Below are 144,179 nucleotides of genomic sequence, written 5' to 3'. Positions count from 1 at the left end.
GATCCATACAGATGCACTGGTTCATTTTATTGTATTGTTATGCTGCCAGTTTGCAACAAAAACTCACTTGTAAGAAGTCCTGCAAAGTAAACTATCCCATACATGCTGTCATTGTTGAGAAATACATGCTCTGAGAAACTATATTTTATCCATTGTTCCTTTTTCTCTATCTTGCAGTTTTTAATCTTTTACCATATAATTGGAAAACAGACAATGTCTGTGAGGTGTTACGTTGATGTCAGCTTTTTCTCATTGTATTGTTGTTATAGGTTAATATGTGTTCTATATACTTGCTTGCTTGTTTGTGCACAGGAACCATTCACCAACCTGTTTCCCTCTGAGCTGATGTGCTTCACCTGTCCTCCCTTGATCACGCAAAGAATAATGAGACTCATTACAGAACATATGGGGAATAGCATTCAGGCACATTAAAAGCACATTTCTGTGTTACATTAAGAGACAGGGGACTTCCTCCTGCTCAGCCAAGATGCAATTGGAAGCAGGTGCTGCTTGTTTGTCTGAGGATAACGCTCCCTTTTCCTTGATGAAATGCAGCAAATATACTCGCTAAGCACAAGTTCCCCTCCTTAGAAAGTGACGAGTCGCGTCTATGGGATATTTCAGTTATTTAGCTGCATTTTCATATAGCGTGCTTATTTAGATATTTAGATGGAAAGGATTTTTTTTTGGAAGGATTTTTGTTTTGTCTAAAGAGAATGTTTTTTATGGAGATGACTTTGACTGACATAGAATTGTCTCTAGCAAGTACTTTGGACTATGATGTTTCTGTAAACCTACAACTGTCTTTAAATCAAATAGCAGAAAAACACCATTTGGTAATTGCTTTAATAATAGTTGTGCAGTTTCATCCAAACACGAAGCAACTAAGCTTTTGTTTTTAAAATTACACTAAGCAATAACACTGTCATGCAGTTTTCCTTAAAATTGTGCAAAAATAACAAAGTGAAGTTACTTTTGCATCATTAGTTTACAGATGTCACTTGGTTTGATATTTTGTTACTTAATGCAGTTCAAGTCTTACATATTTAACAGTGACTTAAGTGTCCAAAAGTGGGCATATACTTTTCTGTCCCCAACTTTATATAAATACATGCATATCTAGAATTTTGGACATTTATTAGCGGTGACATGAGACTCTCTCTCTCTCTCTCTCTCTCTCAAAAGGAAGTTAATGTGACACTATTTGCATTGTTATAGAGGTGATTTCAGTTGGGGAAGTCTGGAATTGGACGTTGTGTAGCAGTTCAATTTTGAATAGATATACAACATCTGAAGAAGAGATTGCTGACGTCTGCATAAATAAATGAAAAATGTTGTAAGAATGATCCTGTAGAATTCCGATACCTGAGTTTATATGTAATCATTCTCATTCTGCCTGGAATTATATTTTTTTCTTTTACATTGAAGAGCATTTACTTTTGTTATTCCTGGGTCTGCGGGTTATTTCACTGATGTTGGCTGGTATTCAATTCTCTGAAGGCTATTTTGAGTGTAATGGGCACCTATAAGCATCGTTAAAGTGTCCCCCTCTCAACACCCGCCGTTCCTGAGAAAACACTAAAAACACGATCCACTCTCAGTCTGACAGCTGGATAACAAGAGGAATGATTTACGTCTGATTGAAGCCGCTTTAATGATGGATCCCAGATGGTAAACGCAACTGTAAAACTCTCTCTTTCAATTTAATTCTACTCATCAAGGTAAAGTGTCCTCAAAATGCAATCAAAATGCATAATCTCTTGTGGAAGTCAAATTGATCCCTTCTGAAAAGAATAGCTTAGACTTGCTTGGTTTTTGCTGACTGTTCTAGCTGGTAGAACAGTAAAACCAAAGTTTCTTTCAAGGCAGGTCAGTCCAATCTGCTGTCATCTTGGGAACACTCTGGGCAGCTATTTTCTATGGATTCCATTACAGCTCCTATGTACTAATGGGGAGAGACCGGAATCTCCAAAAAGGTTGGTCAAGATTATGATCTAAGAATATATTCCAAATCAGCAGTAAAATCTCACAACAACAAATAGTGCTTCTTTTGCTCAGATGATGCTAAAAATGATATTTTTCAGGCTTGTCAAGCAAATGCCAATGTATTCTCTTGAGTTAACTGATAGGCTATGTCTGAATCTGAAACATTATTGGCTCTTCTACCTGTAAGGTGGGACTTCTTTTTCTACACCCGTCATATTGGTGTTCCAACCTCTCCCATTAATTTTAATACAAGTGCTCTGTCTCAGGCTTAACAGCCTCTGGTAAAACTTAACTATTGAAGGCAGTTGACCAATATTTTCTTTCTTGTGATGCTGGTTGACCAAGGAAGTCTTACTTTTTAACCTATTCATAAAGCCTGCTAGGAAAACATCCAAAAACACAACATATGCTGGTCTTTTCATCAGGGAAGTTCCACACAGATGTTCTGCAACCTCTTCAGATAAAACTTGTTTATACTGGTCCATTTGGACTGGCCAATTGTCTTCTTATTAGGAGACACAAACCATGCCAACAATTTTACATCAAAGGGTATGTTGTTTTTAAACAAGCTATTGTATTTCTACATCTCTCAAACTTCTTTTGTCTCTGTCTGCAGACCCCACGGTATCATCAAACATCTATCCAGTGAAGCTTTTTTTTTCTTGCAAGTTTGAATTTGCATTCGTTTTTCACTATTGTTAGCATGGATTCCTCGAATCCTCGAGTCTTGGATATGGTTTGATGAACAACCACTGGCAAGTGCTTTTTTATTCTCTCACCCTCCCATATTCTTTCTCTTTCTTAATTGTATTCAGAGGTGAAGTGAGGTGGGGCCATTAGTCCAGGCTGTTGGCACTGGAGATGTTTTTGAAGTAAGAGAAGGTCATGTGGTGGAATCATTGTCCAGAAATGTCCTATGCGACCCCACATACCAGGCCTTAAGGTCAGACTTCAGGGCTCATGTTTTTCTGAATGCAAGAACAGATGGTAAAGTGGTTGCTTCATTGGAAACCAACAAAGCAAGACCAACAAGAGGGAGACAAGAGGCTCACCAGGACATACCACCATAGTTCCTGTCTGGGCTTTTAAATTATGTCGGTGTAAATACTAAAGACACATTCTTGCCCTCAAGGCACACCTAAATCAAAGTCTCTTATCAGTTGTAATATATTACTATTGCTCTATTTATATGACCTATTTTGGTGGTTGTCACCAGAAATCTGATAAATGAAAGTCTTTATCTGAGATAATGCATGTGGAACATCTTTGAGAAATTGAGTCGGATGGAAGTATGATGAAATAATTTTTTCTTCAAAATCACTTAGCTACTAACATACCATTTTACGAACTTCTGGGTGGCATTTCCGGTCCCCTATAAAACTTTTTTTGCTGAAATTAGCATTATCGCTTCCCTCAAGGAGATGTAGAGGTTGCCATGTGGGAACTGTGTCTAAGATAAACGTCTCGAGTTATGACTATAACCCTTGTTCCCTGAGAAGGGAACGAGACACTGCGTCGTTGAAAATGACTCTTTGGGGAACGCTCCTTAGCGTGCGCCTCTGAATTATGAATGAAACTATTCCAATCTTGATTGGTGTTGCGTCATGACGTAACATGTGACGGCATAACCGGATGCATAAAAGTGACGCCGGCACACAAACACATTAGCCTAGCGATGAAGCAAGCCGCTCTCAGGCATTGAGGGGCGTGGCAGGACGACGCAGTGTCTCGTTCCTTCTCAGGGAACAAGGGTTATAGTCATAACCCAAGACGTTCCCTTCCGAGGGAACTCGCACTGCGTCGTTGAAAACGACTCTTTGGGGAACGAATGCCCACTAGGCCATGCGCCGAAAAAGGCCTGCCCTAGAGTGAAACTGAACTCAGGCACTCAGCTAGGATGAGAGCACACGTGCGCCAGGCGTACTAGGGAGGTGCAGAAAACCTGATGAAAGTGTGCGGGGTAGCCCAACCGGCTGCCTCACAGATCTCCTGGAGGGGCACTCCCAATAAGAGAGCCCTAGAGGACGCCATGCCTCTAGTTGAATGAGCCCTTATGGCCAAAGGTGAAGGCAAATTGCGCACCTTATAGGTCGAGATAATAGCCTGAACAATCCAATTACTAATGGTTTGTTTCGAAGCAGGGAGCCCCTTCTTAGGTTACCCAAAACACACTAACAGTTGGTCCGACCTCCTCCAAGAAGAGGACCTCTCGAGGTAAACGCTCAAAGCTCTGACAGGGCAGAGCAAATGGAGCCTCTCTTCTTCTGCCGACACATGAGGTGGAGGATGAATGCCTGCAGGACCGTAGACCGTGCCGTGTTAGAAGGCACCTTAGGCACAAAGCCAGGTCTCGGGTGCAGAATGGCTTTAACTCAGCCAGGGGCAAACTCCAAGCAAGCTGGTGTTACTGCCAGGGCTTGAAGATCTCCCATCTTCTTTAGAGAGGTAATAGCTAAGAGAAAAGCCATCTTGAACGTCAGGTCCTTGGGCGAGGCCGACTGAAGGGGTTCGAAGGGGGCCAGGGATAACCCTTCGAGAACCACCGCCAGGTCCCAGGCAGGAACCCTGGACCTGGTTGTCGGTCTCATCCTCCATGTACCACGGAGAAAACGAATGACCAGCTGGTGCCTCCCCAGAGGCCCAGCACTCAATGGTGCATGGAAAGCCGCAATGGCAGCCATGTACACCTTAAGTGTGGAAGGGAGAGACCACGAGAGAAACGATCTTGAAGAAACTCCAGAACTGAAGCCACCGGGCAGTTAACTGGATCTACTTCATGTTCTCTACACCAAGTGGAGAACACATTCCACTTGAGGCCATATAATCTCCTAGTAGACAGAGCCCTAGAGTTAAGTATGGTTTCAACCACCCCCGCTGATAGACCAGCATTTAGGTACTGAACCCCCTCAGGGGCCAGACCCACAGTTTCCACAGCTCTGGACGAGGGTGGAAAACTGTGCCCCCTGCCTGAGACAACAGATCCCTCCTCAGAGGAATCTGCCATGGCGGAGCTATCAGGAGTGAGATTATGTCTGAGAACCATACTGGGCCGGCCACATCGGGGCAACCAGAAGTAGACTGATGCCCTCTTGGCGGACCCTTTCCAGGACTCCCGGAGCAGAGCGATCGGGGAAATGCGTACAGGCGAAGCCTCGGCCAGGCCTGTACCATGGCATCCAACCCCAGTGGGGCTGGATGTGAGAGGAGAACCAAAATGGACAGTGGGACGTCTCTCAAGATGCTGAATAGATCCACTTTCGATGGTCCAAATTTGTCCCATATCAACTTCACCACCTCTGGATGAAGTCTCCATTCCCCGGGCCTCAGCCCCTGCCTCGACAGGATGTCTGCTCCCTGATTCTGAACCCCCAGAACATACATGCTCTGATAGACAGTATTTTCCCTTGGGACCAAAGAAATTATCTGATGCGCCGGTCTGCACAGAGGGCGCGATCTGAGTCCCCCTTGTCGGTTCAGATAAGCTACCACTGATGTATTGTCCGAACGTACTAGGACATGGTAACCTTAGATGTCTGGAAGGAAGCTCCTCAGAGCCCTGAACACAGCCAACATCTCTAGACAGTTTATGTGCCAAGAATGATGATGGTCCTGCCACAGACCCCTGGCAAAGCTGCCGTCCATGATCAGCGCTCCAGCCAGTGAGGGAGGCGTCTGTCTAAACGGTTTCCGGTGACATGACGCTCCCAACACTGGCCCTTGGGACAGGAACCAAGGTTTCTTCCATATTAGCAGAGAACGAAAGCATCTGCGCGTTACTCTGATTTTACGAAATGGATTCCCCTTGGGGGAAAAAACCCCTTGGCTTTCAGCCAGCACTGGAGGGGCCTCATGTGCAGAAGGCCCAAAGGTATAAAGTTGGATGCCGCTGCCATGAGGCCCAGCAGTCTTAGAAACTGCTTTACAGTGATGGCCTGGCCTAGCTTTAACCCGGACACCATCGCCAGAACGGACTCGATACGTGCAGGAGACATGCGTGCCTGCATCGTAATCGAGTTCCACACAACACCCAGAAATGTTGTGCACTGGGATGGTTGTAACACACTCTTTTTGTGTTGAGTCTCAACCCCAAACTTCGAATGTGGCCAAGGATCGACATCTCGATGCCGAACCGCCATTTCTCGAGACTGGGTCAGAATGAGCCAATCGTCGATATAATTCAGTATGAGGATGCCCTGAAGTCTCAGAGGAGCAGGAGCTGCATCCATACATTTGGTGAATGTGCGGGAGAGAGTGCTAGGCCGAACGGAAGAACCCGATATTGGTAAGCTTCACCCGAAGCGTAACCTCAGGAACCTCCTGTGACATGGAAGGATGGATACATGAAAATAGGCGTCTTTTAGATCTATCGTGACAAACCAGTCCTCGGATCTGATCTGGCTCACGATGGCAGGAATAGTAAGCATTTTGAACCTGAACCTCCTCAAAGGCCGGTTCAAAACTCTGAGATCTAAAATCGGCCTCAACCCCCATCCTTTTTGGAACTATAAAGTACCGGCTGTAAAATCCGGACTCCCTGTCTGCATGAGGAACACGTTCTATGGCCTCCTTTAGCAGCAGAGATTGCACTTCTTGTTCCATCACCTGAGTCTGCTCCGGAACCACTGTAGTCTGCACCACCCCAGAGAATTTGGGGGAGCGGTGCCCGAACTGCAGTCTGTACCCTGATTTTATTATATGCAGGACCCATGCAGATATGTTGGGAAGATGATTCCATGCCTCTACAAAATCCACTAAGGGAACCAGCCTCTCGAGGCTGGTCTCGGTGTTTTTCGAGCACCGTTCTCGACTTCCTGAAGCAAGAGACCGGCAGGATTTAGTCGATACGGTTCTTGTGACCACAATTGATGCTTGTTTTTTTTTTTTTTATTTATATTTTTTGACACGAACGGCACGGCGTGCGTCCGCTGGAAATTGATGTGGCCCGAGGCGTCAGAGACAGCGGGAACCGACACCGATTTCCTGAGGACTCCGCTGCAGAGCAACCTCGGTTGCTCTGCAGCGGGAGACAGCCCTCCGAGGTTCTACCACCTTGGTAGGACCTCCTTCCCGAAGCTTCTACTAAGGGCACCAGCCTCTCGAGGCTGGTCTCGGGTGTTTCCCGAGCACTGTTCTCGACTTCCTGAAGCGAGAGACCGGCAGGATTTAGTCGATACGGTTCTTGTGACCACAATGGATACTTTTTTTTTTTTTTTGACATGAACGGCACGGTGTGCGTTCGCTGGAAATTGATGTGGCCCGAAGCGTCATAGACGGCGGGAAACCGACACCGATTTCCTGAGGACGCCGCTGCGAGAACAACCTCGGTTGCTCTGCAGCGGGGGGGAACTCTGTGGTGCGAGGAGCTGACTGATGGCTGAGGCTGATCTGCTTGCCCTACTCGATTTAGACTTACCTTACGGGGGAAGCATCAAGCTGAAAAGATCTAACCTTTTCCTTTATCCCCGATAAATTCAGCCACAGATGCCTCTCTGTGGCCACCATAGCTGCCATAGAGCGGCCAATAGCCATTGAGTGCAGGCAAGAACCAGCCCGACCTGCCGCCACGTAAGCCCTACTTATTAAAGCAGATGTATCCCTGCAGGGCTTACTAGGCAGTGCCGGGGTTTTAGCCCATATCCCGTGCCCCCAAAACATAGTCTGTAATCACCACACTGGGGCTGGAGACACGGGACGAATGCGGTTTACCCCACGATCTCGAGATATATATTTATATATATTTTTTTTTTTGTGGAGATCGGGGAAAAACGGCAAACCCCGGCGCTGAGGTTGTGATCTGTGCCGCAGGAAACGCTCGTCTAATTTGTCTTTCAACTTGCGTTTCCTGCTCATTTTGTGGCCAGCTGATATCAAGTCTGGCCGCGGCACGCGTCACAACCTCAATCAGCTCCTCATAAGCTTGGTCGAAAACTGGCGTGCTTGACTCACGGTCGATCCGCATCAATGCTGAGCATATCCACTTCCTCGGAAGCAGAGAGCTCAAGCATTGGGACCTGATCGTGGGCAGAAGAAGCTGCGACGCGGGCTTCTGCACCACTCACAGTAGGCTCGGGATCCTCAAACGAAGAATGAGAAAGTGCCGCAGCAGTCTCATTCTCATCTGCAAGATCCGCTGCGAACCCCACGATCTCAACCGCCGCTGCCTCAACAGACGCTGGACCAGATCCGAGGGGAACGCGAGCCTGACCGTGATCATCAAAGCACGCCAACCGGAGCGCAGCACTCTCATGGGTAGTGCTTCACAACTTTCACAGGCAGATCCCTCGAGAGTTGCCTGCATGCGTGCTGCGCTCCCAAACAATTCACACATAAAGCGTGCGTGTCCCTACCCGTAATGAAACGAGGGCAGGGGTGCACGCACTTCATGAACTGTTGGGTGGCCATAATATTTTTAAATCAGACAAACAACACCAAATAAGACAAACAATACACATAGAGCGCTTGCTGAAGAGCGAAAGCTAATGTGTTTGTGTGCCGGCGTCACTTTTATGCATCCGGTTATGCCGTCACATGTTACGTCATGACGCAACACCAATCAAGATTGGAATAGTTTCATTCATAATTCAGAGGCGCACGCTAAGGAGCGTTCCCCAAAGAGTCGTTTTCAATGACGCAGTGCGAGTTCCCTCGGAAGGGAACTACCATCCATCAAGCAAAAACGATTTTCTCATTGATATTCTCTGTTATATTCAACAAGGTAAGCATGAGTAATGCATCCTTAGAGTCTTGACCGATTCTCACAAACTATTTCCACAAAAAATAGACATTCAAAAAGTCAAACATCAAGACATTTTTAGACATTTAGTCAGCTATGGCAGATCATTTTGATCTCATTCAAATAAAGGCTCATTGGTCTCGTGCATTACTAATATATGGAGCAATATTTCCCAACACTTCCGTAGCATCTATAAACAGCTTGCTATTTTTACCTTCCATCCAAGACCAGATTAATTCTCTTTAATCCCTGGAGTTTGTAGCTATGACAGTGGTTTGCCTTAAAATAGCTGCTGATGGTGACCTTGTCTTTGCCTATCAGGTTAATATTTCCATGATATGGTTTTCTGTCAATGTTTTGGTCACTAGAGAGCTGCCCAGAAATGTTTGTTCTTCTCATACTAACCACATCCTGTTTATCATGCTGAGGTTTTCAGAACCTAAAACATTGCTTTATTATTATTATTAGTGATATTGCTTCATTTGGCTAAGACAAGTGGGTGTCACCTTATGCATGCCTATGAAGTCCGCGAGTCTGTAAGGTGTCCCAATTATCATTTTATAATTCAGAAACATGCTCACTAGTGTCCCCATTGTTACTGTTATGCACTTTTGACATGCTATTTTGCAAAGCCTGTACTGTATTCTGCATTACATTACCAAAGTAAGCTGTCCGCCCGCAAGGGATGAAGGCAACATTTGGGTTAGTGCCATTGACAGATATTGAACCTATCCCAAATTATTTGGACTCGCGAATATCTGGGAAGTCCACATTTTTGGTAGAGTGTCTCATTTGTCATTTTATGGTTCAAAATCTTCCCCACAGCTGTCCCTATGGACTCTTGGTGTGCCCTTGTGCACTATTACATACTTTACAGTAGAAAGTACTGTACAGTCACAGTAGGCCCAACAGTCATTTCAACATTACATCACCAAAATGTGGACTCAGTAGGAGGACCGCCAGGGCTAAAGGCGCCATTTGTGACAGGACTATAGATGGCTAAAGGTGAAGGACACATTCAGTCTTGGATACGGGTGAGCAGGTCTAAGCCTGAGGTGAATTCTCCGTTTGTTTTGTGTCTTTGGCTGAATCAACAGTATGCGGGTGGGTTAGCCATCTGCTGACAGATAAACTCAACAGCGTGGAGAAAGGGGTGACAAAGGCCAGAGTGCAAGGGTAGATTGACCACCGACCCCATCCTCCTGTCTCTCTCAATCCTTACTTTCATCATGACACTCCCTTCCAACCTTCTCCGACCTACTGTCTCACAACAAGTGCCATTAAATCTACTGGAATGCTCCTACTGAGAGGATGACATGGAATAAAACAGAAAGAGAGAAGGGGGCTGGTAGAGAGAATATCAGCTTTATCCCTGTTGTGTAAACCATTATCTAGCTTTAGGGGGTCATGATGGTTTGTAATATGGTAGCTGGTCTGGTAGCTGTTCTGCTTCTGGTCTGTTGCTAGTGGATACTTAGATAATGGCCCAGTCCCAAAGTCCACTTTCAGCCCTTGCAGTCTTCCTCCAAGTTCATAGTTGAGTCTGTTGTGGGGTCTGCTCCACGTGCTGGTCCGATAAAAGTCTTCTGAATCTTTCAATGGCAAATGGGACATATTATGGTCTTGTAGACTTCACAGATTTATTCAAACAAAGGCCACAAGCCTGTAAATTCATATCAAGTGTGCCCTTTGGGACAGGGCAAGCTTAGCCAATGTGGTTTGCCTGCTTTAAACAGTTTCCCCACTGAAAAAGCTGGTTTGCTTGTCGTTGCTGGTTTGAGCTGGTTAAGCTTGTCTCCCAGCTTGACCAAACTGGTACTAAGCTGGAATAGCTGATCGCCAGCTGATCTTCCAATTTGACCAGCTGAGAAGTGCCCAAACCCCTTCTTAAACCAGCAAACAGACCAATATGTTTTTAGTTGGGATGACCAAAATTGACCAGCAGGTTGACTACGGTCACACCAGCTGTCATTCTAGCTGATCAACCACCTAAGTCAGCTAATAATCATATGTGACCAGTTTTGAATAACTGGAAACCATGTAAACCCATTTACAGTCAGAAGCTGGTTTTAGTTGGATTCCCCAACAGGGATGAGCAATGACCTAATGTGTGAATCACTCCCAGGATTGAAAGACAAACTGACTGGAGGCTTTCAGCAGATTAAACAACAAAGGTGATTTGGATCAATATGATAGAATCAAGAAAGAAAGAGAGAGAGAGAGAGCGAAAGATCGCTCCCAGACCACCTTGCTCTCCCAAAGCCTTTGTAAACACTTTACAGCAGCTGCATCTGAGATAAAGTGACTTTTGTCTTCAGGTAAATGTTTGCTTCTTTCACACCAACAAACGCATTTGAGGGATTGTGATTTGCCTCAACACTACCCTGACCCCTGTCAAGATGGCTTTAAGTGCCAACTCACAGGGTAAGTGGTATTGTGTTTTATTTATATATATATATAATTTCTTTATTAAATTATTTTCCTTTTTAATTTTTGCCTTTGTCTTTATGTTTTCCAGTAAATATATTTTTACCTAAATATCCTCAAAACAAGACAAATTTACCTGCTAACTGAAATGTTTTGTTTCACTTGTTTGTGCTTAAAAATCTGTCAAAATTTATACTAAATATAAATAGTCTTACTATCTTGTGCTGTCTTGCATATTGGCTGAATTTATCTTGTTTAAAGTACTTTTAGATTCTTTTACTGGAAAACAAGACAAAACTGCTTGTGTAAGAATATGATTGTTTGCCGTGTGTTCTAAGTACATTCAAGACCCACTTTTAGAGCAAACAACCTCAACAGGGGTCATAAGGTTACCTAAACGTTTGTTGTTTTTGCTGATAAATGGAACATAATTTAGAGAATATTTTTGCAGAAGATATAAAATATCTCAGTGCAACACAGACTGCATAGGTTCAGATGCAATCAGATGGTCGGTTCAACTAGCAGGGAATAAACACTTAGATCATCAGATAACACATCATCTTAATGGATTCCTCCCAGACACATTCTACTGCCCTGAACAAGAAAAATACTTTCAGGTAGTTGTGAGGGTGTGTTGGTACAGCAGCTCTGGTATGGTGACGGAAATATGGAGTCTCGTTCACGCACACACACACATTCCTCCACCTGGTCTCTCTGCTGTTTATTTACTCTTCCTCTTAACGAGTTTTTTGATTCATAACCCACCGCTAATGATCGCTTTGGGGGCAAATATTTACATACGAGACTACCGCATACCTATAACTGGTGTGTTTCTAAGAACACGAGCTTGTGTCAAAGTAGTGTTCAAGGTAAAGTGCAGGGCAAGCTTAACTACTGCGCATACTCTGTTTAGCTGTTCCTTGATGGCACACACAAGTTGCCTAGATGCCTTTTCAATGTGTACAAAATTGCTTTGGGTAGATGGAATTTTGCTAATCTTAAATATGTCACTAAAATGTTTCCTGTCAGATGATATATCAACATTAAACAGATATTTTTGCGACATTAAAGATTTGGAATTGTGAATTTGCTCTTTTTAAGATGTTTATACACAAATATGACTGTTGTTCAGTTCAGTTGGATTGGATTATGAATGGAAATGATTTGTAGAGGTCAATGGTCCTTGTGTTTACCCAGATATCATCTTTAGTTATCTTTACTACAGAAGTAATAATAAACAGTGATGTACAATAAACAGAGAGCTGCTATTGGACGGGGGTTTATCTCACATCTCTGTTTTCTATCTGGCGCCAGCAATCCATCTACACAGAATGTCAACTCTCTATTAAGGCACAAATTATTAGATTTTTCAAGCTTGTTAAATTTTCAGATAGAAACAGAGAGAGAGGAAAATAAATAATAATATACTGTATATATATATATATATATATATATATATATATATATATATATATATATATATATATATACTGGTGGCCAAAAGTTTGGAATAATGTAAAGATTTTGTTGTTTTGGAAAGACATTGGTACTTTAATTCACCAAAGTGGCATTCAACTGATCACAAAGTATAGTCAGGACATTACTGATGTAAAAAAAACAGCACCATCACTATTTGAAAAAAGTCATATTTGATCAAATCTAGACAGCAACATTACTCCAACACCTTATCATTGAGTAAACATGATAAATTGATAATTTGGTACTAGAAAATCACTTGTCATTATATCAAACACAGCTGAAAGCTATTTGGTTCATTAAAGGAAGCTTAACATTGTGTTTGTGTTTGTTTTTTATTTGCCACAGTATGTAATAGACTGGCACGTCTTAAGGACAATATTAGATAAAAAATGGCAATAAAGCAACGGCTTTCTCTAGAAACTCATTGGTCATTAATTGTTTTGAGGAATGAAGGCTATACAATGCTTGAAATTGAAGATTTCTTACAAAGGTGTACACTACAGTCTTCAAAGACAAAGGACAACTGGCTCTAACAAGGACAGAAAGAGATGTAGAAGACCAGATGTACAACTAAACAAGAGGATAAGTACATCAGAGTCTCTAGTTTGAGAAATAGATGCCTCACATGTCCTCAGCTGACAGCTTCATTGAATTCTACCCGCTCAACACCAGTTTCATGTACAACAGTAAAGAGAAGACTCAGGTCTACAGACATTATGGGAAGAATTTCGAAGAAAAAGCCACTTTTGCAACAGAAAACCCAAAAAGAAAAGGTTAGAGTGGGTAAAGAAACACAGACATTGGAAAACAGATAAACGAGTGATAAACGAGTGATAAACGAGTGTTCTGGATCTTAACCCCATTGAGATTGTGTGGGATCAGCTGGATTGTAAGGTGTGTGAGAAGTGCCCGACAAGACAGTCACATCTATGGTAAGCGCTACAGGAAGTGTGGGGTGAAATGTCACCTGAGTATCTGGACAAACTGACAGCTAGAATGTCAAGGATCTGAAAAGCGGTCATTGCTGCACTACTCTTTGTAGTTCAAGAAGTTCTGTAATAGTAATTTTTCACGTTATTAATGTCCTGACTATACATTGTGATCAGTTGAATGCCACTTTGGTGAATAAAAGCACCAATTTCTTTCCATACGAGCAAAATCTGTATATTATTCCAAACTTTTGGCCACCAGTGTGTGTGTGTATATATATATATATACTGTCTACCTATAGGTTAAAGTCATAGCTCCCTGGTTGTGAGGAAACAAATGTGTCTGTCTGTTTAAACACTTAAATTTCACTTTTGAGAAATGGTTTTCTCTAATCACTGAAACAATTAGCTGTTACAAGTTTGCAAGTGCGATTACTGTCAAGGTTGTGACATATGAGCACTGCCCAGCGCAAGCATCAAGCTCACAATTCACAGACAGAAGCCAAACGCTGAAAAAACTGGCCAGCAATCTGTATTATTTCGCTTTGATAGCTCCTCCTAAATTTCCTGCATCTGTAAACGTAGTACTTTGCCTGCAGACTAGACCCATCAAGACCCAGATCTAGAAAAAGACCCATACATTAAGTACCAAGCTGACATTTAAAAAAAAAAAAAAAATTATGTTTCTAAAACATTTTAGACAACAAACTGATCAAAACAAGCAGACATTCTGGTACTTGGTCAAACTTAGTTTAACTAGGTTTCTGCAAATTAAAAGTCACGTGTGTGTGTGTGTGTGTGTGCGTGCGTGCGTGCATGTGGTTGGATTAGAGGCCACTACTGGCACATTAGCCCCATTTCTCTGTGTTTCTAAACACAAACACTTCGCCATGCCATTTGCTCTGGACTCTTGGACTATGTTGCCATTGTATATCACTAAAGCCTGTCAGAGTTCCCGTCTGATAACACAATTTATATGAGTTATGGAGAACTTCCTTGCTGTAATCTTTCATTACTTCTTTAGAAGTAGATTGACACAAACAGACCTGTGATTTCTGAACTATGTTCAGTGCTACCTTAAACGAATATTCCAGGTTCAATGCAAGTTAAGCTAAATTGACAGCATTTGTGGCATAATATTGATTACCACAAAAGTGACCTTTGACTCATTTCTCCTTTTCTTTAAAAAAAGCAAAAATCAATTTTTGGAGGGTTGAAGGACAGAAATGTGAAGCTTATAATTCATCTGTTAAACTTTCTTTCTTCTGTTGAACACAAATGGAGATTTTTAGAAAAATATCTCAGCTGTAGGTCCTCACAATGCAAGTGAATGAAGCCAGAACTTTGAAGGTCCTAAAAGCACATAAAGACAGCATAAAAACTAATCCATACGACTTCAGTGGTTAAATACATATTTTCAGAAGCGATATGAGTGAGCAACAGACCAATATTCAAGTCCTTTTTTACCATAAATCTCCACTTTCACTTTCACTTTCACAGTTTTTTTTATTATTTTTTTGCCCATTCACATTTTTTGTGCATATCGCCACCTACTGGGCAGGGAGAAGAATTTATTGTAAAAAAAGGACTTAAATATGGATATGTTTCTCACCCTCAATTTTAATTTTTTGGTGAATTATCCCTATTAACAGCAATTGACTTGAAAGAAGAAAATGGACATTAATTAAACATCTTTTGTTTTCTGCAGAAGTAGGAAAGTCATATGTGTTTGGAATGACAGGATGGTGAGTACACTGTGACAGAAATTTCATTTTGGGTTTAGTTTTTTTTCCTTGCCACAGTCACAGTCAAAATCTACAGATTTTGTAGATATCAAAACCTTAGTTTCCGTGGTTGTGTCGCCGAACACATTTTTGACAGTAAACCCAGGTAAAATCTTAAATGCTTTAAGACACACATGTCCATTCATAAAAATAAAAATAGTATCCACTCTCATTCTCTCAGTCTTTCCCTTTCTCTCTCTTAATTTCTCTAACAAGTAGTACTTTACAGAGGCACGGTTACTCACAGATTTCCAAACAGAAGTCCCTGAACCTCTGACTTTCGAAGACAATTCCCAGATTCAGATTCTTCAGTCTGGGTATTGAGTTTGGAGTCCTCCATTCAACTTAAAGAAAGGTTTCCCTTCTCCTTTTCATTCTCTATATTTATTCCCCTACACAGTCATAAAGACAACGTTTAGGGGTCTAACCAAAGGAAAGTTCTTCTGGGGAACTTTCAGAGATCTCTCTGAGACTGGCTTTGAACTTTGAAGTGTGAAAGTGCATTCAGACGGAGTTGTTCTCCTTATTCACACATCTCCATTAACATGATTTTAAAGAGAGAAGGTCAAAGGTCATATTCAACCACCGTTCTTGGTGCCACTTTTTTTGTTTTTGAAGCTATTGTGTATAATTTGCATACTTTCGTTCATACTTTGAGACATAATTCAGATTGAAATGTCACAAACACATTTAATTTATATCAGCTAGCTACACTACATTAGAGTTACATGTTACAGATTTCCTCAAAGGCAGCTAGAAGATGGCGTCCATTAATCTCACTTGTTTCTCTTTGGCTTGCACACAAATTAAAAACTCTGCACACGTATACTGTGTAAATGATCTACAAAATGAAAATGATCTGCAGAATAAAACAACACATCTGCTGAAGAACTTTGACAAAAACAAAAGATTAGGAGTCAAATTTAAAAACCAATAAACAAACTGGGCTGGTTTGAGTATTTCTGTAACTGCTGATCTCCTGGGAGTTTCCCACACAACAGTCACTAGGATTTACTCCAAATGGATCCAAAAACAAAAAACATCCATTGAGCGGCAGTTCTGTGGATGGAAATGCCTTGTTGATGAGAGAGGTCAACAGAGAATGGCCAGACTGGTTTGAACTGACAAGGTCTACGGTAACTCAGATAACCACTCTGTACAATTGTGGTGAGAAGGATAGCAACTCACAATGCTATTCTGAGATGCGGGTCAGTGCTGTTTTTGCGGCACGAGGGGGACCTACACAATATTAGGCAGGTGGTTTTAATGTCGTTGCTGATTGGTGTATGTATCAAGCGGTCAAAGATGTCTGTCTGTGTTTGTTTATGTAGAAAAACATTTAAACGCAGACAGGCACATGAAGGTGTCCTAAGTAAGTCCACTTTGGATGAATCTCCCATGACAGGCCCATCTCTCTCCTTTTCATCCCTGTGACTGACTCTGAGCACAAGTTCCACGAATTCCAAACAAGCTTTTTTGCAACTTGGTTTAAAAGAATGCTCTTTTTGTCTTAAAAGCATAGTTCATCCAAAAATGAAAATGTACTCACCCTCAGGCCATCCAAGATGTATCGGAGTTTCTTTCTTCATCAAAACAGAATTTAAGAGTTTTAGGATTTAATTTCAGGCCTCCTCCTTCAAACAATGCTAGTGAATGTACTCCATATTTTGATGGTCCAAAATGCATATTTAGGGTGCATCAAAATAATCCACTCGACTCCAGTCGACAAATAAAGTGCTTCTGAACCCAAACAATTGATAATTTTTAGAAACAAGACAACACCATTACCTACAAATGTTCGCTTCTGTACATCTCTGTGACGTGCGCTCATGAGAGGGATGATGTAAGCTCGCTGGTGAGGTCAAGCGTCACGTGGAGGAGGAGGCAGGAAGCGTGCCATTGTTTACAAGAGGAGCGCTGTACATAAGTTTAATGGTCTTTGCTGTGGATTTGTATAAGTGTATTGTTCAAAATGGTCGTTTGGTGTGTGTATCCTGGATGCTTCAACCTTCAGAAACAAACTGTGTGACTTGAATGTATATGAAAATGAACTGTGTATGAACTGATATTCCACCATTTTACTCATGATTTCTGTGAAAGTGAATAAATGTCATTGTTGTTGCTGAGCCTCTAGTGGTTATTTTAACAGGAAACTGTCACAATGCATATAATAAGACAAAATCCTTTTGCACAAAATATAGGTAGTGTATAGTAACGTTATTCTTATATTTCAAGTTTTCTGATGCCATACAATAGCATTGTGTGTGCAACAGACCAAAATTAAACCAGGCTTAACATCAATGATGCTAAGTGCCATTGGTTCTCTTATGTGTGGTAACTGAAACCGAATCCACTGAGTTTCAAAATGCAGAAGTGTAAATTACATTTGAGAGCTACTGATGTTTGGAATGACATGAGAGTGAGCACATGATGACAGAGTTTAAATTCCCAACTTTATCTGCAGACCTATTGTTGCTCATCCTTAGATCTGCGTTTCATCGCTGACAGACTGCAAGCTATAATTAAGGAGTGCGATCAAGACATGTCACACTCTGTGTATGTGCACGTGTAGCGAAAGATTTAGGAGTTTAAATCTTACCGTCCATCCTTCCACACTACCCTCTCATTCTGAGTTACGACTGCTCTTCCAGGCCTCTTAAGGTCAGTCTATCTCAAACACACACTCACAGAGACGCGGTCTGACCCCTGGGGGCCGGGCTGCTTATCAAATGTTCAGCAGCTGAATGGGCGAATTTAGCTTTTCAACAACTCCTGTGCTTGTCTTGGATTTATCATGTGGTGGAAAGCGGCTGGTGTGAGTGCGAACTTAATGGGACTGTTTATGTGAAAATGTATGCGTAGGCATCTGAATGTATTAAATAATACTTAAATCACTCTAGTAGATAACAGGGTACCAGGCCATAAGGATTGGTGCTCTTTATTAAACATGGAAAGAAAACAAGTCATTGAGATTAAGTGACAAATAATTGGGCAAATCTTTGCACATTATGTTTGGAATGGCAGTAGAATTTATTACGTCAGTGTTAAAGCTGCAGTGTGTTATTTCTGATAATAAAATATTGACTTTCTTTCAAATATAAATCCCCAAATATTCCCTGTCTTCCATTGTTCAAAAAATGGATGGATGCAGTATTTACAATGTAAACTAGATATTGCTGGATTAGAATGTTTGGCGTTAAATGTTATAATGTCCCCAAAAATGAATTTTAATGTTGTGATTTTGTATAATCCACCCTCACATGATTCTTCTTTTTATTATAATTTAGAGGATTTGTTGAAGTTTTTAAATTGTCATAAATACTGAAACTATTTTATTTGGAGATTTTAACATAAATTGGCAGACAAATAGTTAATAAAAGGTCAAACAAGGATAACAAAAACAATTAAAACTCTTAATGATCTTGCATTTACAAATAAACCTGAAAGAGTAATAAAAATATATAATCTGCTGACAGGATTGTCCGATCATAACGTGACAAATAAACGTTTGCAGTAATTTTCGTCAAACTTTTAAACCAGGAGTAGTAGGCATCCCCAAGAGTAAAATTACAACATTTGAAAATTGTATAAAAAATATGAATTGGAATGATGCTTTACAAATTGGTGACCTGGACAAAAACTGTGAAATTGTGATGAGAACCATTGAAAAAATTATTCAACAATATACGCAACCTTTAAAATTGATCAACTAATGAAGAAGAGAGATCTTGCTTTGAAAAAGTCTTTGCTTACAAAAACACAGACAGATATTCTAAGCTTTAAATCGTTAAGAAATAAAGAAGTTAGTGAACGGAGAAAGGCGAAAACGGCATATTTTGAGCAATTGATCGGAGAATCAGGAGGAAATAGCTCATCTCTTTGGAAGTGCACTAACAAACTTTCTAAATGAGAAGGTATACAAAGAAAACCATTGTTGGAGCTGCACATAAATGGCCGACTTAGTACTGATAGCACTGAAATTGCTAATGAATTTAATAGATATTTTATCCAGTCTGTGGAAGAACTTGCTATATGTTTTGAACCTGTACAATTACCCCAATATGCAATAATAGACACACCCTCATCCTTTTATATCTCTGAGGTTGATGAATATAAGATACTCCAAATTATTAAATCAATTGTACTTAAGAAACTAAATGTCAGTTATATGCAGATGACACAGTCATTTATGTGTCAGCACAGACTCCACGCTTAGCTGCAGATATATTAACAAATGAAATGACTGGCAAAACAACTGTTTGACCTTGAATTGTTCAAAAACATCTCAATGTGTTTTTCAATTAGAAGGAAGGAAATGAATGGTTTTATAATTAAGATCAATCAAAAGGCAATAGAGACAGTTAATGATTTTATATATTTATTTGTTATTTTAGATTCTCAGTTGAAATTTGATGTGCATGTAAAGAGGCTGTGTAGAACGATCAGAACAAACCTTAACTGTTTTTATATGATTAGACCTTATTTATCCCTAAAAGCAGCTATGAAGTATATACATGCATGCAATGGTCTTCTCACGTTTATCTTATTGTGTGACTGTCTGGAGTCAGGTTTCTCAACTGACCATCAAACCTGTTAGATCTCTATATAAACAAACACTACAAATTTTGGACAGAAACCAATTAGAAACATCATAAATATAGTTTGCTTAGCTTTGAACATTTTATAAATTTGTCTCTCATTAAAGTGGTTTTTAAATGTGTAAATAATCTTGCTCCAGATATCATATGCCAATTAATATAAAAACAGAGTAGTAAGGCGATCACTACAAGAGGTACAACTTATCACAGTACCGAGGAGAAAAACTAAATTTTTCTTAGGTACACTGCTTTGGAACAGCCTACAAGCAGAACTGAAAATGCAAAAAGGACTGAACAATTTTCAAATAAATCTTAAAAGTGGTTCAAACAAAAGCAGGTTTGTGACAACTGACGGTCATGCACAGTCTCAGCTTTCTTTTATTATTGTTATATTTTTTGTGTGAACCTGTATGTGGAGCATCGGTTGCTTGAAATTGTAGCAATGTTTCTGCATTGTCCCTGTTATTAAACTAATACATAAATAAATAATCATGTTACTATGTAATTACATTGTTATGACTGACTAATAATCATGAACAACATGAAATGTATTTATTTCAATTAATTACTGTAGTTTTGCTTACACAATCTTGACTGTACCATTATAATGTACTATAATAACATGTAATATGTAACATACTCCGTGTGGGGTAAATTACTCAAAAAAAGTCAAATAAGTAATCCACTACAAATTACTAATTGCTTCTGTAAAAATGGCAATCTGATTATTTTACTGATTACTTAATAGAAAGAGTAACCACATTACTAATTACTTTCAGGTTAATTTCTAAAACACTTTTCGCAGAAAAGTTTTTTGTTTTTTTTTGCTTTAGCAATTCAAAGTACTATTTAAATTATATATTATATTTTCTCTTTGTTCATTGTCAAACATAAGTCATACACTTAGCACCACATATTTTCACCACATGTAACCACATTGGGCTAGGTGGGGTTTGATTTACCTCAAACCACTCCAAAGACCACGTTATCTGCCCCCCTGGCCGGTGACGAAACGATCAACGGTCCCCCCTAAACATACAAGTGCCCCACCAAAGATCACACCATAGTACCTACCCTGAAGACCAATATCACTCAATAAATTGAACAAATATCACTCCATAACAACTCAGTGCCTTGATAAGCTAAAGCTATTGTTATGGTTAAACATAACACTAGTGAGGTGCTGTGACTTCGACAACTGACAGACTGCTTAGTCCTCAGAGAATTAGATCTTTTTTTGGCGGAGAGAGGAATATGAAATGAACATATTTCCCCCTTACTGTGAAATTTGAGTCATATTTTCACAGCTGGTTGAATAATAACCCTGAGTGTTTTGTCAACTATACAATCATTTTTCTATTAAACCTCAATTATGCAAAAGGCCTCTGCTCTCCAATCTGCTATATGTGAAATGGAGGGTGAATTGAGTCATTACGAGTGTTTAACACAAAGAAAATAAACAAAATGGAAGACATTCTACGAACACACAGGAATCCTAATGTCTTGTCATGCATTAAAAGCACTTAGAATGTCTAAATCCCTTACAGATTTGCCCCGTTTTTTATTCTTTAATAAAAAAAGATTTCTATCATTTGAGTTTAACAAGGCATTGTGACTTTTCCTTCACTTGCCATTTGAAAATGAAAAAGAAAATCTGGACTCGATTTGATGATTCTAGGTGGTTTTATCAAACAGTACGACACTCATCCTGACCCGCCAAATGAATGGGTGAGACTAAAACACAGAGCAATTTGTTTTTTAATTTGACAAATAAAATCAGTTAACCAGTCACGTGCACAACACACACACACACAAACACACATAAATACACAGCGTTGTTTTTACTATATTGGAGAGATTATATATTTGGCCCTCCCAAGTATAGACACATCTGTACACACATACAGATCTAAGAGTCTGGTCCCAGTGTGAGAAAGTGTGTACTAGAATTGTAATGTTTGAAATAAATGATGGTTAACAAAATGCTTATTTTGTCTTTACTTTGTAACAGCATGGTCAGGTTTGACTGTAAGCAAGTGGTTTAAAAAAATGCTAGAATTCAACAACAAAAAATGTATTTTGTAATGTCTAAATATGGTATATCCAATGCATATCTTGTGATATTATTTTTAAAATAAATGTGTTAAATGAAATTGGGTTATAATGTGTGGAGCACTGAAGCCATCTACTGGTTATTATTGTCATTGCACGTACGTTTTATTTTAATTCCAGCAGACACCAGCAGATACTACCAATGCATTACATGTTTTGATATTTTGCCAATCTTTCAATTAACTGAAGTGAAGGTTTTTATTAAAGTGAAGATAACATAAAATGTGCTTATTTTATATGAAAATAAACCATACCATACAAACCCAAAAGAACTGCATAACTTTAGTGTTTTTACTTTTAGTAAAGCTAGTGTTTTTACATTCTTTGAAAAAAGGGTGATATACTTATTTGATGTTTTGGGTAAAATTTGCCCCAAACAGATAATATGTAAGTCTCTAATGAACAGTGATTAAGGGTTAAAATATACAATAAAACTGAACTCTCAACAAGTCTACTCACTTAAAGAAAGTTAAATATATACCGGTCATGTCAAATGATGTAATTTGTTTGAGCTCGGCAGGTCTTTCTAAACATGGTCAGTATGACCAACATCAACAAACAAACTAAGCATTAATATTGGCCAGAGTCTCATTCATCATGAGCGCTCATAGCAGCTCTAATGCTAATCTGCTCTAACACTTGGCTTGTCTATGCAAGCGCCCGGTCTATCCCAGCATCTGATCTACAACCATATTGTGTTGGTTTAAGCATACATCACTGCCATAGCTCTCTGAAACTGCAGCCAGTGGCCTGTTGTTCCTGACCCGTTCATTTGGTTTATAGAGCAGGGCAGGTTATGCTTGGTGATTTCAGACTGTCATCTTCTCCCCGGGTGGTACTAAATGCCCAAAAATGAGTGTGTGTTTGCTTTGAAGACTTTCGAAGGCAGAGGTCAGTGACTATAAACCTTTGACTTGTACAACAAACTTGTGCATGTTGGATACATATGTGAATTGTCAAAAAAGTTGGTGGGTTTAACAGACACAAAATAAGCACTGTTTATCATTGGTTCTGAAGATGAACTAGATTTGTACGTTTCTGAAGGAAATGTGAGTGGTGCTTGTCCATGCTAAATTAATTGCCGGAATTCTGAGGTGTCGTGGGTGGTTGCCAGGGTGTTGCTATGCAGCTGCTAAGGTGTTCTAGGAGATTTCTAAGGTATTTTGGTTGATTAATACACTGTAAAAAATGGTAGTATCATGTTCATACTGTATGCATGTGTGTTTGCATTTATAAACATTATACTATAGACATTGTTTTAAATTTGTTGAGTGGAAAAATATTTCTGTGAATTGTTTGAGAAAGTAAATTAATTAGTAATCGGATTACTTTTTTGATAAAGTAATCAGTAAAGTAATCTAATTATATTTCATAAAATAATTTGTAATCTGTAACAGATTACTTTTTGAATAATATACACAACACTGCCCCTCAACAAGTCACATGATTTCAGCTATCATTCATGTCCGTAGCAGTGCAGGACAAGTTATGTACTGAAGTTCATATTTATGGTTGGGAGTTTGTTCAAAAGTAATAGTAAAGCTTGCCAAATACCACATATGATGTAACATTAAATGATATCTTAAAATAACAATTTCTTAAGCAGCTTTCTCTGGTTGAAATTCGAGGCACTTGATTTACAGTGGTAATAGAGTGTGGAACCACCAACATCCACTCGCATCAATCTACCAGTCCAGCCCTTTGGTCATAAAAGCAACTGAGAGATGTTGAGAGGAGAAGTTTAAAAGGGCAAACGCCTAATCTTTAGAGACAGAATGTGTGTCACTGGCTTCCGTAGCTAAGACTGAGCTTTATTGTTGTTTATTGTTGGCCATAAACTCTTGATGATCTTTGGGCCTGTGAGTTCCTCATCATTTAAATACCTGAGGAATGTAAGGAGTGGGTCAGTGTGTGCTTTTCCTCCTCTCCGCTCAACCTGAAGGTAAGAAGACACCTTTCACTAAGGCAACTTTACAACCCCCTACCCTCATTCCAGAGAACGAGGCTTTAAATTGTCTCAGGGATTCCATTGCCTGTTTATCCTTGTGGTATGTCAGACTTCACTGATCCTGAACCGAGAGAATGTGAGAGAGTGTTTGTGAGTGCATGCGTGCTTGAAGAAAACAGCGAACATGGCTCAGATTGTTTACCTCCATGCATTGTTGCACTACTTTGTGTGTCCATCAGATGCCGTTTGGCTTTCCCACATGAATGTTTATTTGTGTAAACACAGTGGTGCAGGCAGGCATTAAATGCAAACCAATTAATCTCTGCATTTGACTCTAAGGATAATTCATTCGGCAACATCAAAAAGGCATGGGGCCGTGAAATGTAGGGGTCATGCAGCCTATCTGCTTTGATTTTCTTTGACTTTAGAGCGAGGTCTCTATTATATTTCTAAACAGGAACCAAGATTACTAAAATCTGTTCATAATTATTGTTCATAGTTAGTTCATGATACTTAATGCATTAACTAATGTTAAGAAATAGAACCTTATTTTAAAGCCACTTTACAATAAGTTTGTATTCATTAACATGAACTAACTCTGAACAACACTTATATGAGTTCTATGACATTCATTCAAAGAATTACAATTTTATCTCCATTTCCTATCATTTCCATTTGAATTTTGCATCCTGTTTGCTTCTTTAATTCAAATTCAGTAATTTAATTGAAAAGTAATTCTCAATTTAATACTGAATTGTTCACAGCCCTTTTTTATAGTTAGACATCCAACACTTCTCCACAATGTTCTGTTTTTCCTAGTTTGATTTTAAAAGCTTAAGTCTGTGACAGGGAATTTTCCTCGTAGCAGGAATAGAAAGGGAGTATGTCATCAGTAGGAGCTTAATGGAGATGTTATCGTGATAATTCAGCTGATATTACACAGGCAGGGAGACTGTGTGTTTTTAAGCAGGAAACATCATTCATCAATCTTTAGGGTCATATTGGAAGTGTTTGGAATGTTATGCATCTGATATGATAAAAAAGTAACAGAGAGCCACTTTCAGTTTTTGTTTGACTGTTTCAAGTGGTTGCACATAGAAAATGCACATTCTTTGGCAGAAGTAAATGAGATAGTTAAGAATTTTTTGCAAATGTTTTTTTAATCTGGTTGGTGTAATGATATGAGCTATAATATTTCTCCCATAACTGAATTATGTTTTATACATTTCTGCACCATTAGTGTCACCGAATGGAATTGCAAAAATGACTGTTTTCGAACCAATTCTAGATTATTTCCACCATCTTCCATTTGTTGTGCAATCAGATAGTTCCGTCACAAACTCACACCATTGGTTGAGCAACTGGTTGACATTTTAGATAAAATTGTGCCAATGTTCTTGAGAAACACCATGGATTGTTGTTTAACTTGCATTGATATCAAATGACCTGATCTTAGGCTATTGAACTTAGACATCAGATTGTTCATTTACTCTTTCTGAAATCATTTTTATTACAACAAAAACAAATAGTTACATTATCATATCAAGATGTGTTATTTCCTCAATAAGAAAACTTTCCAATTCAGAGCCTCATAAAAAACAACAACAACAATAAACCAGTCCATTGTTCACTCGGTGACATATCGGAAACTCTCTAATGCCAAGACATGGAATCATATATGTTGCTATTTTGCTGATTTTCAGGCTGTTAATATGCATTAACATTCAGACTAAAATGACTGTGAATTTGGCAACAGTTGGCCGAAGGTTTTGCTGCTGAAATCAGTCTGTGCTTACTGAAATTTGGTTCACTGCCCCCAGTGGCCAAAGCTGGAAGTACTGTTGAACAAATGGGCACATGTGAGTGTGGGAAGCTATTTCCAGTCATGAAATTGCAGCTCCTATCTACTTGATTGGGGAAAGACTGAAATCTCAAAAGCGGTTGATCAAGATTATGATCAAATAACATATTTCAAATCAGCAGTAAGTTCTGACAACACTATTATCATAAATTGTGCTTCTTTACCTCAGATAATGGTAAAAAAAAAATAATTTCATGGCTTGTGTTTTTAATGCACATGCAAGTTGATAAACAGGCAGTGTTTGTATCTAAAAGATGATTGACTCTTTACCTTGTAAGGCTGGACAACCAATGACCATTGGGCATTCCAGTTTCTCCCATTCATTTTAATAGAAGTTGCTTGTTTCTGCTAATTTGTCTCTGAATACAGTCAACAAGAACACATATTTTACCAACCCTACTCCCTAACCCAAAGCACAACCCTAAACCTAGCCATCAGTGGGGTAAAAATTTAATTATGTAGGGAAAATGCAACCTTTGAATCATGCTCACCATTAGTTATGTCAAGGCAAATACTAATTACTCATGTCTCTAAGGCTGCACGTGCAACTCACTATCAGTAGTGTCACAGAAAAGGTAAACACATTTGAAATTATGCAAAAGGTCAGATGGTTGATGGTGCTTGTCAGTAATTCTGCAGTATAGGGTTGATTTCAAAGTACATGAACTTACGGAAACAACCCGTCGATTTCCTGTGTGATCATGTTGGTACGTTTTTGAGACACTTCTATTACAAAGTCGAGACTTCCTTTCTTACAGCCTCCATAGTGAGCATTGCAATTTCTTGTTTATTTTTCTTACAATCGGTCTGTCTCCTTCTCATATATTGTCTCTGGATGCAACTTAGAAAACTTCTAAACCAGTAAAATTCCATATCAGTGATACAATACGTTATCACCAAATTCTTGCCATTCTGATGCCAATCTACTGTGATTTATTAGGAATGTTGCATTATGGCCAAAAGGAAAGGTTTTGGTTTGGCTACATGAGTGCTGAGACTTTTCACATAAATGTTTCCAGATCCACTTAGGGGGGCCAGTCTACTGCACACCTCGATCCCAAGGGCTGTCAGTCAAATGCAAGGGTCCTCCCATTAGAATTCATAATGAGATTTAGAATAGAGGAGTTCTTATTACAAGAGCTTTGTTCTGTTGGGATTGTGAGAGGTTTCCAATGAAACGTCATTAAGAACATGAATTAAATTAGTTAAATTGGCTCTGTTGTGGTATTAATTGTTTGTATTCTTAATTTGGTTTTATTGTTTGTAATTTTATTCTGGTTTTAGACTCACATGATGACAGCTGCAAGATTGTTCCAGAATTCTATAGATTGATTGACTGAAATCCAGTCTCAGCTTTACATTTCACAGGAAATAATAGCTAATTGAATCAAAATAAGTTTTGTCTTTGTGGAGTACCCCAGATAAATCAAAATAACCCAGATAGGTTTAGACTGAATAAATCAGAATGTTCAGAATGTAATACCATAGGGCATTCTGAATATTGTACGTATGTTGCCAAACTGTTTGTTTTTTTCTTCTTCTTTTAAATAGTATGTAAAATAATACACATTGTGCAACAATGCAGGTCTAGTGTGTATTCTATAGAAAATGTATGCGAATGATTGTGCTTCAAATGGAAAAGCCAGCCTCTCTCTCTCTCTTTCTCTCTCTCTTTCTCTCTCTCTCTCTCACATACACACACACAAATACGTTGGTGTGGTTATCCTTATAAGGACTCTCCATAGACGTAATGATTTTGTACGAACTATAGATTCTGTCCCTTAACCTTAACCCTACCCCTAAACCTAACCCTCACAAAAAAATTGTCAGCATTTTAAAATGTTCTAAACTTTGTTTAGTATGTTATTTAAGCAATTTGAATTATGGGGACACAAGAAATGTCCTCATAAACCACATTCATAGCACAATACCCTTGTAATTACCAGATTGTAACCAAACAATATGTCCTCGTAAACCACTTAAACCCACCCCGCTGATTTCTTCAGCTCACATAATAATTTATTTAAAGAGAGCTCTCACTGTCTGACATATTGGTTTTATGTGTTGTTGAGTGAGAATTTCTGTCACAAACTTTGTGATTTAGTGCTCGTGTGTGGAAAGGAAGTATTATCTTGTGGTTAAGAGGAAATAGTGATATCAGCTATTGTTTATTTTCAAGGGGAGCCCCATGCATCATAAACAAGCATTTACAACTCTGGATCAAAAGTTTCAGTTTGAATTACAGATATGAACATCAATAAATTCCTTCAAACCTGATTTGTGAAGCCGTAGAGAGAAACTGCCCTCCTTTATATTGTTACTTTTAAATTAATTAAATCTTTAAAAAAAAATGTATCCCCTTTTCTTCCAATTTGGAATGCCCACTTCCCACTTCTAGTTTGTTGTGGTGGTGCGGTTACTCACCTCAATCTGGGTGACGGAGGACAAGTCTTAGTTTCCTCCACTTCTGAGACCGTCAATCCGTACATCGTATCATGTTGTGCATGACACAGTGGAGACTCCGCATGTGGAGGCTCATGCTATTCTCCACGATCCACGCTCAACTTACACACACCCCATTGAGAGCGAGAACCATTAATCGTGACCAGGTTACCCCATGTGACTCTACATGTATTTGCGATTTCATTGGAAAAACTGCTGAAACAGGCAATCATGTCACACTCTAGATTAGATAGTTAGATTAGACTGACAGACAGACCTTCGTCAGACCTTTGTTCTCCTTCAACATTAATTGCTGTGGGCATGACTTTGTTGTGGTTTTGTGAGCTGACTGAGTGATGTATGTTTTCTCTTACTGGTGGTGAGTGGCTTTAACGGCATCTGCCTCCTCTAGATTGTTTATGGCTTTTCGTCATCGGCATACAGTTAGCAAACATGACACTGTATAGAAGACAAGACTTTGTGTGTACTCAGGTCGTACGCTGTGTAAAATTACACATTTTATCCCCTCACTCACTGTTGAGATTGTATGATAAGAGGGAAGTGTGATTTGTGTGGTTTATTTGAAAAGTCTGTCACTGAATGACCGGAGTTTCACTGCCTAGAGTAATTTCCTTCTCATTAGATGCCTCAAAGCAGCAAGAAAATGTGTTCTGTCGGGAGATCCGGTTCAAGATCCATCATTAAAGGGAAAAAATGAATTGGCTCAAAGTTTTAGTTGGCAGTTGGTTGAAAATAATGTCATCATGTCACACTGTAATAGAGCCGTGTCAACATGAATGATGTGAATAATTAGCACTAAATCTTTCAAGCAATTTAGAAATAATAAACCATGAAATTAAAGTCTCAGTCTGTGATTATGAGTTATGAAAGATGCATTGCCGAAATTCCAGACTGATCGCATTGTGAATTCAGCAAAAGTAGGTCAAAAGTTCCGCTGCTAAAATCGGTTTGTGCTTACCGAAATTCAAACACTGCCCCCCGCCCCCCAGTGGCCGAAGCTCGTAGTGTTGTTAAACATATGTGCTCATGTAATCTACAGTTTGCAGGTGAAATGTCCACAGAGTGGTGCCAAAAGCAAGTTGTATTTATTGTTATAAATTAGGCAATACAGTCAACATGAATGTATATTTTGTTACCCATATTCCAAAACCTCAAACATCATTTAATTTTAGAAGCGAAAACGAAACCTCTAAATCACGGTTACCACTGTTTATGTGGTTGCAAATACTCTCTGTTCCCAAAGGACCAGAACTCGTGTCTTGAAGGCTCCTTGTCAGTCATTTGGCAGAATTGTGTTGATTTCATGAAACGTTAATTTTCGGAAGCAAGATGTTGATTTCCCTTTGTGATAATGAAGATTCAGGAATTTCATGGACACCCAAGCAAGAGTGCTACTGGATATTAGCATGGCTGTGATTTCATGTGCCTAGCTTATATTTTAGACACAATTTATTTAGTCTACTTTTGCTCCATAAATCTGTTTAAAAAAAGGCAATGCAGGACAAACCATTGCATGTTGCTGAACAATGCAAGATCGACTGTCAATGCCTCACAAGTCTGTCTGGAACACCACAAACAAGAGCATTTAATTGCAAAACTATGACCATTTAAAAGGAATTGGCCTTCCCTAAAAGCTTCCTATATTCTGGGAAGGCTTTCCATGACATTTTACTAAGCATATACTGTATATCTCTTTAAAGACTGCCTTTTGCATTCATGCAAATGATTCTTGATTGAATTAATTGCTCAAGATAGAATTTCTAGATAGGCTGAAAGAACGAAAGTCTTGCACAGTCAATCACGTACATTTTATATTCAAGAACACATGCAAAAAAGGAAGTTTAATTTCTCGCTCCATTGTCCCGCAACTGAAACTTAATTAATGTGACTTTGTTCCAAAATGACTTTGTAACTTGGAAATGTATCAGTATTTTATAAATAATGTATATACCCCAGTTCTTTTAGAACAGGAGAAAAGACAGAGAGGAGATCTTGTGATAGCAAAAGCTTTATTGACAGCTAAAGTTTTTGTGGAGTGTCTCTGACCTCTTCTGTCCGAGCACTCGGAAGGTCACCTCAGAAGGTTTGACCTGCCAGAAAATTTGTCTGGACATAAAAATTAATGGCTACTTCTCACATTTCTGACCCTCATAATTAATGCTTTCACACAGACACACACACACCACCTTTTCATCTGCTTGCACTCTGATGTCACCTTTTTGAGTTATGAGCATGTGCAAGAAGGAAACGGATACATGTGCACATTTGGGAGAGTATTTGAGTTCTTTCTTCCAGGCTGATCACAATTCGGCAACAGGTTGAAAGTTCTTCAGCTGAAATCGGTCTGTGTTTATCGAAATTCAAATCCCTGCCCCCAGTGCCTGAAGCTGAAAATGTTGTTGAACATATGGGCACGTAGTGAGCTTCAGTTTCCAAGTGAAATGTCCACAGAGTGGCACCAAAAGTGAGTTGTAGTTTGTAAATCATTTTAGTTGTAAATGGTATAATACAGACAACAGGAATGCATATTTTATTAAATCTGCCCCCTAACACAAGCTCCAAGCCTAAACCTAACCATCAGCGGAGTAAGAATATAATTTTATAGCGCAAATACAACCTCCAAATTCACTCATCATCATTTTTATGTGAATGTGATAACTTCCTGGTTTCCATGGGACCAAAACCTGTGTTTTAGAGATTGCTCATGTAACATGCATCAGTAGCACTAGAGGAAAATATGTTCACATTGAATTGATGCAAAAATCTCTGATGGGGTATGGCGCTTGTTAGTAATTCGGCAGAATGGAGCAGATTTCAAGGAACTTTCGGAAGCAACATGTCGATTTCCTGTGTGATCATATTTCTGCTTCTTGAAAAAATGTGAATGTCACAAATGGGTGATTAATAGATAACTGATAAATAATAATATCTTAACGCTTGATTTTGTGTGTGCGTGTGTGTGTGTGTGTGGAGGGTGGTGGTTTATGAGGACATTTTTAAGGTTACAAACTGGTAATTACAAGGGTATTATACTATCAATGTGGTTTATTAGGACATTTCTAGTGTCACCATAATTCAAATCGCTTAAAAAAACATACTAAACAATGTTTTTTTTTTTAAATGTAAAACTGCAAAGTTTTTTGTGAGGGTTATGTTTAGGGTTGGGGTTAGGGTTTATAATCTATAGCTCATACAGTATAAAAATCATTATATCTATGGAGAGTCCTTATAAGGATAAACACAGGATGTGTGTTTTTTAGTTAGACAGACAGACTAATTTAAATAATTTTTCTTATTTGTGTTTTTACCCACAAATACGTTTTGACTTTTTAGTTTCTAACTTTTGTCTTAGAAAAGAAAACAGAAAAGGTTGTAATCTGTGTTACTTTAGCTTGGAGACATGTATATCATGCAATTAATCCGTGCCATTGATTCGTTATTCCGTAAGAAAGAAATCTCAACAATCTTACAAAATGGAATAAAAATAATGCTTAATTGCTCTTTTAACTTTCAGCTATTTGTCTGATTTTTTGCAAGTATGCAAAAAAAAACATTTACGCAATTATGATTGACCAGTCTCTGATGATAATAGTCTGGCCATACTTTCATGATCTACACCTGATAGTGACGTTTACCCCTTTCAGTCATGTTTCTCCTTTTCCTCTGTTTAGCTTTAAGGGTCATAAGTTCAAGTAGCCCTACTAAGTGTGAACACAGCAGAGAGTTCATTTGTTTTTTATTAGCTTGACATCATATCATTGCGTTTAAGCAGGAAAATAGCAGAACAGACGTTTAAAACTAATACTCCCAGACTGCATTAAGAGCTGCTTTACAGCCCCACTCGTTTCCTCTTCTCAACAAGGCTATATTTCTTAGTTCAATTGATGTCAATGCCACCCACCCAAGCCTTGATGATTTGGTTTATTTGGGATTTGCAAATCAACTCATGATCTGGACAAAAATGGGACAGACTGTGTTTTTTTAAACCAGTAAAGTTTTATAGAGCAGATATCTCCTAATAACTCATGGTAGTACACTAGCATGTCAACATGTTCCAGTTTCATGAGCAGTTACTGTCAAAGGCTCTAACCTTTTTTCACTGCAAGGTGGGGTGGACCCATTGGAATACCGAGTCTGGAAACGGTCGAAATAAAAGAAAAGATGTTTCCAATTTATGTTTAATTGTAGCACAAAGATTTATTGATGTTGGCCAATCTCCTCACATTGAGAAACACATGAAAACTCTGTGTGAACTCCTAGAAATCTGGAATAACTGTGGTCATCCTACAGTATTCTCACTCTAAGGTAGCTCTGGCAAACGTGCTGGAACCCTGCTGAAGAACTTTTGATGTGTGGCTGTAACCATGGTAAATTTGTGGTAATGTCACGGTAACTTTGCTGCAAAATGTGCCTGCCATTTCTCTGTTTAGTATCAAAGAACAGAGAGGATTACAGGAGTGCTGGTCACTCAGGCGTGTCTGTACGCAGTGATCTGGGTGGTATGTGATGAGGGTGAGCAGGTTACAATCTGTTTAACACTACTCCATATGAACCACACACAATACAGCTTCTGTCTGGGACATCTATACATCTGTATACATTTCCTCTGCTTACTGTTAATACTCTTTTTTTAGCATATAAACATCTCAAAATATCTTAGGTTCTTCTTAGATGTTGTGATACGAGCATTGCTAAACTAGATTTGTACATTTTCTGAAGAAAATGTGAATGGTACTTTCCTGTACAAAACTCACTGCCATGATCCTGGGGTTGAGTACTAAATGGGCAAGTTGAAGCCTGAACCTGGCCTGTACCCGACACGGTTTGCCCCAACCTGACTGGTACCATACAATTTTAACCCTGAACCCAACATCGCTCACACTCTTTATAATTTCTTCTCCAAGCAAGTAAATTTTTGCAATAGGCTATATTTTATTTAAGTATCGTAGGCAACAGTCGTAACAGTATGTTAACAATAAACATACACAGTTTTAGCAAGGCATGGTGGCTCTTTAGCAAAGCAGAGCAATTGGAAAAAACGCAGAAACTTTGCTAGGTAATGAACAATCTGGAATCATGTGAACTGAGATGTGTTTCTTCTTAAGAAGTTATTTTTAACATGACACAGTGTTTTAAAAAAAGGCAATCCTTCATGAGATGCTGAAAAAACAAGATATGGCAACTGTTAAAGAAGTCTGTCCAGCACATACTATAATAAGACAATTTAAAAACAGCTCAGATGCACAAAAAACACATTCAGTGTGAACAGTCACTAACTCATCTGTTTTCACATCTGGAAATAAGAGAGTGGTGGCCTAAATTACATTTATGGAATGGTTTGACATACAAATAAATATACTATATGGCTATTTTTGTCATTAAATATTATTGTAACCCAGCACACACATACACACACACACACACACACACACACACACACACACACACACACACACACACACACACACACACACACACACACACTCAAACTGTATATACATGCAGTTTCCTTGTTGTTCATCAGAGACAATGCATACTGACAGTATCTCATATTGTCCTCTAGTGGTTTCCTCTATATGGTCTAGAGAGTTTGTTTATGCCAAAAGATGATCTGTGTAATACAAACAGGACATGGTAAATCACCTATAGATAATTTGCAAGACTCTCAAATACAGCCTGACCAGGTGAAAGACCAGATGCCTTACTGTATTTCATTTTTCTGTCTTTTTTGTGTTTCACATCAGCGGGTTTCAATAGCTATTTTCACATTCCTGCTGTAATAAAAACAACTTAAACAGACTCAAGGTGGTTTGCTGGCCTTAGCTGGTTTAAGCATATCCCCCAGCCTGGCCAACCTATTTTTTTGTTGGTTTAACTCATCAGTCAGCTGATAAATGCATCTATCCCCTCTAAAACCATCAAACAGACTAGCCTGGGAGACCAACTAAGACCAGCAAACCAGCTTAGGCTAGTTTAAGATGTTTGTTTTTTTACAGCCGTGAAAGGTTTATGCTGCGAACAATTGATACCCATATAACATTTCACAATTTGTATTTTCAGTGGTGTGATTTCACATAAGGTCCACATATAGAGCCCACAAGTAGCTGATTTGCAAATTTACTATGGAAATAAGAATTTTCTTTGGGTCATGGTAGACATATTTGTCTGATCAGAACCTGAGCAACACTTCCTCTGTTGTGTTGCTGTCTTCTCTCAACAATACAGATTAACATTGAAAATCAAGGTATGCAATTTTACAATTTGTTCTGTTTTGTACAATTGAACACATTTTGCACAATTTGCACATTGTTTACTTTGAGCTTTACAAATCTCTGAAAATTGAACATAGGCTGGGATCTTGGGAATAACTGTCTTCTTGCAAATTACTTGGTATTGTTTTTGTCTCTCAAATCAGGAGAAAACTTTGAGAGCTGTCCAGGAGTGATCGTCAAGGGTCTGATTTATGGACTCATGACTCAGACTCAAGTTCATCATTCATTGAGCCTCATGGCTTTTATTCTCTTTGTAAGAACATTGACCATTCAGGGAGTGGCAAAGTGAAATTACTTTTGTTGACAGAAGCAGTTCATCAATAACAAAATAAAATAACAAAAGTCCTCTGTTACACAATGTTTTCCACCCATGTTTGCTCATATAACACAAAACTATTTTTTATAGCATAAAATATTACTGGTCACCAGCATATGTTGTGTTTTGAATGATAGGATGCTGGTCACTAATATGGGATGCTGGTGTGCTGGTGTCCCTAGCAGGCTGCTGAACATTTTTAACCAGCAAGAATTCTATGGTAAACCAGCTTTCACCAGAAACACAATGCTGGTTGTCTTTTTACCTGGTAAACCAGCATCATACAAGCACTAACGAGCGTAAACCAGCCTGGACTAATTTATGGACCAGTGGGGCCAGTACCCTCAGGCTACATGGCCAGGGACTTCCAAAGGAAGCTGAACATACCTCTGATGAATACAGCCTAAACTAACCACTAGGGCCTTCAGACCCCTCGGCTTATACAGCAAAAACTGACCTCTAGGGCCCCCGATCCCTTTGGGCACATAGAACGCAAGCTGACCTCTAGCACCCCTAGAACCATCAGCACATAGGGTGCAAACTGACCACTAGCACCCCTGACCCCTCAGCACATACAGTGAAAACTGACCACTAGAGCCACCAGACCATTCAGAAAAGTCTGCGCAAATGAAACACTATGGCCCCCATACCCTTCAGCACATAGAGTGCAAACTAACCACTAGGGCCCCCAGAACCTTTGGCACATTGAGTGCAAACTGACCACTGGCACCTCCAGACCCCACACCACACACAGCACAAACTGACCACTTGAGCCCACAGGCCATTTAGCACATACAGCGTAAACTGACCACAAGGGTCACTAGACCCTTCAGCACATAGAGAGCAAAATAACCACTATGGCCCCCAGACCCTTCAGCACATACTGTGCAAACTGAACTCTAGGACCCCAATTCTTCAGCACATACAGCGCAAACTAACCAATAGGGCCCCTGCACAATAGGGCCCTGTAAGTGGGTTATAGGGAAAGGAGGAGGCAAATAATATAAATAATATTTAATTAAATAAAAAACCACAAACATAGCCACATACAGGGAAGTTGCCCGTAATTCTCTCTCTCTCGAACTGTCATCACCGACCTATCTAATTCCTCATGGTTGCACAGTGACTCGCCTTGATCCGGGTGGTGGAGGATGAATCTCAGTTGCCTCCATTTCTGAGACTGTCAGCCCGTGGCTTGCTGAGCGCATTAATGTGCAGACCTAGCGTTTGTGGAGGCTCACACTAGTCACCGCGGCATCCATACACAACTTACCAAGCACCCCACTGAGATTGAGAACCACTTTATAGCTACCACAAGGAAGGTAACCCATATGACCCTACCCACCTTAGCAACCAGGCCAATTGGTTGCCTTGGAAGCCTGGCTGGAGTCATTCAGCACTCCCTGGATTCGAAATCGCGATTCCAGGGGTGGTAGTCAGCGTTTTTGCTTGCTACGTTACTCAGGCCTATATTTACATTTATTAAGCACTTTTCTAGACACTCAAAGTGCTTTATATAGTCCCCTCAACCACCTTTAATGTTCACCTGGTTGATGAGATGGCAGCCATTGTGCACCAGAACACCCACCATATACCAGCTATCATTGGAGAGGAGAGTGCAGTGATGCAGACAACACTAGGGCCCCTTAGAATATAAACCATGAATGGAGCCCCAAAGATATGTGTCCAGAGGCATTTCAGGATCCGGTCCTGACATGCATGCTAATTCAGACTGATTTTAGCTAGTCTTTGCAACTATATAGATTTTCTTCTAAACAAAGTCTGTGGGAATTTGATGAAATACTGTTCTTCAACTGGACTTCTCAAAAGGCATTGTAATTATCGCTCACAACGAACTGACCATCATCATCTGCACATTTTTTGTGTCTTTGAGCTAATGTGGTTCTTCCTTCTCTCAACACATTGGAAAAGTAAACATTTGCAAACTGACAATCAGCCTATGATTCTCCAGTTCAGCGGCTCTCGTTTACTGTAAATCACACATATGAGAGCATAATCATATTGTATTTTCAAGTCCCAGTTGACACATGTGTCCGAACAGTGTTTCTGGTCAGTCTATGAGTGATGCCAGTTAAAACAGCAGGGTTTTGAGAAACCTATATGATGTTGACATCAGGGAGCTGGGAAGTTCCCGTTCTCCAGAGGGGATAGACAGGCCTTTTCTCTGAGCTGCAGCTGGCAGCAGGGGTATCGTTGATTCGAGCTCACACCATATCCCCTCTCCTGGGACATAGTTCAGCTCTGTTCCCCTCTCGTGTCCTCCATGCTTGGATGGCTGCGTGCACTGTAGCATAAACTATACTGTATGTAGTTTCAGTGTTTTAGTTGGCAACATGGATGAGCCTGCTTCCTGACTTTGGCAGGAAAGCCCACTTAATAGTCGAGGAAATAAAAGAAAAATCAGCTCAAAACAGCAATTTGACAATTCATTGCAACATACACTCACCTAAAGGATTATTAGGAACACCATACTAATACTGTGTTTGACCCCCTTTCGCCTTCAGAACTGCCTTTATTCTACGTGGCATTGATTCAACAAGGTGCTGAAAGCATTCTTCAGAAATGTTGGCCCATATTGATAGGATAGCATCTTGCAGTTGATGGAGATTTGTGGGATGCACATCCAGGGCACGAAGCTCCCGTTCCACCACATCCCAAAGATGCTCTATTGGGTTGAGATCTGGTGACTGTGGGGGCCATTTTAGTACAGTAAACTCATTGTCATGTTCAAGAAACCAATTTGAAATGATTCGAGCATTGTGACATGGTGCATTATCCTGCTGGAAGTAGCCATCAGAGGATGGGTACATGGTGGCCATAAAGGGATGGACATGGTCAGAAACAATGCTCAGGTAGGCCGTGGCATTTAAACGATGCCCAATTGGCACTAAGGGGCCTAAAGTGTGCCAAGAAAACATCCCCCACACCATTACACCACCACCACCAGCCTGCACAGTGGTAACAAGGCATGATGGATCCATGTTCTCATTCTGTTTATGCCAAATTCTGACTCTACCATCTGAATGTCTCAACAGAAATCGAGACTCATCAGACCAGGCAACATTTTTCCAGTCTTCAACTGTCCAATTTTGGTGAGCTCTTGAAAATTGTAGTCTCTTTTTCCTATTTGTAGTGGAGATGAGTGGTACCCGGTGGGGTCTTCTGCTGTTGTAGCCCATCCGCCTCAAGGTTGTGCGTGTTGTGGCTTCACAAATGCTTTGCTGCATACCTCGGTTGTAACGAGTGGTTATTTCAGGCAAAGTTGCTCTTCTATCAGCTTGAATCAGTCGGCCCATTCTCCTCTGACCTCTAGCATCAACAAGGCATTTTCAGCCCACAGGACTTCCGCGATACTGGATGTTTTTCCCTTTTCACACCATTCTTTGTAAACCCTAGAAATGGTTGTGCGTGAAAATCCCAGTAACTGAGCAGATTGTGAAATACTCAGACCGGCCCGTCTGGCACCAACAACCATGCCACGCTCAAAATTGCTTAAATCACCTTTCTTTCCCATTCTGACATTCAGTTTGGAGTTCAGGAGATTGTCTTGACCAGGACCACACCCCTAAATGCATTGAAGCAACTGCCATGTGATTGGTTGATTAGATAATTGCATTAATGAGAAATTGAACAGGTGTTTCTAATAATCCTTTAGGTGAGTATACAAGATTCTGTCTTGACTTCTTTCACAAACCAGATTATGTTGCTAAAAAGACCAGCTTAGACCAGGATGTATATGGAAAATAATACATTTCTGTGTTACCACTTCGAGTATTTCCATGAACTATTACTAAAAAAGAATGTGGTCATTGGGAGTGGGCCACTGACAACTATTACAAAGTGCCACTCACAAACTGCATGTATAAGAAGGCGGACCACATTTACATCCAAATGGTTAAAAAAAAGTCTATATGGCAAAAGCTTGTGTTGACATACATTTTTACCATATTTTGTAATTCAGTGTGGGATATAGAGCAAAAACAAAGCACAGTGCTGAATCTCAAGTTGCAGCTTCTGCAACGTTTTTCAGACACAACTGCAAGATCACATGAGAAACTGGCATATTTCATCCAAACGTTCATGAACCCTGAAATCAATCCATTCAGCCAAATTACTGACAAACACCATTCCACATCAACATACATGTTCACAAATCCCTGAGGTCCAAGTCAAGTCTCAAGTCTTTGAGGTGGAGTTCATGTCAAGTCTCAAGTCTTTGAGGTGGAGTTCAAGTCAAGTCTCAAGTCTTTGAGGTGGGGTTCAAGTCAAGTCTCAAGTCTTTGAGATGGAGTTCATGTCAAGTCTCAAGTCTTTGAGATGGAGTTCATGTCAAGTCTCAAGTCTTTGAGGTGGGGTTCAAGTCGTCTCAAGTCTTTAAGGTGGAGTTCATGTCAAGTCTCAAGTCTTTGAGATGGAGTTCAAGTCAAATCTCAAGTCTTTGAGGTGGTGTTCAAGTCAAGTCTCAAGTCTTTGACGTGGAGTTCAAGTCAAGTCTCAAGTCTTTGAGGTGGGGTTCAAGTCGTCTCAAGTCTTTGAGGTGGAGTTCAAGTCAAGTCTCAAGTCTTTGAGGTGGTGTTCAAGTCAAGTCTCAAGTCTTTGACGTGGAGTTCAAGTCAAGTATCAAGTCTTTGAGGTGGGGTTCAAGTCGTCTCAAGTCTTTGAGATGGAGTTCAAGTCAAGTCTCAAGTCTTTGAGGTGGAGTTCAAGTCAAGTCTCAAGTCTTTGAGGTGGGTTTCAAGTCAAGTCTCAAGTCTTTGAGGTGGAGTTCAAGTCATCTCAAGCCTTTGAGGTTGAGTTCAAGTCAAGTCTCAAGTCTTTGAGGTGGAGTTCAAGTACCACTCATAGCCTACTATTTCTACCATATAAACATATGTCAGAAATAGTCAGAGTTGTATGATAGTATGTGATTTTAAACTCCGTGTGAGTCTCTTCGAATCACAGGCACCACGAGAAAGAACTGATCTGAGGGAATAAGTCAGACAGGGTCATAAAATGCTTATGGAAGTGTAAGTCATTTACAGGTCAGATGCGACTTAAGTAAACCTGGATATTAAGTAAATGGTAGCTAATACTTGAAGAAGAAACAAGAAAAGGAAACAAATGTATTTCTTGAAAATTGACAGCAAACGATCCTCTAACAACTGTGCAACACCGTAATGCAGCTAGCTTCCCTTTGGATGAATTGATTGCTTCTCGAATTAAATGACACAAAGGTCATCACAAGGTAAGGCTTGGCTATATACTTATTTTTTGTTGTTCATTTATATAACAGCACTTATCCAATGAGTGATGAATAGAGCTTTTCATCTTTAGATGCGTGCCTTCAGATACATGTCTATATGGTATATGCTGACTTGATGTTAACATGGTGTGTGTTGTTTTTCTCTTTACTATCGTTCTACCTGTGCTTGGATTATAAATTATCAGTGGCTTTAATATGTATAGAACGTATTTAAGTCAGTCGTATGAAGTATTTATAGTTTGTTTAGAGATGATTTGTTGTGATATTTGGCATGTATTGATAGGGTCAGGAATGAATGAAAAAAGATTTGGTGTTTGATTTGATTCTAGCACGTGGTGTAGAAAAGAGAACATTGTCATCGGAATTGCCATACCATAATTAATTTAAAGTCTCTGTTTTCAAGTCCAAGTCAAGTCTCATGTCAATTGTTCACAAGTCCAAGTCAAGTCGCAAGTAATATTTTTTTGCAACTTAAGTGCGACTCAAGTCCAAGTCGCAGACTTGAGTTTCCATCTCCACATATCAGACATTTTTACATCCATTAAAATATGATTACCTTTCCCTCTAGCGCTACTGATACAATGTTCTGGTCATGGAAGTAGTCACATTCATGCAAACAATGTGAAAACTCCACTGAAGGTTAGGTTTAGGGTTGGCGCCACCCTATGGACATTTCACCAGGAAACTGGAGCTCACATGTGCACATACATTCAACAACACTTCCAGCTTCAGCCACTAGGGGCAGATATTAAAATGTTGGTATGTACAGAAAAACATATGACCTCCTTTCAGCATGATATTTCTGGGGAAGCTGGTTAACGAGGGAAATTTTGCTGGTTAAGCTAATTTATAAAATGCCTGGTGGGGACAACAGCACACCAGCATCCAAAACACACACTTGTGATCAGCTCTGCTGGTATTTCCAGCAAGATACGATTTTAAATAGTTCCATTATAGCACCTTATAGCACTTTTGAATTCTGCAAAAACACTTATTTCTTTAAGGAAAGCGTGTTTGCATGGTGCTCGTGGTGTTCTGGAGATGTTCTGACAGTTTGTGGTCTCTGTCTCTTGTGAAAATGGTTCTTCAGAGGGCACATTTTTCCTATGTGCTCCATGTGAGAGATGTCAACCTATTTTTGGGGCCTTCTCCTGCCTTCCCGCATACATGTTTCCCTAGAGTGTCTTATCCTCTTTCCCAGAGAAACTATGAGTGTGAGTGTGTTTGGACGAACATCATTCTTGGTGTGTTTTTGAGTGTGTGCCCAAGGAAAAGTTGCCACACAGACATTAACACACATTCTCTTACATACACTCAACCATCATATGCATATTCCCATAAAACAACCACTTGCGAACAAGTGCATCCAGCCATTAGACTTTACAGGCTTAATTTATATCAGTGTTTGAACAGTGGGTTAATCTCAACCATTTAAGGATTTATAGACATTTACCAACCCTGTAATATCTAGTTTGCTGATAGTGCTGAAATTAAGCCTTCAGGTTAAAGATTTCTGTCAGTTTTGTTTTTTTTTTAGTTTGTAAACTGGCTTGGATCTAGCTTGAAACAGGGCTCAGATAAAAATCCTGTCATAGGAGTTGAGATATTTTATTAGATTTTAGATTTAAGAAAGGAGACTGCATCTGATTGTGTTTATAGTGCTGTCACAACTGCAACGTAAATGTCAAGTTGAATCACTCAGATTTTACCTAAAAGATTCAGCTCCGTATTTCCTAAAAGTTAAAGAAATGTGAAAAGATTACCATTCTACATGTATTGGTAGAGCATCTTGAAATGAAATCATTCATTCCGGTGTTGCCACCTGTCACCATGTTTTCCATCAAACTCATGAATACAGTAGGTCCAGCATATTACACCCCTAATTAGTGGTGTTAGCTAATCTGTTGGGTTGGGCCAATAACCAACCACTCTGAACACCTTAACAACTGCATAGCAACACTATGGCAACCACCCACAAAACTCTAGCATTGAGTTTTGAATATACTGTAAAGGCATCACTCACATTTGGTTCAGAACATATTCAAATCTTTTTATTTTTTTAATCCTTTTATTGCACAACAGTGGAAGATATCAAGAGAGATCATTTCTAACTCAAGACTGATGAGTCATTTGCTTTTGGACCTCTTTTCAGTTTTCCACAGCCCATTTGTCCACATTTTTTGTAGAACAACAACATTTATATCAACAAATGCAGGACCGCATTCTGAATGTTTTTTCACCAGTGGTATGTTCCCACTTCTGGGGAGATCTACTGATAGCATCAGATATGTAATGTAGCAAGACGGCTCCTTTGTATAAACTCTAGCGAGGATCCAGACTTCGGAATGTATTCAAAAGTGCCGAGGTCAATGATATGAGTACTAGCTCTGTTGTATCATGTACACTGCCATGGAGTTGTCTTGGTCTCTGGCTAAAGACTTACAGAAACATATCGTACGGACCAAGATCTGTGCCAGACCTACCTGATGGATCTGAGCTGGTGTTCCCCTACTGCTAAACATATTGGAGAGACCACAGAAATAAAATCCCACCGCTAAAGCTGTACCAATAAATCCTTGGAGTATGAGAGAAAATAGCTGTCAGACTCAAAGATTAATGACCTTAATGCATGGATATTACAGTGCCGGAAACAGTGTTTTAATTTCAGTCATCTTGGGTTTTACAGGGTTCGTGCACCGGGCTCTCCATTGGGTACCTTAGAAACTTTTTCAGTTGTTGCAGGTGTATTGGATGTGCCTTTAGCTTTGGACATTTATTAGTTGTGCAAACACCCAACATGAAGGCATGCACTGCCACTTTATTATGAATAGTAATGATGCCTTGAGTAGCATAGCAACAACATTCATGCTGTTAAGTTTGTTTTAACAAATAAAATGTTTGCATGAAATATGGCCTCTTTATGTCTCTTATGTTAAATAAAAAAATGTAAACTAGTTTTCTGTATTTTCATGACTAAAAAGACAACAACAAAAAACAATCCTGAAACATAAAAATATGTAAAATATGATGGATTTAATAGGGTTACAATTCCAGTTAGAGTATCAAATAAATTACCTCAGTTTTCCAGCAGAATTGCGCGAACACACTACAGGTTCCTGTGATGACAAATGTTGAAATTAAATTAAATTACATTTAACCTGTTGATGATAAAGGAGGCAGTTTAACTGCAGACCCACACTGTCAGTCAGAAGGAATATAGAATGAACAAAACATTTGATTTCCAATTCCCTCAGAGTAGTCCCAAATCATACTCCATAATTCTGACCCAGCTCATCTTATTCTCTCTCAAACACACTGATTATGATTACTGTACCACAAGGAGCAGGTTTAAAGCCAAAACCACAGATACAATTATTTCTGTACCAAAAGAGCCAGATAGTTAGTTGAGAATTAAGTAGTAACTATTGCTCTTTCATGGAGTTAAGAATTTGAACAAGTATTAAACCTCATTGCATAACTTACCTCATTGTTTAAGATACAAACACGAATGATATCTTAAATCATGTAGATTATTAAGAACAGATGGGCTGTTATTTGTCTTAAAATTCGGATTAAGATTTTCGCCTGCAGAATGAAAAAACAATAAATCCAACCTGGTCTCTTACATGACTCTAAATAATTTTGTGCAAAACTTATTATACGTGTCTCCAGGTAAAATCTCCTGTTCTTTCCAGGTGAAATGAACAACAGAGATGCTACAACAACTGTGTTTTCTCCACTTTCACTCAAACACTTAATCTATAAACACTTATTTTTCTCTCTATTACTCAGATCCTGTAATGTTATGATATCGAGACACTTTTACTCTAACGCATCTTAATCAAACGCATCAAATTTTAACACTTGTATTACAGACCCACCTACATATATACACATATTCCAATATGATTAGCTTGCATGGTAGCGCACCTCAGAGAGCACTGGACTTTGGACTCAGAGAACCACAGTTGAAAACCAGACAATAACTGAAGCTGACACATGACCCAACAGAGACATAGAAGTGACACGAATTAATGTGGTTGCTTAAAAAAAAATTGCTTTGCGTTTTGCTTCTGCATTTTAAAACACTATTTGTTAAGGTTAGGTGTTGGTTAAGGGTTAGGATGTCTGTTTTGTTTAAGTCTCATTTCTCTTTGGACACTATTGGTTAAGTTAAGGGTACATTTTTAGGTTAGGGAGGTACATTTTATTAAAACTTCCATCTTATATTCACCTTAAAAACGTCTGATTATAACTTCATTACTCTCGGTTTTGGCACCCCCTGCTGGACATTTCACTTCAAAAGTGCAGCCAAACATGTTATGAAGCACATCATTTCAGTTTTGCAAAAACTTTGCAATTCTCACATAAATTTCATTAGACCAGGCTGTTTAAATCCTATAGACTTCATTCACTGAAAAGGGACAAGGGATAAGAATATCACAGAGACTTAGGGGTTGGCTCTTCTGACTTGGGCCAGGAAGCAACCACCTAATCATCAAAGATAACTCTAGCAACTACAATCTTGTAGTAAGCGAGATGGTGTTTTTTATCAGCCAACAGACAGCGAGGAATTTGTTCTGGCATGGGTTGTGTCTATGTTCACACTCCCGTAATGCATCATCGCATCTGTCAGTCTCTCATGTTAATGGGTGAAAAAGAAGACTGAATTATTGTTTCAGGCTGGCAGCTTCTCAGAAGCTGCATTGACATATAGTCAGGTTCAAGACACTTTATCCGACAAGGATGAGTTTGATCCAATCCACACCTCCTCTAGATGGAGATGCTGGTTGAATTGGTCTTTGCGGAGATCGTCGCTGGTAGGGTTTTGGGGTATTTCATTGTTTACGGGGCTTATTCTCCACTGAAAATCCTTCAATCCAGTTTTTCTGGTTGTCCGGAAGTTGATTTGTGGTGTCTTCACAACAGATTTGCTTCAGAGGAAGTGCTGGCAAGAGAAAATATTGATGTGTGAACTTCTGATGCAACCAATGTGGTTTGATAAGGGTGTGGAACAGTGTGAAATGCATTTGATAAGGTAAATATAAAACCATTAAGATCAGGTAAATATAAAATAAAGTAAAACACGCAGTTAACCCTAAGTATAAACAATAGTAATAGTTAGGGATTCACCGATATGAAAATATTTGGCCGATACTGATATATTTCCACTTACCTTATTTTGTCATAAAACCAAAATATACAAATAGATACTTTACAGTAACAATAAATTATTTTCATTGAACATGGATTAGATCTGTTGAACACATGACAGTCCAAAATATTTAAGAGAGCCTCAATGAAAGATAAATCGAAGATAAAAAATATAAACATATTTAAATATGATAATATAATACATTTCTCCATCAACCAACATCTTATGGAGTTTTGTGTCCCTTGCCACAGTCACCTCCAGCTTGCTCACTGGGGTTATAAATACAATGATTTAATGATTTAATGATTTATTTTTATACACAATTTACAATCATATTTAATCAAACTACACAATGATCACTCTAAGACATCATAGATATTACAGTTTCATTTTCTGTTAATGCAAGATCTTCTGTAAAGCTGCTTTGAAATTATGTGTGTTGTGAAAAGCGCTATACAAATATAAAGGACTTGACTTGATCAGTTGACCGTTCAGCTCCCTCCAGTGTTAAAAACATGGAGGTTGTTATCTCTGTATAAAAGATCTCTGAACGAAGCCTTTTAAGTTTTAATAATCACTCAATCTTAACTTAATCAATCGTTCAGCATTAATGGTTACAACAACAACAACAACTTACATTTATATAGCGCTTTTCTCAAACTCAAAGCGCTTTACATAGTATAGGGGGAATCTCCTCAACCACCACCAGTGTGCAGCATCCACCTGGATGATGCGACGGCAGCCATAGTGCGCCAGAACGCCCACCACACACCAGCTATTGGTGGAGAGGAGATGGTAGAGTGATGTAGCCAATTCAGGGATGGAGATTATTAGGAAGCCATGATAGATAGGGGCCAATGGGGGAATTTGGCTAGGACACCGGGGTTAAACCCCTACTCTTTACGAGAAAGTGCCCTAGGGATTTTTAATGACCACAGAGAGTCAAGACCTCGGTTTAACGTCCCATCCGAAAGACGGTGCTTTTTTTTTTTTTTTTTTTACAGTATAGTGTCCCCGTCACTATACTGGGGCATTAGGACCCACCCAGACCATAGGGTTACCATACCAATGTCTCAGAAGTCTGCTGGTTTCAAAGCGTTTTTATGGTTTCCCTCATCATGTAGCCTATAGGTAAGTGCCATTTTCACAACTATCATGTCCGTTTATGGTGTTTTGTTTCACACTAACACAAGAAATAATAAAACATTAAATATGACATGTTCTTAGAAGTGCCAACCCTTCTACATATTGTGGCTATTATTATTTCTGGAATGTGCGTTTAAATTCACAGAGTTTTTACAAAGTGCGGTTTTTCATATCAGCGTTTTCATGCTTACATCCAATATGCCAATGGTTTTAATTTGGTCTATAATTGGCCGATTAATATTGGCTGCTGATACATCATTGCATCACTAGTAATAGTGTATCTTGTGTTAGCAAACACTGCTAATGAGGGGTGTGATATGCTGTTCCATTCATGAATTTGATACAAAACATGGTTTCCAACTAGCAATCAGGTCACAATACCTAAATAAATGAGTTGGCCTTGGAGATGCTTCAGCACAGATGTAGTCTTTGAGTCTTGCCACCATTTTCTTCTTTGAGAACATACAGATTTAAATATTTTGAGAGTTTTCTTGGCTGTACAGAACAGTCTTACATGCACTTTGAATCTCAGTCTGACTAAATCAATAATTCCTCAACACTTTAGTCTGACTGAAATCATCAAGATTTGCAAAGTTGGTTATATAATGTGATTATAACTTGGCTTCATCCAGCATGTACACACATATAGAACGTGGAATGTACATTTTTGGACAAATGAGATGGCATTCATGTTGTTGTAGCTAAAAGAGCTGAACATTGTTAAATACATGGATGGATGAAAAAGCGAAAAGAAGCAGACTTTTACAAAAAAAGGTCAGATGGAAATGTCTACGTCAGTTCCTCCTCTGAAGTCCTTCCTTCAAATATTCAATTACATGCCACGTATATTTGGACAGACAGATGAAGATGGTAGCTCGGCTACACAAAATCCCACTGTAGCTCAATTATAATTGCAGATGTAAGCATTCCATTTTGAACACATTCATGTTATCTTCTGCTAGTGTGGGTCATATTGTACTGAAATGGACACTTATAATAACGCTTTCTCTTGTCCTCCTTTTCTCTCACTCTACTCCAAACTAAAGTTCATCACATGGACATAATCTGTGTTTATATAAGTAAAAGGCTCAGACAGGACTTTCCATCACTAATGAAATGCCGGGGCATCCTGAATGTAGTGTTTGTGTGGGCTGTCAGGCTCCCCCATCCAGGTTCTGGAAAACAGGGCTGGCACGTGTATTATGTGTTAATGTCTTCAAGTCAAGTCATTTTTATTTGTATAGTGCCTTTCCCAACACACATCATTTCAAAGTAGCTTTACAGAAGATCTTGCATTAACAGAAAATGAAACTGTAATATCTATAATGTCTTACAGTCATCATTGTGTAGCTTGATAATATACAATTGTGAATTGTGTTTAAAAATAAGTAATTCAATAATAATTGTATTTATAACAGTGAGCAAGCCGAAGGCGACTGTGGCAAGGAACACAAAACTCCATAAGATGTTGATTAATGGAGAAAAATAACCTTCGGGAGAAACCATGCTCACTGTGGGGGCCAGTTCCCCTCTGGCTAACATCATGAATATAATGCCAATATTAAAAAATGTATAGTGCAAATCATGCTTTAAAATTATTAAACTAAGTAAGTGTTAAGGTTCAGTGTTTAAACAAAGATTTTGTATGAACTGTAAGATTAATGACTAATGTCTTTTGCAGAAATTCACATAGATGCAATTGTTCTTGTTAATTGGCTGATTAAGTGTTTTGTTGGCAATTAATTGATAGTCTATGTATTCCAATGCAAGAGTGTCTTCCATCATTAGACTGAGGTGATGCAGGCAAAGATCAATTCAACCTGGCTGGTAATTTCAGTGCGGTCTATCCTAAGTCCAAAGTTCAGGCAATGGCAAATGAAATATCCCATGCCTTATGGTTGGAGTTGGCATCAGTTCATCCTTTGAAGTGCATCGTAAAAGACTGTAGTAGTGTTTGGCTGGCACCGGCTGCTATTAGTCATCATCACTCAGTGACACGTAGTAGTGGAGTCCAACATGAAGCAGGAATCGAGCTGGATCCAGCCAGTTCTGGTGACCTCAGGATAGGAATCCCAAGATTGAGACAGATAAACAGATGCCATTCAATTTATTGCAGAGTTATAGATCACGATCAAAGTTTCTGGTGCCTAATTGTGAGCTGATAGATAAATTAGGTGTATGCCTGACTTAATAGATGAGTCTTTAGTCTAGATTTAAACTATGGGAGTGTGTCTGCATCTCGAACAGTGTTAGGGAGACTATTCCATAGTTTATGAGCCAAATATGAAAAGGATCTACCTCCTTCTGTGGAATTTGATATTCTAGGACCTATTAACAGGCCAGAATTTTGTGATCGTAATGAACATGATGGAATATAGCATGGTAGAAGGTCACTTAAGTACTGCGGAGCTAGACCATTCAAAGCTTTGTATGTAGTTAACAGAATTGTAATATTAATACGAAATTTAACAGGTAAAAAATGTAACGATAATAAAATGGGGCTAATATGATCATATTACTTGGTTCTCGTCAGCACTCTGGCTGCTGCATTTTGAACCAATTGAAGTTTATTTATTGAACTTGCTGATCATCCTCCCAGTAAAGCATTACAATAATATAGTCTTGAGGTCATCAATGCATGAATTCGTTTTTTGGCATCAGCAACAGAGAGCATGTGCCGTAATTTACAATGTTCTACAAACATTGGTAATTCGATTTTCAAAGGACAGGTTGGTATCAAATATAACACCTAAGTTCTTCGCTGTTGAAGATGATGTAACAGAACATCCATCTAGAGTCAAATTATATTTTAGCAGCTTGTATTTAGAGATTTTTGGTCCAAAAATTAGTACCTAAGTTTTGTTGGAATTGAGTAGAAGAAATGTCTGGCTCATTGATACACTGCTAATTTGGATAATTGTGAACTCTCATCATGTTTTGAAGTAATATATAGTTGGGTATCGTCGGCATAACAGTGGAAACTTATTCCACGATTCCTGATAATATCTCCCATGGGAAGCGTATACAAGGAGAACAGCAGAGGCCCTAAAACTGATCCCTGTGGCACTCCATACTTAACTTTTGTTTGGTTTGACAATCCCTCATTTGCTAAATAGGACCTAAACCATGCTAATGCGACTCCACAAATGCCAACATAATTCTCTATCCTATTTAAGAGAATGTTGTGATCTATCAATCTTAAAATCTGTCTATAATTAGCCAGTTCTCCAGGATCAAGTTGTGCCTTCTTAATAAGCGGTTTGATAACTGCCATTTTAAAGTTTCTTGGAACATGTTCTAAGGATAGTAAAGGATTGAAGTTGCACATGAGGAAAATTATGAGAAACTGTTTTCTGAGTGTGACCAGGCGGAGGGCGGGGCCGGGTTGTGATTCTACATTCCTGGTCCCTTATCAGGCTAATCAAGCCTCAGAGAGGGATAAAGGCAGATTGCAGAAGGTGGTGCGACAGAGAGAGAGAGCGTTTATGGGCTGACCGTCGTGTGTTTATGTTTGTGTCTTTTTGGTTCAGTTTAACATTAAACTATTATTTATATTGTCGAGCCGGTTCTCGTCTCCTCCTTTACACTGAACTGCGTTAAACTGAGGTACTGTGACAGATGATTGCATAATTAAAATTTTATTTCGGATTATTTACATTTTATCAGTAAAGAAATTAATGAATACATCACTCTTGTGCTGCGATGGAATATATGGTTCTGTTGAGGCTTTTTCCCAAACCAATTTAGCCACAATACTGAATAAACACCTAGGATTGCTGTGGATATTTTCTATGAGTTTGCTAACATATGCTGACCTGGCAGCCATCTTATTTACATATATGACTGATTTATATTTATATCTATTTATATTCAACCTATTAACATTTTTTACGCCTCTTGTTACCATTGTCTCCATGTGCGTTGGTTTGGGTGGTCTTATTTCTGTTCTATCTGTTCTGTTCTAAAGACACAGCTCAGCGAACATTATCAAATGTGACGATAGCTATCGGTCCAGTGCACTTCACACAAACAATCAAATAATCAACCCCCACAAACACAGTCCAGATATGAGGCCTATGAACAGGTTTCAAGTACTTCATGCTGCTGTTTATAGAACATGGCAAGTTTTTTCTTTTACTTTCAACATGGGTTCAGACAATAATAAATATAGATTGCTTCCATTATAACACCAACGTGTGTAACAATGCATGACAAGATTCCAGAGTCAAGTAATTTTTCCTTTCATACTGAAAGCAAAATGCTCAGAGAGACAGCCTAATCACAGACAATTTTACATATTGACAGAACATATTTTATGATTAATCTGCAGAAATATAGAGTGGGATTTTGGACCAATGAGATTTCACTGTGGGCGAGTCTAGCAAGCATTTATTTCATCACACTCAAAAAAGCTTGTAAATGTAGTTATGTAATGCAAACGTTAAATTGAATTGCCTTACAAGTTATGAAGTATAGTAAAAGTGTTTATATGTCATAAGATAGCATTGTGTGAGAAACATGACAAAAAGTGTTTATAAACTCATAATCTGCCTTTTTGCTTGCGATTGCATAATAAAAGTAATTGTTGTAGCACCTCTAGTGTTCATTTCACCAGTAAACTACTGCGATACGCATAAAGAACAACATCAAAATTGGTTTGATACTTTGAGACCAGGTTGGATTTCTTTTTTTTTTGGGACTGAAATATGTTTTTTCTCAAAGCTGAAAATTTTAATAAGGGCTGAAATTATTTAAATAATCAAATTGTGTTTAATCAGGCTTTCCACTTCACATTTGAAAACAATTCACAGAACGGCCTTCTCACACTGCACAATGTCAATTTAAGCTGCTGTTTGATGTCTCGTAAGTACCCCTTTGTTTTAATAGTGTACAGGGGCTTGGTACTGCTTCCATTCACTCATGTCTCTCTCTCTCTGTGGCTCAATTACTGAATGAACTCTACACCAGTTCCCACATTGTGTGCACGGGTCACTTGCCAAACTGTATGTAGGCCTGTGAGCAGAAATAGCCAGACCGGTTCGTTCTGGCCCAGCAGGGCTTCGAGAAGGGTCCAGCCGAGCACAGATCTCATGCTGAGAACGTGGAGAAAGGTTCGGTTCAACTCGATTTTCTATTGGTGCCATATGACAAGAGTGACATAAAGGGAGAAGGGCCCCTAGGCAGCATAGGTGATCACTTTTGTCTGTCTACTGAGTGAATGCATCAACACAGCAACCGATGTAATATAATAATCGCCAGAATCATCTAAAATTTCCCATAGAAGATAGATAAATGTGAAGTACTTCCTCAAAAGGAAAAACAGCTCATAAGGAGACTTAATAAGGTTGTTGCCTCTTCATATGCCAAAAGTTGGAAAAGGGTTTGTCTGTATTAAATATATTTAGGAAAATTAGAAGACAACCTCCCCATGAGATTCACATGTATGTGTGCCTGTCGTAATCTCTGAGGTGTGAAGTTGAGACAGCAGAAAACAAAAGCAGCGTTGTGATATGATTTACATTTCTACTGGATGATGTCAGTCTTTGTGATCTATAACTGTGTGTGTGTGTGTGTGTGTGTGTGTGTGTGTGTGTGTGTGTGTGTGTGTGTGTGTGTGTGTGTATTTCAATGCTGGTTCTGAAGCATAATTTATCGGATGAATGGCCATGTTCTGATGCTTTAAATAATACTATGGTTTCTACGGTGCATAACACTTATTAAAAGACAATATATCACAGTTATGGATTCACAGACTGCTATAAGAAACTGCGGCAACATGTACATTTAACTTAGATGTCTTTAGCTACTATGTACTTAAGCATATGGTACAATCTACATATTATGTACATACATGTTGCTGCATTTGACTTAAAATTACTTTTACCCATTTAATTACATCTGTAATCACACTGTAAGTACACTGTTAACCTTACCCTTAACGATAAACCTAACCCTAACCCCTACTGCTAAAGCAACCTGTACCTCAACCTCATTAGCAGCAGATGTGAATCTTGTGAGAATTTTGCACAACAAATGATTTGGATTTTATGTATTGTATTTTAATACAAATACATAGTAGTTAAAAATCTCTCAATATAAAGTGGGGCAAAATATAGTTTTTAATCATTCAAATTTATAATTAAAAATTATAATCTGCATTATAGGAATTATTTATTTTTCTTGCCTATAAAAAATCATTATAGTTAGTAAGTATATCTCTGAATATAAGTCTGAATGGCCAGCATATTCAACAGAATCTATATTACTTGTCTTAACTTCTCTGTCACCTATATATATATATATATATATATATATATATATATATATATATATATATTTATGTGTGTGTGTGTGCGCGTGCATGCGTGTGTGTGTGTGTGTGTGATTTTGTGTTTATCTATTTATAAATACCCAATGTTTATTCTCTGTATGTATGGGGTTGTCGCAGTCTATACATTTGTCTGTTTAATGGGTCATGCTCTATGTAAAACTTTGGACTGATGTATTACACGCTACTTTTACAGAGCATGAGTGCTCACAGAGCTGCAGCTAGAATTAAATGAAAGTGCTGAAAGAAGAGATCCATAAATCGTGTACATAGACAGTGTCTGTTTTAGATGCAATTTGTGGTCTATAGCAATATTTTAGAGATGTATTTACCAGCTGTGGATCCAAAGAATAGATATTTTTTGGTTTATTTATTTGTGTTTTGCTGCTCATGCATCAGCCATGGAAAATATCAGAGATATAATGGGATAAAACATTTTAAAGGTGCACATTCTCAATTCTGCTCAGTTCGTGATAAAATTATAATTTTTAGTTTCTCTTCTCTTTCATTATGTTTACACTTTTATTGGCCATGCCAAGCTCAGTATTTTAATTCTGCTATGGGGAAAAATGTAGTTGGGAAAAATATGATTTCATGAAAGTTTAGCTGGAAACGTTTCAAAATATAGGAGATACAAAAAAAGTTCCTAAAATGTTCCATTTTCAAATGACAGTTTACTGAGAATGTCCCAAATAAGAATTACCCACCAGGCTGTCCAGCAAATACTCTCAGGGAGGGCAGAGAGGTATCAGTGATCCCATGAATTCTTGTGCTGGGTACACTGTTATGCATCAGATGTCCTGAATCTGGCACGACTTGAAGAAGAACACATTTATACAAATAATTAAACCCAGCACCCCTTTTACAACCCATGTTCAGGCAGTAGAACAAACAAGATGGTAATTTATTCCACATGTTCATATTAGTGAGTGCCTAAAGTGAGGTGGATGGGTGGAGATACGATTACACCCTTCATCATATTTTCCTTAAAACAGATCGAAGATATGATCAAATATTTTCAATAATAATATATGTATAGAAGCACAATGGCCAAAAATCCAATTAGCACATTTAAACAAACTGCTAAATGTATTTACAGAAAGAAATATTATTAAATAATAAGCTTATCACCCCATGATTCATTAAAAAGTACAAATTGGATCCTATTTGATTCAGTTTTTGAGCAATATTTGAGTAACTTTGGTCACAAATCCATGCTGAAAAAAAACAGATAAAAACAGCCTAAGCTGTTCTTTTAGAGGGATTCTAAGCACTTATTTTAGCTGGTCAGGATGGTCTCCCAGCCTGACTAGTTAAAAAGTGTTCAAGCCCCTCTAAAACCAACCAACGGATCAGCCTTACCAGGATGGGTGACCTACTAAAACCAGCCAATCAGCTTGTTTCAACATGTTGGAGTTGGTATTTCAGATATCTGAAAATGGATTTCTCATATCAATAAATATAAGATATCTTAAACTGCTTTCTTACAATATAGATATCAGAAATTGCCTTTAGCAACAATCAAATTCCAGATATAAATAAATTGGCATTTTTACTAGTTGTAATTCAGTTGCTGACATCAGAAAATATTATCTGTAGCCAACTAGTAACAATGTAATAATTATTGTTATCTTTTCAATAGCAAAAATACATTTCACATAACCATATGCACTTTGAACAGGAGTGAATGGTACATAATTAGTAAAAACAGCAATTACAGATATAAGAAAATATGGCATTTACTAGTTGACAAGAGTAATGATGTCATTTTCGATTACAAGAATGAACGTTTTTACTAGTTCTAACATAATTACTGATATCAACAATATGTATTTTATCTAGGATGGCAATGAATGAGAAAATTCACATTCTGTGGACAGTATACAGAGGCTACTATACTGTATACTACAGGAATAGCAATAGTTTGGTATTCTGCTATTGCAAAAAGCAAGTGTCTCTGCTGCACTGATTTAACCTTTTAAGTTATTTTGATATAAGTATACTTTTAATTAACATTTAACATATTTAGACAAGCCAACGTAACTGATTGCCTAAGTGAAGTATTATAAAACGTTCAGAACTTCAGCACATAACTTGCACATCAGTATACTGAATTCAGTGTCAACACTGGCATCTAATGGTTTGTATGAACACTGCGTGATCAGTAAAAATGGACATCATCACCTTGAGTCCTGCTGAGACCTCAAATTTTTTTTAATATTCTGAACTTTAATGACCATACTGTGCTTTTGTGTGCATTTCTACAGTATATGATTAAATCTGTCATAGGGTAGCTTTTATCACATGAACTGTCCTACCATAGATTAACATTACCAGTCATGTCATTTTTATTTGTATAGCACCTTTCCCAACACACATCATTAGACTGAGGTGATGCAGGCAAAGATCAGTTAGATGCATCACAGTTCAACCTGGCTGGTCATTTCAGTGAGGTCTATCCTAAGTCCAAAGTTCAGGCAATGGCAAATGAAATATCACATGTCTTATGGTTGGAGTTGGCATCAGTTCATCCTCTGAAGTCCATCATAATAGACTGAAGTAATGTTTGGCTAGCACCGGCTGCTATTAGTCATCATCACACCACGTAGCAGTGGAGTCCAACATGACTAGAAAACATTATAGATAGATTGTATATATATATTATTATTATAGATAGGGAACATCACCACAGCAGTATGCAGTATGCACCACAGCAGTATGCAGACACTGATCATGTATGATGCATTTGTGCCTGTCGGAGCCAAAAATAAGCACATAAATTAAATATGAGTTAACGGGCATCCTTAAAGGTGTACTTGTGTATTCTTGGACTTACACTGACACCTCACGGCTTGAATGCAGCAACATTTCAAATCAGTAGTTTTCAGTTTTAGATGCAATTGTAGGAATTTACTATTTACATTCAGCCATGATTCTTTTAATCAATGACTGAAAGTGTCAAATAACAGGACGGTTACTGAGATTACGCGAGTAGTATTTGGCTGGTCATGTGATTCTAAAATGGCCGCCCCCATGTGCGGACCCTCTCCATGTAGAATAAAACAGTGTTTATAAGGTTACTGATATGACTGGAGACTTCATTTTAATGTGAGTGCTCATGATTTCATACATATACTGCAAACATACAATTCATGTCTTTAGCCGTTAAACATTTTTTATAAGAAAAAAATTACTGAGTGCACCATTCATTTGTCAGAGTTTTGGCGTAACACTTGCAGGCAAATTTGCAGTGTTTTGTTTAATTGTACATGGAATGCCCTTGTGGAAAAGTGGAACTGAACTCTGTTTATCCTAAATATAGAAGGACCAATGGGGACAGTCTAATAATAGAATCCTTGAATATTCCAAAAAGAACTTTGAAGACACACAGTATCATAAAAATTGTGGGAAATGCGTTAGCATCATGGGATTATTTCCCTGCATTCTCATATTGAGAGCCAGAGTTAATTGCGTAATATTGTTTTTAAACTCCCAAATGAAATGAAGCATGAACATTTAATGAATGCACACTTTGTGTTTGTTTGTGTGGACTGCAGCAAGCCCTGCAATAAGAGACGCAGCATATGTACAGTTATAAAATGAACAATGATTTCAATCAATAATTTAATTCTGATCAAACACTTTCAGATTTTCCAGATTAATTGAGTACAAAAGCTTTCACTGTTTTGCTTTGGGTTTCTGGGACTCTGTCTGGGTCTTAATGGACCCCAAACCATCAAAGTTGAATAATGTTAAGGGGCCACTGGGGTGATGTAGGAGAGTTTCCATGGAAGCCCATGGTCCACTTTAGTCACATGGTTTTATACTAATGAATATTCTCTCACCATCTTTCTAGGCAGAAGATTTAGTTGGTCATATTTGGCACCTGCAATCAGCAACATGAGCTTAACAGGGACTGATCTGTCTTTAAACGAGACGGCCTTTCTGGACCAAGACGACAATCTCAACAGTGAGTAACTGTGTTTGAAATAAAGATCTCAGAGTGTCAAGCATACTTAAGGCTGCATTTGTTTTAACCCTAAATGTGGGCCCCGTCTTGTAATTTCAGATAATGTTTTGGGTTCAAAACAACTAAATTTCTTTAGACAGAATCTATGATATGCTGTCAGGTACCACAGAGGTAATTTCGTCTCTCAATTTGTAAAAAAAAAAAAAAAAAAAATCATGTTAAAATACCATTTCAAAGGTAAAGCCAAAACATTATACATGTTATCATGAGAGTCATGTAATAGAATCGCTTTGTCTATGCAAAATTTAGAATCGCTTTGTCTATGCAAAACTAGACAATCGTTCAACTCATGTTTTTACCATGTAAAGCTGGTAAACCCTGCTAACTTTTATATTATATGAGCACAGTGTTGGGTGTAATCCAATTACAAAGTAATATGTTTCTATATTCTAATGACGTTTTAGTAATTTTTTGTGGATTTCTTTTTGAGTAACTTGCTTTACATGAACTCCACACATGGGAATAATATCCTGTGTGTGGACTTCTAGTTAATGCATAACTAGAAGTCAATTTTTGTACTCAGAACCCTTTATTGAGTTATATTTTGTAATGTGATTTTAAGTGAAATAAAGATTCTATCCATATTGAACAGTTACATCTCTTTTTCCACACAGAATTCAAGGTGTTCAATATCACCCTTTTATCTTTGGCTCTGTGCATTCTGACAATAACGGGAATCATCACCTGTATCTTGTACCACAATCACAGGAGGTGAGAAAGCAACCATGTACCGTAATTCTCAGTACTTTTTTTAGGTTTAAAGTCATAAGAAATATACTGTATATACACAGATGTGCCAAAATATTATGACCACTCAAAGGTGAAGCTAATAATGTTGATCATCTCCTAACAAGGCCACATGTCAAGGTCTGGGTAGATTAGACGGTAAGCGATCAGTTGTTGTTGTCAACGTGTTGAATGCAGAGAAATGGGCAGGAGGAAAGACCTGAGTGACTTTGACAAGGCCAAATTGTTATGGCCAGATGAATGAGTCAGAGCATCTCTGAACGGCAAGGCTTGTAGTGTTTTCCCAGTCAGCAGTGGTGAGTACCTGCCAACGGTGTTCCGAGATGGGGCAAACCACAAGCCAGTGACATCGTGTTGGGCACACAAGTCTCATCGATGCGCAAACGCAACGAAGTCTATTCCATCTGGTCTGAACCAACAGAAGGTCTACGGTGGCACAAGTTTTAATGATCATTATTGGAGGAATTTGTTACAACACACAGTGTATCGCACCTTGCTGCGTATGGGACTGCATAGCCGCAGACTGGTTAGAGTGACCATGATGACCCCTGTCCACCGTTGGAAGGGCATGCAATCATTGGAACTGGACCTTGAAGCAGTGAAAGTAGGTTGCCTAGTCCGATGAGTTCCATTTTCTTTAACATCATGTGGATGGCCGTGTACGTATGCACCGTTTACCCGGGGAAGTGATGGCACCAGGATGCACTGTGGTAAGACGACAAGGTGGTGGAGGGAGTATGATGCTCTGGGCAATGTTCTGCAGGGATCCGGCCATTCATGTGGACGTCAATTTGCCACTTGCCACATACCTAGACATTGTTGCATACCAGGTACACCACTTCATAGCAATAGTATTCCCTGATGGCAGTGACCTCTTTAAGAAGGATAATGCACACTGCCACACTGCAAACATTGTTTGGGAATGGTTTGAGGAACATGATAAAGAGTTCAAGGCTTTGCCCTGGTATCCACATACTCAATCCGATTGAGCATGAGCCAGACCAACAAGTCTGATCCATGGCAGCTCCACCTCACAACTTACAGGACTTGAAGGATCTGCTGCTAATGTCTTGGTGCCAGATACCACAGGACACCTTCAGGGGTGTTGAAGAGTCCATGCCTTGGTGAGTTGCCACTGTTTTGGCAGTACAGAGAAGACCAACAGCATATTAGGCAGGTGGTCATAATATTTTAGCACATCAGTTCACATTTCAAAATTAACAAAAAGTATTTGGACACTTTCTAGTTTTCAAACATTAGTGGAACATGTCCATAGTTAATGTGATGGCCTACTCCTGTTGTTACTTTGCCAGGACACCTGTGTGAACTTGAGGGGGCACTGACTTCATACAATCAATAAAATTACCTTGGTTAAAAGTAATTGCAAATTGAAAGAGACCTGTGAAGTTAGTTTGGAGAAAAAGTCTAGCATCATTCGTTTGCAGATGGCACTATGTTTGATATTTTGTTCCGAAAGCAACTTGCTAACATGACTAAGTCTATGGAGTGAAGTAGCAGCTTCAGTATTACTGCCAGTGTTGTATCGATTTGTGTTTGCCATCGGAATCTGTTTCCCTCTAGGCCTGATAGGGTATGGAGTTATGGTGAGGGTAGAGTAGGTTATTGTTATGTAGGGTAGGGTTAGGCTTAGGTTTCTGCATGGGGGAATGCATTCTGACAGCGGAGAATGTTACCATCAGACACCGTTCCCTCCATACAGATATGCTGAGTTTGACACCAGAGCTTCCATCAAGCATTGTAAACTCGGCGCTCAAAGTTCAAACAATTTCAGCGTTGCCGCTGACCACTTGAAAAATCTGCCAATGATCACCAGACAATTCCGATGAGGGATCATTATATGGGCAGTGTCAGTGCTAAAATCAAAACAGCAGTGCGTTTCATCTGGGGGAGCGATGTGTTGACTATGGAAGTAATGACAATAGTGACAAGAATTTTTAATTACTTTGTGTTGTCTCTTGGCATTTCATGTCACAGAGGTATACGAGTACATCCACAGCGTATGAGGTAGGTTTTGGGAATTTTTAAATATTCCCGCACTGCTTCCAGTTGTTATGACATCCCCTGAATACTTTAAAATACTCATATTAACTTTTAGCAACTCTATAACCTGTCAATTCACTAGCTAATTACACTTTGACAACACCATAGCCTATACAGGATATCCAAATAGAAATTACTAGACCGAAAGTTCAAGTCAAAGTTTTCAAGATGGCTGCACACTGGCACATAAGGCAAATATTACTCTTTAAAATTCATCAAATAAATCTAAGTGGTTCAAATTCGGTTGGAAATTAAACCTTGCACATCCGGGAACGGCAGATAAACTACATTTCTCAGTAGCGAGGTGGTACTAGTTTTAAAAGTAGCTTTTCAGTAGTGAAGTTAGATTTTTGATTAGATAAAAGCTACAACGCTACATCATGTGTGAACCCAGTGTTTACTTTTTAATTTTTTTTTATTGTAAAAGCAAAAAAATTGACAATGAACCCGGTGTCTGTCGCCAGTTTGGAATCTGTGTTTACGTCACGAAGTTGCAAAACTCATGAATATTAATTAGGTTATCAGCAGATGTCTTTTTTAAAATTATTATTATTGTTTAAAAGATATAAATTCTTAATGACCAATTCAAACACTCCAATAACTATTTCCCATATCTCATTTGAAAACTTGACCCGTAAATTGTCATTACTGGGATTTTGTTAGTGGAGAAATAAATGGATCAATAGCTTTAGCCAGAATTACTGATAGGTCTCAAGGTTAATATTTTGCCTCTAATGCAAGGATTTCCGGGTTCTAATCTACCCTCATATAACTTTTAATTTAATAAATGAAAATTGTATCTGTACATCAGTAGATGTATATCATGAGCGGGGAAATATCTGTTTGCATTTTGCTTTGCAATATAACTGGAAAGGTGCGCGAGTTGCGGAGCGAGTGGAACACTCGTCTAGATTTGTAAAAGAACATCGCCACCCTCTGTCACTGATAACAGCTGCAACGAGCACTCATTACAACATTAAAAATAACAAACTCCACAAATGTCACTTATTATAACACACAAATGAAATTTCAAAAAGTGGTAGTGACAAAATTGACAGAAAGGTTGTTGTGATTTGTTCCACCTGTAAATTGCACCTATGGGCTTCACCATTAGGTGGTGTAATCAGGTGTTTTTTTTAATTTTTTTTATTATAATCAAAGACATGTCATTAATATACTTCCATGTATATACTTGACGCCCTGTTGACATATCGCAACACGAGTGATGTTTAAGCACTTTTAATGTACTGAAATTCATATTTTAAGTGCTGCAAGTGTCCAAATACATTTTGGGGCTAATGTGAGCAAGGCAGTTTTTCTTACAGGGTTGCAATCTTAAGTGAATCCAGACAGATATACATATTTAATCAAATTATCTGTTTTTCTTGTGTCACAGGAAGCCCAAGCGGGCATGTGTTTATGAGAGTGGCGTGGCCTATGAGATAGTCGAGGAGCCGGTGGGTGTTACTTGTGTGAGGAAACCCCGTGGCTTCCAGAACACCCTCACCCTATTCAGCAGTCAAGAGGAGCCGAAGGACAACTCACGTATCTTTTTTATCTACACCACTCCAATACCTGTGGGACATGAGGAGGACAACACCCCACCTCAAACACTGTCCACACACACTCTAATCACACTGCAGGACAATGCCAACGACCCCAAGAGTGGCATCACCCTGGACCCGTCCATTTTTTATATGCAGCTCTAGAGTTTCCTGGAAAGTTTCAATGTAAAATGAACAATTTGTGTTCCACGGAAGAAAGAAAATTATATGGCGAGTAAATGATGACAGAGTTTTCATTTTTGGGTGAACTATATTCTTTTAGGTGTGTGGATGAACGCAAAACACTTAATTAGTTTTTTACACAGTTTAATTACATCATAAAACAGCTGTTGAGAGCGTCCTTTACAAAAGAAGAAGTAAAAGATGTCCACTAGAAAAGCAGATAGAGAGCAAGATTGGAAAATCACTGGAGATCATTACGATGGTGACTGGCTGAAACAAACAGTAAACAACAGTTTCAGACAATCGGCTGAGTTTCCCGGATCAGCCAATCCAGACCGTCCTTCCTGCCCTGTCGCTCTAGCTCCGCCCCAACTGTTTCCCGGCATTTCCTGTGGTAGTCATTCACCCAATCACGCTGCAGAATGACAAATATGTATTATTATACCAATATGTTATTCTTTTGTTTAAAGGAAATATGTATATATCACAAATTGGACTGTTTGGGCATGACGTCAATTTTTAGGCCAAATCTCTGGAATTTCTAATGTACTTGGCGGTTTTTGGTTTATAAACTAAATAAGGTGTCATTAACATTATTTGAAGAGATAGCTGTTTTGTTCTACAATATAAATTACACAGTCCTACCTTATGAAATCTTTTGAAACCATGTGATACCTTTTAAAACAAGTTGCTACACAAGGACTACACCCACCATGAGAATGTGAGTTTATGTGCTTAATGTATCAGACAACTGTTGGGGTCCTGTCAATTGCTTTTTAATCGAATTATATGATATGATGATTAATTCATTGCATATAAATATTGGTTGAAAATAGCCCCCAAATTCAATAAAATAGCATTTTGTTTCAATAACAAAAAATTATTCTATAGAACTTTGGAGGCTATTTTCAAACAATATTTATAAGCAATTAATTAATAAGCATATCATATAATTCGATTACAAATTTGAAGCAATTGACACCCTTAATTCCAAAATAAGTACCCCAATGGCCTTGCTTTACCTTTACTATTTTTGCTGGTTTATGCACACATGAGTCAAACAGAATGCTTTTGGAGCATCTCACTATTGTTGCTTCACATTCTACTGTTTTTCCACTGTTTTTGGCATAAATTATGCATTTTAAGGATGCTGTGTCAAGTAATATGTAGTTTGAAACTTGTTTCAAGACCCTTGCATTCTACTGAGCTACATCCCACTGTCTATTTGAACAGCTGTTGGTTTGTTGTCTGTACAGCGGTGCATTTTCTGTAGTGCTGGAGTTGTGCTGACTGCCCCCTGTTGACTGCTCCTCGCAAGTTGGTGCTTTAAGCTTGAATTGCTCAGTTGGTAGGTACATTTCTTGTAGGGAAATTACATTCAGTCAGGGGGCATGATTAATTGTGTAATTGTACCTAAAATGAACTGCACTGAATTTACAAGTTAAATCGACAGCCATAGTAGGCATTTGTGTTTTTAAAGCCTTTTTTGAGGTGTAACTGTGTAGCTGGTGGTAAAAAAACTAAACGTGAAAGTCTCTTAAAGTAATGTTAACCAAAGACCTTATTTTACTCATAAATCAAAAACCTCTATTCAAAAAACCCACTGAAAATTCCAGAAGGAATACAAACTGAGCAGAACTATTGTCATGAGATAATTGTTCAACTTTTCTTTTTTTACATTTTTCTAATTTTTTTTTATTGTGAAATATGTTTGTACTGTAAATAAAACACTTGTAATAAACATGAACATTTTGGAGAGATTCTGTACATGGTTTAAGGGATAGTTCACCCCAAAATTAAAATTCTCTCATCATTTACTCACCCTCATGCCATCCCAGATATGTATGACTTTTTTTCTTCTGCAGAAGACAAATGGAGATTTTTAGAAGAATATTTCAGCTCTGGAGGTCCATACAATGCAAGTGAATGGTGGACAGAACTTTGAAGCTCCAAAAAGCACATAAAGGCAGCATACAAGTAATCTGTATGACTCCAGTGGTTCAATCCATGTCTTCAGAAGTGATATGATAGATATGAGTAAGCAACAGACCAATATTTAAGTCCTTTTTAACTAATCTGCACTTTGACATTTGTATTGCCTTTATATGCTTTTTGGACCTTCAAAGTTCTGGTCACCATTCACTTGTATTGTATGGACCTACAGAGCTGAAATATTCTTCTAAAAGTCTGTGTTCTGCAGAAGAAAGAAATCATACACATCTGGGATGACACAAGGGTGAGTAAATGAAGAGAGAATTTTCATTTGTGGGTGAACTATTCCTTTAAGGGATCTATCAGTGTGCACTGACCTCTTTCTGTGTAAGCAGATCTGTGATAATCATCTTCAGCTGAATGGGGATGAGGGTAAGTGGTTCAAACGTCAGACTGCCTCTGTTCCTGTAGTTATACTGAAAGAAATGAGGCAAAGAGCCAAAATTAAAAATTTTAGGCTTAAATGTCATGCAAGTAATTGTCAATGTTTCACAGGCTAATGTGGCAGTGTACATCTGGACTCTACACTGAAATCTATCATAAGGATATACTTATGGTGTAAAGCTTTAAGTGAAAAATTAACTTTTTTTTAGTAAATGTATTTTCTAAGCATAAGTACAACAGATTGTAGTGTGGTTTAATGCAGTTACTTTGGTTTTTGCGGGAACGACCAGGACAACGTTTTCTATCCGAACACCAAAGGTTCCATCCTCATAGTATCCAGGCTCTACAAAAAAAAAAACATGCACATGACTGTACAACTGTACACTAACGCAACATTTTAGGGTTGTTATACAACAACGTCACCTACTGCAGTAAGATGATAAAGCATTAAGAAAATACTTTGAATGGGAAAAAGTCGAATCAAAACACTTTCAGCTTCTTACTTTAAACTGAGATGAACAGAGTCCGATTTAAAGAGAGTGTAAATGTATTTATGCGTGTTTTCGTACCATCGCTGACAATCATTCCGGCCTCCAGCGGTTCGTCTGCGAATGTTTTGTAGCTGATGCCACACGGTCCCTCATGCACATTAAGAAAGCATCCAACACCATGACCAGTACCGTGAAGATAGTCCAATCCAGAATCCCAGAGAGCCGCACGTGCAAACGAGTCCAGCAGGTGACCTGTAAACACAACAAACATTGAGACCAAATGTTTCACATAGCCTTTCTCTACACAGCACTTCAGAGCAACAATATGCAGGTTTGGGGACAATTTGTCAAATTAAAAGAAAACAAACTCCAACTTAATGGAAAAAAGTTTTTACCTAGTTTAGAGTTACCATTAAAAGTGCACTCCCAAATAAAAAATGTGGTCTCCCTAAGAAGTACATTGCGAAATTGACATATATGTATGCAATCATGACCACTAACAAGCAGTGAAGACACAAGTCATATCAGTCACCTTTAAAAAGCTGTTTTATTCTACATGGAGAGGGTCTCCTCATGGGGGCAGCCATGTTAGAATCACATGACCAGCAGAATACTACTCACTTATTCTAAGTAACCATCCTGTTGTTGGAAACTTTCACTCATGGAATTAATTAATCCTGGCTGACAGTGAGTAGTGAATTACTACAATGGTATTGGTAAAATACTGAAATTCTGAAAACTATTGCATTTGAATGATGATACATCCACACCACTAGGTGTCAGTGCAAGTCCAAGACAACATGCATAAAAAAATGACTTGAGTACACTTTAAGATTTTGTTATGGCTGTTATTTCTTGGTATTAAGGACATACCTTTGGTTCCATTGGGAAACACTGCAGCACTGACAGCGATGTGTCCCTTAAGGACATATGTAAAGCATTCCTGTTTAGATAAAAATGAGGGAGGACAGAACCGTAAGCATAATGGTTGGGACAACACTTTTCAGACTGCAAAGTTCAATTTACAGACAGTGAAGAATAAAACTACATTTCTAGGTTTTTGAAGGGGAGAGTTTGATCCTTAATCAAAATGAAGCAAAACAGTTGTTTTAATGAAAATGATGTTCTTCATCATAGGCCAAAGTAAAGACTGTTTACCTTTTCATAGTCAGAAGGAGTCCCAAAGTGCACTGTACGGGTCACATCTGTGGTGCCATCTCTGGATACCAAAGACAAAGAACAAAACAATAATAAATTACACTTTGATTGTTAAAAGTACGTTACAAATGTTCTCTTATGTTGAATGTGATTTTTTGGGTCAGCTGATGTTTTTCAGCACTAAATGTGCTACAGTGTTTGTGTGCTTACGTGTACTGAGCCCCAGAGTCGATCAGATAAACTTCATTAAGAGTAAGAGTCCTGTTGGTTTCTGGGAGAGGCCTAACAGACAGGACAGAAAGAGATTTAGATACAAAGACAGGCAACTAACAGGACAGAACCATAATAAAATAATAAAAAGTAGTTGCCATTATGACAAGACTTATGTGAAGTCAACAGTTCAGTCAAGAATATAATTTAAAGGGGCCATGACATGAGGAATTATATTTGACTTGCTCTTTTGACATACCACAACATTAAAAGCACCTGCCTAATATTGTGTAGGTCCCCCTCATGCCACCAAAATAGCGCCAAACTGCATCTCATTATAGCAGAATGAGATTATATTCTTCGCACCACAATTGTACAGAGTGGTTATCTGAGTTACTGTAGACTTTGTGTTGACCTCGCATCATCAGCAAGGCATTTCCATCCACAGAACGAAATCTTGCACCATCTCATCTCATTCTGTCCCATCTGGCACCAACAATCATGTCACGGTCAAAATAACTGAGATCACATTTTCCCATTCTGATGGTTGATGTGAACATTAATTGAAGCTCCTGACCTGCATCTGCATGATTTTATGCACTGCACTGCCACCACATGATTGGCTGATTAAATTATCACATGGATGATTGTTGGTGACAGACGGGCTGGTTTGAGTATTTCTGTAACAGCTGATCTCCTGGGATTTTCACACAGAACAGTCTCTAGAATTTACTCAGAATGGTGCCAAAACAAAAAACATCCAGTGAGTGGCAGTTCTGCTGATGGAAACACCTTGTTGATGAGAGAGATCAACAGAGAATGGTAAGACTGGTTTGAACTGACAAAGTCAACAGTAACTCAGATAACTGCTCTGTACAATTGTGGTGAGAAGAATATATTCTCAGAATGATAGTCTGAGATGTGAGTTGGCGCTATTTTGGCAGCAAAATGGGGTCCTAAACAATATTAGTCAGGTGGTTTTAATGTTGTGGCTCATCGGTGTATAAGAGGTCACTGTACTATCAAAACAAAAGTTTTAGAACTCAAAACTTCCCCCTCACTGCCAAAAGTTGAAACCAAGCAGCAAAAGGACTCCTTCTCTGCTTCCTCCACATTGTGATGTCACACTATGGTAGACATTTGCATCTGATCGCCTTTACAACAACACATCAACACATACTTAACCTTTAATCACATCTGTATTACAAGACGAGCAGTGAGATGGCAAAGAGAGAGCATGTCAGTCATGAGCAGACAACCAATCATAACAGTGGGCGTTTACAGTCAAGTCTTAAAGGAGAAGTAGCCCCAAATGGAACGTTTCTGACAGTCAGAACGAGAGTGGAAAATGATCATGTTTTCAAATATATAACAGTTTTTTGTGCAAAAACTTTACTTATATTATAAATGAACCTTGAGGGGAAAAAAATAAACAAAGCATGTCATGACCCCATTAATATTGAACTTTACCTGTAATGTATGATGGCCCCATTTGGTCCCACACTAGAGATGGTTGGAAAACTCAGCCCAACAAAGTCTTTCTGTTGACTAGAAAGGAAAAAGGAAAGATTTTCAAAGGAAAGAAACACTGTCTATGTTTCCACATATCACCAGCAGATGATGCTACAATGTGCTGCAAGAGAATAAAAAGCAAGCATACCAAAGATGGCAAGAAATACATATAAATTACCATTTATAAATACTTTTGTAGGTCATACACAGAAGATATGACTCACCTTCTTAGTTCTTCCGCTTTATCTGCTACCGATATCTCAGTGACTGTGTCTTTGGGAATCTATAAAATGACAAATATAAGTTCTTCTATTTTGATTTCGATTGTTTCATTCAAACAAGGATTGTCCTAGCAAAGTAAACTTCCTGAATCACAGGCAACTGAATATACCTCTCAAAAATCAGAAGCAGAGGTAAAACTGCAATGATTTCTACATACCTCTTTCTCCAACCAGGCAAACAGTTCACAGAGAGCCACAGCATCTTTGATCTGTAAGACAGTATGCTGATAAATAAAGCAAAAAAGTATTTAAAGTTGTCTGCAATATCTCTGGAATCCAATGATGACTTACATGTGCCATCTTCATGCCCTGGATCTCTGTGGGGTTCTTGACGGCTTTTGCCAAACATAAGGGTGTGTATGGGATTGCAGATCTGTGGGCCTGGACAATAATAATATACATGAACGAATATGTATTCAAGTGCAGCTTTCAACATAAAAAGAGAAATCACTTTTTACATAAAAGTAAAATGTTTGAGAATTTCTAAGGTATTGAGCACAGCAGAACTATCCATAAAAGACATTAAACGGCATTTGCAACACATTTAATGTCCGTAATGCAATATATTTCTGAGTAAAACAGAATAATAAAATAAAGTAAAAAATAAAGTAGGGTGAGTCTTGTTTTTAACCATAGTGATTTGGTTGGATTGCATAAAGTAGGATATGATATTATTGGTTGATAATATTGTTCCCCGCCCAGATGATCTTAGTTACATCGTCGCCAATGAAAACTTGTTTCGGAGGAAGAGAAAGACATTGCATTTTCTGCAAGAATATACAAATATTTTTTGGTATATATAAAAACAATGAATCACATAAATAAGCATGCATTACAAAAGTCAATCGGGTTCATTTTGATTTCATGTTTCTTTGAGTGCTTTGGGTCAGTTTGAATTCAGCTTCCATCTTGACTCACCTTGGGTATGACTTGTGTAAGGGCACAGCTGGCCTTGTCACAGATCCACATCTTCTCTTTGGGTGCCAGTGCTGAACAAACCGCCTGGAGCTCCATGTGTACGGACTCATATGGAAAACACTGTATGGTCAGCTCTGGCTTCCTCAGACTGTCCAGTTCCAAATGCTCCCGAACAGCAGGGTCCAACAAACGCTTTCTGTCCACAAAAAGTCTACAAACGCAGGAACAAAAGGAAAAATATGAGCACAGCTGGACTTTTAACATCTGGCAAAATGTGCTGTAAAGATTCATGAATGCTGTTTTACTTTATGTTGCTCATGCCGATGATAGCATAGGCGAAAAACACAGGGTTGTACTCGATATCTGAACCACGCAGGTTAAAAAGCCCTAGAGAGAGAGAGATTTTATCTTTCAAATATTAACAAAAATAAAATCTTCACCTTTTCATTTAGGTTCATTATAATTACAGTTCAACCAATAGACCACTAGCATTTATTTCTGTTTAAGTGTCCGATAACCGGTAATATATCCAATTATGAATTATTGTTTTATATGTGCTTTTTGACAAATAATTCATCCAAATAATTAGAAAATTAACAACTACAAAAAAAGATAATATACACTGTCAATATTTTACTATTATAACAACTTCTATTGATATTATTCTAAGTATTATTATTTTGATTGAAGGCAAACCGATATATCGGTTTTACCGATTATTTGGTGCCGATAATTGCTTTTCAGAATTATCAGTTATCGGTAAAATCTATACTCATAGTTACTGATAGATTTTTACATTTTTTTATTTTATTCATGATTAACAATCACGTGGGGATTTGCTGTATCTAAATCTTTCACCATTGACAATATTCATATTTCTATCCTCACTTCAATGCATATTTTATTTTGATAAGATTATCAAGTATTCTTAATTGAAGTGAGGGCAAGCAAAGACAAATGTGACTATGGAAATGTGCCCCATCAGCACACGCATTGTGTTTCTAACTTCATATCTTGTGACTAATAATAAACCTTATTCCTCATTAAACCTCATCTGGTGAGATATCTGGACAAAACTCTTCATCTGGTGAATAAATTGGTGATAAAAAGCTTATTATGGTCAATATTTACTTAATGAGCATTGTAATGGAACAAAGTCTCTGTATTTTTAAAATAAGAGTCCCTTGTGTGTTTTGGGGTTGTTTATTGTTAAAAGTCCCACGTTATGCACAAAATCACATTTTCTTCTGGAAATTATTGCATTTATGTTTGAACAATAAATTGCATCTGGGATTTTATTTATTTTGGACTCTTGTAGCCTGTTATGTCTGTGCGATGTAATGGTGTTGTAAGTTGCTATTTTTTAGAGACCCACAATTTATTTTTCATTAGGCCAGATATTAAAGAGCCAATAACCGATTAAGTAGAAAAGTGAGAATATCATTAAAAAAATATCAGTCAAACCGATTAACAGTCCATCTCTATGTATAACTGTCATACGCTTACCCTAGCGAACACCTCAATGGCACATTTAGATTTAATTAAGACATTATTTGGTCCATTGATCAACTATTGGCCATTCCAAATATTGCTAAACAAGTGTTCACACCCACACAGGGTACATCCCTAAATCATTTATCAACATCAACACACAAGCTAATCTGCTCCAAGAACTGTTTAACTGGGGTTAATAAGACAGTGGAGAGGTAACAAGGGCCGGGTCGTGATCTGACCACTGTGATGTATGCCGATACGTACATGCAATCTCATCGAGCGCTGTGACCACAAACCAGGAAATCTTCCTTTCTGCCATTTTTCCTCTCAAAGACAGAATTTTATCTTGCCAAGTAAGACCTAGACAGAAAACAGTATGCTGGTTATTCGAAATATCTCTGTGAACAAATGTGTACTAGTAGACAGTCTGTTTATTTTAGCAGTAAATAATGTAAGATCCAATGTAAAACTCCCTTCTAGTGCCCTACTTCCCAGATAAACACAGTTGTTGTTGTTTTCTATTAAACTTAAATTTGGTTACTCTTTATTATTATCATAAAGACAATCTTAAAGGGTCTACTGTTTAATATCAGTTCAGATGTGCTGACCGGTGTATTTGAGTCCCAGGGTGATTAGTTTGGTACTGGGTCTGGGTGGCTGATCCTCCCAGATGGCATCAATCAGGTTGTCCTGTACCGCAACCAAAGAGTGACCCGCACTGCTCAGAGCCTTGGACATGTTCTTCCACTGATCTGAAGCACACACACTTTTCCGTCATTTATATAGTTAACAACAGACTAGTATGAATATATATATATATATACATTTTTTATATATATTATACAGGGTTTGTCAATCAATAAAAACATTTAATTGCGATTAATCGCACAATTATTAGTTGTTAAATTGTCAACAAATTCATTTAAAAGAAAATGAAGAAATCAGCTTATTTGTAATTATTAGATTCAGCCATTTGTAAGTATTTGTGTCTCTTTACTCATCTCACTCACACCAAAAAATGTATTCTATATCAAAACACACAGGAAACAAAACTGAATGAAGCTGTTTTAATAAATATATAATACATAACTGTTTTTATAGACTTCCTGTTTCAGGAAGGCTTATTAGAGACCCCGGAGGGTCAGGTGAAGTGTTGTGTCATTATAAATACAACTTTTCACACTTTTTAATGCTACAGATAATGATACATTCTGAGATTCTCAGGCTAAGCAACTGCTGAAAAAAATTACAATATTGAGCCAAAAATGTTGTAAATAAGGTGGCTCCGAAAAACTGTATGTGAACTGTATCTGAGATAAATATTGGGTTGATATGGTAAAGCAATCAAAAGATAGAGCATTACAAAAATTATTGATCATATTGTCCACAAACGTCTCCATGTGTCCACAAGCCTCTCCAAACAAATAAAACAAAAAATGATTGTACATAAGAACTTATTACACATGCAAACACAATAATGGCTAAAGGACGGCATAGCATGGAGACATGATTTTAGTAATGAGATTTCACTTAATGAGTACCTTTTGACTCAATGAGTCTGCATCGGATTAGTGTTATTTTGACTTGGCGCCATCTCCTGGTGGCCATACACCAATCAGCCGCAACATAAAACCACCTGCATAATATCGTGTAGATCCCCCTTGTGCCGCCAAAACAGCTCTGACCCATCAAGGCATGGACTCTACAAGAACACTGAAGGTGTCCTGTGGTATCTGGCACCAAGACATTAGCAGCAGATCCTTCAAGTCCTGTAAGTTGTGAGGTGGGTCCTCCATGGATCAGACTTGTTGGTCCAGCACATCCCACAGATGCACAATCTGGAGGCCAAATCAACACATTGAACTCTTTATCATGTTCCTCAAACCATTCCTGAACAATTTCTGCAGTTTGACAGGGCGCATGATCCTGCTGGAAGAGGCCACTGCCATCAGGGAATACCATGAAGTGGTGTACGTGGTCTGCAACAATCTTTAGGCAGGTGGTACGTGTCAAAGTAATTTCACATGAATGACAAGACCCAAGGTTTCCTAGCAGAACATTGCCTAGAGCATCACACTGCTGTCCTGCCATCTTTCCATGGTACATCCTGCTGCCATCTCTTCCCCAGGTAAATGATGCACATGCACCCGGCCATGCACATGATCTAAAAGAAAACATGATTCATCAGACCAGGCCACCTTCTTCCATTGCTCCATGTTCTGACACTCACATGCCCATTGTAGGCACTTTCGGTGGTGGACAGGGGTCAACATGGGCATTCTGACTGGTCTGTGGGATCTGATCAGACGGGCTAGCCTTCGCTCCCCAAAAGCATCAATCAGCCTTGGATGCCCATGAACCTGTCGCCGGTTCACCGGCTGTCCTTCCTTGAACAACCTTTGGTATTAACCACTGCATACCAGGAACACCCCACAAGATCTGCTGTTTTGGAGATGCTCTGACCAAGTCATCTTGCCATTACAATGTGGCCCTTGTCAAAGTCGCTCAGATCCTTGCGCTTGCCCATTTTTCCCGCTTCCAACACATGAAATTCAAGAACTGACTGTTCACTTGCTGCCTAATATATCCCACCTCTTGACAGGTGCCATTGTAACAAGATAATATATTTTATTCACTTCACCTGTCAGTGGTTTTAATGTTGTGACTGATCAGTGTGTGTAACATTGTGCTTTGTGTGGAATATCTAATGATCTACAGTATGAATCCGATTACCTTGTGTGTGAGCTCATTTGAAAAATAATTGCCTCCAAGTAATGGTATGTGATATTTCATGTTCTGTTTATTTTTTGCAAAGTTAAAAGCAAAAACACAGCAAATTAGCAAAACCAACATATTTGTCAATGACATACACTTAATGACATAATTATTACTCACTATATTTTTGTCTGTGAGTAAAACAAATAGGCTGGTTGAATTATACACTTTGAAAGATTTCCAACAAAATATTTGATGGCTATTTGATTGGTTTGATGTTTTTGCATATGTACAGTGCAATTTTCTTTATAAATTATCAAAACAAAACACTTTTGAATTTTCTGCTAATTTTAAAGCACTTGTTCAGCTTTGGTCATTATGCCTGCAAGCTTTGGAAAGTAGAGCTTCTACAGTAAGCTTTCAAAGGATACTTATTTTGTGTTGGTCAAGACTGTAGTTTTAATTTTTTTCTCACGGCCCATCTGAGCTTGAAGGGTTACATTATTTTACAAGATTACAATTTATAATGAACCAAATGTGTTAACGCATTGATTTTGACAGCCCTAATATTATGACATTATTATTCTGTAGCTTTATATATAAATTCCTGACCTGCGGCGATGATCCAAGGATCAACTCCCACTTTAGAGTTTTCTGGGAGAACGTTAATGAGCCAGTCTTCCTGAGATGGTGTTTCTTTAAGTCCTGAAAATGGACAATACAAGATGTCATAATTATTAAAGTCAAATACAACTAGATACACAGAGCTGCAGTTTATACTAAAGTAATGACGCATATGCAAAGTCTACATCAAGTCCAACGAGAGGATCAGGAATGAGGTTTAATGCGAAATTGAGATTCAAAAGAACATTTTGTAAAATTCTAAAAATCAGCAACTTGGCCAGATGGCCTTTGTCTTGAAGTGCTCTTACTTTTTTAAAACAGCAAATATGTTGACCTAGCAACCACATGTCATAAAATTACGTTTAAATTCACTGCACCCATTTTCATCAGAGTCCAGTTATTGTCCATTTGTTGGCTGGCCTGTAGGAAGTACCTCCCATCAGTCCATAAAGCTGCATGCTGCTCTGTGACAATAGCAGTACCTAAAACAGCAAACACGCACACACATTAATGTGGTCTGTCACTATATTCTATATCATAAAACATAAATCATTACTACACATGCAAATGGATTTTTGCCGATATTCACACTTTTCTACTTAATCAGTTATTGGTTCTTTAATATCTGGCCTAATGAAAAATAAGTTGTTGGTCTCTAAAGAATATTACGTTTTTTTAGTAGATTTTCAATCTGGGATTATATTGTATACATAGGTTGTGATCTATGCCTATTTAATATATTTAAGGGAACCATTATAAAATATCACATTTTTGTGGCTAGACGAAAATCAGCACACACCTGCAGAGCCATTGAATCCACAGATGAATTCACGGCGGCAGTCACAGGGTGCGATGTATTCACTCTGCAAGATGGACAGATGAGTAGAATATGTAAATGAGATAAAAGTGAAGAGTGAGATCAGCTCTGTTAGCAATCAGTCCTAATTACTGCTAATTTAACCACACAGTTAAGTGTAAGAGAAGTCTAACTGCAAGCTTCCCAAGAATGTTTGTTGAGCACCGGTTACACATATTTGTAAAGCACAGGCTGTGTGTATATATACAATTAGACTATATATTTTCAAAGCACAAGCCATGTGTTCATAAAGAATAGGCTGTACATATAATATAATGTACATTTATAATATAGGCTAGATGTTTTCAGAGAACAGGCTATACGTTTATAAAACACAGGCTGGGTGTTTGTAAAGCACAGGTTGTATGTTTATAAAGCATAGGCTGTATGTTTATTTGGCACAGTACGTTTATATAGCACAGGATGTATGAATATAAAGCACAGGATGCATGTTTATGCATCACAGGCTGTATGTTTATAAAGCACAGGATGCATGTTTATGCATCACAGGCTGTATGTTTATAAAGCACAGGATGTATGTTTATGCATCATAGACAGTATGTTCATAAACCACAGGATACATGTTTATACATCACTGGCTGAATGATTATAAAGCACAGGCTGTATGTTTAAAAAGCACAGGCTGTATGTTTATAAAGCACAGGATGTATGTTTATACATCACTGGCTGAATGATTATAAAGCACAGGCTGTATGTTTATAAAGCACAGGCTGTATGTTTATAAAGCACAGGATGTATGTTTATGCATCATAGACAGTATGTTCATAAACCACAGGATACATGTTTATACATCACTGGTTGAAGGATTATAAAGCACATGATGTATGTTTATAAAGCACATGATGTATGTTTATACATCACAGCCTGTCTACATACAATCTAGTAATGTATGTTTACACATCACTTGCTATATGTTTATAAATCACAGGCTGGATGTTAACAAAGCACAGGTTGTTTGTTTATTAAGTAAGGCTGTATGTCAATAAAGAACAGGTCAGAACAGATAGAACAGAGGTTGTATGTTTGCGGATCACAGATTGCATGTTTACAGATCACAGGTTGCTTTTTTGCTAAATTGGATTGCAAAGGTTTAAGTGTATTCAGATGTTACCTGATGTGCATCTCCTGATGGGATGATGTAAGCCTGAATGGGCTCTGCGATGTACTTGCTGTTCCTCATGGCCTGCCGGAGTTGCCTGAGCAACTCCACTGTGATCTTTGGAGACATTGTAGCGTCTTTCAAAAGAGACAGAAAAAAGTGTCTAATGTACTGTCAATGGCTCACATTAGTACACAATACACATTATTATTATTTAGTACCCTGTGTAATTCACAGCAATTAGCCATTATACTCGTCACCCATATATAGAATGGCTGAAAAATAAGTGCCACTGAAATTTTAGTCAGTGTACACTACCGGTCAAAAGGTTATAAATTAATCTTTTGTTGAATATGTTAAAAGGATTGTGTAAAAATATAATGACTTTGATTATTATAAATGAAACCCACTACAGTGACTGTGTATTTAAGCAAGAAAATATCACAAAGACTTTTTTGAATTACCTGTAGCCATTTTCTCTCTCACTCGCTCTCTTTCTCTGAACCTGAGATTTCACTGTTAACGTGGAGCTCAAAGTTGGATAGATATGAGATTGTAAACCTTTATCTTGCACATAGTCACTCAGCTGCCCCACTGTGACTATTCCATGGTTAAAGATTTACTATCTAGACAATATTACTTTATGACAGCCTCTTTCTATGGTATAATGGTTTTGGTAAAACTTGTGATCACACATTATCTTCATGTAAATTAAAGAGTTTTATAGATTTTTATTTAGTTATTTTTTTGCCTCGAAAAGACTAACAATAGATCTTCTCTAACATGTACCATAATAACCATATTGACAGTTTCTGCCAAAGTACCATAGCTTTAAGACCACAACAACTTGGTATTAACCATCATTGGTATAAAAAACTAAAAACAATAAATAAATAAACAATCACAAATAGTCAGAAACACTCTGTTTAAACTCCCATATTATAATTTATGAATTATTTTTTATTTTTTTTTACAATAGTAGCAATAACTGCAGTAACTATGGTAGTTTGGCAGAAAAATATGATGGCATTGTGAATATTTGAGTTCCAGGAAGCTATTTTTATTTTCTATATTATAAATATTCTTTAATGTTTTTCATTCACAGAATTGATATTTTCAAATTATAAATCGATTAATTTTAATAAGAAAATATATTGAAAATATATAATTCCTTCATTCACAAATGAACCGTTGTTGTCAAACGTTCCATGCACAGAAAGGCGCCTGTTACACCAGCCAATCACGTCAAAGAAATTATCATATCGTAATCTGATTGGTTAATCGGGCTGCACAGAGCAACAAAATAAACAATACGTTCCTAAACAATCAATTAACAAGCGATTAATCGGGACAGAAGAGCTCCAACATTTAATAGCGTAGGCCTATTTATGTATCAATAAGATTATATACGTATATATACCCAAACAAGGTTCGAGCTGTGTCAGTCCCCGTAACAGTTCATTCAATTAAGATGCTTTTCAATACAAAAGTAATGTTAATCTGCAATAATACTAGGCTTTGTAAGAGACGTTTACATGCACAAATAACATTATCTCTTGCCTATCGAAGAAGAGAGAGTGTATTATCCGTCTCGCGCTGATAGACAGCGAAACACGCGCGTGTTATGCAAGCAACAACAATAACATTTGTCTTGGCCTCGCGCTGCACAATCCACTCCTATTTTCCCAGCATGGAGCACATATAGTGAAAGACTAACTCCAAACAACTCACCTGTTACCTTAAAGAAGCGAGTCTTGAAATGTAAACTACTGGTAAAACTGTTGTTCCTTGTGTTTAGTGTGCAAAGGAGGCTGCCATTACACTGATGACATATTCGGTCACGTGGCAGACATCTCTTCCAGTCATATGGCGCGAATGGGACTCTCCTTCTTCTTGTCAATAAACTCATGTTGTGAAGACAGGACTATAGAAGGCATGTATTTGTTCTAGATACAGACCTAATGCAAACTTAGATCATTAATATAACTTCAATATTTCATCCTGACATATAAAAAGCCAACAAAAAACAGCAATGTTTTAATGTTTAAATGTTTTAATAGATGACAGTCAGTAATACATCTGTAATAAATCAATAATACATCAGTATTAGATCAGTAATAGACGACAAATAGTTAAAGTTGTTTTGTTAGAAGTCAAAAGTGCCCCTGATCGAAGAAACACCAATAAATGTACTATAAATCGCATTTATATATTAATGTATGAAGTATGTGTACTTATATAATAATTAGATATTATTTTACAAATAAAGGCATATATACATTATTGAAATAAATGATCATACTTGACACCGTCTTATTGAAAGCCACAAATGAGTTTGGATAACATGCAATACAATTACGTGTGCAAAATCCGCATTTAAATATAGGTGTGATCAAACTCTTTGTGTCTATTTGCGTGAATATTCTTAGTAAATAACCAGCAATACACCCACAAAGCATGGGCACAATTTGCTAGATTGAGCAAGCAAACTAGTACCCTTGATTATTTGGGATCTTAGATCTTAAACCAAATTGTACAAACTCTATTTTATGAAAATAAGGGCTGTGTTCAATTCACATGGATTTCATCACATAAAATATACAATCAGGGCGCTACATGGAAGGAAAGGGGTATAAAACAGTATTGTGTCAAGCTTTTGTGGAATCTACAAACAAAGTTATTTGTCCTGTCAATCCTGTTTGAAACACCTGAAGAGTAGAGCAGCATAATCCAGAAAATGGAGAAACTCAATCATATAATTATCATATAAGGATTGTGGTATGGGAACAATCAGATATGGGTGAGTGAAATGCACATTAAAAGAATGAAGGGAGGAAATTTAGACTGAAGCATTGTTCAGAATGGAGTACTAGCTTAATACTTACTGAATACTGGCCATCCAGATTCTGTATTTAAAGTATACAGAAAAATTAACATACTGTGCCCAGAGTGCATACTATATACTGCAGAAATAAGGGTAAGTAGGGGTAGTATTTTAGTACACTACTTAAAACGTACCAGGGACATTTTACAGTATTGATTCTTGTAATATTGACAATTTGATGTTCCAAAGTTGGGGGGTCTGGGAGCCTCTGCACCACCTCAGAAGAGTTTATTAAGGGTTTATTAAAGGTAATAAGGAGAAGGTACTGATTTGAGATAATGTGACATTTCAATGTCCGTCTAGTGTTGGATCAGTCACCCGAGCAGGAAGACTATAGTTGTCATGATGATTGGTAATGTCGTGCAGGGGACCAGCATCAGTCCTGTGCTTCCACCTGAGGAGGGAAAATAAAATTGATGCAGATGCTCCAGTTGATACAGTGTACAACGCAATCAGTAATGCTAAAATTGTTGGTAAACACTAAGTTAGGGCTTACTTCGACTGCACGCCTTTGATTCTTTGAACACACCCATCTTCTCACTGTTCTTAACAGAGTTTAGCTTGTCCTTGCTCACCTCACCTGGAAAACAAGTTGATTTCGTAATCATTTTCATCATTATGTCAATGCAAATATGTTGTAACATCTCTGTTTTCATTCATTTAAGTAAGAAGTAATGGGGTAGAAATATTTATATGGAAATAAATGTCCTTCATATAGGACCTATATCAGGGCTATTCAACTGGTGACCCATGGGCCAATTCTGGCCTGTTTGAAATTTTCAGTGGCCTGCCTGATGTTGTCAGTTGACTTAGGGGCTGTTCACACTGAACTTGTTTGTGTCTGTTCATGCTGTTTTTCAATTGTTTTCCTATGTAAACTTGAGCTAGATGCAAGTTACACCACTTCTCAATGTTTTTACAGTGTCTTGTGCAAGAACTCCAAGTTTTAAGATTTAGATTTTTTTTATTTTGTTTTTATTTTGTTTTATTTTAATGGAACGGAAAGATTAAAGTCAAAATCATGGATGACTCATGGATGACTGATAAGCAAGAGTTCAGAGAAACAGAAAAGTTCTGTTCATTAATTTGGTCAAGAAAACGTTAGATTTGAAAAGTCAAAAGTTTAAATCATTGCATATTGTCTATAACAAACTTACATTTGGGTAACGTTGGATACAACTTCACCAACAACAACAAACTTCACTGTTGTTGTGTAATACAAATATTATTATCAGTCTTAATATTTCTCCGTTATGGCCCAATTTTGAAAGCCCTTTTGGGGGTGCTCCAACATTTTTTGCTTGAAAATTGTTCTTGTGGAAAAAAAAGTTAAAGATATAAAGACATAGATGTTTTATTTATATAGTAAACAAATATTATAGGCCTACAATAACACAATATCTGATAGGAGCTTGATGTTAAAATATTCTTGGCCCATATGCACCAAAGATTTTGTTTCCATCTGGCCCACTAGTCGATGAAGATTAATAGCCCTGTCATATATCCAATGTAAGCTCTCATTCTCAGGAATGTGATTGTACAGTTTATTTTGTTGCCCTAATCCCACAGTTTGAAAGATTTTCAAAATAATAAAAATCAAATTGTTTTGTCAAATAAAAATGTCTCTTTTATGCTCCGATAACTGCTGCTATAAGCCCCAAGTAGCCAAGAAATTTATATCTGCTTTTTTCCTTAGGGATTTTTCTAAAAAATGAGCAATATTTTACTTGTCTTTGAGCTTGCTTGGCTGAATAATCCAGTATTATATTTTAGATGTCCAGAAAAAAATGTGTCATCCAGAAGTAAAAGCATGCAAAACAAATTATCAGAAAATATGTTTTGGACTATTGATGATGATGAATGTTTTATATCTACGCAAAGGGGAGGATCTCCTTTCTAATGACACATAGATTGAGTTTCTATTCCACTCAGAGGCCGATATATTTAATGCAACAATGAGGGTGGTGCTTGAACTGAAAATTAGACCGAATGTCTATGGATGAGCACATTTGTGAGGGCTACAATGCTCTAGAGTGCCTCCTACATTTCAGATCAGTATATTGTGATGGAATGTGATAGAGAATTTTTATTCTAGTGGTTTCTGCCACCTTGTGTAATAAAATAAAAATAAAACTTTCAAAGTGAGGTAGAGTGAACAGAACCAGAATTACATGTTTACAAATTCAGTATTATTTATGAATATTTGGAGTCTTGACATTTTTAGCAATTAATCCACAGTATGTGTGAATGGTGAGTTTTTATATTTGAGTGTGAAAAATTGCAGGCAGACCCAAAAATGCATCAGAGTTTAAGGGGTTAACACTAAGTTTCTACCTTGTTGAGTTTACTTAAACCTTTCAGATTGTAATTAAACTTAGATTTTCAAGTTGAAAGGGTTGAACGCTTTATAGAAAAACCACTAACACACATTTAAAAGTCAAGACAAAATAAGTACGTCTCTTTTTTAGATGACCAATCAGATCAACATGTATGAAATGTATGAATAAACTGTTGACTGATTCATTTGTGACAAAATACTAGACATATTTGTAATTGACAGAATGAAACACTTCACGTATTATGTTTTGTGTACCTGACACCAGATAGTTGACCTGCTGGCACTTCCCATCAGATATGGGAGAAGCACTTGGTAAGATGGTAACTCTGGACATTGTGATGTTAAGCACATCTGCCACTCTCTCCCGAAAGTCATATCTGTATAGAATAGTAAATGTGTTGTAATGAAAAATATTTATTGCTCTTTGGACAAGAAATGACCTACAGTATATTGTGATCAGGGACTAAAAAATGGTTCAAGGAACGAAAACGAAAAACAAAAATGAACAGAAAAAGGGAATTCCCTTTCAATCGTTCTGGAGTGAAAACTTTATTTTGAAATGCTGGTAACCTGTTCATGATTTCTATGCTGATAATCACCCCACATGGGAAAAAATTAGATTTGCTTATTTTGGGTGAGGGAAGTAGGGCTTTTTTAGCTTGTTGTTCCAGACCAGGTCCTTTGTTTCTCTTGCGAGATCTGGCAACATTGCAACTGGTAGGCTATGTCACCCACTCTTAGCACAGAGTACTGTCATTTCAACCCTTAATCACTGTTAAGTGAGGTAGAGTGAACAGAACCAGAATTACATGTTTACAAATTCAGTATTATTTATGAATATTTGGAGTCTTGACATTTTTTGCAATTAGTCCACAGTATGTGTGAGTTTTTATATTTGAGAAATTGTGAAAAATTGCAGGTAGACCCAAAAATGCATCAGAGTTTAAGGGGTTAACACTAAGTTTCTACCTTGTTGAGTTTACTTAAACTTTTCAGATTGCAATTAAACTTAGATTTGCAAGTTGAAAGGGTTGAAATCTTTTAGGTATTATTTCTCATTCTGTTATAAACTATTTTGAGAACATATGATAATGATTTTGAGATCACTATTACTATTGCTCATTCTTAGGTTTAGGAATTGAACAAACCCCAAACCCTGCATATTAAACGCCTGTGTGTAACATGTCGCAACCGCATAGGAACACACTGAAAACCACCCCTAGCACTGTGGTGGTGAGATTTCCTCAGCCAAGCAAACTGTAAAAATCTAGTTAAAAGTGTATCATTCAAAACAATGCTTATAAAAAATATATATATATATTTTTCCTGTATCGGTGTTGTCCTGTATGCACTGTTCGGTCATTTTTTACAAAAAAATCTTCAATTTATGCATTTGGCAGACGCTTTTATCCAAAGCGACTTACAGTGCACTTATTACAGGGACAATCCCCCCGGAGCAACCTGGATTAATTGACTTGCTCAAGGACACAATTGTGGTGATTGTGGGGATCGAACCTACAACCTTCTGATTACCAGTTCAGTGCTTAGCCCACTACGCCACGACCACTACCTATCAATAAAACTGGTTTTCTTTATCTGATGGGTACGACACTTGGTGACTTTTCATCCATTTAATATCTGAACACACACACAAAACTGTTTATTTGATCATTCTATGTGGTAGAAAAAAAAGTCACACTTATACTGTTCCTGGTCAAAAGTGACCGCCATAGGAAATTAATGGGAAACAATAAAATGTTTTTTTTTGTTTGTTTGTTTGTTTTTTGCATAGTTCATTTTATAAAATCTAATAAACAGGGGTGAGACTACCAAACATCAAGAGTGCAAGAGTGCAAAAACACACACACACACACACACACACACACACACATAAATACACACACACACAAACACACTCACACATACACACACTCACACATACACACACACACACACACACACACACACGATTGAAGTTACATTTCTTTCATAGCAATTTAATAAATTACACTCTTAATGTTTCCGGTCACAACTGTAATGTGATTCAATAATGAACAAGGCATAAGGGTTAAAAGAACATTATTAACCCTGCTATGATATTCGGTCATTTTTTACCTAATTTTTTTTCCTCATTTAGTACAAATGGTTTCCTTTATCTGAGCAGTAGAAGAATTGGTGACTTTTCCTCCATTTGCCATCTGAACATACAAAATAAAAAAATAACAAAAATGGGCTTGATTCGATAAGTCTAAGTGGTCGTAAAAAAAAGAGACACATTTGTATGATTGAAATAAATTATTGGTAGTAAAATACTTATTTTGTGTGTTTGTAACACCATGGCCAGGTTTGATTGCAAGCATAATGAACAACAAAAACTGACATTCAAATGCTAAACTTTGACAAATAATAGTTTGATAATGTATAAATATATATCAAAATGCATATCTTGTGAAAAAAATATGGGTTACAACAAGCCATCAGCCTACACAGAAGGTGGCTTCTGCATCTACTGGCTATAACTGGCATTACATGGTCATGTTATTCATATTTTGTTCACCAGATGGCAGCCTTACACATTACATATGTCACATTCTCATACACTCACCTAAAGGATTATTAGGAACACCTGTTCAATTTCTCATTAATGCAATTATCTAATCAACCAATCACATGGCAGTTGCTTCAATGCATTTAGGGGTGTGGTCCTGGTCAAGACAATCTCCTGAACTCCAAACTGAATGTCAGAATGGGAAAGAAAGGTGATTTAAGCAATTTTGAGCGTGGCATGGTTGTTGGTGCCAGACGGGCCGGTCTGAGTATTTCACAATCTGCTCAGTTACTGGGATTTTCATGCACAACCATTTCTAGGGTTTACAAAGAATGGTGTGAAAAGGAAAAACATCCAGTATGCGGCAGTCCTGTGGGCTGAAAATGCCTTGTTGATGCTAGAGGTCAGAGGAGAATGGGCCGACTGATTCAAGCTGATAGAAGAGCAACTTTGCCTGAAATAACCACTCGTTACAACCGAGGTATGCAGCAAAGCATTTGTGAAGCCACAATACGCACAACCTTGAGGCGGATGGGCTACAACAGCAGAAGACCCCACCGAGTACCACTCATCTCCACTACAAATAGGAAAAAGAGGCTACAGTTTGCAAGAGCTCACCAAAATTGGACAGTTGAAGACTGGAAAAATGTTGCCTGGTCTGATGAGTCTCGATTTCTGATGAGTCAGAATTTGGCGTAAACAGAATGAGAACATGGATCCATCATGCCATGTTACCACTGTGCAGGCTGGTGGTGGTGGTGTAATGGTGTGGGGGATGTTTTCTTGGCACACTTTAGGCCCCTTAGTGCCAATTGGGCATCGTTTAAATGCCACGGCCTACCTGAGCATTGTTTCTGACCATGTCCATCCCTTTATGGCCACCATGTACCCATCCTCTGATGGCTACTTCCAGCAGGATAATGCACCATGTCACAAAGCTCGAATCATTTCAAATTGGTTTCTTGAACATGACAATGAGTTCACTGTACTAAAATGGCCCCCACAGTCACCAGATCTCAACCCAATAGAGCATCTTTGGGATGTGGTGGAACGGGAGCTTCATGCCCTGGATGTGCATCCCACAAATCTCCATCAACTGCAAGATGCTATCCTATCAATATGGGCCAACATTTCTAAAGAATGCTTTCAGCACCTTGTTGAATCAATGCCACGTAGAATTAAGGCAGTTCTGAAGGCGAAAGGGGGTCAAACACAGTATTAGTATGGTGTTCCTAATAATCCTTTAGGTGAGTGTATATTCTTCATGTTACAACTTATAGAAGTGTAGGTTCTGATTTTTAGTTTACTTTTCAAAAATGTGCTTATTTGTATGTGCAAATTAATGGTAGCATTTTGAAATGTGCATGTAAATATGATCAATAAATTGCATAAAACCCCAAAAGAATTTCATAATTTTATTGTTCTCACTTCAGGGAAGAAAAAAATGTATCATCATCATCATCATCATCATAAAAAAAAAAAAAAAACATCTGACACTTCTGGTCAAAAATGACCACAAATACCAAAAGGATGTGCCATTTTTCAAAACCATTAGAGAGTTAACCGTTTTTTAATTTTGTTTTAACAATTACCAATTGGAAAGGCGGCGGCGGATCACTGGAACCGGAAATTAAAAAATATATTTTCTGCTCAGAATGAAGCAAAATGAAAAACATTTTGCTTTTAGTCCAAAGTTTGAATTCTCTGTCAATGACACTGATAATTATGAATATAATCATTATCATGGCGATTGTCATATTCATAACAACATTTAATTTAAAAAAACCTTGACGGTAGGGCCAAATATCTTTTGATATTGATTATCAGTTTTAAGAGTCCGTTATTGACAGTATTTGTATAAAAAATATATTTGTGAATATATTATATTTGTCCCACCTGCTGAAGGAGGCCACGATGGGGAAATTCTGCATGGCAGAAGGAGATGCTGGTAGAATATCTGCACATGCAGTTGTGCCGTTACTCAGTCTAATAACCAATGACCTCTGGACAACTGAGGGTAAACATTGAGTTAACATGTAACTTCGCAACACATACAATTTTATAAATATTATCAGTGTATGTGTGTGTATAAAAATTTTATTCTAATCTGCTACCTGTAAAGTCTCCGGTGAGCTGCAAATTAATGTCGTTGTACAACTGTCTTTTGATGAGACTTATGGAGCCATGTTTACCTGTCAGATCTCCAACCTCACAGGACAGAGCACTGACCTGAGAACAGCTGGTGTTCTGAGAGAGTGAGAGCATTTATTTATTTCTTGTCTGACTTCACCTTCACCATGTTTCTGTTGAACTATATTTGCATCATATCATGGTCTTTAGTTGTCAGTGGCTATCTTGCATAGGCCTTTCAATGTAATCAAAAACAAAATCAGTCATTCTCCAATGGGTTACAATATGGTTAGCAGAACAGTAACACAATGTAAAAAGATTTCCTATTAAAGCCTATTCTATTAAAAGTTAAATATATTTCTACCTGATCTGACCTTTAAAAATGATTTTTGTTGGTGTAACCCAATAGAATCAGGTTGATTCAGTCGTATCAAATAATATATTTAGATGTGACCAAATTAAGCACATTTTTAGGTGAGCTGTCAAAGCATGTTTCAAAACACTATTTTGGCATTCAAAGATATTCCTACTTCCTCTCTTACCTCTGCTGTCATGTTAAATGGGTTATACATTTCTCTAGAACATGTACTACGATCCAACCCCATCGAATCATCTGCGATGTACCAGGATGCTTTTGTAACCTATAAATAAATGAAAGAGTACCCATATAATATGATGCATTTTATTGACATTATGACGGTCTGACAAAATATTTATTTCAACTTACATTAAGTGATTGCGATGCACGCACATCCACCTCTAAAATAGCATCACCGTAGCTGCCATCAGGAAAACTCTGTTGGGACTAAAGTCATGGAAATTACATCACAATGTGTGAATTGCTTCATTCAAGCCTATGCTTATAATAAAAGTACTCCTAGATTTTAAGAGAATTTTTTAACAACTTAACACCACATTGCTAAGATGTTGTGGGTGGTTGCCAGGGCATTGCTATTTAGTTGCCAATGTGTTCAGGGTGGTTTTTAGCACCTTGCTATACAGTTAAAAAGGTATTCTGGATGGTTGCTAGGTTATTGCTGACTGGCCCAAGTCAAAAGAGTCTCTATGATATTCTGGTCCCTAGATATGGTTCAAGTCCTTCCTACATTGCAATACAATACATGCAATTTTCCATGTTTCATCGTTTACCAGGTCCAAATTGTTTTAAGACCAAATTAAGGAATATTCCTACCTTCTGAGCCATTCATTCTTGAAGTACCACCTGTTTTCTCCAGGGGGCAGCAAGCAAAACTCGCTGTATAAGCAATACGCCTCTTATACAGACAGAACAAACCACACTTAGGGTGTACTCACACTAGGCCCACTTGCCTTGTACCATGCCCAAGCACATTTGTGCCCCCTGCCCACTCCCCCGCTGGCCTGCACTCACATTGCAATCATTGTAAAGTTACTTACTTTGTGGGTTATTTTGAGTCATTTGGGGCACGGTGACACACGGTCCTCTCACATACCTAATTGTCAAAACCATCGTACCACTGGAATGCATCCTTTACATCCGACGAGCTGCCAGATTTACAGAGTGCATTCCGTACCTTCAGACACTGAACCCACAGTTTTTTCAGCTTGTCACGTCATTGCTCAGTAGTTCTTTGGTACCCACAAGCACAAAGATAATCACAAATGTTACCAAATATCTCATAGTTCTTCTGTGTTGTATCCTGTTGTTCCTGTATACTCTTGTCTAGCCAAATTTCCAGTAAACACTGCACCTATGCCTTAGACCAAAGTGATCCCTTTACCAAGTTGCATCATTGATGTCATGTTTCGAGTTCCGTGCTCGGTCACGGTTAGCGATCACATTAGATGCGTACCGTGCCTGAGCCAACTGAACCGTGCCCGAGCCCACCTCTTCAAGTGGGCCAAGGCATGGTTCTGCGTACTATGCCTGAGCACTGGACTTTGGGGTTGAAACGTGCTTGAGCATGATACAGATTGCCTAGTGTGAGTACACCCTTTCAGAGGCTGCTTCTTCTAACAATCCTAGGTGTGTCACAAAAATCGGTTTGATTACTCATATAAATAGACTTCATGAATAATGTGTGTAGAGGAAAGGGCTGAGTGAATCTTCCCAAACATGTTCTCATCACAGGAATATTTGTTAATTATTTCAGATATTTGACACCATAATTATTCTAAATAGCTGTACAGAGAGCTGATATGAGGTATTTTTTCAGTATCCTCCATTATGCCTCTTATGGGGTACTTTAATATATATTCTGCTTTCATTTTAATTGCTAACATTGTTTCACAGTGGCAAATTCAAGTGGCAAATAGATTTTTCATGATTTTCAACAAGAAGAGGAACTGAGACAATATACTGAAATACGAATCTGCTTATGATATGCACCTGCAGTTATATTTCTCTCATGACCATTTTTAGTTCTGTTTTATAATAGGTTAAGGAGAAGTAATCAAGAACAATGCTTTGGAATAAAAGCACCAAAACTCCCATTTTCATTTCATTTCAATTATTTCACATTGCCTTCATGGAAACAGTTCTCTAGTCAGTAAAGCTGAGTGCACATTTAAAAATAAATGTGTCAGATGCTTTGGAAAAATGTACTCTATACTGTATATATAGCTCTGAAAATGGATCATCTTTGGCATTGCTCATTTTTCTCTGTAAATCAGGTGACTTGTCCTTCCGCACACAGAAAAATGCAGGTTTGTGCAGCATGTGACAGATCCATCTGCCCGCTGTAGAGATGAGTTTCATACTGTCCCAGCAGGACAAGAGCTGTACCCCTCCACAACCATAGCATTACCAAGCCTCCGATCTCCCCCTCTTCCTCCCACCACCACATTCTCCATCCAGCACTATGAGCAGTGTCATCTTTTTGTGGCAGATTTAAAGTTATGGTAGATTTAAAACCATCACTCAGGATAAGAGCGAAGAGAGATCAGCAAGCATACTTATTATTGCTCATATTTAGGGTTAGGGTATGTTCTAATCATTTAACAACATTTAACTTCATCAAGTAACTCATCCTACACTGTTTGTGCTACAGACATGAATAACACCTCAAATCATGCTGCTTGTTGATGAGAGGTGTGCTAGTATTTCCTAAGCAATCATACTTACAATTTTGCCAGGCAGACAATAAAAGATGAAAAAGGTTTCTCTTTTGACTTGGGCCAGTAAGCAACCAATAAGCAACCGCCTAACATATTTATGCATTAAAAACCACTCAGAACACATTAGCAACCGTATAATGTCGCAACCCCCTGGAAACAACCCAGAACACCCTAGTATCATGGAAGCAAGTTTTGCACAAGCAAACACCACCTATTAAAATGTAGTTAGGTGACGTATTCTGATAAATGGCTTTAACAGCTTTATTACCATGGTCACCGTTCCGGTTACTGCACTACTGAATGTAGCCTTTGCAGTAACCCAGTATCCATCTGTAATGTTCTCCGCTAAAATATCGGTACACCTCATTCTGAGAGAAAAAGTAAGAGAAACAATTAAATTTTCCATAAATGTGACAATTTTTCTTCTAACAATCCTTGGTGTGTCACAGAAATTGGTTTGATTACTCATATAAATAGACTTCATGAATAATGTGTGTAGAGGAAAGGGCTGAGTGAATCTTCCCAAACATGTTCTCATCACAGGAATATTTGTTAATTATTTCAGATATTTGACACCATAATTATTCTAAATAGCTGTACAGAGAGCTGATATGAGGTATTTTTTCAGTATCCTCCATTATGCCTCTTATGGGGTACTTTAATATATATTCTGCTTTCATTTTAATTGCTAATGACCTGCAGTTATATTTCTCTTGTGACCATTTTTTGTTCTGTTTTATGATAGGTTAGGGAGAAGTAATCAAGAACAATGCTACACATTTTAAATAAAAAAACACCTACCTAACTAAATATGAAACATGCTTTTTCACATGATTGATCAATGACACCTTAATTGAGGAATTCTCGGAGAGTTAGATGAACTTTCTGTGAAAAATACAAAAATATCAGGCGCCCCATGACCCACATGTGCATTCTGGTCATAATCGATTTTCTATGGTGAGACATGTTTCCAATTTTGGAATTGTACCCATGTCAACAACTGATCTGTTATGTGTTAGTTGAGATCAGGTGTCAACATACAACAGAGATTGTATAAAAGTACTTGTTAGAGAATAGCCCTGTTGAACTCAGGGAATTGTTCTGTTGAGAACATAAATAAATTGTGTCACAGTTGATCTGAAACACCCTAAACAACAGCCATCAATAAAACAAGCTCTGTGATCAGCTGTGCAGAAAAGTAAAAGTATTCTAAAACAAAACACACTAGAATCTATTTCAGAGGTCATAAAGAATTGTTATTAAAGGCCAGACCCAGGTGATTGTTTGTGGATGCACGATTTGTAAAGAAACTAACCTTGAGCCATTAGTGTAATGTATGACCAGTGATCGGCCAATTATGCTGTTCGGTCCTGATAGTGGCATGTTAGAGTCTGTGAACTGATTCTGAAAGTCATTCTGACCCGTCAGTGGTCCAAACTTCCCACTTATGTCTCCAATCTCATACTGGTCAACTGTTCCACTCCCTGGAGCAGGAGAAGAGGCCATGTCCACAGAAAATGGGTTGAAGTGGCCCATGATGTTGCTGTCAGAGCAGGGTTCCTCAATGCTCTTGATTGGAAGAATATGGACGTGGTAGCCAGCAGCTCTGGAATTGAGTCCAGTGAAAGAAATGTTGAGGAATGTTGGTCCTTGAGGAGAGGCTTGGGAGAATCTGACTTGACCTTCAGAGGATCCAGGACCAAGCCAAGACTTTGAGCTAGCAGATGGAAAACGGAACAAGGTGAGGTTTGCGCATGCAATTCGTGGAGATGTTTGGTTTGAACCGTGCACCACCACAGAGCGACCAATCATTCCAGACACCCAGGAGGTGGTGTCAGTGAAAAAGCTCTTGGAGGCCACCATACCAACATCTGGAAGCAGGTCCAGAGTCTTGTGCTTGCCAGAGATATCTCCAATTTCACAAGCAAAAGGGCTGTCTGGACCACAATTAATGGCATAGCTACCCAAATTGGTGTCTAGTTTGAATGGGTTCCAATGTCCACCAGTGGAAATACAACATCCCTTATCACTGTCAGTCTCTGTGCTGATAGGATTGGTGTGGACATGCCAGTTGTGATTCTGTGTGGCTTGTGTAGAAAGTTGTCCATAAGATAGGTCCACAAACACCGAGACATCTGAATACCAGTCACTGCTGAGCTGGGTGAAGAGGACAGTCCCCACCACAGGACTGCGAAAAACTGCCTTAGCAACAGACACTTTGCCGGGGTAGCCTATACTTGCACAGGCAAACCTTGTTCCATTGAGTTGATGTATCACGACAGAGCGACCTACGATGCTATTCCGCCCAAACAGAGGCAAGTTCCAGTCCGTCAAAGTGGCCTGAAAGTTATTCAAGGTCTCCAAAGATCCATGCCTAGCACTCAGATCTCCTACCTCAAAGCGATCGTGAGTGGAACCTCTTGGGGGCGGATAAGCTGGGGCTTGAACATTCACATTAAAGGGGTTCCAGTGACCTCCAACATTGTTATTGCTACAGCTGCTCTCTGGAGGAGATCTCATCTCGGGCAAGGGAAACTGATGGACATGGAATGGACCAACTCTCTTGTTGAGGTTTGTCAGGTTGACCATTATGGTTGTGAAATCAAAGGGAGATGCTTGATGGAAGTTGAAGTACCCTTTAATCCCTCTCATGTCTAAGACTGCTCTAACTATCTTTGGAGCAACCATTCTGATCTCTGCACACATGTAGTTTGGGCTGTTGAGGTTGAGGAGTGCAAAGCGGACTTCAAAACTGAAAAAGGCAATGTCTAAGCGAGATTTCACAGGTTCTAGAGGTGATCCAATATTCAAAAAACCAAGTCTTGTGATATTTGTTGGATCCAGACGGCTGAGGAGGGTAGTGCAGTTTGTGGCAGAGCTTTGGGGGAAAAAAATACTGATATTTGCAAAAGTCGTGGTCTGATTGAGATTTCTTAGATTTGAGAGAACCCTTGCTCCTGGTTCCCCAGTCACTTGGCGGATGTAGATATTCCCAGCTATGGGACTGAAAAATCGTGACTGCCAAGTTCTGACCTGGGATTCGGACGTGAGTCCAGCACAAACCCTGGTGCCGTTACATGAATCCACCACCACTGATAGGGCATCCAGACTGAAGTTCTTTGCAAATAATGTGGACACATTTATGACAGCCTGTGGCATATCTACAGAAAACATGAAAACACTGTTTCCTATATGTGCTTTCTGACACGGTGAAGCAAAATGGCCATACATAACTGGGAATGTAGTGAGGGAGATGTTGAACCATTGACATGTGCCGGTGCCTGTGAGGTTAACGGTGGACTTCTGGTCCATGGAATCAAAGACGACCCAACCAGTTACCCCCATCATGTTAAAATCAGCACGGTACCGAACACAGGAAGCACAACCTGAACAGAGAAAGGAGAAGAATTAAAAAAGAATAAAAAACCAACATAGAGCTTTTTGGTTTGTTTGTACTTGAAAATTGATTGTATGTATTGAAGATTTATACACTGCTAACGGCACATATCTACACTTTAAAATGTGTATAAATATTTTTGCATGATATGACTCATTTGTATGACAATTTTGTATGATTTTTATTTTTGTATGATTTTATTTAGTCTTATTTAACTGTGTCTATACATTTGAATAAAACAAGTTGATTTGGATGTTACAAGTGTATTGTTTTGGCATTTAATTTAATGTAATTTCATCTACATAAATATTAAAAATGTTTGTTCACATGATCAATGACTCCGTAATTAAGGAATTCCTGGAGTGTCAGATAATAGGACCACTTTCTGTGAAAAATAAAAAATATCAGGCTCCTAATGACACACACATATGCATTTTGATGATAATCTATTTAGTATTTACATTTATGCATTTGGCAGACACCAAAGTGCCTTACAGTGCACTTACTACAGGGACAATCCCCCCGGAGCAACCTGGAGTTAAGTGCCTTGCTCAAGGACACAATGGGGCTTGAACCAGCGACCTTGTGATTAACAGTTATGTTCTTTAGCCCACTACGCCACGACCACTCCACAGTATGGTGAGTCATGTTTCCAACTTGGGAACAGTGCTCATGTCAACAACTGATCTGTTATACGTTTGTTAGACTACACTGATGTGGAACAATACCAGATCAATATCAGATCCACTCAGGTGTCAGGTGGTTCAGGTGTCCATAATTAATCAACATTTCAACATTACAACATTTCTAAGAGATTCTCTAACAAGAACTTGTTAGGGAATTGCCCTCTTGAATTCTGGGAATTGTCCTGTTGAGAACATAAATAAATTATGTCACAGTTGATTTGAGACACCCTAAACATCAGCCATCAATAAAACAAGCTCCGTGATCAGCTGTGCAGAAAAGTAAAGTTATTAGTAAAGCATTTGGAAGTCATGGAGGCATGATGTATACCATGGTTGTGCTTATTTAAAGGTACAATTAACATTTTTACTAATACAAATTAACTATGGCTACAATAATTTTAGGCTTGTTAAAGTACGTATGCAATACCTGTTTCCAGTCAAATCTTTCCACAAAGATTTCAACCAAAGTAAATGTTATAAATTTGGCACTTTTTTGTTTATGTTAAGTTTTATGACTCCTTCTGGAACACAAAGTATCACTTGTTCACTGAACAATTGAATCACGGTCAAGCTGTTATAGTGCACCTTGATCCATGTATCAACTAACTGAGAAAGCATCATATCTAAACCTTAAAATGCATAGCTTTAAATGTATCCCTCTGTAATATATGGGTCAAAATGATGCAATTACATTTTTTTTTTTTTTTTAAATACTACTTGTTTTGTCAATTAAAATAAATTGTAACAATAATTTAGATTGTGTCTTTTTGTACATACTTAGCTATATAAATTGGGACAAATGTGTCCCCAGAGGTTAGCTAAAAGCCTCTGTTGGGGACATTTAGGGATTCTCATCTGGAAATTTGGTGGAAAAGAAAGCATTTTTAAAAGATTCTAAAATTGGAAAAGGTTTTCTATTGTGGTCTGGGTTAGTATAGTCTAGTAATTATAATTAGCTTTATATAAAAACCATCAAAGTCTATGGTACATCCCCATTTCAATAGTTAAGTAAACGTGTGTCTGTGTGTTTGTTTCCAACCTCCACTGTCAATAAAGTTATACTGTAAATTTCATTGGATAAAAAGCATTTGCAAAATGACAGCTTGGTATTTGTCTTAATATGAATCTGAATATGAACAACATATTTAACATTGCCTATTTATATAGGCAATATACTAATAGGAAAATGACAACATTTAAAATGTACACACATGTAAAATAGGGGTATTATAACAATACAACTACCTTTGCATAAAAATAACAAATAGCAAAATAAATGTGAAAACAATTAGTTGACATGATCAAAGACACTTTATTGAGGTTTTCGTAAAACATCAGATGAAAAGATCACTGCAGGTGAAATAAATTTAGCATATAATGCATATCCTGTGCATAGCATGTGAATTTTTAGGTTAATATGACACATTGATCTAGGAGACACAGCAAATCCAGAAACTTTTAATGTATTTAGCAAGAATTTTCGGCAAACATAAACTCAAAGTTGAATCATGTTAAGAGTTACAAAACACCCCAAATATGCATGCGCATATCCCTAATTCTTTTAGGAAAAAATAAATCAGCACTTACCCCACAGGCTAAACAGAATAACAGCTCTTGGAAGCAACATGTTTACAGCTGCTGTTTGGGTGTGCGAGTGTGCGTTTGTGAGCAGTTGAAAATAATAGAGATCAAATGTGAGTGGTTTCACAAGGGAAGCCCCTTTGTGTGCATACACAAGTCTATACACCTCCTGTGTGTGTGTGGACTCTGACTCTTTTGTGTGTGTGTAACTGGTTTGAATGAAACTGTGTGCTTGTCTCTTCAAAAGTCGAGAGGAAGGGCAGTTTAAGGAGTGGTTTGATGGCAACGTCGTTCTAAACATCCTGTGTTCACACTTTTTGAACACAGACACTGAAACAGCTGATATTACATTGTTTCAAATGTATGTACCTGCTGAAAACAACTTCTACTTTGGGTCAACATTAAATAGGTATATGGGACGATAGGATAGCATATTAATTATGGGTGAAATTAAGGCATTACAGCAGTAGGCATACATTAGCGAATAGAAAAACAACATAATACACTATAATAAACAAAAATAATTTAAAAGAAAATCTAAAACAGATGTAACATGGTTTAACAGGTAAACCTCAATGTCATGAGCAGGCCAAAATAGAATTTGCAGACTTTTTTGCCATTTCCTAAGCTGATTTTGCACTTAAACGTGTTTAACAATTTAAGCTTTGCGGGTATTTTTAAAGATTTCCTGTTTCAGTGGCATACCCAAAATTAAAGGCTTATAACTCGACAAAAAACAAACAAAGCAACAAAAAAACAAAAACATTTAGGATCAAGTCTTTGGTATAATTTTAAAAGATTTAACATTTGACTGTATATCTTAAGGTGTAAATAAGGTAGCTCCAAAAAACTGCTTTTATTTTGTTCCCCATCAAGTCACTTGTATAATTTTGTGATGATACGACAAAGCAACCAAAAGTTATAGCATTACAAAAATAATTCAAAGCCTCTCCAAACAAATAAAACATAATAACTGTACATAAGAACTAATTAAACATGCAAATACAACAATGACTAAAGGAATGCTCTCTCCAAAGCATGCAGGCATGAGTAACGAGATCTCATTCAGTTCAATTCTGTGTCATTTGAGCCATCATTGAGCCATCACTTGGCCCCATCTGGTGGTGTAATTAGAGTGAACAATCCTCTTTGCCCATATTTGGATGACTTACACCTCTGGTTGCAGTGATCTGAATCCTAATACAGTTGGTTTAACTTTCCATGACCCTGGACAATGTACTACATTATTTCTAATGAAGTCATCTGAACCAGGAAAGCTTATGTGTTTTTAGAACATAACACATTTTCTGCTGTGCACACAAATGCGGCAAATAAGCAACACATGTTTACATGTAAAATACTGTATGTCAAAGACATATGCTTAGCTATTACTCGCTTTATTTTTGTCTGTGAGTAAAACAAATAGGCTGGGTGTATTCTACTCTGAGAGCTTTCCAATGACATGACACATGGCTATTTGATCAGTTTGATATTTTTACCGATTAAAAACCGATTTACCGAATGATCAAAACGGTACAACTCTGATTTGTCTGCAAATTTCAAAGCGCTTGTATAGTTTCAGTCATAATGCCTCAGTGCATTGTAAAATACAGCTTCTAAGCTTTAAAACAAAACCTATTTTATTTTGGTCAATATTGTAGTTATTAATCATTTTGTTCTATTTTTTTCCTGTGGGCCCAGCGTTTAATGGGTTAAATATGTGAAAAAGAGCTAAGATAACTTTGCTCTTTTTATAGCTTTAAAAAGGAGGTGCAACACTGTATTTGATTAAAACTTGCATGATGTTTTGGCCACCCTCATGGCCTTCATCAGACATCAAGAAGAACTTGAACAAAGAACATTTAAAATGATTTTGTCTTTTTCATAAATGAAACCATCAAATTAGCCCTAATATTTGATAAACAAACACTCAGGGGTAATTTTTGGTCTAAGCTGCTCTTGGAGGCTCTAGATGCTCTTCAGCTGGTGCTATTTTAGATACACAAGAGATCACTAAGAGAGAGTGCTCAACAATTACACAAGTGTAGCGGCGTGTGTGTAGAAAAACAAGAGAGAAAAAATAAATAAAGTTGACTAAACATGCCAACAACAGCTGCTCTGCATCAAGTTATATACTAATCTGTTGTGTTAACTAATTATCTGATCTTTCACTTATTATTAGCTTGGGGCAGCTCATTTAGGTTTTAAACTTAACAAACTAAGTTTTACTTCAAGTTCACACAAAGACATACAGGCAGTGCAGTGTATGTGCTTTAGGACAATGACACAGATATAGTTTTAGAAGGGGAGATAAGAGGATGGACTTTTGGGATGTTCAGTATTTCTTTATTTTAACCAAAATACATTTATTTATTGCTTTAACCAAAAACAAAAGAAGAAAGTGAAACTGGAGATTTATAGTTTAAAAAAAGGATTTACAGTTGAAGTCAGAAGTTTGCATACATTTAGGTAGAAGTCATTAAAACTAATTTTTCAACCACTCCATAGATTTCATATTAGCAAACTATAGTTTTGGCAAGTCGTTTAGGACATCTACTTTGTGCATGACACGAGTAATATTTACAACAATTGTTTACAGACAGATTGTTTCACTTTTAATGGACTATATCACAATTCCAGTGGGTCCCAAGTTTACATACACAAAGTTAAAACTGTGCCTTTAAGCAGCTTGGAAAATTCCACAAAATGATGTCAAGCCTTTAGACAATTTTCCAATTAGCTTCTGATAGGAGGTGTACCAGTGGATTTATTTTAACCTACCTTCAAACGCATTGCCTCTTTGCTTGACATCATGGGAAAACAGTTTGCTATAGTGCAATGTCGTACAAGGCCTCTAGAGGGAAGCATTTCTCCATGGTAACGATGTGCAATTTCCATATAAAATGTTACGTTGTAGTCTGCTGTGAATAATATACCAAGTTGTACCTCTAGATGGTGGCAAAGCTTTGAAACGAAAGGTTCCTTTATTTATTCTGACATCATGTCAGCCCAGACTGCAGACCCATATACTAGACTAAATGGCTCATGCGTTTTCTGTAAATACATTTTTTTTTAGTGTGGGGAACTACAAATTATTTGTAAGGAGCAAATTAAAGGCACGTTTATTTTATTGTCTCCCAAAACACTAATATGCAACAAAAACTATAAGTACTTGCCTAAACACCTGTTTGTCACTATACACCGCACAGACATCCTGACCCATGAGATCATTGCATGCCAGGTCTAAAGTTTGAGTTTGAGGAAATTTGATCAAACATTTGTCATTTTTAAAATGTTGCAAATGTATGTAGCTAATGAGAATACATACAATTATCACATTTATAAAACACTTATTTGTCCTTTTCAGTTTTGTTCAAGGTGATTAAATCAAACTTTTTTAAATAATGGTGCAATAAGTGAAAGGATATTTTTGGGGTAAAATAGCCCCCCAGTGCAGGGGCTAAAGGCCCTCATAAAAAAATTGGGGGTTGAAAAGATTTATGAAAAATATTCAAAGTGGACTTACATTGACTGATCCAGTCACAATAGAGATTATTATGTTTAATAAATATTTGTGATGTTATGAAATGTCAAGTGTTTTTTTTTAAAAATAAAGCATTATCTTAATGTGAAACTCAAAAAGTACCTTGCTGTCTCAAATGTATTTCTTCTGCTGAACAAAGAATATTTCAGCTCTGTAAGTCCATACAATGCAAATGAATGGGGACCATAATTTTTAAGCTCTAGTGGTGAATTCCATGTCTTCAGAAGAGATATGATAGAGGTGTGTGTGTGTGTGTGTGTGTGTGTGTGTGTAACAGATCAATATTTAATTTGTTTTATTACTATAAATTCTCCTCCCTGTCCAGTATGTGGCAATATGCACAAAGATTGGGAATCACCAAAAACAAAAGAAGAATGTGAAAGTGAAAGTGGAGATTAACAGTAAAAATAAAAAAAGGATTTAAATATTGATCTGTTTCTCATCCACACCTTTCTGAAGATATGGATTTAAATACTAGAGTCATATGGATTACTTTTATGCTGATTTATGTTCTTTTTGGAGCTTCAAATATTTGGTCACCATTCACTTCCATTGTATGGACATACAGAGCAGAAATATTATTCGAAAAATCTTAGTTTGTGTTCAGCAGAAGAAAGAAAGTTATACACATCTTGGATGACATGAGGGTGAGTAAATTATGAGAATTTTCATTTTTGGGTGAACTACCCCTTTAACTTTTTAGATTAAATAATAAAATGGATTGTCCCGGCCCTGATTGCTGATTGGTTACTACAGGACTCAGAACACTTGTTCACCTAGCTTCAGTGTACCTTGTAAGGATGATATATTGTATAATTCATTTGTTCCATTTATTTATGTGGATACTTTTTGTTTTCTAAGAGGCTATAGGTCACTCTAGGACCAAATGAGAGACACAAGGCATTTCAGGTCTTTTTTTTTTTTTTTTGGACAATCTTGGTGTTTATTTTATGTATTGCATTTTAACTCGTAGCTACAGTCAGTGAATTTTTACAAAGAATGGCCACAAGTTCAACAGGACCTCTGTTCACCCCGGATGGAAAAGCTTTACTTTTAATAGACCCCTTAACCTAAGTCACTTGACAGGGCTTATATTCACCATGCATCTCAAAACATAGATGCTGTTCCAGGATCAGTTTAGCTTAATTTCCTCATATAGGAGTGACTGAGATTAGAGATGTGGGAAAGCTGATCCCAGACCAGCACCACTTCTCTTGGAAGTCTTAAAATGGTCTCAGAGACATTGATGAGCCATTCTCATCAAAACAAAATAAGCACTGGCATCTCAGTAGGGGCCCTGACTTTAAATAGTGCAGATTTATAATCCAACAAAACATAATAAATCAAAAAGGAGAGGCAATAAAAGGACGAAAAAAGAAGCAACAAGAGAGAGGTGTTATGAAAGAGCACTGCGTTCACACTCAAACACACGGCCGTCCATTAGACGTCTCCGCATGACCAACAAGTTCATATCTGACTAAAACAGTCAATACAAAAACTCTCTTAACAATGGGAGGGTGTCCAACTACTCCACACATATGGTCCCTTAGTTCAGCAGCCAATAGCATTTGGTTGACGCTGTATCTGGAAAGCGAGCAGATGTTCAAACTGCTCCATCACAGGTAGAACAATTCCAGATCAGACTTGGCTTGCATTCGCACTAAAGCAGCTCTGCGTTTGGGGGAAATCACAGACGGAGCAAGTAAGAACAAAGGAAAAGAGATACACTAGCTTTAGCGTTAAAAGAACGGTGAGGGGAATGACGTCATAGATCTTATGAAAGAAATAATTTAGCCTTTTCTCCGATACCGGATCAAGGAAAAAATAGTAAAAATAAATATGACTTGAGGAAAGTGGCTCAAATCTAAATGCAATTTTTTTTACCCCCCCCCCCCCCCCAAAAGGAAATAATAATAAGAGTTAACATACAGTACCGCGGGAAGGAGTTCGATGAACATGACGCAAATTCGCGCCGATTTTGCCACACATGAGCCTCTCATTCCACGTCACGCGATTCTCACGAAACCTGTCAGGAAAATGTCCTAGTCCTATTTTAATAAAATTAACAAAAATCAATTTTACAAATTAAAAAAGGCAATTTTTTAAGGCCATTAAGATTTGTTGCATTGTGGCGCTACTTTTATAAGTTGCGTACATTTTACCTCGCCATTCTCATTACCACAATGTAAAAAAAGATGGTCATTATGATATTCTCATTACCAAAACATGGAAAAGTGATATATATTCATTGTTTATACATCATTGTAGTACTCCTGTGCAGATTTTAATTTGAAAAAGCATGGTACAACACCATCTTTTCTATACAGTAAAAATGAAAGCGTTACGGTAATGAGAATCATCATTGAAAATTTTTATGTGAATAGTAAAAGAAAACATCTGAATGCATTATGGTAATGAGATTGTAAGAGTCTTGAAAATAATGTCACAATGCATTAAATCATAATGGTCCTAAATGTCAGCTTCATTTGAATATTTTTTTAGTTTTGAACTATTTAGGGTTAAATATGACCAGGACATTTTCTTGACCGGTTTTATGAGAATAACCCTACTAGTAGTGGAATGCTTTTCAGCTTTAAAACAAATCGAATTATTAACAAAATAGTATAAATAAAGAGTGCCACTTTAAAGTTTGCATGCCTTTAATAGGTCCATGCTTTGGCGTTCACTTGTTCCATTGTTTGTTCTTGTGTGTTCGATTTTAAGTACTTCAGCGTGTTGGTTTTCTTGTTCTTTATTTGTATTTTTTCAAGAAATTCATAAAATTCCTCAGGCAGCCACAGAATTGAAACTAATAGACGTTTCATCTAGTATATTGTCCATGCCACCATGAAAGACTTTCAGAGGAAGATCGTCAATCTTTGCAAAAAATATCATTTAAAATGCACAAAACACAAGACATACAACAACAGAGGCAATAGTTCTACCCATGGGAAACAACCATTTCTTTTCAACTCAGTTTTTCACTTTAACTTTAAATTTATTAAACTATTGTATTTATGTACAAAAGTGAGCAAGTTGGCATTGCTCTTTTGGATGGACACAAGGATTGTGTCTCAAGAGTTTGGAGTGCTTATGTGTTGATTTTGACTACAGGAGTTATTGCTTATTACAGCCAAAATAAACATCTATTTAAACATGGGGGTGGGTATTCTCTGCCGTGGCATCGGTTCTACGCAGTCAAGTGCAAGATCGCTTGGTTTTAGCTGCTGCATGGAACTTAGTTCCACATTCTAAATGCACCAATATTCCCACAGCCATGGGATTGTTGTTTTTCTTTTGTCTTTGACGAAACAAAGCAGAGTTGTCTGCTTTGTTGGTTTTGTGTCACGTAGCACCATTTACAGTCTTTGTCGCAGTTGAGCAGTGATGTAAAAACAAAAACATTATACCAGACGAAAAGAAAACCAGTTAAGAGGGCTACTTGTGTTGATATGGATCGTAGGTTTTGACAAATGTTTCACTAGTGACCAGCTCACAACCCGTTCACAATGTAAAGAATCAACAAATAACTTTTTTATATATACAATTCAGCTTTACATTTGGAAAAAAGGGGTTTCTATACTGACAATTATCACTCAAATTCTTTATAGAATCTTTCATCTGGGATAAAACCATCTTAAAACATATTTTAATCACAATCACAGATTGTTTCTATCTCATTCATTTACTATCGGATACATTCACAAACATAAAACAACAAATGAGGCGATTTCCTCAGGGCAGGCGGGCTGTGTTCTGGTCACCAGATTTAAATAAGTGTCTCTGATTGGTCAATGATGGATAGGTGGCGAGGAGGCAGGACTCATTTTGAGGGCTGGGATAGTGCTGTGTGTGTGTGTGTGTGCACATGTGAAGTGGAGCTGGTTTTAGGAGCTGAAGGCCAGTTTGATGCTGCAGGAGGAGTAGCCCTCATCGCTGGCAGTGCTCTGTAGACTGCTGTGGTCATCCAGATCGCTGGTGCTGGCTGTGCTGACGCTATCCAGCTCTCCTTGAGAGAACTCTGTGCCCTCCACGTCCACCTCCATCTCTTCTGTATCCAAAGAGAGAGAGAGAACATTTTTGATGTATTGTGTATCAGATTCATACTGGCTGATATTTGAGTCTATTACTAGTGTGTATGCATTTAGACTAAAGGATAATTCCGGGTTCAATATAAGTTAAGCAACAGCATTTGTGGCATAATGTTGATAATTATATTATTAAAGAAAGGAAAAATCGAGGTTACAGTGAGGCACCTAGTCCGTTACCTGCATTATTTATTTTTTCTGAACTCTATAATCAACAGTTTATTTTAATTTTATCATCAAAATGGTGTTTAAATAAACACATTTATTAAAAGTAGAACAATTAATTTAGAATATGATATTGTATTATTTTTTTTATTAAATTAAGAGCTTTAATTCAGAACCTCACAGCACAATCTAAAATACAACATTGGAGTTATATTTGTCAAATGAAGTGCTGCATAAGAGCATGAGAGATGCGAGATATTGCTTGATTATAATACAATTACTATTGATTTAATATAATAATAATAATAATAATAATTATTATTATTAGTAGTATAACAATGAAGATTACATAACTATACAGTAGTAATATATTTTGTCATAATTTTTCCATTTAAATTGAGCTTTTATTTTGGAGGAGCTTTTATTTTGAAGTGTTTCTGTGTTATGACCAAGGAGCTCTGACAATATGACAGTAGCTTCCCACTCCAGAAAAGCTGGTTGCTACATGAATCAAAAGTAATTATTAAATGCAAAAGGCTGCTATTTAAAAAAATTAATATGTAGTCTGTATGTGCCTCATGATACAAAGTGAATTAGCGCTCTGCTCACTGTCATGTTTTCCTTGTATGAGTCAAGGAGCTCTGAAAGGTAAGAGCACTTTGCGTCTTTATGTCAGCACAACACTGACTCCACACATTCACTTTGAAGCTTGCAGCAAATGCAAACTATATATTTAAATTAGGGCTGTCGATTTAATGCGTTAATACGGTGCGATTAATTTGATTAAAAATAACATGAAAATTTCAGCTGTATGACAATGCGCAGTTTATACAGTGCACAAAACAACCCTTCAGCAGACAGCACAACACATTTGTTATGTGTTACATTCTTGCATTCAAAACGGGGAATTGGTGTAAACTGACGGGTCCTTTAACAAGGCCTGATAATAAATCTCGAACTGCTTGACAAATGAACTTGTGAAATGGATTGCTGTGAACTGTATGCCAATGATTGACTTATGATATATATACACTTTTTTTTAAGAAAAAGAACAATAAGTCAAAATAACTTTCTGTGGTAATCAATATTATGTCGATTGAGCTTAACTTGTATTGAACCTGGAATATTCCTTTAATGCAGAGCCCATACCTTGGTCTGAGTCGAACCGGTCGGATCGCTCAGAGCAGACAGTGGAGCCTACACTGTCAGTGCGCAACCTCTCTCCCTCGAGCACGCCCCCGCCACCCCGCAGCAGGTCCAGACGCCTCCGGAGGTGACGTTGCTCTCGTTCCAAGTTATCCAACTGATACTGAGACTTACGCTCCACTTCCTCCAGTTTCTATGAGAAGACAAAGAAACAATGACTCATGGATCATTACGGATAATCACTAACAACATAAACAAGAATTTACTGTGTAATCCATTGTTATTGAACTTCTGTATCAGTAAACACACATCCATCACTACAAAATTTTCAAAGGGTTCCCATACTTTTTTAAACCAATACATTTCCATGAGCTTTCCAGTCGATTGTAAGGATTTTTAAATATTATTTAAATTCACTGGTGAATTATTCTGAACAATTGGTGAACTGGTTCCACCATATTATTGAAGTGACTCAAAAGTAATGATTTACTCGCAAATCAGACATCACTATGACAATTACTATGGAATCTTAAACACCCTTTTTTAAGAAATGAAGCAGGGAAAAAATTAAGGTGAGGCATGACTTAAAGGGTGTGTGTGCGTGTGGTTTGTCAAGCTCATGACTGATGGCTGTTTACTACAGTTTTGAACCCAGTTGGGATCAATAATCCCTCCACACGTGACCCTTTTGACTTTGTAATACATTACACTAGAGCACAATACAGTATAACCCTCACCTAAAACCACAGACACGCACATAAGGGCACACACATACTGTAACTGGTTGGGAGAGCTTAACCTGTTATGGAGGGGAAAACCAGTAGGACATCAGAATGAAAAGCAAGCCACATATAAAGGGGGAATTATCACATACATATTTTAAACAATAGGTAGCCTCTGTCTATAGTGGTTGAGGTAGATTTTACAAAACTCATTTGTCACTTCCTCTCTGCTGTCAGGTATCGGTGTGTTTTTTAATTTGTCATGGATTTTTAATTGCATGTATGTGAAAATGTCCTCTTTGTATCCAGGAGACCTATTCAGGAAATGGATGTTTTGGCTATTGGCTGACCAATATTGATTTTTCAATTGTGAACAGTGCAATGGCTGGTATAAATATCTAAATTAAAATGTAATTAAAATGTCAAGAAGGGATATCTCTGGGGGTCTGGGTAGCTCAGTAAGTAAAGATGCTGACTACCACTTCTGGAGTTGAGAGTTTTAATCCAGGGCATGCTGAATGACTCCAGTCAGGCTTCCTAAGCAACCAATTTGCCTGGACGTTAAGATGGGTAGTCACATTACGTTAACCTCCTGGGGTCACTATAATGTGGTTTCGCTCTCGGTGGGCGCATGGGGAGTTGTGTCAGGATCGCGTGGAGAAAAGCGTGAAGTCTCTACACGCGCTACGTCTCCATGGTAAAACGCTCAACAAGCCACGTGATAAGATGCGCAGACTGACGTCTCAGACGTGGAGGCCAGTGAGATTCGCCATCCGCCACCCAGATTGAGGCAAGTCACTATGCCACCACGAGGACCTAGAGCACATTGGGAATTGGGCATGCCAAAATGGGGAGAAAAGGGAAGAAAATGATACTAAACCATGAATAAGTAAAAAAGACAAGGAAAGAGTGAACAAATTGGGAACACTTTTTCTCCCAGATGGAGTTGAAATTGAATCAAAATATATTTGTATTTGGTTTTTCAAATTTTCCAATTAGACGGCAATTTCCTTTTAAAGTAGCACGTTACCGAAAAAGTGTAAACTCTTGTTTTAGCCAGTGTTAATCTTTTCAGCGAAATCACTGACCATAAACATTTGTTGATGAGACGAAAAAGGCACATCATGATGATAATTAAAGCATACAGCTGACGAGAATATGATAAGATTGCAATGATACTGCAAGATATTAACAGTGCAAGACATACTACCACCTCTGGAGTTCGCTAGTTAGAATCCCATGGCGTGCTGAGGTCTCCTAAGCAAACAAATTGGCCCGGTAGCTAGGGAGGGGAGAGTCACATGGGGTAACCTCCTCATTTTCGCTATAATGTGGTTCGTTCTCAGTGGGGCACGTGGTGAGTTGAACGTGGATGGCGCGGTGGATGGCGTGAAGCCTCCACATGTGCCATGTCTCCATGGCAACGCGCTCTACAAGCCACATAAAACGCACGGGTTGATGGTCTCAGACGCGGAGGCAACTGAGATTCGTCCTCCACCACCCGGAGTCACAATGTGACCACAAGGACTTAAGAGCATTGGGAATTGGGCATTCCAAATTGGGTGAAAAAGGGGAACCCCCCCAAATAAAACAGTGAAAAATATAAACAGAAGAAAAATCAAGATAACCATCCATTTATAGAAAACTCTATTAGATATGAATTTATCTAATTCAGTGATCCATTACGTTGCGGATTTCTAAGCTTGAGCTACGTGAGTTGAATGCGCCAACACTGGCAAAATGAACTATTCAAAACAGGGTAAATACATCATCCAAACACATCCTATTTATACAGGAGATTCAATCACGATATCCACAACATATATGCAATATAACAACTCATATCTGCACAGTGAAGCGAATGAACAGGTGAACTTGAACCAAGTGACCTGCTAGTCAGAATATGCGTAACTTGCACTGCGTAACTTGCGTTGTGAATATGCGGTTTCCTTAAACACAATACACACAAAATAATATCCTTTAACAGAAAATGAATAAGTCTCTAAAGCATGAAGAATTTAGAATACAGAAGGCAAACTACTAAAAGTAGCAAATACTTAACTATTCATTATTATTTCAAGAACAGGTTTTTCACAACAAGGACAATATAAATCTATAAAAAAAATAAGTAAAAGAGAAACTGATGAAACTTAATGAAAGTAACATGACAAAATATAAACTACTTTTAATAAGGACATTTTTGTCAAAAGACTAAAACAAAAAACTGACTTTAGTGCAGTGGCTGATTGACAGGTAAGGGGTCGTGCTTAACTGCTGGGGGATGCATCCCAGTCACATGAGCTTTTGACCACCTCTATATGTGTTTTTTGTCATACAAATCACAAAACGTTTTAGACCCCGTTTTTATACCTGTATATAGCGCTGACCATTTGTGATCAGATTACCCAGAATGCAACTTAATGCCACATGTAAACGGGGTATCTGAGATTGACGTTTCTCAGTGTGGTCAGAACCACTTCTGAGGCGTGAAAGAGATTAAAACTGAACCCACTTCATTCATTCTTTCTCTCGCAGACACGTTGGTTCTTTATCAATTACGCTCCAATTATGATAACATGAAAATACATTTTATGTATACTTTTTTTTTTTAAAACAATGTATATCCTAGCCTTAAGTGTAACAATTGTAATTGGCTGAATTTTTTTTTTTTTTTAAATATGTCTATCACTTTTTGAAAAATCTAATTAGCTTTGATATAATTAGTTTAAAGTTGCTGCAAAGTTTTCATGAAAAGGTATGCAAAAAATATTCCTACCCCTGAAAGGTATTATTAAGTGTAGTGAGATATCTCAAAGGTCTCTATGTCCGCTCTAGACTGCAAACACAAAAGTGTCCACGGGCTGTAGTCTCTGGCGCTTTCTGCCAGTCAATCATTTTGCTCGTTCTAATAGTATTGCAGTTGCATTGAATTGTTGAGGCTTATTGCCATTTTTATGCCATGTTGGTTATAACAGTTGTCAGTTGAGGGCACTATTTTGCTGCTGTTGATTTTTGGAAAGAGAGGGTGTGGCAAATACAATAGCTCAACTTGCGGAAATTCCAGAATGGCTAAAATCACTTACAGCACCTTTAATTTAGAAGCAACAGAACTCGATGGGAGGTATCTGAGAGGTGATGGGATCACAAGTATATGTGTACAAGTGTGAGTGTTTTTACCTTTATGTGTGATTTGGCCTTGTTGAGCAGTCCAAGTGTGGTGTGACGACTGCTCTCTGTTCCCAGCGGGATGAGAGTCTTCAAACGCTCCAAACACAGACGGAGGTGGGCTCGCCTGAAGACACGTGAAAACAGAAGAGTCAGCCTGATATATACACTGCCGATCAAAAGTTTGTGTTCACTTGACTGACATGTTTCTTATGATCTTAAAAACCTGATGATCTGAAGGTGTATGCTTAAATGTTTGAAATTAGTTTTGAAGACAAAAATATAATTGTGCCACCATATTAATTTATTTCATTACAAACCTAAAATTTTATTTAAAAAAAAGGTTTTGAAATGGATGACTTGGACCAAATAATAAAGAAAAGCAGCAATAAAGTGCCCAACATAGATGGGAACTCCTTCAATACGGTTTAAAAAGCATCCCAGGGTGATTCCTCAAGAAGTTGGTTGAGAAAATGTCAAGAGTACATGTCTGCAAATACTAGGCAAAGGATGACTACTTTGAAGATGCTAAAATATAACAACATAGTTGTTGACATTTTGGATTTTTTGACATTCATGATTCCCATAGTTTCATTTTTGTCATTCCAAAGTTTTAATTGACTTTAGTATTATTCTAAAATGTGGAGATAAAAAAATTATAATAAAGAATAAAAATTAACCCTAAACTTTTGTCCAATAGTGTACATACACACACGCCCTGAAAATCCCTAACGAACATTCTGTGCCTATGCGGTTTCGAGGTGAAAATTTACAGCAAACTAATTATTTTACAAGAAAAGACAATGGTGCATTCTCCACCTTAAACACAAAGTGCTAATGCACACCCACACTTCCAACAGACTTTTTAGGGATAGTTCATGAAACAATTCTGTCGTCATTCACCCTATGTTGTTCAAACATGTACAGTGAGGAAAATAAGTATTTGAACACCCTGCTATTTTGCAAGTTCTCCCACTTGGAAATCATGGAGGGGTCTGAAATTGACATCATAGGTGCATGTCCACTGTGAGAGACATAATCTAAAAAAAAAAAATCCAGAAATCACAATGTATGATTTTTTAACTATTTATTTGTATGATACAGCTGCAAATAAGTATTTGAACACCTGAGAAAATCGATGTTAATATTTGGTACAGTAGCCTTTGTTTGCAATTACAGAGGTCAAACGTTTCCTGTAGTTTTTCACCAGGTTTGCACACACTGCAGGAGGGATTTTGGCCCACTCCTCCACACAGATCTTCTCTAGATCAGTCAGGTTTCTGGGCTGTCGCTGAGAAACACGGAGTTTGAGCTCCCTCCAAAGATTCTCTATTGGGTTTAGGTCTGGAGACTGGCTAGGCCACGCCAGAACCTTGATATGCTTCTTACAGAGCCACTCCTTGGTTATCCTGGCTGTGTGCTTCGGGTCATTGTCATGTTGGAAGACCCAGCCTCGACCCATCTTCAATGCTCTAACTGAGGGAAGGAGGTTGTTCCCCAAAATCTCGCAATACATGGCCCCGGTCATCCTCTCCTTAATACAGTGCAGTCAGCCCTGTCCCATGTGCAGAAAAACACCCCCAAAGCATGATGCTACCACCCCCATGCTTCACAGTAGGGATGGTGTTCTTGGGATGGTACTCATCATTCTTCTTCCTCCAAACACGGTTAGTGGAATTATGACCAAAAGTTCTATTTTGGTCTCATCTGACCACATGACTTTCTCCCATGACTCCTCTGGATCATCCAAATGGTCATTGGCAAACTTAAGACGGGCCTTGACATGTGCTAGTTTAAGCAGGGGAACCTTCCGTGCCATGCATGATTTCAAACCATGACGTCTTAGTGTATTACCAACAGTAACCTTGGAAACGGTGGTCCAGCTCTTTTCAGGTCATTGACCAGCTCCTCCCGTGTAGTTCTGGGCTGATTTCTCACCTTTCTTAGGATCATTGAGACCCCACGAGGTGAGATCTTGCATGGAGCCCCAGTCCGAGGGAGATTGACAGTCATGTTTAGCTTCTTCCATTTTCTAATGATTGCTCCAACAGTGGACCTTTTTTCACCAAGCTGCTTGGCAATTTCCCGTAGCCCTTTCCAGCCTTGTGGAGGTGTACAATTTTGTCTCTAGTGTCTTTGGACAGCTCTTTGGTCTTGGCCATGTTAGTAGTTGGATTCTTACTGATTGTATGGGGTGGACAGGTGTCTTTATGCAGCTAACGACCTCAAACAGGTGCATCTAATTTAGGATAATAAATGGAGTTGAGGTGGACATTTTAAAGGCAGACTAACAGGTCTTTGAGGGTCAGAATTCTAGCTTATAGACAGGTGTTCAAATACTTATTTGCAGCTGTATCATACAAATAAATAGATAAAAAATCATACATTGTGATTTCTGGATTTTATTTTTTAGATTATGTCTCTCACAGTGGACATGCACCTATGATGACAATTTCAGACCCCTCCATGATTTCTAAGTGGGAGAACTTGCAAAATAGCAGGGTGTTCAAATACTTATTTTCCTCACTGTATAACTTTCTTTATTCCACTGAACACAAAATAACATGTTAGGCGGAATGTACACTTTCATTGTAAGGAAAAATATGCAATGAAAAAGAAAGAAAGTCATACGTGTTTGGAACGACATGATGTTGACAGAATTATTTCTTTCTTTAATTTTTTGGAAATATCCCTTTAAAGTGCGCTTTAGGATCTCAAAGCACTTGAGGGTATATCCATTCAGAAGTGGAGATAACCTGAAAAATTCCCCTTCCAAAGAATGTCCAACACCGTAGATGGCCTTTAAAAGACATGCATTCTGTGAGAGTATGGGCATGAAACTGCTTGCATGTGAGTGATTGGCATCAGCAAATGTGCTTCTAATTGCCTTATTGAAGCTTTTCAACCCTAATTCTGTTGGCATTCATTCTTTTCAGCAATGAAGATGGCTGCTCTGTACCTTTCACACTCACACAAACACTGGCTGTCTGCCCTGTGACAATGGCAGTAGATTTATAATGAGTCTTATCAGTATGTCTGAGCACCACCGGGAGGGCACTGTTATCAGAACACCGTTACACATACACACCCATATCAGACGCTCCACTGTCTGCCTCAATGTGTACGTAAACAATCATTGATCAACATTGTGCATTAATGATAATGGGAGTCTTTTAGATTTTTAGCTCTAGTCATAAATGTTACATGCTTGTTGGTCTACACCAAACTCACCCCATAACCTATTTACATAGGAAACAAATTTAACCCAAGTATCTTTAAAATACTTCTCACGCGATCCCTAAACATCTCAGATATCATCAGTCTACAGATATGGTGTCGTCACGGTCAGCAGTGCTTGCTGGGAAGGCTGTATATGTTCATGTGTTTGCTTTAGGCTGTGTATGGCAAGATAAATGCCATCATTTAAGTCATCAGACGGAGTCCGTGCCAAACAACAATCACTATGTTTGTCGTCTCGGAGTCAAAGTGATAAAACAACATAGATTTACCCAACTATGACATCTTAGCAGGTCACGCAACAAAACATCTTAGTTTCTATGGTACTTCAAAAAAGACCTTTGGCCATTACATAAAAAAAAGTGGATTTACAAAACAAAAACAAACACGTGTGCATGAACAAAAGCTGGACATAAAAATGGTATAGGTGATGTTGGGTGTGCTTCTGTTTGTGTGTTTCAGTTACTATGAATAACCTACGGCGTGATCGACTATCCAAATGCAGCAAGATTATGTAACATGTTTGCCAGAGCTTCGACGAACTTTCGTGTACAATGCGTTTGCATTGTCTTAACCCTTGATAGTTGTGGGTGTGAAAATCTGTGCTTTAAAGCTGGTCAAGATCTGGCTTTGGTAGATACAGTGAGTTGTAAACTCCTCTGCATTAGTTATATAGAGAACTCAATACTTTGTATAATGATAAATCAAATGAACAACATGCTTCATATGTTTGAGCATGTACAGGCCTGTTCTTACTTACACCCCAGGAAAGACTGGTTTTATCAATAAACATCGTCACATGCACTTTAAATGACTCAGTCTACACATACGCACGCACGCATGCACACACGTACGTACGCACACACAATATCAAGGGGAATAAATTTAAACTAACAAGCACCAAAATTGCCCACATCTGCTAGAGGGATAGAAAGACAAACAGGCAGATATAACTATAGATAGGACGTTTTATAGAACAATAGATATAGACAGAGAGATAAAACGACACAAGAGCGATAGAGGTAGATACAGACAGAGCGATAGAACAATTGATAAACAGATAGATAAATACGAACAATTCGAGATATCTCATCAACTGATTTTTTACCTCCTGTATGTGGCAGCACCACAGTTCATGATGACTGGCCAGACAGAGAGGAAGAAAAGACGAAAGTGATCTTTAGACCATCTTCTATTGCTTATTGCCACGGATGTAGCCTACACACCAGGGGGTTTGCTTAGTTTTGTTCACCTTAATCTCAACAAAACAACCATACCACAAGGTGAAAAGGGTTTTATTGGCTGGTGAAAAGCACATGTTTAAAGGGTTTGCCATTTCTTGCTCTTGTAGGTTCAGAGGCATTGTCACTGGGTTTGTGGCTCCACGTGATCTTACGCCTGTCTGCGCCAAATCTGGCGGCTGTCTGTACACAAAGCACATTCAAAACCACAAGAGCATTTCAAGACAAGTTTTTTCATGTTTACAATTTGAACATTTGGTTCTGCTTTTGTAAGACAGGGTCAGGGGTGTATTTACTAAAAATCCTCTGTCATTTACTGATTTTTTTTTTATCATTGTTGGATAATTCAAAATGCCCATCATTTTGACAGATACCACCATATATCATCATAACTGGTAATATGCGTCTCTACCACTTGTGTTGGGTTTGAGTGGAGGGTCTCTGATTTCTGATGACTGCATACATCAATCATTAGTTCAGTGTGTTACTGCATGATAATGGAGCACAAAAAATTAAAAGAAGAAAAAGCGTGAAAAATTGCCACATCCAACTGTCAAATTACTTTACTGATCCAACCACAAACATGATGTGAAGAGCAGAATTCTATGTTATTTTAGAGGAGTACAGATTGAACTTCAGAAGTGTGTATGCCATCTGTTTCACTTAATGTTGATATCAGGCACACTTTCCTTGATTTCACCAAACTCGTTTGGGGAGTCAAAAATCTTTTATTTATGTGTATACCATTATAATGGATGCTATGCCCCTGAATGTAGCCCCTATACTTATGAAATTAAAACAAGTATTATGGATAAAATAGACCATGATGGAAATTTTACAGCTCAGACTGTCAGTGACAGATGAAGATTTTTTCTAGCGTAACCTCTGGACGGGGTTTTGTATGGAAAAAGGTATGTCTGAGAGGAACACACAGATGAACACAATATCCGAGAATACAGATAACCGAAGGACTGTGAAAAACATTGGGAGGGGGGGGTTATTAGGGGTTGAAAACACATGTTGCCCCAGATTCTGCTTGGTTTATTGGTAAATAATGAATGGAGCAGGCATGATGTGATGGGTCTGACATGTTAATAACTGATGTCAAGGTCAAGTGGGGGGGTCGACACGTTCCTAACGAGTTAGTTAATTGCATTGTGAAAAAACTAGACGTATCTATATAAACACACACCAGTGGTTTCATCTGTGGCAGGAAGTCTCTTTTCTGACACAGAATCAACACCTCTGCCGGTGCAGCAAGCAAAAAACGGTCGTCTTGCACAGATAAGAAAATGCACTCAAAACAACAAGCTTTATAGGGAGTGCGCATAGTTCAGAGCATTGTTTACACCTTTTGATTCTTCGAGTGAGCACACACAGTGCTTCATCTCTGCCATACATGTAACGAGTGCTACGGGCGAGGACATATTTATAGCAGCTTATGAATGTAATATAGATGAAGCCTGGAGCGGTCACATATGGCATGGATGTAACATATAGCAATGCAAGTACTATATGTGCACATACTTGAAGCGGATGGGTTGTTTCCAATGGATTCCACTTCTTGTACGTTTTTCTCACTTGCCTCACATGGCCAGGTTATTGCACACCAGTGCATAGATTACAGAGCAAGAATAGGCTTTGGTTTCTCAAGCCCTGATTCTGAGCTGATCAATAAAGCAGGACTGACAGTTTTATCTGGGTTGCCAGCTTTTTTAAGCCTTGTTTTATTTAAAGATCTATCTCCATGCCTCTTTTATTATGTCATAATGAGTGAGCATGTGGAAGTGTCACCCTCAGAGCCATAGTGGTTCTCAAAGCAGCTCTCAGATTAAACGGGAGCAGCATCCTCCCCCACTGCACAAACACACAGATGGGTCATTATTTATGCTAGCCCTCCCTTCTCGTGTAATCTGCCCGAAAACCTGACATTTAAAGAGATGCACTAACATAAAAGCAACATACACTGGAAATAAAATGCAGCCTTTCAACATGGGCGGAGCAAGGGAGGAAGATAAAGGAGAAAAGAGAGGGAGAGAAGGTTATAGATGTAAAGTTAGAAGGTGGGGGTAGTCAGGATGGAGAGAACGAGAGGAAAATTAATAAAGAGGTAGGATGAAAAGATAGTGGCAGAAAGACAGTACAGACAGCCACAGTGACAGCACCATGTAAACATGCTTGCAAACAATGAAGCCTTTGAGCGGTGCATGGGGCGAACCAATGATAGTTTACTGTACTGCATGACACATAAAAGAGAGAGAAAGAAAAACAGAGAGTGGGAGGGAGGTACAAAGAGACAGAATGAGATCTACAACAGGCCTACGAAATACCCTTTTTGCACTCAGGGAAATAAAGAATCACGTACACACTCCAACAGTAACAGCTGTGGTGAAGCAAGACCTGCACTGGCCCATCAGTAACACATGGATTAATTCACACATGCTGAGCTGTAATCTGCTCCACACAGCCCAGACCAGCAGACCCTACTAACATGCCCAGAGTTTGTTCGTGTGGTCATGTGATCACTGCCCCCATCCCTAAAGCCCCTGTAGATGATTGTGCACATAGAAAACACAGATTTTGTTACTGTACAATTTTCTGTATGGTGTTTCAATTGGCCAGAAGGATGTGAAGGCGTTGGGGTTGTAATCTAATAAATGTGGGATAATCCCAATAAAAAACAAGACAAAATGAGAAAACAGAGATGTCACCAGATGTTTGGATCGCACCACTCTCTAAAAATCCACTCAAGAGGAGCTTTACTTCCCCATAAGGAAACCTAATCCAAACACAAAAAAACAAGCGTAGAACACTTCTATAATCAGATCAAAGGCCATGACACACAAAGCAAGGAAACATGAGCAGATCAATGGGGTTGTTATGATTGAACGACCTTCAGGTGCTCAGCTGTTTGAATGGCAGGATTTGGTGGTGTCTCGTTTGGAAGGCTGCATCCTCCGAAGGTCGCATTTGTTGGCCCCAAACGCCATCAAGGCTGTCTTGTTTCAGAAAAGAGAGTAAGACACTTCGAATGCAGCCTTTGAATGCGACCTACTTTCATGAGAAATCGGAGGATGCATGAGGTGTATCCTTGGTGGGCACTTACAACCCACAATTCTTTGCTTCAACATAAATGTCTGAAAAAAAGACGACACCAATTTCCAGTAAATAGGATGTTCAAACGCAAGGAATGTTAATTTCCAAGTTGAAGTACCTCAGTAGATGGGTGCAGAGTATTTAATATGTATATTTATATTAATATATAATTCAAATAAAGTATTAGACTAAAAGTACACCTATAAATTCTATTATCTTTTCCCTTTACATCACAATAACTCTCCTAAAATTTACCTCATACATTCCCTTCAAAAGGGACTTTGTTCCCTTCTCACTCAAAGTGCTCATGCTTGTTAAAGAGTGGTGTGCTATCATGCTGTCTTAGCAAACATGTTACGTTCCGTTTCCGTTTGTCCTACGACGCCATCTCGTTTAAGCGAGGCTTGTTTAAAGGAGGATGCTCAGTATACTACAGCATTCAAAGGATACGTCCAACCTAGCACGCAGCCTTCGAAATGAGACTCAGTATATGTCCAGCTTGCTACAATGTTTCCATATGAAAACAGCACTCAAATCTGAAGTTCTGTGGTAAGCCCTAGGGATGTAAACACCACATACATTGATGGATGTCCCTAACAATATTTTGATTAGTGGTCGACCAATACTTTTTCAAAGGCCCATCCATCAGCCAGGGCTATTTCATTCAATTTGTTGAGGGCCACAGTCTTGCATAGTTTAGCTCCAATCAAACACAACTGAACCCGCTAATTAAGAACTTCAGGAATACTTGAAAATTAAAGGCAGGTGTAAGGACATGGTTGGAACTACTGTATACTCTGAAAGACAGTAGGCTTCCAGGAACAGAACTGAATAGCCCTGCATTAAGGCTTGGTCACATTTACCTTTACATGGCAAAATTCCGCAAGTGAATATGGAGTGGGAAGATGTTAAGACCTGCAAAAACAACTTGCCAGGCAGTCTCTTTTAATGCTGCACTTTATCCTCGAAGAGTAAAATTATTAAGAAACTCACTACTAAAATTAGTTCCTTGTCCACTGCGAATATTTAGTGTTGCTATGTACAAATCAATAAACTTCATACTGGTCAGATGCAAAATCACGTGTTAAATTTTCACGTAAATTTGCATCTGGAAATTTCTTCACCAACGGAATGTCCATCAGGCAAAATTCCTGACTGTGCAGATTCCCATTAAGACAACTATACTGCACCCCAGGAATTTCACTATGCAAAGGAAAAAGTGATCAAGCCTTTAAGCTATTACATCTGGTCAGACCAACCTTGAATTTTTGGTTACAGCATTGGTAGGCCCACTAACCTATAGCGTCAAATTTTGACACTGGACAGGTGTCTAGCTATACAAACTTCAGGTTTTAATGGTGTTGCTGATATTGTTCAACAGCCTATTCTATTCAGGTACAGTATGTAGATTGCTTCCTACTTAAATTGATCTTGAGCTTGTAATTGTAGAATTGGCTTGCACAAAACTAGTAAAGAGAAGTCGAAATATGTTGGGTGTGGTTGTGTAGCAAACAGGCTTCATGGTGTCATCAAGGATGTGGGTCTGTTTGTGTGTTGTCTTTGTATCCATTTTTACCAGTTGCCATGGGTGTTGCATTTGCAGGGAGATGGTGTCCCTGAATGCAGTGAAACAGGGTGTTCTTTTCCAAAACACACAGTACATGTGGGGCAAGGCAAGAGTACTAGTGACCTTCAATTCTCAAATGTCCTCTGCTATACTCTTCTGACTGCGTCCTGAAAGACGACTGTTATAGGAGTTTGTGTCCTTGCTTTCTGACTTAACCAAAACTGCCAGACCTTTGTCAAACTTACAGAATGTGAGTGAGTCTACAAATGCCCTAGCACGTGTGCAGGTCTGTATGCACTTATTGGACCAAAGATCACACCTAAGCAGCTGCTTTTGCTGGCCAAGAAAAACTTTGAGACATCAAGTCAAAGAGAACAGCCAGTTCTAGTTCCCCTGGGAATTCTGGAAACCCAGAAAAGAGAATGTTCTAACTCCAGCTTCCACTGTACTGCCCATGTACACAGGGAGGACAACATCTATGGTGATCAAATGAGAGTTCCTGAAGAGAAACTTTAGCTATGGATTATGCCCAACGACTTCAACACATACTTGTTCCTCATGATTCTTTTTGAGGGCGGAAGGATGTTACAGCCAACTTGCCCGAGCTCCTCTACATTCTCTAAAGATCTTTTCTTAGAGCCGAAAGTCTATTTTCAGTAAACCAGCTTGGCAGCTTTTTTTCTGAGCCTTTGCATTCCGACTGTCAAATGCACTTCGGCCCAAACAACCGCAACAAGATGCTTAACACACAACCAAACACACCCTCACTCTCATACAGCTAATAATTAACACCCATAATTGGAAATAAAATCATGGAGAACTTGGCAGTTTACTAGAAGATTTCCAAATAGCAACACATTGTCATTTTTAAGCTTGCAACATGCAACCCAAATTTAGGAAGTTGAGGTTCACCACATCTGTTCAAAGACATCACAAGATCAAACGGCGGCATGCTTGTCTGAGTGCATGTATGTGCTATCTGCGTATGTTTTCTGTGTGTGTTGTGGCTTGCAAAAGGCAAAAATTTGGTCACAACGATTTCATCTTCTTTCTCTTCCTTTCTGACGCACAAAAACACTGTAGACATCTCGCATAACATCTCGGGTGAACTCAGTGTATGTGATGCCTGACAGACACAAAATGGCTACTGGTTGCCATCCAGTGCTCCAGTAAGGCCATGGCGAACAGGTATCTTTCCCCTTGTGCTTCCAGTTGGCCTGACATTTTGTGCCAACAAGCTAAAAATGCATTTCAATGTGCGGTTGGACTTTCCGAGTTGTTTTAGCTAAAGTAATAGAAATTCAGAATAACGAACATCTCAAATAGCTACATGGAGTCAGGAGCAATTTGGTGCTGGGTGTGACTGCGGACTCGTCATCTTGTGTTGTGTAATATTTGTTTGCGCTAACACGGAGGGTTGTTCGACTAGCCCTGTCCTCTTTATCTGCCACAAACCCACACAAATCCACACCGCCGCACTGACAACTTCTCACATGGGTGGACATTATCTGAGAAACCCAGCCGGCTTGGGAGGAGATGAGTTTGAGTATACTTACACATGCACACACACATTTGGTGTATTTAAAACACCCATTACTAGAAGTGCTTGTGTTTTGTTCCGTCAAAGAGTAAAAGCAACTTGATGTAAGTGTTCATCCATTTCGTCCAACATTGGACACATGTTTCCTGTCTCAAACATCCTGTCCCATCCCAGATGATTGGCAAGCAAACAGACATGACACTCCTTGAGTGGGCTGTGCTTAATAAAAGTTAATTGAACTGAGCTCCAGGTCTTCAGATAGAGGGTCACAAAGGAGTTCATTTTAGTCTAGACAGAGTTCTTTGGAATCTTTGAAGTGGAACCTCCCCTACATGCGTGCACAGATCCGAAACAACAGGCCCCTCACTGTTGATGTTTAACGCTGATCAGATAAGCACACGAGAGACTTTAGTCTCAAACGCATAACTCCAGCACTACATGCTGAACATTCAAGCAACTAGAACGTAAAGTACATCATTGGTAGACACACACATCCACTCTACATTTTGTCTTCCTATTATGCAACGGACATTGTACAATACTCTTTACAAAGAACATGAACAGTGAGACTCTGGTTTCTGCCCTCTCCCTGTGCTCTGGGTAGTAATCTGAAACTGTGGCAACAGTAGTTGTGAAGGATCGAGAAGCAGTGTGAGGGGATAAGAGGGAAATCCCTTAGATTAGCTGAATGGGGCCACCTCTTGCTTTTAGATACCTGTTGCTGCAGGGAAAGGGTTGAATTTTCAGTAGTCTTATATCTGTTTGTGTTATGTAGGTTTCCTTTTTTCTTTGCACGTATTTTAGAATTAGCTTTAGTTCTAGAGGTCCCCACTAGTACTAGAGGGGGAGTCGATATTGCAAAGTATAGAGTGCCAAATTTAGGTTTCAGAAGTAAAAATTCCATTAATTTTTCCATAGGCAACTTAAATTTTCAACAATAACTTATAAACCTTTAAAGAAAGACACCTCAGACATGGTTTGTTTGGTTCATCTCTAACAACTCTTATGAAGGATTTTATCAAATCTGTATACAAGAATGGGAAAAATCCTTACAAAACTAAGAGGGTTGAAAAAGTGGCAGGCACTGTTTCGCTCTATTGATATAGTTTACCTCACAGTACTGCAACAATATTATCATATTGTGACCCAGATATCTATATAATTCACTCTTGCTGATTCCCACTCCCATTCAATACTGGATACTATATATATATAAATTTTACTTACCGATTTTTCTCCAGCTCATTGTGTGTAGACCTATAAAATAAAATGAAAGAATGAACAAACATAACTTATTATATGAGTTTGTGGGTCTTTGAGGAATTAAGTGCACTAAACATTTTATCATAACCCACATCATAAACATACTGTTAACTAATTTCTTGAGCACTTAGCTCCTGAATTGAAAGTCAGCTCTCATTGTAAGATCAGAGGTCATCTGAGTGGACAAGCCCAGCCTTTCATAAAGAGCAAGTCTATGCTTCATTAAAGGTTCCAATGGATTTACCAATTAATCTTTATTGGGGGATGAACCAGCCCACCAGCTCCAGTAGGAATTAAGACTTCTCTAAATGAACCACATGTCACTGCAGAACAGATAAATTAAGTGTGCAGAGCCAAGAAGCGGAGCACAATGAGCTACCTATATCTTAGCACGTGAGAAAGCTCTCCTCTTTGTTCAATGAGTGAGTACCAGTGGCCGCTCTCTCTCTCTCTCTCTCTCTCACTCTCTCTCTCTTGCTCTCTCTGAGAAAACGAGACAGTGTTATGTTAAAAATGAAAAGTGAATCAGCCATCCCTTTAAATGGTTCTGCTGAAAGCTTTTCCAAAGCTCTAAATGGCCGGCGGACCCATGCACAGCAATGCCATTGCAGGGGTAGCACGATGCGGCCGCAGTAGGGCCCTCTTTCTCCATGAGTCATGTGACCACTTCTCTTTATTGGTGACTATTAATACCAAAATCGTGTTTTCAGGCACCCTGCCGCTGACCTGATGGCATTGCCGTTTCTGCACTGGAGGATGCGTGTGGATTCAGGGAAGGGAGGAGGAATGCAACAAGGGACGAAGAGGCAGGTGAAAAAAAGGAATGGTATGGCATGACATGACAGGATGTAGGCCTATAGTGCCAGGGGAAATACACTAAGGTATTATGCAGCTATTATTCACAGTGGCAAGTGCAAAAATCATGTGTTTTGATGAACATATGTGTGTATAGACCAAGGCAGCATGCAGAAATTTTAAATGTAATGACAAAAAAAAAATAAAACATTTAAATAATAATAATTTTGACATATGAGGAAATCATCAGAGACACTTTCCTTTAGCTATTTTAACTGAACCAACCTGAATGAAGTTTTTCACCTAAGGTGAACCTCACACAGAAGTATGCGAGATGATCAGATAGTGTTTCCTTTACATTCCCTCCATCAATACTCACTTTGTGTACAGTAACACAAACTGATGCCCAGAAATACAACAGGGAAAAAAAAAAAAAACTCTCACTATTCTAAACACACTCACACGCACAGGCTGCGAGAGTATTTTCAGGAATTTCAAAACCTAGTGAACTGCTCATCTAGAAATAATTTTTAGGCATCATAGACATATGCACCAGAACAGATGCACATAAGATGCTCAAAATTGTTGTCTAGATAGGCAGCTCACTAGGTTTTGATTTGCTCAAAAATGCTGTCTAGGTAGGCAGCTCACTAGGTTTTAAGGTACTTAAAAATGCTGTCTAGATAGACAGCTCAATAGGTTCTGAGATGCTCAAAAAAATGCTGTCTAGATAGACAGCTCACTATGTTTTGAGATGCTCACAAATGATGTCTAGATAGACACCTCACTAGATTTTGAGATGCTGTCTAGATGGGCAGCTCACTAGGTTGATTTGCTCAAAAGGTTTGAAAAGAAGATATCTAGCTATTCTATAATTAAAGCATTTTAAAAATACTCGATCATAAACCAAAGCTTGAGAAACAAAAATAGGTAACCTCAAGCAACAACGGGATGCGTCTATTTATAGAGGGATTAAAACGCATGTTACGCTGTTTTCGTTAGAAATTAACAGTTTTATCGACATTTAGGCAAAAGGGAGACAAAATACTTGTTTTTGAAGGGGGATAACGGAAAGAGATAATTAAATAAAGATGCCTTAGGGCGGCTGTTCACCTTGGCATCAAGAAAACAACAGTGGCTGTAAATAAGAGCAGTGTGTTCAAGGGTTTAGAGTAAACTTAACATCACTTTCGAAAGAAAAACAAAAAGTCCCACTTGCGCTAACTGATTATCTCACGGGTTACTTAGCGGGTTATTGGTCGAAGATAGTTAAAAAGGACGTCTTGTGATTGCCTGCTGGCAGACTTTCGGTTAAAACAAAACGAAACCCCATGGCGTCCGAAGGCGAAAACTGGAGGTGAGTTTTTACACGGTCCCTAACCTCAACTCTGCAGCAGTTACGTTTGACAATCAGCTGATGAGAGCTCCCCTCCCCCAAAACAAATACAGCAACAAAATAAAATAATACAGCTTAATTTACAAGCTGCAATGTCTATTTTATAAAATATTATATCAATATTGCAGTGTTTTCAGCCCATCCGACTTGATGCATAGCGTTAAAAAGATTAAAATTAGGCCGTTTTAAACATCACAAAACCAACCCCGGAGATTCAGAACATAGAGTAGCAATAATTCAAGCCCTTATTTTCCAATGACAGATGTGCACTCGCCGTATGAAATATGTACACGTCTCTCTGGCTTTGCTCCAGCAGTCTTTTTTATCCACTCTAGTGGAAGTAAACAGAAGTCACATCATGTGCTTACCTGTTGTGGTTGTTGTGGTTGCTGCTGTTGAACTTTTTATTTCGGAATTTTCTTTGTCTCTGGTAGCTGGAGTGCTGATTAGACGGAAAGGTCGAGGCATATCCGTGTTCACATTCTGAAAGAGACACCGCAGAAACGTGTCACAATTCTGATCACACGTCTGTCACGAGCCCTTTAACAGCAAAACTCACTTTGATCTCAAAGACGCGACATTTGAAATGTTACAAAGGTGATTTATAACCATCAAAACTGTACCTCTTTCTCTCCTTTCTATAAATTCGGCTGCTTCCAGTAACCTCTGGATATTGAGCACAGCAGTCATCCTTTTAATTAATCTCGAGTCTGATATGTGTTCACGGTGACAACTATCGCTATGAAAACGGCTGAAAGCGTAGCATTGAATATACCTCGGATTCCACTTGCTATGTCGTTTGGTTTCAGTTTGCTTTATCGCAGACTATATATATTTATTACAGCGTTAGCAAGCTAGTAACAATTTGACAGAAATAAAAACTCAGATGTCAGAATAACAAAAGTTATTCATGAAAACAGTCTACTACAAAGTATACAAAATGAATTAAAAACAGGTACAAAAGAGTCCCCGAGAGCCCAGGCTGCGAAGTCCCTGGTGCTTGCGCTGTCTTCTCTTCTCCCCGTTTGTTTACCTACTGTTTTAACAGCTGAGCTGATAGAGCCCAAAACACGGCATTATGGGAAATGTAGTTCCTCACCTAATCGGTCCTTGAGCTCGAGAAGTGAAAGCAAATTTAAAGCTCAGTCAGCATTTAAACAGCATCTTTGAAATTTATGTCATTTCGATTGTCAAATTATTGCATCTAAAGCGCTAAATTCAGGGTTTTTGTGCTAATGTCTAAGAAAAATATACATATGAAATTTATATTCACTATTGAAACTTCCAGGACTTTTCCATGCCTGGAAATCCATACATTTGCTTAAGATGTGTTCAGATATGCGCGATAACCCGGTGACGCTTACAAAATACGTATTTTTAAGGCTATTTCCCCGTTTGGCTACACTTCAAGTCCCACAACCCCTCACTTTCAGTCACGCTCAAGCCAGGCCCAGCAACATATGACATCACAGCACTACCGAGCAGTGATTGGTCAGAGACCCTCATGAACGTTGGCCAACGTAACAAGCTCTGGCCAATCAGAGCAGCGCAGAGTGCGCCATGTGGATGTCATGTGAACACTCCCCCTAAGAAGCAGGAAGGTAACATTGGGAAACTTTTGAAGTAGACGTCTGCGGTCTGCATATAAAAATACAAAATGTTCTTGTATGATGCGGGTCTATAAAATTAATTTGCAATTATGCATTTAACGCAAATAAAAGAGAGAAAGAGAGAGAGAGAAAAATTTTGATTTAGATGAGCAGCTTGGCTTAACATGATCTAAATCTATTGTTCCCCAAGTGCTTTAATTATCAACAAGCCATCATACTCAGTTGAAGAACATCAGCTTCATATTGTCTCAATGACCACATTTATATGGATAAAAACAGCAACATAAGCCTTTATTTCTGCTTTTCTCTATGGGGTTATCTGTTTTTGCATTCATATTTTAGGCCTGAACAAAGCTTTATAATACTTAAAAAAAAAAAACAACAACAAAAAAAACACTGTCGCATGTTTCATTGCTCTTATTTATTGGTATTCATCATTTCATTATCTTTGACAGATCAAAACACATACATTTTTATACTTGCTGATAGAGAACGGAAATTTAAGAGATGCAAAACGCTGTTCACTAAAGTAAAAGGTGACGTCAGCTTGTGTTTAGTGCCAGTCAGTGTTGTTTATTTCCCTCGAGAGACAGAGAAATATGGAACAAACAGCCTGGTTTCACTGGTGAACAATGCCATACTTTGAACAGCAACATATGACAGTATGAGCCAACTCGGGACAGTCAGCATTATCTGCGCTGCAGAGGGAATTATTTGCTGTTTTTCTACCCCTGGCATATTAAATTAAATATATAGACATCTAAAATGTGTAATTTTCTCACTTTATGCATTAACTGATCAGAATTTTACTATAAGATCAAACTAACAGTTTAGAAGTTAATCCATTAAGTGCTTATACGCATGTTATATCACCTTTAAATATGAAAAGGTCTCCTCTTTAGCATATAAACTCGATCTCTTAAAAGCATAGAGATCACATTGGGGCTTATTGCATATTGTGCCACATTGCACATATTCCTTGTCTACTTGGCTGATGACTCTTTGAGCTCAATCCCTTTGTTGTCTGAGTCTATTGACAATGAAACAGCTTCTCTGCATAACGCAAAAGAGTCAAAAACAATCGCACGAGCACCGTAATATCACTTACTTCCATCTTTCCTTTCGGCGCTCTCAATGTAACTGGCCGCTTCCAATAAAACTTGGACGTTTTTCAGAAAAGTGTTTATCATGGAAGAGTCTGAGGAGTTGAAGACGTCATTGAAAGGGCAAATAGACATCTCAAAATCTTGCTGATCCAAAGATGTTTCGGACTCCAGAAATAAGCCTTCAGTCTTTACGTCTCTTTGTTGTTTCTCACTCCTCACCATTTTGTCCCTGGACAAAGGATATGGTTCAGTTTTAAACTGTTTGTGAGTATGTGGTGTGCTGCGCTCTGTGGATCTACTGAGTAAATGAGAGGAATGGAAATGGATGAGGAGATAAAACACTTCGGCATTCCTGGGTCCTAGTGCCCGCTGAATGGATGTCTGTCACATCTATAATACCCCATCCCATCCCATCCCATCCCATCCCATCCCTTTAATGACGTCAATAACGTAGGCCCTTGCCTTATTGAAGCAAATATCTCATTTAATATAAAATGTGTGCAGATTACTTATGGTGTCTTAACACTTTTATTTCTCCAAGATACTTAAAAGCAGTAAAACACTAAACGTTGGCTAAAAATAAAAAGTGGTAATGACTGTTCTATCAGAGACTATTTAGTAGAGACATGCAACTTCTAATGATGCCAATGATCAATGGATGTAGAAAGAAAGTCCCTCCTTACAAATAAAGAGCCATTCACCTTTTAGATACAGACATCGCCTGTCAGTTAATCAGAGAACACATGTGCATATTAGTTATACAAGCTGGGAAAATAGATTTTTATTTGTGTGAAATCTGAGGTAAAGAATCACAATTTATGATTCCAGTATTGCCAGATTTTACTGCCGATTTGAAATATGTTTTTTATCGTAATCTTGACCAACCATTCTGGAGATTTCGGTCTTTCCCCATTCAAGTAGGAGCTGCACTTACACAACTGGAAATAGCTTCCAGGGAGCAGTCCAAAGATGGATTGACTTGCTACAAAGACTTTGGTTCTATTGAACTCAGAATGTTGGAATATCCAACTTCTGATTTGAAAAAAGTCCCAGAATGGCACCTCCAACTTGGAAATCGTGCAAAAATCTAGAACCCTTACGGCCTTCAAGTGGAATAAAAAATATTATAATTACGAGTTCTGAGCACAAATGACTACCAAAGTCATATTTACAAGTGGGAAACTCTGAATTCTAGATGATACCTGAATTGCGACACTGGTAGGGGCGTGTTGACATGAAAGATGATGAAAGCAATGATTTTGCAAAGTTATTTCAATTCCAGTGCCTTATGTCAATAGTATTCATTTGATTTACTCACCCTTCGTGGTTTGTTACAAGATATATAGTTAAGTTTAAGTATATAGATACCATGCATTAATAAATAATGTAGGTCGTGTTAAAGTGATGCAGGGGTGATGCACTTGTGCTTATGTACAGGTACAACAAAAAGAGCTTTTGCTATCGTTCATTGTGTATTTGTTTAAGTTTGGCTTCTTCCGTATGTTGTTTCCGACTTAAATGCATTACATGTTGTAATAATGAATACCAACTCTCATCCAACTCTGAATGGATGTACATTAAGTTAAGAATAAACATTCACTTAGCACTTAAATATAGCAAATAAATACATCAATGAGTCAAAGTTCCTCCATTACATGTTAATAAAACCTGGAATGCAAAAGATTGCAGAGAAAGGTGTTTAAAACATGAACCAGCATACAAACGAACGAGTGAATAAACGAATGAATGATAGATAGATATAGAATTTATTGGTTTGATCCAGTGACATTGCTCTTCCAGAGACAGCTTTGCCTTAAAATGTTTTTACATGATACCACATGGCACATTTTACAGTAGCTCTGTTCAAAAGCCTAGTGAGCTGCCTTGCTTTGCTGCCTATATAGGCTGTATCCTTACTGAACTGGAACATATATATGGACATATATACAGCAACTTGATGTTAGCATGTTGCTAAGCTAACAGCTACTTTAAGAAGCATAAAAGTACAAATATTCAGTAAAGTAATAGATTTTTAATTATTTTAAATTTTATTCAATGCTGCTATTTGAATCAATGCTTTGTATTTGAAGGCAGCCAATGCTTGAACACCCAGTCAGGAGCACAACAATGATGCCTTAAAATGCATTGTTAGTCATTTACTAGGCTTTGGAACAGAACTGCTGTCTCTTCCTTGCATTTTAGGAGAATCCACAAATAATCCATGGCCTTCATTTGTAAAGGTAATAAGTGATTCTGGCTGAATGAAACCTTGAAAGGGCCAAATCCAGACACATATTCACACCTTTAAATCTGCAACTCATGGCTAATAATATTAACAGCAGCACTGAAACATTATTATCAAGAGTGGAATATGTTTCAAAGGTAGAGACTTCATTCTGTGCACAGGTAGGGTGGAGAGGGTCGAGTTCCCAGTCTGTTCCCTGCGGTCTTTTGACTTTTTTAGCATGGCAGCTTTTTACCAGCGCTAACATAAGACGATCGCAGAGCTCAGCTCTCCCCAGCACTTCAAAGCTGGTGCAAAGGGCTACAGCTGTTTGATGTGAAGTTCACAGGAAACTTGAAGGTGGAAAGCACAAGAAAGTTGGTGAGCTTATGGATAAATGGAAAAAAAATGTTTTTTATATTAAGACAGTATACCTGTGAGGTTATTGTGTCCTTGAGATCTGGTTGTTGACTTTGGGTGCATTCACACCAGAGTTTGTGGTGCAGAAATGAGTCTGTTTAAAGTCGCTTGGATGGTTTTCAAAACCCAGGTGCACACTAATGAGCAAGGTGGTCAGGGGTGCAGTTCATGTGAACTTGATATAACTTGCATTTGATCCTAATTTGCAGAGGTGATTTGATATTATATATAATTTGCATCTTTGTGACAACACAAGTGTTTTGGGCATGTAAAGATTGGGTAGATAATTCAATGGATAAAAATACTAATAACACTGAAGTTCTAGGAAGCTAGTACTCACAGTTAGGGATGCCACCCATCCTGTAAAATACGTGATTGTTCCATATTTAAATTATCTTCCCACTGGAGGGGGTGTCCTATATTTTTTAACTTTAAAGGTGGCAACCCTACTTACAGTGGTACATCTAATCACACACATTTGGACCCAAACGGGGTGGAAACAAGCATTGTTTTAAACCTGAAACATAGTCTACGCAAGTATGTGAACGCAGACGTCTCTAGCTACACAAGCTACATTTTTTGCATTGTTGATTTCCGAAATGTGTCAGACCGCAAGTATGCATTGCATTCTCAATATTGCCACAAGGGGCGCTATAGCAGACATTCATGTGTACTCTTCGCTTCTACGAGGATTTTTCTCTTTCATGTCAACTACTGTCAAGGCGGAGCAGCAGTTTAAGGAAAATATTGCTGAGCAAGTAAGTTAAAGTAAATATAGAGCTTTTCAAAATAATAACGTCCAGTTTTAAGGCAGAGACTCCTTGAGCACTGAGGATTGTTACTGCCACGGTAATGCAAAAATCACATTAAGTTTGCTCAACATGACCGTGTGTTGGCAATACATTGGCCAAGTGCTCACATTTGCGCACACATACTTGTTTAAGGTATATTTCTTGCCTTAGACCAAGCAATTTAACCTAGAGGCAATTCAGACCAAAACATTCTTTTGTTTAAAAAGCTATATGCCAGCGCAATGAATGCAATACAACGCAGGTGTCTCGAGAACTTAAAATGCAGCACTAATGTGAAAGATGATGAAAGAACAGGGAGGCATGGCGCAATGCACCAAGATGTCCATCCTGCGCATGTTTACATAAAAAAAAACGTCCATGTGAACAAAACGCATTCATGTGAATGGCCCCTTGATGTACATCTGTTGTTTTTATTGATTAAAACTTAGACAAACTAGCACTTGAGCTGATGTATGTAGTTATCATTGATACTAAGTGTGATTTTTCTGCTGATATTTGTAACTTTATCAATGTTAAAATATTTTCTAACTCCAGTAAGCCATTTGTAGTTTAGAAAACTGTAAACAGTGTCTCTTTGGCACTATAAAAATTGTTCTGTTTGATTTGAGCGGCCCGTCCAGACTGACACAGCTATATTGGCTCAACCAATGGCGTGAGTTTGGGGCAGGACTATCCGTTTTCTCAACAGGAGACGTGAAGTGTTTGAAAACAATGTCTATTTCTGCAATTCTGTTGAGTGACACTTGTGGCACAGAAATTACACTTCAGTTTTAATGTTGTAATCTTTTTCAAAGCAAAATGGATTACCTTGCTGCATAAAGATATTCCTTGTATTTGCACAAGGCCTGAGAAAGGTTGTGACCTTTGCTCAAGACGTCGTTTAGGCCTCTTGCTGCTTTGTTTTAATGGTGCATCATGCTTTTAATGGCATTTTACAACCCCCAGCATCTCATTTGCACTCTACAATCAATCACGTTTAAAAATCCTTTAGAGACCTTAATTAAAGGGGAGCTGTGATATCTATGAGTGGGCCAGTGCTGTTGTTAAACTCAACATGACCAACCTGCACTGCAGGCTATCTGGTGTCAGTGTACCTCGTTACCACTTTAATTCTTACGAGTGTGACCAGGAGCCATGCCAACAGGCACCAGCCAATACTTCGGCTCCAGACTGCGTCCACCTGCTTAAATATTTAACATGCTCATTCACACGACCCGTAGCCTAGACTCCCACAACTAAATTAAAAATTTATCCACTCACCGGGCTGCCAGCATTTGAAAATGATAAACCGTGACTGTGAGTGGAAGTCATTGTTGAAGCTCTGGGGCCCAACAAATAGCATTGAGAGTTCTCCAACAACATTTTCTACATTTCTCATGGAGGCATTTAGGATGTCTCGCATTCATCAACACAAAGCTGTTGGTTCCTTAGGGAAATATGATGTGTTGTCATGATCATAAAATAGATGAATGAGGAGCTGATGTTGTCAAAAAGGAACTGCTAGAATAGCAATCTCCCTCCACGTGCATGCATGGAGGTGTAGTGGCATGACAGTGTCTCTCCACCTACATACTCTCACTGACATTCAAAATAAATGCCTATTAATGCCTATAAAAATTAATCTCGACACTCTAGGGAAAGCTTCACAATGAGGGGTGAGCATTTGAAAATTAGCGATAAATCACAAGCGTGAGACAAAAGTGTTCCAAAATGCATAAACACAACTGCATGTTTGAGTAATGAATGATTATGTTTTTCCTCAGAGGATATAAACCAACCCCATAATCTATAAATAAAAAAATGAAAGGATAAAACTTTTTCATGTAACTCATCTCACACCATTTGTGCAAAGGACCTTAATCGGCGCATTTCCACCATCGGGTCAGTGTGAGCCAGGTCTATCAACTGATCAGCCAGGGCCAATAGCCTTGGCCCTCATGCCGCAAGTCAAAAATCAATATGCATTCCACCATCGTGCCAACTACCCCCAGCGTTGCCCTAAAACCCCTACTTAATATGCCGCCCTGGTGCCAACGTCAAACACACTGCCCATTTCATAATTAAGAGAAGTATCAGACTCTGGAGACTAGTTAGCCCTCCAAACTGGCCCGATAGTGGAAAAGGGGATGAAAGTGAAAGGTGCCAATTTTTGGAGTTTAAACACAGAAATGTGAAGTTTAAGATATTATAAAAAGCACATTAAGTCTTCTGTTAAGATTTGTGTATTATATGAGCTGTAAAGTTATTTAAACTATTGTTTACAAGGATTACATGGTACAGTGTTATGTCAACAATGCAAAAAAATTGGATATAACTGTACACAGAAAAGGTTAGTAAGTATTTTATCCCACTAAAATCATGTTTACTCACATATTGTGTATGTCTTGGCTATACATTTGAAACGGTGAGTATTTTAAAGTTTCTCTTCCAGTAAGTGCCTCACTGGAACCCAGATTTTTGCTTTTATTTTTGAAGAAATGGATAGACAGTACATTTGTGTGGTAATCAACATTATGCCACAAATGCTGTTGACTGAGCTGAAGTTTTGTTCAAACTATAAGTTGCAGTGTTAAATAATTTCTTATCAGATGCAACAGGATATGCGGTTGCTTCTGAAACTTTTATGCCATAGTCAGCACTGAGTGACGCAGTGCACTTCAAAACCATGGTGCTACGTTTCACCATGTGTGAATTACTGGCATTGACCCTCCCAGTTGTTCTCATTCTGTTTATGAATGTGTTTGTTTGTGTGTGTTTACACTGTAAAGTTGACCTCTAAGTAGCACTACAAATATGCTCTTAACTGGACTGCTGTCCTGTCTTTAATGGTGGTGATCATTGTAAACTCTATGTGAACCCCCGTAGGGGCATTAACTTAGCAGGCTAGCACAAGCTAATGCTGTTTAACTGAGCTTCTTTGTCTAAAGGTGTAATCAGCTGTGTGTGCCTGTGTGTGGCCTTTCTTTATGCATCAAGTACCTTTGGATTTTTGTCAGATCATGTTCAGAACTGTGTTCATCACTGTTAAGAGAGTTACAGCGAAAGACAAACATGCTAATATTTTCAAAATTGAGTTGCTAAACTCTGGATACTATTGGGTTTGAAAAGTGTTTCTATTAAAGTGTATACCAGACTTTCAAAATGATGCTCTGTTTAAGCACAGGCACTGACACGTCATTATATAACTTGATTATTTACACAGTGGTAAGAAAATGAACCATATGGAAATAAAGATATAATGTTAGCCTTTGCTCAATGGGCAGTTGATGATAAGCTCACATGAAGGCAACAACTTGAAGTTAATTTTTATATTTTTGCCATCTTTTGAAATTCTTATATAATCATATTTCTGTAGTTTTCAGAGCAGAATGGAACGTTTTAGAAAAAGAAAAAAACACTTCACAGAATTCATTATATTGCTATTACTCTTTGATTTACAGTCTCTGTTGTTGTTTTCCCATCAAAAATGATGGCAATTCCTAAAGGGTGATGTCTTTAAGGAACAGGCTTTGTTTAGTCACAGGTAAGGGATATTAAAAAAGACTAAACTGGTGGGAAGTGATTTTGAAGACACTAGAAAAATCAATAAATTGAATACCAGGAATATTTCTTCATAAATTACCAGTTCTTCATTTTAGAAGTTCCAAGGGACATGGAAAAATGGCAACATTTTTCAACACAATTATTTTTAAATTATTATTATATATAATTTCAAAATAATGTATTATATAAATACATTATAATTAGATAATATTCATTAACTACTTTTATACAGAATTAAATGGATTATGTTTTTAATTCATCTCCATATTTAAAAATAATTAAAATTATCTAAAAATTATTATTACATATAAACTGATGAGCCAAAACATTATGGCCACCTGACTAATATGCTGCTGGTCCTCTGTGTGCCGCCAAGACAGCACAGACCCGCCGAGGCATGGACGCTTCAACACCCCTGAAGGTGTCCTGTGGTATCTGACACCAAGACAATAGCAGAATTAGGAGGTTAGGGCAACACCTTGAACACTTCGTCATGTTCCTCAAACCATTCCTGAACAATGTGTGAAGTGTGGCAGGGCACATTATCCTGCTGAAAGAAGCTACTGCCATCAGGTATGCCATTGCCATGAAGGGGTGTAGCTGTCCTGCAACGATGTTTGGGTAGGTTGCAAGTGTCAAATTGGCAACCACATGAATGGCCGGACCCAGGGTTTCCCAGCAGAACATTGCACAAAGCATCAAACTCACTCTACCAGCTTGTCGTCTTCCCACAGTGCATCATGGTGCCATCACTTCCCCAGGTAAATGGCACACATGTACATTGCTGTCCACGTGATATATACCCAAAACCCTCACACTCACCACTGCTGACCGGGAGCAACCCACAAGCCTTGGCGTTTCAGAGATGCTCTGACCCAGTCGTCTGGCAATAACAATTTGGCCCTCGTCACTCAGGTCTTTACTCCTGCCCATTGAGTACGAGAACTGATTGTTCACATACCATCTAATCTACCCAGACCTTGACATGTGGCCTTGTTAGCAAATGATCAGTGTTATTCGCTTCACCTAGGAGTGGTCATAATGATTTGCCTCATCTGTGTACTTTCAAAATAACGTATTATATATAATTAAAATATTTTTAGATAATATTAAATATATTAACTATTTTTATATAAAATAAAATTTGAATGATTTAAAATTCATATTTTAAAAGAATATTATAATATTAATAATTAGTATTTAGAAATTATTTGTAATTATTAAAAAATTATTGATATATATTTAATTTCAAAATAATGCATTATATAAAAGAATATTATTAAATAACTATTTTGTGTATAGAATTAAACAGAAATTATTTAAAATTCAGCCCTTTGTATTTACATTTACATTTATGCATTTGGCAGACGCTTTAATCCAAAGCGACTTACAGTGCACTTATTACAGGGACAATCCCCCTGGAGCAACCTGGAGTTAAGGGCCTTGCTCAAGGGCCCAACAGTGGCATCTTGGTGGTGCTGGGGCTTGAACCCCTGACCTTCTGGTCAGTAACCCTGAGCCTCAACCACTGAGCCACCACTGGCTCAGTGGTTTATTTGAAATTATTTAAGAATTATTATTATGTTTTCAATATAATAAAATTAATACAATTATTAATACAAAAATTATTTAAAATGTTTCCCTATGTATTTCAAAATTATAAAAAAAATATTCAAAAATCATTTAAAAGTATTCCAAGATTATTCTGATTTATAATGTCAAACTAATTTATAACATAAATAATAAAAACATTATTTTATTATATTACATATTTACATGTTTTTTAATATAATATTATATTGAAATAAAAATGCACCCCTATGTTTACTTAATTGTGATATTGTAAATAAAACTAACTAATATGATTACCATCTTTGATAACTTTAAAATGTGAGTTAAATTTTTTAACCAATATATTAAGACATATGATAGTATCATGGAAATTAACTTCATTGGTCAGAGTTGTGCTGCAGTGGGTGCTCCCAACATATAAAAACTGTATGCTCACATAAAGAAAAAAGCCCAGAATATATATATATATATATATATATATATATATATATATATATATATATATATATATATATATATGTGTGTGTGTGTTATCACGGCTGGGCTATTGTCTCCTTCCCTTCAGAAAAAATTTCAAGACAACAAGTACCGGACCCCATTCGTGATTCTCTGTGACCAATACAGACCCCTCTCTTATACACAATTCATGCAAACTCCCACATGCAAACATGCAAAGTGAAGCTTTCCAATATACAACTAGGCCCCTCAGTAACATGCAACTGCCCTTTTGGAGCTTGGCTTTCTGGAGCTCATTGTCTTCCTGTGTTCCCAACGAAGGACAGCTGGTCACAACAGCAGAGAGAGAGAAAGATAAAGAGAGGGGGGTGGTGTTAAAGAAGGGTGCAGCATTTCCTCCACTCCATGATCTGTCTTACTCTGCTGAGGTTTGCTGTCTTACCCAGATAACCCCTTATTATTTGCATGACACTCAGCCACAGACACCTGTCTCTGATGAGACATCTGTCTCTGGTGTCATCTAGTCTCTAACTACGAGTAAACGAGTTTCTGCCTGGTTCTTTGAGGGGGCGATACACGGCCTCAGCACTGGAGCTGTTAGCATAAGGCATCCTCTGAAAATTAGAAGGAAGGAAAGGAGATTATTAGAGAGAGGGACAGGGCAAATTACCTAATGACTGCCTCAGGCCAGGATGTTGTGGAAGATGTGAATGTTGAATGCACCCATCACCTCCTTGACAGAAAGACAAACATGCTTTTAGGCAGGTCCAGTTAGTCAGTGATAAAGGCTTAGAATGATTAAAAACTTGTTTTTAACAGTATAGCTGGTGAGTAAGTCAAAATGTCAGTTATTATTGCTGAAACACTGCAGCGAGAAGCACACCTGCACCACTGACACAATTGCTTTGTTCCAAAAACTTCCAAAAAGTATTGACGCATATTAAGGCGTCAAAGGCACGATCCCAATGCAAAAATGTTTCTTAAAGGTAGACAGCAAAATTATGCTACATTCTAAGATATCTTCTTTTGGACAAATTGTAAGACAGCATTGTATGCATCCTTCACAGAGAAGGTAATCCCAGACTGGACTGCACCAAGAAGAAAATCCAAGATGGTGGACGAAGCAAGTTGATAATAAATATGCTGGTCTTTCATTCAATAGTAAAATGTAAAAAACCACCTAGAAATAACATAAAACACCATAGAAACAACCTAGCATTCACTAATATGCTAGAATCCACCTACTCAGAACACCTTAGAAACAGCAAACATTAAAACACCCTAGGAACCAACTATCAACAATTTAGACAACCCTAGAAACACCTAGCATTCACTCAGAACATCCTAGAATCACCTAGCATTCACTCAGAACATCCTAGAAACACCTAGCCTTCACTCAGAACATGCTAGAAACCACTTAGAAACTACTCAGAACACCCTAGAAACACCTAACATTCACTCAAAGCATCCTAGAAACACCTAGCATTCACAAAGAACACCTTAGTAACTATACAGAACACCCTGGAAAACAGCTAGCAACAATCACTGGCAACCATCTACATTATGCTAGTAATCTGGCGATGTGTTTTGCTCAGAGCACCACTCAAATTTTTTAAAGAAACTCTAGATACTCTTATTATTTCTATTATTGTCAAGTCTTGAATGAAAAAATGCATATTTAAGGGGAAATTGATACAAAGATGCCCCACAGACTCACGACTCAAAAGTTCAAGCCGAAAGCAATGAATGAGAACATGAGAAAAAGATTCATGATACATAGGTGCAACTCCATCCCCAAAAGGTTAAATCATTCTAATCATCCTATGACAACATTATCCACAAACGTTCACCATTGAAAGACAAATATCAGTGTTCCCAGGTCTTAAATTTGCTCTGACAGATGAAGAGTCTGTCAGAAGTCTGTCTTCTTTAGTTTGATGGTTGTTGTGATTCTAAGACAGACCCCCTGTCTGAATGAAGCCGCTATTATTCTCGTTCACATGGATCAGAGGCCAGTGCCACCCCAGAGCAACAACAACCTCATCATTTGGTGTCCTGACCCCGCCTACACCTCATCTCCCTGACATTTTAAGCATGCAATTTATGCCCCCCTCCCACTCAGAAGGGCATTTTTCCTCAACCTCCAGTCACCTACTCCCAAAGCCTTTACTAAATATCACGCACACATAATGACCACTATAGGGTACCATTAAAAGTCGAATGTGGGATATTCCTACTCAATATTTCTAAAGGCGTTCTGTTGCATGATTCTTGGTAGATGACGTATAAGGAAACAAAAATGCAAATGTCTTAAAATGTCAAGAGGTATAAATCAATCTGCGAGATATAAATGATGCTACACAATGCTAGCATTTGTTCTGCAGGTGTACAAGTATCAAATACGAGTATAATTTACCGTATTTCGCACACTTTACTGTGCAAACGTTTTCCAAACAGGTTTTAATATAATTTAATGTAGGAACATTGACTTTTGAAATCATTTTATTTGCCTGAAAGTGAATGTTTATCATTAACTTTGTACATCTTCCCGGGTGCCGCCTTGTTCACATGACGTCATACAATCGAATTTCGGCAAAATCAAAGTTGTGGATTTCCAGTTTACAGGTAGGAAGTCCAACTTCCGAAGTGGCATTCCATTGCACTTTTCCAAAGTAGGAAGTTGGAAATTCAGACTTTCTGAGTTGAGAAATGAATGCAGCATAAGGTGCCGTTTAGACCGAACAATTCTTGTGCTAAAAAAAACGTTACTTGTATAATGCAATGTATATAACATAATTCAGCAGTCTCGAGACACACTTTAAAAAGTTGATGTTCTTTTTCACCTGACACAGCGCCTAAAAAAACATGGCACATGGAAAAACTGACGGACATAAAAAACTGAGAACAGCCCTTAATACTGCATGAACTCCAGGGTTTTCACAGTTTCTTATTGGTTATCAACATGTCACATTGACTCTGTCGAAAAGGCACGCTCTACTCCACCTAAATGGCAGTCAAATTCTTGCACAGTCATTTACATGGATGTGACTTCAGACAGACATGCATATTCTTACACCAGTCTGGATAATGCCGCAATCCCTGGAGTTTAATCCCAAAATCAATCTCGTCTACAGGGCCTCCGCTTGCTTCACCATGGCCTTGAGAGAGAGAGACAGAGACCATCCGCCTATAAAGTAGGTTTTCCATTCAAACAAGCTCACCCTTGTTCTTCCCATTCATGCCATTTTGGATGGCTATTTAGGGCAGACAATGGCTGGTGGTTTGTTGAGATCTGAAAGGCCCATGCAGCCCAGGCAGAAGCTTGTCATCAGGGCTGGACTAAAGAGAGATACTTGGGCATCTCTCGTAGAGGAACATCTGGACGTCATGGGCATCTATTCACTCATTTATCAGCAGAATAGAGATTTCACGAGTATTGTGGAGATCTCTTCAGTAAGAGGGCATGAACTCAAGGAAGATTAAAGATTTACATGTTAAAACAGGTCTGTCCGAGGTTAAATGCAAATATAAGCCCCAAGTAAATTTTGGATTTGTTAAAAGGATCTTAAGGCCACTGTTTTCTTAATAAAACCTATTGGAAAGAACAATCAATTAAAATGACATATTTGCAGTTGCGTCAGTACCCCCCACAAACAACAATTGGTCTAATTTTTCATAAAACCCCCCAAATAAAATGAAAAGACTGCAATTATTTATAAATAATATTGTATATGTTTACAATCTTATTTTTTAAAGTTGTCCTAAATTTGTAAGCATGTAATTTTGGTCCTGTTCACTATATCTCCAAAAAGTCTTATTTTAATCCAGTAGATGGCAGCAAGTAAGAGAAAAAAACTTTTTTCTAGATCACCTTCCATCGCAAAATGCCGATCTAGAATCTATGTGGCGCTCAACGCATTTTAGTCCTCACAGTTGGGATTGTCCATAGACATTCAGTCTAATTTTCAGTTCATGCTCCACCCCTATTGTTTTATCGAATATCTCGTCCTCTGAGTGGACTAGAAGCTCAATCTATGTGTCATTAGAAAGCTGAGATAATTTACTTTCCCTTTGATTAAAATTGTATCATCAAGCGTCAATAACATATATTTACAATGATTTGTTTAGCATGCATTTCTTGCTGGAACGCATATCTTGTTTTGGGCATCTAAGATATAATATTGGATTATTCACACAAATGAGAACACAGACAAGTAAAAATTGCTTAGTTTTTAGAAAACTGCTTAAGGTAAAAGCAGATATAAAGTTTTTAGCTATTTGGGGCTTACAGCAGGTGTGATCGCCGGATAAATGAGACGTTTGTATTTATGTCTTCCAGAAATCATATTTCACTATGTCATTATTTTGTAAATCTTTCAAACTGTCATATAAGGGCAGCAATATAAGCTATACAGCCACATACCTGAGAATGAGAGCTTTCATTTGATATATGACTATTTAAGTGCTATTTGAAAGACTTTTATATTCATATTAATATTTCTAACAAATTGCTTCTAGGTGGCAATGATATATTCTCTGAATATGCTGAATCTTCATATTCAAACTTCATATGTTGCAATCGGCTGCAAGTCATGAAAACCAATGCACTTGGTACTACTGACATCAAACCTGGCGCAACGCTTCTTGCACAGCAAGTTTGAACATGCACAATCCTAATAATACAACCAATGCTACCTTATATAAATTAAAGAATTGGATTCATAATTCAAAACACTTCACAGCAGCAAACTCAAATATGTGTGACCAATTCCACTGCAGATAACAATCGCACAGAACCACTGTTACAATGTCCTAAGAGGATAAGCACAGGTGCACCGAACATGAATGATGGTTTCTGTTGAAGGAAATATTATGGTCTTTATTGAGCTATTTTTTCCGCTCAATAAGTCATTTTTCTTATATGCAGTTGGAATTAGAGATCCCCACCCCCTCCCTCTGAGTCTGGGTGTGTGTATATATATGTAGGGGGTGGTGGAGCCTAGTCGCCTGTCCCAGACAAAGGGTGCAGATGGCCTTCAGTGTGGGGTGGGGACAGACAGACATCTGCAAGAAAGAGAGGGAGAGTGTGAGAAGTGTTTTTGCAGTTCATTTTGAGGGGGGCTGGCTGTGTGCATTTTGGTAGGAGGAGTTGCCTGAAATCAGTCATGTAGACAAACAGGAAGTCCAGGAAGACTCTGAAATGGAGAGGCCCTTTTGAGGGGCCTAAATACCAAATTCACCCTAAAACCAGGACTGTTCAGCCATTCTTAAATCAATATAAATAGTTCATGAAATAAAATTCTTAAGTCATTTACTCACCCTTTCCATTTTCATTTACAATCCCTTACATTTATATAGCGTTTTTTTTTTCTTCTAGGCACTCAAAACGCTTTTACAGAGAAGTGGGAAAATCTACTCAACCACCACCAGTGTGCAGCATCCAGCTGGATCACCCACCACAAACCAGAAAAAAGGAAATGTTTTGCCGATATTTCTGTACCATGGAAGTTTATGGGGACATGGGCTGTCAAGCACTGAAAAAGCACCATAAAAGTAATTCATATTACTCATGCGGTGTATTACAAGCAGTGTTGGGTAACTTACTCATAATAAGTAATCCACTACAAATAATTACTTTTCTTATAAATGTAATCAGATTATTTTACTGATTATTTAATCTAAAAAGAAACCAAATTATTATTATCTTACTTTTGAGTTACTTTCTAAATCTCTTTTCCTAGAAAAGATTTTAGTCTTCCGTGCAAATACAAAATGTCTATATTTCCTCAATTATTGTTGCACACCCTTCAGCTGTCACAGAAATGTCATATTTTAAATGTATTGTAAATTATTTAAGTACATGTAATGTTATACTTAAAAGTAATTAGTTTCATTTAAAGTCAGTAGCTGTAATCTGATTACAAAAATGTTAAATGTAATGTGTTACACTAACTTTTTACTTAAAAGTAATTAGAATACAGTAACTAATTACTTTTTAATCAGATACAAACAACACTGATGAGAAGTCTTGTGAGCCCATATTATAGCTTTGAATGAAAAACAGACCGAAAAGTCTATATTTGCTAAAAATCCTCCCCTCCCCCTAGAGGGTATTTTATTGGACACATTTTTTTATCTGCCTGGTCGAACAAGTTGAGTGTTAAATATTTTAGCCCTTTTTTTCCAGAAGAGAAAGATGGTAAATTATATATGTGGTTAAATCTATTAGTTCACTTGCCATAAAAAAAAAAAGGGATGCCACAAAGCTCTGAATTTGAATGCTTGTGTTCAGTGTTGGGTAACGTTACTTTTAAAAGTAACTCGTTAGAATATTGCATTACTCCTTAAAAAAGTAACTTAATTTAAAATTATTTCTTTATGGAAAGTAAAGCGTTTCTTTACTTTTGCATTATTTTTTTCTCATAGCCACTTTCTCTTCTGTTATGCTATGCATTCCATACAAACAATCCATGCATGGCATACAAGTGACATTACAGGTCATGCTAGCTACTGTACACATTTCATAATGTGCTGTGCTCATTGACAATGCCAGAGTCAACTTGAGATGTTTTTCAGAAGTCAGGATAAAATTCAGTGGGGAGTGGCAGCATGTTCAAGGAATGTGTCTGATAATAAAATAAAATGTTTCACTTAAGTCATATCAGTGCAGGCTTGTTTTGAGTTGATCCACGGTGAGTACAGATGCCACAAATTCAAAGGCGCATGTTGATACAACTTGAACGGAATCGTTTTAATGCTACCCAAATGTAATAAAAACGGTTTGTTTCATGAATCAAACTACTCTATTATAAAACAATAATGTAGAATCTTTTTAGAATCTAAGATATTTTCTCTGCGTACACAATCGATGTAGAACGTTGCTCGGAGTCACTGATCCAGAGTCAGTTTTTCTCAGTCCATTCTCCCAGTTACAGGGAGCTGTAACACGGAGAAGTTCGGCTGCATAAGTCAGTGAATTGAGCGAGTATTTCACCCTGTGTATCATGTTGTGGCCAGTAGAAGACTAGTCTTATAATCCCTCTGCCTAAACGCATTTACTGATTTTTTTTAATGCAGTGTGAATTAACACATGAATCAATCGCGTTTCAATGAACCGAATGTTCTTCACCTCAAATCACGCTAAAAATATGAAATGTGCATGTGCGTTAGTAAGCTGATTGACAGGCGATGTATCTAAAAGGTGATTGGCTCTTTTACCTGCAAGGTGGGACTTCCTTTCTACATCCATTGATCGTTAGGTGCCAGAGCGTCTTGGCTGAGTGTTACAATTTCTATTATATAGAAGTCTTTTTTTATATAGAAGTGACTCATCTCTTTCTGCTAAATAGTCTCTGGCCTCACGCTCTATAGAAATACAATGGCAATCATAAACTACGTCTCCTCCCCAAAGTTTGCATACTTTTAATTCAGATTTCTCGCAGTACAGGGACAGTAGATGTGTACAAAAGCAATTTATTACTTTATTTAAAAAGTAACTCCAATATTATGGTCTAAAATAAAAAAAAATTGAATTACTTTACTCGTTACTCTGAAAAAGTAATCTGATTACGTAACACACGCTACTTTTATCACTGCTTGTGTTCAGTTTAAAACATTAAAACATGTTATTGACATCACTGATGTCAAACCTGGTGCAAAGCATTTTGAGACGCCATATTTTAATGTGTACAAATGTATTATTCAGAGAATAATAACTTAAATTGTGCCCTGTTCCTCACTGAATGTTAGGATATGACATCAGAAGACTTGGAATGTAATGCACGAGCCGAAACATGGCACCACTTTTATGTAGTTTTTTTGTCATTTTTATACCTCGACAATATACATCACCATCCAATTTTTTGTATGGAAAGAGCAGCTTGAACATTTTGAAAAATATCAGAAATGTCTTTTTTCCCCCAACTATTCCTTTAACTAAGTGTGCTGACTATAATGCTTCTAATGTTCTCGGTGTCTGCCGCCTTTTAGTATCTGTCCTTGTTTTGTTATCTCTGACACCTTCATCTTCTATATCTCTGTACTCTCTGTTATGAACAGTTTGGAAAAGTTTTGTTATATCAGAGACCTTGTGCACTTGGGGAAGAATCTATCGGCCCTTGTTGCAAGTGGGTCTAGGAAAACCATCCGGAAAACCATCCGTTACAATCAATGAAGCTATGTTGTGCACTTACATTTTGGACTGCTTTGTTATTTAGACAGTGCCTATTGAAAGTCATCATACCTTGTCAAAATCCTTATCATTTGTTGCATTACACCATGAAAATGTAAACATTCAGTCTAACCTTTTCCACCTTTTTTTACACATTAAAACCTTCAACATCAAAGTGAAAACTTCCAAATAAAAGCATCTCTTCCATAATGAATCATAAATGAAATGTAAAAGGCGGATGTAAACTTTTTACTTCAACTGTAGATGGGGTATTAGTCTTCTGTGATCTAGTGACACATATACCTCTATACAGTTCCTATGAATGCATGCGCTTAGGACAAATGACAGGAGGCAGGGTTGTGTTACAGATCAATATTGTTTTATGCCCCTCCGTGCAACACAATGGCCAGTGTGACCTACTGCTCGATATAGTTGCCCTAAGACTGATGCATTACATGCGCACAATGGGCTTATCTCACAAAGAGGCCAGTGTGCATGTGTTATGAAACAGGGTCGTCCTGGATTAGACAGGCAATCGGTCTTGTTGTGTGCACTCAAGATCATGAGAGTGCGTACAACAGGGTGGCTCTTACAGTGTTGCGTTACAGGAAAGATAGAACCAATAGGTACAAAATGAGCATAAATATGAGCTCATGCTTTACCCGCCCCCCTCCTCTCTCTTTCTCCAGTCCCTTTATACTTGGCAGCTGGCCATCACTCGGGAAGCACAATACATGTCCCCCCTTGTTTATTTTCCCCATGATTCTGTCACTTTCTCTCTGCACTTCCTTACAAAAATGTAACGTGGTTTTACAACAGTAACCATAGTTTTACCATGGTATTTGTAGTAAAACTGTAATAACCACAGAATTAACAGCGTTTACCAGAATATTCCTAAAGTAAAACAATGGTTACTATATAGATACTACAGTATTACTGTTGTAAAGCTATAGTTAATTGTATCAAAACAATGTTTTTTTGCCCAAATTTAGTGAGGTTCATGCTTTAAATAATAATAAGAATAAAAAATTTAGCATTGGGTTATGAAAAATAAACTTAATTCACTGGAAACTAGTCTTATATTAAAAACAAAGACAAAAATACTGATGATTAAGATTTGTTTTTGTTTGTTTGTTTTGGCTGGTAAATGGAGAAAGGAGTGCAGTAGGATATTGGCGGTGTTGTTTCCATTGTCTTAAGCCCTTTTTAATATCAGGTTTAGGAAGGAGGGATCGAGGGATTGGTGAAGACAGCCAGATCTCGGTGGCGATTAGGCCTCCCAGATTCCTGCTGCAAAGTCATACAGCCTAAACAACACAATCCATAGCGACCTGTCCTCATCTACAGGGCTGATGGGAGGGTGTTTATCATCGTATTGCTGACCTGGCTTTGGATCTGTTTGGCTTCAATTCAAGAAGCTTCTGTTCTGTTCTGAAACAAGCTCGGATTGAGGCCAATTACAGTCTGATGGGCTAATTTTAGTCTCGGCTTAACTGGAACTTCAGTATAATGTATGTAGGCTTGTGCTTTTATTTTGTTATTACAAAACAAAACTGTTGTAAAATAGCTTATGCATGCACGCCTGTGTCCACACATGAAATCAGAACTGGAGTTGCTTTTGTGGCTTTAGTCCATAGTCTGTTAGATTTGAGGTGATGTATATGCTAGTGTACTCCTATAAATTTACACAATTTACTTATAGCATAAAAACACTTACAACACATATTGATACTCATATTATTCAATATCAATGTAATGCTCTTTAGATTTAGAAGGCCCCTTCTTTTGAAAATTATACATGCCACCTGCCTTTAACTAGCAATGGGAAGTTTGGGGATTTTGGACTGTCTCCTGTGCGATTGATTAGATAAGAGATAGCGATCCAAGTAAGAACAGGCTGAAGGTCGGTGCCAAGTTTGGAGGATGTAGCTTGAAAGCTGTAGAAGTTACAGTCAGAAATGATTTTGAAAACCAAGTCTATAGAACAACAGTATGTTGACTTCCTCAAGCCACCACAATTACCGTTCATCTGTGTGTCTTTGGTTACACTAACACTCATAATTGAACTGTTTGCAAAAGAAGTGGCTTTGTGTGACTTTGCTGGTCAAGATGGTAAACTCTGAAACGCTCGTGAGATTCAACCAAACACTACACCTGCACCAGATAATATACGCTGTTGCTTGAGTTTCTGAAGCACAAGGGTTACCATCTAGACTTAACTGCTTTTGCTGGGCTTTGACATGTATTAATGACTATTGGTCATTTATAAAAAAGGGACAAGCCCTTTTAACATGTCCCACTCTAACTTCCTGTTTGAAAGGTCAATGTCAAGACTGAAAAGACAGCTGTGCCCTGTTTGTTGGCAACCATAAACGGCCTGTAGCCAGACAAATTAACTATTTTCAATGGAATTGCGTTGCCTTTTTAATGTTAAAAGGGACATTTCTGACATAATAATATACAGGACATACTGTAGTTTGTATTAGGCCGACATGGGCCCCGGTCCATCTCCATTTGTAAATATTGTTAGAAGGGTGATTCTGGTCTTAAAATATGTTTTGAAATGCACTTGCATTCTCATGGGTGTAGACCTTGAATTTTTAAGTGTATAAGTGTTAAGAGTCACACCCACACATATCCATCTCTTTCACTTAAGAAACCTGACCCTCCTATTTGCGTCCTTGCAGGTCAACACGGGAGAGGAACGCACGGAGGGCTGATCCTGATTAACCCTCCCTGACCTACATGGTCATCCTACACTGTGTGTGTGAGAAAGAGAGAGTGTGAGCTAGGTCACCATGTGCTATTGTGGGTAGGACATTGCTTAGGGATTGTGTGTGTGTGTGTGTGTGCGTGCGTGCATGTAGACCTGCAGTGATGTGGTGTCCATTAAAGGTATTGTCCCTTAGCTGGGACATCCTCCTACCTCCCTCCCTGCTGACCTCTTTTCAAGCTTTGACGGGGGCTGTCTCTGTCTTCTCCTGGCACATGTATGGGGCGGCCTCTTGCTTGAGCGTGGAAAGCTGTGGGGGTGCTTCAATACACCATCTGCTCCAGATGTCTTTCCCAGTGGACACCAGTTCAGTATAAGGAAATTCTATATCAACAAAAAATTATTTACAACAAATTATCTGCGACTGGGACATTTCTGCGCATTTCTGGTTTTTAGCTCAGTGCGTTCCAATCCAGGACTTAGAGGAATACTGAGTTCAATACAAGTTTAGCTCAATTTGTGGAATAATGTTCATTACCACAAACATTTATTTCAACTTATCCCTCCTTTAAAAAGAAAAAATCTGGGTTACAGTGAGGCTCTTACAATGGAAGTGAATGGGGTCAATCCAAAAACACAAGACAAAAATATGTGTGTTAACATGATTTTTGTGTAATAAAATTGCTTACTAGCCTTTTCTGTGTAAAGTTATAGCCAATTTGACAGCTTCCATCGCCATGACGACTAAATGCCATAAACTCTAAAATGACCGTTATGAACTTTACATCTCAAATAATGTGCCCTTATA

The 144,179-nt window shown here is 38.2% G+C and overlaps 3 protein-coding genes across 4 annotated transcripts; all 3 read right to left on the bottom strand.

The window, feature by feature from the left end:
* Positions 1-61,497: 61,497 nt before the first annotated feature.
* LOC127641157 (xaa-Pro aminopeptidase 1-like) lies at positions 61,498-76,959 on the bottom strand. Of its 2 annotated transcripts, none has more exons than XM_052123961.1 (20): positions 76,852-76,959; positions 75,133-75,257; positions 73,944-74,007; positions 73,522-73,626; positions 73,133-73,225; positions 70,414-70,557; positions 70,070-70,165; positions 68,617-68,698; positions 68,312-68,522; positions 67,685-67,774; positions 67,552-67,602; positions 67,337-67,395; positions 67,071-67,148; positions 65,601-65,672; positions 65,391-65,451; positions 65,106-65,175; positions 64,311-64,484; positions 64,008-64,084; positions 63,675-63,773; positions 61,498-61,780 (listed from the first exon to the last, which is right to left on the bottom strand). In XM_052123961.1, exons 2-20 carry the CDS (start codon positions 75,247-75,249, stop codon positions 61,661-61,663), a joined length of 1,863 nt encoding a protein of 620 aa, XP_051979921.1. In that variant the 5' UTR covers positions 75,250-75,257; positions 76,852-76,959; the 3' UTR covers positions 61,498-61,660. The 2 variants fall into 2 exon arrangements, with proteins under 2 accessions (XP_051979921.1, XP_051979920.1); XM_052123960.1 differs by lacking the exon at positions 76,852-76,959 and adding an exon at positions 75,585-75,720.
* Positions 76,960-77,176: 217 nt separating this feature from the next.
* Positions 77,177-98,031, bottom strand: LOC127641073 (uncharacterized). The gene is made up of 10 exons (XM_052123837.1): positions 93,787-98,031; positions 89,432-91,502; positions 88,385-88,484; positions 85,748-85,825; positions 85,563-85,661; positions 85,005-85,137; positions 84,787-84,901; positions 80,598-80,719; positions 78,501-78,584; positions 77,177-78,398 (listed from the first exon to the last, which is right to left on the bottom strand). The coding sequence occupies exons 1-10, from the start codon at positions 94,079-94,081 to the stop codon at positions 78,319-78,321; spliced, it is 3,177 nt and encodes a 1,058-aa protein (XP_051979797.1). The 5' UTR covers positions 94,082-98,031; the 3' UTR covers positions 77,177-78,318.
* A 1,207-nt stretch (positions 98,032-99,238) lies between these two features.
* Positions 99,239-123,772, bottom strand: LOC127641074 (max-interacting protein 1-like). The gene is made up of 6 exons (XM_052123838.1): positions 123,464-123,772; positions 121,114-121,228; positions 118,519-118,548; positions 106,623-106,737; positions 102,727-102,916; positions 99,239-101,375 (listed from the first exon to the last, which is right to left on the bottom strand). The coding sequence occupies exons 1-6, from the start codon at positions 123,681-123,683 to the stop codon at positions 101,212-101,214; spliced, it is 834 nt and encodes a 277-aa protein (XP_051979798.1). The 5' UTR covers positions 123,684-123,772; the 3' UTR covers positions 99,239-101,211.
* Positions 123,773-144,179: the final 20,407 nt, after the last annotated feature.

This window comes from Xyrauchen texanus, chromosome 50, assembly GCF_025860055.1.
Source record: "Xyrauchen texanus isolate HMW12.3.18 chromosome 50, RBS_HiC_50CHRs, whole genome shotgun sequence".
NCBI lineage: Eukaryota > Metazoa > Chordata > Actinopteri > Cypriniformes > Catostomidae > Xyrauchen > Xyrauchen texanus.
Note: the sequence above shows the minus strand (reverse complement) of the source record. Positions and strands in the feature narration are given on the sequence as shown.

What these genes read in the sequence shown, in the direction of transcription:
- LOC127641157 (XM_052123960.1), bottom strand. An exon ending in AGCGCTCGATGAGATTGCAT is followed by an intron (nt 68,699 to 70,069) that starts GTACGTATCGGC and finishes CTCTCTCTCTAG; the next exon opens with GGCTTTTTAACCTGCGTGGT. An exon ending in GTTTCCCAATGGAACCAAAG is followed by an intron (nt 64,485 to 65,105) that starts GTATGTCCTTAA and finishes TTGTGTTTACAG; the next exon opens with GTCACCTGCTGGACTCGTTT.
- LOC127641073 (XM_052123837.1), bottom strand. Translation starts at nt 94,081, where the DNA reads ATGTTTAGAACGACGTTGCCATCAAACCACTCCTTAAACTGCCCTTCC. An exon ending in TAACCGGAACGGTGACCATG is followed by an intron (nt 85,826 to 88,384) that starts GTAATAAAGCTG and finishes CCATGACTTTAG; the next exon opens with TCCCAACAGAGTTTTCCTGA. An exon ending in CATTTAACATGACAGCAGAG is followed by an intron (nt 85,138 to 85,562) that starts GTAAGAGAGGAA and finishes TCACTCTCTCAG; the next exon opens with AACACCAGCTGTTCTCAGGT.
- LOC127641074 (XM_052123838.1), bottom strand. Translation starts at nt 123,683, where the DNA reads ATGGTGAGGAGTGAGAAACAACAAAGAGACGTAAAGACTGAAGGCTTA. An exon ending in AATGAGCTGGAGAAAAATCG is followed by an intron (nt 106,738 to 118,518) that starts GTAAGTAAAATT and finishes ACGTGTCTTCAG; the next exon opens with GCGAGCCCACCTCCGTCTGT. An exon ending in AGGCCAAATCACACATAAAG is followed by an intron (nt 102,917 to 106,622) that starts GTAAAAACACTC and finishes GTCTTCTCATAG; the next exon opens with AAACTGGAGGAAGTGGAGCG.